General features: G+C 45.2%; 1 protein-coding gene across 1 annotated transcript; it reads left to right on the top strand.

Moving 5' to 3' along the window:
* Positions 1-60,958: 60,958 nt before the first annotated feature.
* KCNK12 (potassium two pore domain channel subfamily K member 12) lies at positions 60,959-132,649 on the top strand. The gene is made up of 2 exons (XM_045010342.1): positions 60,959-61,298; positions 131,752-132,649. The coding sequence occupies exons 1-2, from the start codon at positions 60,959-60,961 to the stop codon at positions 132,645-132,647; spliced, it is 1,236 nt and encodes a 411-aa protein (XP_044866277.1). The 3' UTR covers positions 132,648-132,649.
* Positions 132,650-144,179: the final 11,530 nt, after the last annotated feature.

Here is a 144,179-nt window from a genome sequence, read left to right as displayed (position 1 = left end):
TCTTACTTCCATATATTTTGGGAGACTGAAATTCAAGGTTAAGGAATTGTATTTTGTCTATCCATTTGCTTGTAATTAGTGAGGAACTTTTGTGTGCTCACAGAGGCCTTAATCTGAATATCAAGCAATAAGAGATAATTTCTGTTCACTCCCACCCCAGCCTTCATCCCAGACATTCATTTTAAGATATAATTAAACTAAAAATAACCAGATAAATTGGTTCTAATGTGGAAGCCAGGAAATAATTAACAAGGATTTGAAGGGATCTTAATGCATGTCAGTTAGTTAGCATGAGTTAGGCTAGCTGTGACCCTAATGACGTGAGATTTGTAGAAGCAAGATAATGTGAGACAGAGTGAACTGTGTGAAAAGTTATTACGACCTTGCAATTCAGATAACCAAATATGCAGTCTTGCTTTTTCTAGTAGTGAAACAAATAAGATAGCAGAAAGGCTTATGTATAAACAAATGCAATTGTTTTCTCTTTACTGTCTCCATGATTGCTAGCTATTGTCTGTAACAAAGGTATAAATGCTTCTGTAATTGTTTACTAATTGAGAGAGACCTGTCCGGGACAAGGGGCAACCCTGTTTCCTAGGACACTCCCTCCCTCATTAGGGTCACAGCTAGCCTAACTCATGCTAACTAGCTGACATGCATTAAGATCCCTTCAAATCCTTGTTAATTATTTCCTGGCTTCCACACTAACATTACTATGTTCAGTATCTTCATCAATGATTTAGATAATGGCATAGAGAGTACACTTACAAAGTCTGCGGATGATACCAAGTTGGGAGAGATTGTAAGTGCTTTGGAGGATAGGATTAAAATTCAAAATGATCTGGACAAACTGGAGAAATGGTCTGAAGTAAATAGGATGAAATTCAATAAACACAAATGCAAAGTACTCTACTTAGGAAAGAACAATCAGTTGCACATATACAAAATGGGAAATGACTGCCTAGGAAGGAGTACTGCAGAATGGGATCTGGGGGTCATAGTGGATCACAAGCTAAATATGAGTCAACAGTGTAAAATGCTGTAGCAAAAAAGCAAACATCATTCTGGGATGTATAAGCAGGAGTATTGGAAGCAAGACACTAGAAGTAAACCTCTACCTCGATATAACGCTGTCCTTGGGAGCCACAAAATCTTACCGCGTTATAGGTGAAACTGTGTTATATTGAACTTGCTTTGATCCACTGGAGTGCGCAGCCCCGCCCCCCGGAGCACTGCTTTACCACATTATATACAAATTTGTGTTATATCAGGTGGCGTTATATCGAGGTAGCGGTGTAATTCTTCCGCTCTACTCCACATTGATTAGGTCTCAGCTAGGGTATTGCGTCCAGTTCTGGGCACCACATTTCAGGAAAGATGTGGACAACTTGGAGAAAGTCCAGAGAAAAGCAACAAGCAAGATTAAAGGTCTAGAAAACTTGAACCTATGGGGGAAGATTGAAAAAATTGGGTTTGTTTAGTCTGGAGAAGAGAAGATTGAGAGGGGACATAACAGTTTTCAAATACATAAAAAGGTAGTTACAAGGAGGAGGGAGAAAAATTGTTCTTCTTAACCTCTGAGGATAGGACAAGAAGCAATGGGCTGGAGCACAACAAAACTTCTCCTTTCCCCTGATCATGCCATCTGTGCTGGGGACTGAGGAGATGTCAAGCAAGCTATGGCCTGGTACACCACCTGAGGATTTGCTACTGCCGTCTGTGTGGTACTGAATCAGTACAGAGAGGCTGTAGTGGAGTCCAGGATCAGGCCCATTGTTTTTCCACACAGAAAATAAATGAAATATGTTTAGTGCAGGACTGTGCTTTTCTCTCCTACTGCTAAAATCTAGTGTAGAGTGGATGGATGAAACATTTGCTTTTGAGACAGATTGTCTACAGCTAGAGGGAGGGATAGCTCAGTGGTTTGAGCATTGGCCTGCTAAACCCAGGGTTGTAAGCTCAATCCTTGAGGGGGGCCATTTAGGGATCTGGGGCAAAAATCTGACTGGGGATTGGTCCTGCTTTGAGCAGCGGTTGGACTAGATGACCTCCTGAGGTCCCTTCCAACCCTGATATTCTATGATCATCATTCTCCCTGATCACAATAAAAAAAAATCCAGATCCTACTCAGAGTAGGAGGGTCATTAGAATCACCTTTGGAGCTATTTCCCACTATGCTATGATAAAACCTGAACTTTGCCATATCTCCCCAAACTTTTCCCTGCAATTTCTCTTGAGTTTGCTTGATATTATGTGTAGTATCAGGGAGCAGATTCAGTTAGGTATGTTCTGCATCCATGCAGCTATTAACAATGACATTACTTCCCATAGCATTTTGTTTAAGTTCTTACATGGCTGTGACTTGGAGATTATTCCCTGGACTGGTGGGGATTTTTACAGAGACTCCTAGAGAATGTGATGTAATTATTAATGTGTTGGGATGTATACTGTGATGGGGCAAGGCCAGATGGCTACAGTAAAGTAGTGAGGAACAGGTATGTTAGCCCCAGGCTAAACAAATCCCTGGTACTATGGTAACCAAATGGTAGTTGCTCCAGGTTAATCAAGACACCTGAGGCCAATTAAGGTCCTTCTAGACGGCAGTGGAGATAGCCAGATTGATTGGGACACCTGAAGCCAATCAAAGGCTGGCTGGAACTAGTTAAAAGCCTCCCAGTCAGTCAGTGAGGTGTGGGTGTCAGGAGCTATAGCGGGGGGAGCTGTGCTGTGGGAGGAATGAAGTAGTACAAATCTATGTCAGGTGCAAGGAAGGAGGCCCTGAGGTAATTGTGAAGGAGATATTGAGTGGGGACTGCTGTGGGGAAGTGGCCCAGGGAATTGTACATGTCCTATTTCCAAAAAGTCAACTACCATAGCTGCTAATTTTAGGGTCCCTGGGCTGGAGCCCAGAGTAGAGGGTGGGCCTGGGCTCCCCCCACCCCTCCCTGATTAATCACTGAGACTGGGAGACAACAGAGACAGTGTGAGGGAGGGTTGTGTCTCCTTACCTCCCTTGTTGGCTTATGATGAAAATGGCTCAGTAAGCTGTGACCCTTGCCTCTAGCAAGAGAAGGGCTACATGGAGGGTCACAGTGAGCCTCTGAGGCTAGCAAAATCCACCAGGAAATGCAGGACCCACGGAGTCAAGGACAGAGCTTTGTCGCAATATATAGTAATATATGTGGTCATATGCTATAGGCCATTGAGGCCTAGTATGAATGCAATGTTTTTGACATGAGTACGTGTGTTGGCAACTGAAGTGAGGATTTAAGGTTATGAATGGTCAAAAACTGTTCTTGCAAAACAACTTTGTTGTGTCCATGGGAAATATGAAGAATCAGCAAATAAAGGAATAACATTAGCTGTGTTGTCATGACACTGTATCTGTTACAGCTGTGGACAAAAATTGGGGGACATGAAACACCTTGGATTATGGTGGCCTACTGTTTTCCTGAAGTTATGGGTGAAAGGCCTAGCAATGGAAACAAAGAGCTGATGACATGATGAACTGGTCTATAAATAGTTGCCTGAGATATTTGAAATTTGGAGTCAGTAATTGATCCAGAGCCCTGATTTTGAAGAGGTGAGTAGTGACTGTTCCCCACACCTTAAGATGGGAGTGAACCTCTACTGGCCATCGGGACTTCATTCTAATCTTCAGACTCTGGCGCAGTATGTTTGAGGTGTGAATGTGGAGTGAGTGGGGTTTATATTGTAACCAATAAAAGTATTTAGAGTATTATATACTAACACTGAGTTTGGTATCTGCCTGCTTCTGTTGTACTCAAAGTACTATACAGGATCTTTTCAGGGGGATTAAGGCAAAACGCCACATTTATTAGTAATACAGGTATTAATTAATACTCTACAATATGCATATGAGATATCTCACAGTCATGCATTCACACACACACACACACAGACACAAACACACTCCGTCTTGCTGTTGTTACCAACTAGTTGCTCCCCTTAACTGCACTGGCCAGGTGAGTTAGATGGGGGAGGGGTGGAGCCGGGCTTCTGCCGATCCGGATCGATGCTCCGATGGTGACAAGACGAGACCCGGGGTCCCCCTGCAAGACACCTCACATTTATAGCAGCTTCCCTCTTATGCAAATCTAGACCAGATTCAAAATCTGGGTCTGTGTCCGTTGGTCTGTGTCCGTTGGTCTTTGTGCTGCTTTTCTCTGGGTATTGTCCCAATGCTGCTCAAAGAGGGTGTTTTCTAAAGAAGGTGCTTGCTTCTAATCCCGGAGGCCATCAATATGTCTGCTCTTCTTTGTTGGGCCCACTTGACAAGTTGTATTGTCCTTTGCTCTGGCTCCCATTCCCTCTGCAACTGTTGTAGCTGTCTGGAGGTGGGTGTCTTCCAAGCCTTACTCATTCACACCTCATTCAGTCAATAGGGCAATTGATTACAGAGTGGGGGGGAAGATCTTATTCTACTTTTAGCAAAAAGGCACATGTTTCTTTTACTTTAACTATATAAAGTTTCCTACCAATTTTCTATATAGGGATCTAATACAAAGTTGTATGAAAATAGAGAGGCACAATGCCAAGTCATATGAAATACAAAATAACATCATGCAAGATGCAATGTCATAAAGATACTTAATACAGAAAGATACTTAATACAAAATAACACAATGCAACGTCATAAAGATTTATAGAGATAGTTAATACAGAGATTTCTCTACATTGTCCCCCTTTTGACCTTTCAAGAACAATTCTTGAGTGGTCACCATTTAAAATCTGTGTTTTAAAGCTATGTATTGGGTCATGATTTTAGAATGTGGTTTTAATTTGGAAAACAAACCAAACAATTATAACCAGGTGAATATAACTAAAACCATTACAATTGACTAAACACCAGATATAACCTAAACACAAATCCAAACAATTATAGTTATAATAATTGGGAATACAATAAAACTATAACCATTACAATAATTGGGTACATTGACACAGCAGGACCTCCTTAAGACTTAAGACACAACTGGTGATTGATAAGTTGGATGGACATGGGGGAAGTAGAGAGAGGAAAAGTGTTTAGTATAGTGTGTGTGTGTATATATATATATATATATATTTGGACCCAATGCTAGCACAGGACACCACTAGAGACAGACACAGAACATGCAACACAGAACACTGAACACAGACTTTGTCGCGACACTATAACCATGGTATTTTATAACTTTTCAGCTGGTACCAGCTCTTTTGATGTTCTGGTTGTAGAGCCTGAAAGATAGAAGCTTAGAAATAAATTAGCACAGTGCTTCCACATGGCAGACCCTGCTTAGTCTCTGCCACAGTGTGTTTGGTACTTGGGGCTGCACAAATGCTAATTAAGTGGTACAAAAAAATTCATTTTAAAATTCCCAGCCACTTTGCCATGGCATTCTGGCCCTGGGAGGAGGAATCTACCCAAATATTCCCCTTCCCACTCTCCAGAGGGGTCCCAAAAACCTGCCCCTTCTGGGATCTCAAATGCTTTTAATTCTGATGTTACTGCTGCTGTAAGATGTGAGAGTGCTGTTTTAACTCTCTGTACCCAACCTTAAGAGCACTTAACTGGGTTTGGGTACTACATACATTTTTATTTCTCTGCTTTTGCAGCAGAGGCTTTAAATCTTGATGCAGCTTTTTTTTTTTTTTTTTTACATTTTCCCAACAGTTGTGAACAACAACCAACCACAACCAAAAAACAAACAAACCCAAACTGATAAATATTAAGCACTATAACCGCTAATTCCTAAAAGAGCAGCTTACAATGGTTGTTTTACATATTTTCTTCCCATGTTTCCCGGGGGTCCCAAGCCTCTCTTTCCCAATGTGCCATTACTTTCCAATTTTTTACCCCTTTTTTCAGTTGGGATAGTTTTTCTTTTAGAGATATTTTCTTCTCTTTACAGGCTGCTAGGCAGAGGTAGCTGTCATTACAAGCCTCCCACAGCAGCCAGATCCCTGCAGCATCTTTGTCTGCTGCATTTGGGGGTTTACATATGAGGATATATTGGGCCAATCTATCCTCTAGGTCCGAAATCGTATGGACATCAGCTAACACTTGATCAGACCAAGGGCTGTGTCCAAATTTTTGCAAAATTTGTTTAAAGGGTGTGGGTTCTTGGACAAAAGACAGTGTTCCCTGTTTTTCTTTAAAGATGTCTCTAGACTGTGTCTTCCTAAACATTTTCTCTAACAAGTGTGCCATAACCAAGTACAACACAGGAAACCGAACTGATAAATATCAGAACACTATAACCTCCAATTCCTAAAGGAGTGACTTTTAACTCCTGAAGGAACAACTTAACCCTCTCTGGGCCAGAGGGAGAAACGCTAAGCCTCCCTCTGTATTACTCGGCCTTCTACCACCGAGGGTTCATACACCAATGTGGAGGCCAAGAATTAATTAATAAAGGTTTGAAGGGATCTTAATGTATGTTAGCTAATTAGCAGAGGTTAAGATGTTACCCTGTATCTGGTGCAGAGTGAATTGTGTGAAGAGTCGTTACGACCTTGTGAATTGCAGTCTTGTTTTCTGTTCTAGTATTGCAGACAAATAAGATAACGAATAGGCTTATGTATAAACAAATGCAAATGTTTACTTTTACTGTCTCCAGGTTTGCTAGCCACTGTCTGTTAAGAAGGTATAAAAATTATTATGATTGTTTACTAATTGAGAGAGATCCGTCCAGGACAAGGGGCAACCCAGTTCCTGACACTCTCTCCCTCTTGTGTTCACTAGAGAAATAATAAAGTATTTTGATTTTGCTGCACCCAAACATAAAAGCGAGAACTGAGTTTTTCTTCGACAATTTGGGGGCTCGTCCGGGATGGCAACGCCCACGGACACACAGACGGCTGCTACGGATCGTTCCCCTTCGAACCCCATGGCGCCACAATAGAGGTAAGAGACCTTTTGAAATCTCTATTGGGGTATCGGAGGAGGACTGTCTGTGGGGGACGTCTGTTTCTGCTGGGCTCACGCCATCTGAACTTTTTGACTGTGCAGCAGGATCAAATGCAGAGTGGTATTGGGGAGAGGCCCCAATAAGGTTAGTTTATAGCAGTACTGGGAACTGCTGAGTTGGCCAACAGGTAATGCATAAGGTAATGCATTAGAATGCACCGGTGCTGAGGGTTTTTTTTTACCGCCTCAAGAGGGGTTGTCATACCGCCTCATGGTATTGGTCCGGACCAGGTAATGATGCATCTTGGTTAAAAAGATAAAAAAAAAAAAAAAAAAAATTTAAAAGGTTAAAAAAAGGGTTAAATAGAGGAAAAGAGGCCTTGGTGTGTGTGTGTGTGTATACCTGTGTGAGTGTTCGTTACTGGAAGACGCCCAGATTGCCCTGTGCGGCGATTGCTAATGATCAGGAGTAGTCTAACGCAAGCCCAGTAACTAGTGGATCTTTAGGAGATCCGACCCACGGTGGGCTGACTCAGCTTGGCATAGTCCGGCGAGGAAGCTGCCTGGGTCTAGGAGTGTGTGAACCCATCTTCCCTCCCTTTCCCTTCTGTGTGGGCTACTGACAATCTGATCGTCTCCCTGGAAGCAATTAGAGTACGCGGCTTTATCTCCCAGAGACTAGCCGACGCTCTTTGCTGAAAGGGGGTGTAAGAGGGTCGTAGTCTTTCTTGTGAGTCTCTCCTGTACGTGAGTGCCCTGTAGGGAGGGATTCTTAGATTCTGGTCCGCTAGCGCGGACAGGGACCCCCTCAGTTGGTGTGACTGGAAAATGGGGGGGGAACAGTCTAAACTTTCCACTTTACCCCCTAAGGGTACCCCAGCATATTACATGTACGTACATTATGGTCCTAAAACCTGCAGGTATTTAAATGATTGGAATCTGTACACGCGTGAAAATTCATTTAAACAATGCCCATTAGAAGGTACCTTTGAGTTAGATAAACTTACATACCTCAGGGAAACCCTTAAATCACACGCCTCTGCTGCGCAGTGCGAGCACTTTCTGTCTTGGTGGGAGGAAGCAACAAAGAGACTCCATGAGTCTCGGGTGCGGAGTCTGAAGGACTCCCAGGAGAAATTAAAAACTGAAGTACAGGATTTAAAACTTAAATGTCAGACATCCAAATGTCTTCCTGCTTCAGTGCAGCCCTCTGCTTCTCTTTATCCTCAATTAGTTAAACCTGACAGTGAGGAGGAGACTACAGAAGATATAGTGGATTTTTTTAGCAGCATTCCACAGCCGCAGCCCGTTCCCCCCACGGCCCCCCCTTCTCGGGCTGTGCAGGCAGTGGTTGTCTCGCCGCCGCAAATATCAACTGCACAAGTTGTTCATTCTCCTTCTTCGGAAGAATTATCTTCTTCCCTACTGACTGACACCAGTAGTCCGGTTAACCCTGCTTCTGCTGATAACCATGCCGGCTACTTTCTTAGAAGCACGACACAGGCACTCCAGGCTCCTTTAAGAGACTTGCCTGGAGCTGGAGCTATAGGGGGGTTAATTAAGGTACATGCCCCTTGGACACCTGGAGATCTTAGACACTTGGTGAAAGAATTTCCTAAAATCAGGGAGGAGCCAGTAAAGTTTAGAGAAGAGCTCCAGACAGTGATTCAGTGCTATAATCCATCTTGGGCAGATATTAATCAACTTTTACGAGCTGTACTGCCCGCCGAAGTTCAGCAACGGCTTAACAGACAGGCAGCTTGGCCTGATACCGACCCTGGTATTGGGGATGCTTTGGCAGAGGCTAGGAATCGTCTCTTGACCTCTATTTCAGAAGTTTGTCCTAAGAAAACAGATTGGACCAAGATTGCAAATTGTAAACAAAATAAGGGGGAATCCCCTGCTGATTATCTTGATCGACTGACTAAGGTCTTTGAACAGCATTCGGGAATTACTGATCCAGCTGATAATGCCAGGGAAGCGGTAGGAGCTGCTTTTGTTCAGGGACTCTTGCCAAAAGTTCAGCAACCATTGAGAACTATTTGTATTGGCTGGCAAACTAAACCCCTTTCAGAATTGGTGACAGTTGCAAACCATTGTACTGCTTGCATAGACCAGAAGAAAGAAAGTAGTGAAACAAAACTTATGGCTTTACAGTTACAAACTTATCAGAACAGGGGTCGTGGGGGAATGAGAAGAGGACGGGGACGAGGTCGTGGGAGAGGTATGGGACGGGGTTCCTCATATCCTGCCCAGAATCCTGCCCCGACTGGGAGCACTGCATGCCACTTGTGTGGTCAGGAGGGACACTGGAGGAATGAGTGTCCAAATCGATTTGCTCAAAATCCTACTCAGTTCCCCAATCCTGAAGCGCCTGTATTCTCCCCACAAGGAACCCCTTACTAGGACAGCCTGAGGAAACGTAACTGCATCATGAATCCTTTAATTTCTATTAATCAAGAAGGCCCATTTGTTGATTGTAATATTGCTGGTAAATCTGTTACTTGTCTTGTGGACACTGGGGCTAGTAGATCTGCTCTGAGATCCTCGGAGTTTCCATCTGTTCCTTTGTCCACTTTGTCTGTTAATGCTGTGGGCATTTCAAACTGTCCTGTTTCGCATCCTGTCACAGTACCCCTCGAAATTTTTCTTGGCCCTCTAGAAGATAAACATTCCTTTCTACTCAGTTCTACTTCTCCTGTGAATTTGCTGGGAAGAGATCTGTTGTGTAAATTAGGTTGTACCATCTACTGTACACCAGATGGCGTATTCTTACAGGTTCCTGATGAGAATACTAACCTGGTGTTGGCCACACTCCATATATCCGAGCCAGCTGCGTTGCAGTCTCCACTCAGCCCTGACCTTGTGCATTTGTTGTCACAAGTGCCCCCCCATCTCTGGTCTCGTCATGCAAATGAAGTGGGACAGATTAGAACAGCCGAGCTGGTTAAGATTCTTGTGGACCCTGCTAAGCTTTTGCCAAGGATTCCACAATACCCACTGCGTCCTGAAGCAGTGGCAGGCATAGCTCCGGTTATAGAATCTTTATTGCAACAGGGTATTATTGTTCCCACTATTAGTTCTTGTAATACTCCTATCTTTCCTGTAAAGAAGCCAGGAAGGAATACCTATCGGTTTGTTCAAGACCTTCGCGCTATTAATGCTGTGGTTTTGCCTTCTTTTCCTGTGGTTCCAAATCCAGCTACAATTCTTTCTTGTATTCCACCGTCAGCCACTTATTTTTCTGTTGTAGATTTGTGTTCAGCTTTTTTTTCTATTCCAATTCACCCAGATAGTCAGTATTTGTTTGCCTTTACTTATAAAGGATGTCAGTATACCTGGACCAGGTTACCCCAAGGGTATACTGAATCTCCCTCCCTGTTTTCTCAGATCCTGAAGAAGGATCTGGATGATGTGGTTTTCCCTGGAAAATCAGTACTTATACAATATGTTTGGATGACCTTTTACTGGCGTCTTTCTCTTTTGACTCTTCTAAAACTGATACTCTGACTCTTTTAACTGCTTTAGCTGCCAAAGGTCACAAAGCATCCCAGGAGAAACTCCAACTGTGTCAACCCAAGGTTTATTATCTTGGTCATGATATTTCTCATGGCAAGCATCATTTATCAGACTCTCGTATTTCAGCTATTTTAAATATGCCTAGGCCTAGTACTATTTCTCAAATGCGTACTTTTCTGGGCATGACTGGATATTGCAGGCAGTGGATTTTAGGTTATGCAACAGTGATTAAACCCTTACAGGATCTGACTAAGTCTGGTACCCCTGAACCTCTTCCTTGGCCCCCAGAGGCTGAGAGCGCTTTTGTTGCTATTAAACAGAGCCTATCTACTGCTCCGGCCCTGGGACTTCCTGATTATACTAAACCATTTACTCTTTTCTGTCATGAGCGTAATGGGTTTGCTTTGGCTGTACTAACGCAACAGCACGGGGACAAACACCGTCCAATTGCTTACTACAGTACTGCCCTCGACGCTGTGGCAGTAGGATTTCCCCCTTGTTTACGGGCTGTAGCGGCCGCGGCCCTTTCTGTTCAGTTATCTGAATCTATTGTATTGGGTTCTCCTTTGAGTGTGTGTGTTCCACATGCTGTGGCTGCACTCTTGTTGAAATCTAGGACGCAGCATTTATCCGCTTCTCGTCTTATCAAATATGAGCTGGTTTTGCTATCTTCCTCTCATATTACTTTGGCTCGTTGCCCTGTTCTTAATCCAGCCTCTTTGTTGCCTGGGCCTGATGATGGAGACCCGCATGATTGTGTATTTGTAACGTCTGTTCTTACTCGTCCTAGAGATGATTTACTGGATGTGCCTTTGCAGAATCCTGATCTCCTTTACTTTGTGGATGGCTCGTGTTTGCGGGATTCTAAGGGTAAATTAGTTGCTGGTTATGCTGTCTGCACTACCTGTGCTGTTGTTGAAAGTGCTTTCCTTTCTTCAGTGTTTTCCTCTCAAGTAGCTGAACTTGTGGCTTTGACTCGAGCTTGTGTTCTGGCTCGAGATCAAACGGTCACTATCTATACGGATTCTCGTTATGCTTTTGGAGTGGTTCATGATTTTGGATTGCTTTGGAAATATGGAGGCTTCCTTACATCCACTGGTTCTCCTATTAAGAATGGTTTTTATGTTTCTGCTCTTTTGGATGCTCTTTTGTTGCCTAAAGCTATAGCTGTTGTTAAATGTACTGCTCACAAGACCCCTCATGATGAAGTTACCCGTGGAAATGCTCTAGCTGACTCTGCAGCTAGAACAGCGGCTCTTTCTGCACCTCAGGCAGCACATTCCTGTGTACTGATAGAGCAGCCTTCACTGACCTCCCTTGACGATCTGGCTAAGATCCAGGAGGCAGCATCAAGAACTGAGAAGCACTCTTGGAGTGCTGCTGGCTGCATTTTACATTCTGATAATCTTTGGCGTGCCCCGGATGGTCGCCTGGTGGCACCAAAGATGTTATTGCCCTATCTTGCTCGCATATACCATGGGATGGCACACGTGAGCAAAGGGGGGATGGTTGCTGCAGTTGCCCGAGATTGGTTTGCACCCATTTTCCCTTCTGTTGCCCATTCCTACTGTCAACACTGTGTGATTTGTCAACAACACAACATTGGTAAAGCTGTTAAAGCTAAGCGAGCAGCCCACCCTCCTCCTTGGGGCCCTTTTGTAAATATTCAGATTGATTTTATTCAAATGTCTAAATGTTGTGGTTATGAATATGTATTAGTTTTAGTTGATGTATTTACCAATTGGGTTGAAGCTTTTCCCTGCAGGAAGGCAGATGCCAGGACTGTTGTGAAACTTCTGCTTAAGGATTTTGTCCCTCGTTTTGGCATTCCTGTGAGTATCAACAGTGATCGTGGAACTCACTTTACTGGACAGATTGTAAAGGAGTTATGTGCAACTTTGCAGATCCAACACAACCTTCACTGCCCTCATCACCCACAATCTGCTGGGACAGTGGAACGCCAGAACGGGATTTTAAAAAATAAACTGGCCAAGATTTGTGCTGAAACGAACTTAAAGTGGCCAGATGCCTTTCCATTGGCACTGATGAGTATGAGAGCCATTCCAATCGAAAGACTGGACTCAGCCCTCATGAGATTTTGACGGGGCGCCCAATGCGACTACCAACTGCACCCCACTGACCTTAGCTCAGATGGACATTCATTTGATGGATGATATAATGCTTAAGTATTGTCAGGCACTAATGAAATGTGTTAAGTCTTTTTATACACAGGTGAAGGAAGCCTTACCGAAGGATCCTGTGCAACCTTGCCACTCATTGGAACCGGGAGACTGGGTCTACATAAAGGTCCATCAACGAAAGACTGCCCTGGCTCCACGCTGGAAAGGCCCTTTCCAAGTCCTGTTGACTACCAACACTGCTGTGAAGTGTCAAGGACTACCTGCCTGGACCCATGCATCGCACTGCAAAAAGACCCCTCCACCTCGGGAGGCCACACCTACTGATGATCAACGTGCTCCTTCTTCTAGCCCTGCTGTACCTGCTGGACAGCGGAAGAAGAGGACAAGGTGACGTGCTAGAAACCTCTCCCTTGTCCTCTGACGGACCTACTGTGCCTTTGGATTTTTCTAAAGGAATTCCCACGTTACAACCCTCTTCCCTTTATCATGCTAGACCACGATTGTTTTTGGGGAAGAGAAGAAGATACATTCGTTCTGCAAACTCCTCCAGAGTCCAGGGATTCCTCACTAAAAGAGACATTATGAACTGGCCCTGGTGGAAGAAACGAAGCATCGTTTATTGGCAAGGAGGGCACTGTGGGGAGCGTGCTTGGGCATGTGGGGTTGAATGGTGGCTTGGCTTTCTTCCAGGGGCAGGGCTCTGTGCTTATGGACAAGTACCCTGGGGATGTACTGCCCTCCCTAATTGGCTTTCAGATAATGACTACCAAAAGCACCTTGCTACCACAAAGGTTACCCCCACTAGCCCCTCAACCCTGGCCGTCACTTCTGTAATTTATCCAGATGTAAACGAAATTGTATATTCTAATGAGATTCGTTGGCCCAGACCTTCCCATCTTAGTGATTTATTAGAATATTGCTCAGAAAGCCTATTTTTTAAAGTTCAACAGACTTCATATGAGAGAACCATTGAGTGGAAAACAAATGGATCAGTGGCAATAGAGATCCATAATATTACTGCAAATCAGCCCCTAGACTTTAAATATGAAATTGATGGATTCCATAGTGAAGTAGATATGATGGTTATTCCTGGAATTTGTGCTATGTTACCTGAAAGAGGCCCTTATTGTTATTTGGTTACCCAATTAGTGAATAATCAAACGACTACCCAAAGAGTTTGTTCTGCTACTGGAAATTTTACCTGTATTGAGACCGTTCCAGTGACTGATAATGTGACTTGTACTTTATTGCAATACACTCCCTCTTATGCTATTGATATTAATGCCTCTCAGAAATATATGCAGGTCTACAACCAACAGATGTGGTATAGACCTACGCTGAGGGGAAATGTGCCAGAATATCGGTGGACTGTACTTAACACTACACTAGGGACTGTGAAGTTTACATTGCCTTTATCTAGTTTTCAGATCACCTCTACATATCCAAATTGTTCCCAAGGGGCTGCCATTAGATTAGCACAACTGAGGGCCTGGGTTATTTCCTCTAGAAAGAAGAGGGATCTAGCCGGATCCTTGTGGGATGGGGCCAATTCTGCAGCTGCTGTTTGGAATATTTTTAAGACCCAGGATCATGATGAGAAATTGGGCGAATTAGAGAAGGCCTCTGGCCTGATTTCTGGGGCACAGCTGACACAAGTGCGAACCGGAGTGGGTGAGTTACATGTCATTTCCGCCCTTAGTTCTCTGACCCAGAATTTATTGAGAGAGATGGTACTGAATATCACTGAGGCTGGGAAGGCATTGCAGTGGGATCTAGCATGTTCGGAAATTCAGGATTTCCTGAATGACCAGCTGATGGCCATTCGGAATGATCTAGTGCACCAAGCTTGGCCCACTGCCCTTACAGACACGTCAGGAGTACCATCTGATCTGTGGCCATGGAGACATACTTGGAGACTTTCTGGATGGAAATGTGGACATTCACAGTGCTCCTTCCAAGCATATGGACCGGTTAAAGGGGTGTGGGCTCCCACATACCGAATCCTGCCGGGTCCATGGGGAGGATGCATGTGGGATTGGGTGATTCACCGAGATATCTGGGAAGTCAGGCCACCTGATTCTCCTAATCGATTTTTGGTTAGTGCTCCTGGGATTACAGCTGATATTTGGATGGGATTAGGGAATTTATGGACATTTTGGCCGTTAGAACCACCACAGCTTCAGTGTATACGGAAACTGAAGCCAGGGGAAGTTGTCACTGTTTATGACAATATTTGCTGGGAGGGTAGAGGTCAAGGGACTACCCTTACAGGACACCCACTTTTTCAGGCTAATGATAGCTGTGTGTACGTTAATACCACCACATTACGAGATATACATTTTAATCTTACCACTGCTGCAGGCAATCATATTATTTACTGGCCTGCAGATAGAATGTTACATGTAGCTCTTAGATTTCAGGTATATTTTAATTGGACTAGGATAGTACCTGATCGGTTTCAGAATTTGCTTTCATTGTTGCCAGAGGTTCGCAGAATCTCTGAGTTGCAAGGGCAAATTCACATGCTTCAGAATATATATCATGCTGAACAGAATGCCTTTCATACAGCTTATAGAGTGTCTACTTTATGTACTAAGTTTGATGTATTGTGCTTTGTTACCAAAACTGTACGACAACCCCATTATTTTATTCCTATGGGGATGTTATTGTTTGTAGTGTTGTTGGTTGGTGTGGGATTATGTTATTGTTGTTGTTGTTGTAAAGGACGTAATGTTAGTAATACTACTTTTCATGTTCATGCTAATCATGCGTTGTCATTACATCCCATGAAAACCCCTAAGGTTGACATGTCTCCTGTAGACTCTGAAATCCATGGTTTAATGCAAATTGAGATTTGAGGTATTTGTTGTACTAGAAGTACAAAAGGGGGGAGTGTGGAGGCCAAGAATTAATTAATAAAGGTTTGAAGGGATCTTAATGTATGTTAGCTAATTAGCAGAGGTTAAGATGTTACCCTGTATCTGGTGCAGAGTGAATTGTGTGAAGAGTCGTTACGACCTTGTGAACTGCAGTCTTGTTTTCTGTTCTAGTATTGCAGACAAATAAGATAACGAATAGGCTTATGTATATACTAATGTCTTCGACACCAATTATACAAATCCTTTCCCAGGATCAGAGTGAGAAACACTAAGTTCTCCTCTTTAGCTCAGTCTTGCTATGGCTGAGGGTATATGCACCTAAGATTTTTCAGTTTGGAGTGAGGATCTTTAAGTCCTCCTCCTGTTTAAACCTAAACTCCTATTTCCTTCAGAGTTTGGTTAATTGACTGAAAGTTTACACTCTTTTTCCTATAGTGCCAGGCTTGCTAAAGCTGGCGGTATGCACACCTTAATGATCGATCACTTTTCAATGCTCAATATCAAAGTTTGTTTCTTTACTCAATAAATGCTCGTGGTTCCTTTCCCCCTTTCGCAATTCTCCACCAAAATGTTGTACTCAAAGTACTATACAGGATCTTTTCAGGGGGATTAAGGCAAAACGCCACATTTATTAGTAATACAGGTATTAATTAATACTCTACAATATGCATATGAGATATCTCACAGTCATGCATTCACACACACACACACACACACACACACACACACACTCCGTCTTGCTGTTGTTACCAACTAGTTGCTCCCCTTAACTGCACTGGCCAGGTGAGTTAGATGGGGGAGGGGTGGAGCCGGGCTTCTGCCGATCCGGATCGATGCTCCGATGGTGACAAGACAAGACCCGGGGTCCTCCTGCAAGACACCTCACATTTATAGCAGCTTCCCTCTTATGCAAATCTAGACCAGATTCAAAATCTGGGTCTGTGTCCGTTGGTCTGTGTCCGTTGGTCTTTGTGCTGCTTTTCTCTGGGTGTTGTCCCAATGCTGCTCAAAGAGGGTGTTTTCTAAAGAAGGTGCTTGCTTCTAATCCCTGAGGCCATCAATATGTCTGCTCTTCTTTGTTGGGCCCACTTGACAAGTTGTATTGTCCTTTGCTCTGGCTCCCATTCCCTCTGCAACTGTTGTAGCTGTCTGGAGGTGGGTGTCTTCCAAGCCTTACTCGTTCACACCTCATTCAGTCAATAGGGCAATTGATTACAGAGTGGGGGGAAGATCTTATTCTACTTTTAGCAAAAAGGCACATGTTTCTTTTACTTTAACTATATAAAGTTTCCTACCAATTTTCTATATAGGGATCTAATACAAAGTTGTATGAAAATAGAGAGGCACAATGCCAAGTCATATGAAATACAAAATAACAAGATGCAAGATGCAATGTCATAAAGATACTTAATACGAAAGATACTTAATACAAAATAACACAATGCAACGTCATAAAGATTTATAGAGATAGTTAATACAGAGATTTCTCTACACTTCCCCATCCCATAGGGAGGCCTCTATCAGAGCCTAACATTTGAGAAATGAAGATTCCTCTGTTTTCTGAAAATTCTTCTCTTCAGAGAAGTTTTGGGCTTCAGAGAGAATCCCTTTTCAACGCTCCATTGATCTGTGCCTGTATAGTCATTTACATTCATGCTGGAATTTTATACATACTTTGCATTTTCATGCAGTGGCATTTCACAATTACTTTGCACTTATTTTGCACAGTTCTAAGGCCTACATTTTAAAAAGGTATTTAGGCATTGCTTTAGTCAGCATTGACTTTCATTGAGGCTGAGGTGCCTAAGTGACTTTTGAAAACGAGACTTTCAAGGACTAAGTGACTCATTTTCAAAAGTGATGTAGGTTCCTAAGTCTGACAAAGTCATTTGGCCTCGTAATGCTGAGCAGAGCAGAGCAATGCCTAATTACCTTTAAAAATCTGGGACTAAACAACCACACAAGGTGCAAGAGAATAGCAAATCACATTCCCAGTCTGTGTCAGTTAAGCTCAAAAGACACACATACACACTTCCAAATACAGTTGATGCACTTAAAAATATTCCAGTTTTGAAAAATTCTTTCAGTTCCAGAGAGGTCCTCTATACTTACAAAGGAGAAATTCATTAGAACCAGTAGACTTTTTCATATTGGTAGAACTTGTAAAGGCACCCATTGTAGCAATATTATGATAATATAAATGTCCTCTTAACACATAAAATTTTTTTTTGAGAAGGTTGCGTGCGGTTTTGCCCATGAAATTCCCACTGGGGACTAAAAGCACATGCTTCTTTGAAATGTTAAGGTTAGATTCCAAAATACAATAGCATCAGTGGAGATACATAAAGGGCCATAATTCACCCCTGGAGTTTTGTTCTAACTTGTACATTTATTTTCAGTGGGTGTAATTTATAACCGTTCTTGCTTCAGCAGAGATTACTTTCAGAATTAAACATATTGGATCTTGTCTAAATCATAGACTGATTTGTCAAATACCAAAACAGCTCAGTCTCATCTAAAGATAAATTCGTTGTTAATTGCAGTGGCTTGTAATACGCCACATGCAAAGCATATGCTACACATTTTAGAGGGACAGAATTGCATTTTTCCTTAGATTTATTAAGGCACCTGAATCTCATTTTCAAAATTCTAAATGTCCTTTCACTACCTCCTTTGGTGAAAAGTGATGAGTTTCATTATTATTTAAAGAACCACTTGACACTGCTTAGGCTACAAGATTAAAACCAAGGAAATCCTGGGTTCTCATCATGACTCTGCCACTGAGTGTGGCCTTGTGCGAGTCAATTAACCTCTCTGCCTGGTTTTTTTTCATCCTTAAAAAGGGGATGATCATACCTACATTCTAGTGGTGATGTATGATGAATTAGCTAGTATTTGCGCAGGGAAGATGTAAAGTGCTTACTGTTACTGTTTCTCATTTTACTGGCGATTTTTATTATCTCATTAGCAACATCTTTAGGAGTTAACTAGTGACACTTGGAAAACACATAAGGAAGCAGACTTACTGAAAAACAGCGTACAAATAATTCAGAATAATAACTCCATTTGTGGCTAATCCTCTTCTGCTCTGTTTGGCCATAATCAAAAGAAGGCTCTAAAACTGATTGGTTGAGAATGAATGAATGATATTCTAGGAATTTGGTTCACTACATCTGTGAACATGTGCTTGGCTTCCCACTCAGCCCGAAGACAGGGGAGACGGAAGATTTTCAATTCCTATAGCTTACCTCACTATGCAGAGCTGTGTGAATCACCAAATGAGGACAGTCAGTTCAATTACAGTACAGATGAATATCCTGCAATGACATAACATTCTCTCATTACTTGTGGCTGATGTTTATTATAGCCTGAAAGACAAGCTAAACAGGGGTTGAGAAAATGATGGACAGACTGTTCTACATAAAACATAATTTATTCTTTCCTGGTGCTTTCAAGATGTGTCACCAGCCTGATTAGTACATTCCAAGACCTAAATCTCTCTGTGCAAGGTACACGCCAGGCTGTTCCTCGGCTTTTTTTTTTTTTTTTTTTTTTGCTCACTTGCAGTGACTCTTCAGCAGTGTCAGCCTCAGAGCTGGGCTCGGCTGTTAAAGCTGTACATGTGTGCCATGTATCAAGGTAAGCAATAGACTGGAGTTGGTTGTAGAATAGAGAGAGGTCTGAGGCTATTATACACATACAGGACCTTATATTTCTCTCTAATTCCCTGACTAAATGCAGTCTGTGCTGTCTAGCATCACTTCAGATGGTTTCCCTGGGCCTGCCCTGACCCAAGCAGCTGTAGAAAGGACAATTGACATGGCTACACCACACAGCTCATATTTTATGAGCTAACTGAGTTGTCTCCATCTCTAAGTGGTGAAAGGCTCTCAACAGGCAGATGGACCACAGCAAGAAATGGTTTTCTTCACTAAGAAATTAATACCACCAGCTTGCTCCTTAGGTATCTCAGTTTTGAATCTTTCAAACCTGCTATGTTCAGCCAGGGGTTGGAAATACTTAAAGCACAATGGCCCAACTTTTCCATTTCTTTGCACCTTGTGTGATTACTTGCATCATTGCAAAGGGAGTGAATACAGCCACCATTCAGATCAGGTAGCATTTTGTATTCAATTTGCACAGGGTGTAAATGGCTACTACAGAGGATAATCAAATCCAGTGTTCTCAGTCTCAAATTATATTTCTTTCCATGCTCAGGTATGCATTTATTTCTGACATGGTTTGCTAGCTGTAAAATATACTACAGTACTGTGATGAAGTGGGAATGTTCTTGACGTGTTTGAATGCCGAGTGGGGAGTTGTGATGGATTGACCTGGGAATGTCTGCATGGGGGATGGGAGAGCAGGGGATGACTAGGTGAGGGACGGTACCTGAGCCTGTAACCTGAGCCAGGAGGGGGAAGTTGACACCTTTGCCCAGGAAACTGGACAAAGGGAGAGAGCCTGCTGGAGGGGTTTTTTAGTTTCAGTTTGGAGCTGGCTGGGAAATGGAGAGGGCCACCCTGACAAACAGGGCTGTGGCCTCCCGGGGCCCCCAGATGGACCTAACTAAAGGGGGTCCTGTTGTCTGTATTGACAGGAAAACAGTCCAAAACAGGTCTTGCCATCTAAATAAACCTTCCGTTTTACTGGCTGGCTGAGGGTCATGGTGATTCATATGAAGCTGGGGGTGCAGGGCCTCGTCTTCCCCCACACTCCGAGACAAGTACCAGTGAATGCTATTGTGCCATACTACCTGAGCTTTGAAAGGCATAATGTTTCAAAGAAGACAGGCCAATGTCATATAAGTGACAGAATAATTTTCTTCCTACTCAGAGGAAGGCATGATATTACTTATCAATGAAAGAAAATTAATGTCACTTATATATGTCTTCCTTTTAATTTTAAGTCCTCAGTAATGACAAGCAGAGAAATGCTGGAGGTAGAAAAATAGACTCAAGATTAAAATTAAATAAAATAGTCCATGGTACAATACAAAATGCTGATTTGGGGAGCTAGAGAGAGTCCTTCTGCTACCAAAGAATATGATGAGGCTCCATGTTGTATCCTTTGTAAAGAAAGACTGAGCAGCTATCTTCAGAGTAAACCAAAATGGTTACATTTCTATGTTACACAAAGAGCCATGGGAGATGGAGATTTGAGTCAGAGACTTGGACTTGTTGCATTTTCAGATATACAGAGAGAGGCTCTGTTCTAAGCCAGTGGTCCCCAACCTTTTTCGAGCCACCATGGCCGGCGGACGAGCATCTGCCGAAATGCCGCCGAGAAGCGGCAACGTCAATAGGCGTTGGTGCCGAAATGCCGCTGACAAGCAGCAGCATCCAGCGGTGCTGCCGCCAAAATGCAGCCAAAAATAGGTGGCAATTCAGCGGTGACGCCTCTGGATGACGCTGCTTGTCGGCGGCATTTTGGCAGATGCTCGACTGCCGGCCAGTACGCAGGCGCATATAGATGCCCCTGCGGGCGCCATGGCACCCGTGGGCACCGCATTGGGGACCACTGTTCTAGGCTAATGTGGTTACATTGTGGCTTTTTACTATTCTTCCAAGTATCATAACAACTATATTGAGGAATACAATAAGTGTTCTCGCTGGTCCTGCTTTGAGCAGGGGGTAGGACTAGATGACCTCCTGAGGTCTCTTCCAACCCTAATTTTCTATGATTCTATAGGTCACTGATGGCTGGCACTGCATGGGTGCACCCCAGAAGGTGAGGAGTGAGTAAATAGAGCAATCACTATTGCATGCTTGCACACTTGGCAGTGGGACAGCTGAGAGCGGGGTCCCCACCTGAGATCAGGGCACCTGTGTGGACACAATAAGAGGCAGCCCTCACCCCAGAGAGGTTAGACAATAAATGTACATGCCAGGCAAAGGATGAGAGAAAGGTAGTATTATTGGCCACAATTTATAGCTGGGGAAATGAGGCACTGAGTAACTTGCCACATTTCACCAAGAAAATCTGTAGATGAGCCAGGAGTTGAGCTCAGGTCTTCTGCACCCCAGTCAAGTGCCTAGCCCCCATGACTATTCTTCCTCTGACCTGCTTCCCTGACACGGGGTTGAGGGAGTCTCTGCAGAACTAGAAGTACTAGGCTTCATGAAAGCAGTGGCATGGCCCAGCTCCCCATTCCCTACCAGCTGCCAGGCCTAAGTTGGGCAGGGGTGACTGAGGGTATTGCACGCTTTTTCAAAAAGATATAGCAGTTGCCACCATATTCCTCCCCCCCTGCTCCTACAGGCATCTTTGGTTGCCTCCATCCTGAGGAGTCCTGAACAACTCCAGTACATGGATTTGCTTCTACCCTGTCCCACTGTGTCTGGTGCTTGAAAAGTCACCAAACAATCTTATTATTAGCATTTTCCTCAGGACTTGATCCATTACTAATATTGATTAAAGATAGTGGGCCAGATTCTGTGGTCACTTAGGCCACTTTATGTCACACAAGTGGTCTTAAAGCAGCCAGAAATATCTATGGGAGAATTCCTCTGTGCAGGAAACTTCTGCAGCAGCAGAAAGCCAGTGATCTCACCCATAACCATAATAGAAGGAGGAGGGTATGGTGCGGGGAGGCCATTTGTGGGACAGGAGGGAAAAGAGGTATGGTGAGGCAAAGCCTCTTGTTTAGTCCTAACTTGCCCAGGGGCACAGGTGATGCTGAATCACAGGTCTGCAACCGATCCCTGAATCCCCTCCACCATCCAAGGAGAATCAAGGCCTTTGACTTTGTGAAATAGTATTCTTAATGCTATCGGCACTCAGCATTAACCACATTGTTACTATTTGGGACACTCCTTCATGTTACAGTGAGAGAGGGAGATGAGGTTTGCAGACCTATTCAGTATTTTTAAACTGCATTCAGTTCATGTGGAAAATAAAATCAGAAGATCAGACTTTAGAGTTTCACACTTATTTAGTGCCCGATTAAACATGGAACAAATGCATGTTCATTAAGGAGAAATGTTGCTATTATTTGATTAAGCAGACTCATTAACATGCTGTTGCTATTTGTCAGAGGGGCATATTTAGGCCAAACCAGCCCCACTATGCAGCCTTCCCACTGAAGCATGTGCTTCTAAACAAGCAGCATTGGTGATTATAATGATATATTTTGGCTGGCAATCCCAGAGCCGAGAAGCCTAACAACTAGTAGATATGCACAGAATATGCCATATGTTTTATTTTGATTAATTAGTTAATGTTGTAAAGCACTTTTTAAAGAAGAAAAGTTCCAAGTATGATCATTATCACCACCAGCCCTGCCAGTCTCTGAATTTTTGCCAATAACGCATTTAGCTTTTTCAGTGCAAAATTAAGTAGCTTTGTAATTTTATTAGACTACATGGTTAGGGCAGCCAAGTTGTCTTGTTTTTAAGCTCAGGGGTTCCCAGTTTTCTTTGACAGCAGGATCCATCATGATAAAGTGTCCCCTCACCAAAATTTCCTTGCTCCGATGCTCTGGCCCTGTAGCCACATTCCTCTTTTATCCTGTCTATTTTCTGCTCTCCTCCACTTAGACACTGCTTTCACCATTTTAGGGTGATCTTCATTGCAGTGTAAGCATGAGGTATAGCTTGAGTCCTGTCCCTAATTCAAGTCCTATTCTCTCTTTCTCTCTCACACACCCTTCCCCCTCCCCCAAACTCAAGTGGTGCTTTAATCTTGAGCTAGCTGGTCATCAGGGACACATCTGTTAAAGCTCGAGTGCTGGATGCTTTTTAGGACTGCAGTGGGGATGTAGCTATAGTGTGCTGCAAATCCAATCATGCTGTTTTGCAGTGACACTGCTCTCACTCGATTGAGGCTAACCACAAGAGGTGTTATAACGCAAGCTAATACTGCAGTGAAGACAAGCCCTTACCAAATGAAAACAGAGGTGGTGCTAAGTCTCACCCTTTTATAAGGGGTCTCAATGTTTGGTGTTTTTCTTAAAGCTCAAGCTTCTGGAGTCATGGGATTACATAAAATCTCAGCTTTCATTAAAAAAGTAAGTTTCCAGCCTGCCTGCTGGAAAAAGCTTGAAAACATGAAAACCAAAGGCTCATGAACCTGGAGGTAAATGTAAAGAACGCAAAATGACAGCTCATTATTTTTTAATCCTTGAGGTTAGCAATAGTCATACGACCCATTGTAATCAACAAGCTAGGGATTTAGGGTAAATATATATATTTAAAACACTAGAGGCTGGAGGAGGGAACTGATTAAGAGGAATGGAGAAAAGGAGAAAGAAAAAGAGATGAGAGGCAGAAAGGGAACAAATAGAAAAGGGAAGAGCTGGTAGGTCAAAGGTCCCAATTTCACACATGGTATGTGAATCATACAAGAAAGAGCCTGGCTTAAAGGGGTGGATGACAAAGCACTGTGATATTGCCATTCTAGGAGTTGAGAGTGTAATGGTTGCTATAAGGTTTGAGGACAGAGGCTTCCTATGAATTCTGCTTACTGAAGGGAATTGAGTGAATTTATTCTCTCTCACTAGCTATCTTGTTCTGAATGTTGTAAACAGTACATTGTGTTCTGGTAACTGAATTGTACTAGTATTTATTTTAATAGCAGCCTTCACAAGCTGACTGTATTGTCAAAGTTAAAATAAATAGAAAAAATAAATCTAAACTCAATAAAAAAGACCTAACATGGGACTGTAGGACTTATGACCTGCTACCCCCATCCAGGTACATAAACTGAAGGAAAACAGTCAAACAGCCATTCCTGAAATGCAGGCAGTATTCTTTTAAGCAGGTACTCTTAATGACAGTGGACCAGGAGTGACAGCAGCAGAGGTTGTAGGCAATGTGTTCCCACAAAGTGTGCATTTGACTAGGGTCTTTTTCGTACATCAAATGATGCTGTTAATGTGTAACTCCACGGTGGGTGAGCAGTTAGAATCAGTTAGATTTCCCCGTTTATTTTGTTTTAGACTGAGGCTTTTTTTTTTAAAGCCTCAAACACTGGTATTTTATGGCTGTAAGCTGGGGAAACCCTATTCAGCTGAGAAAAACTAAGTAATATGGATAAGTTCTTGAAAGGATGAGTCTGTGGCACCCAAAACCAGAGGAAGTACAATTTGCTTGTCTGCAGTTCTAAATAAGAGAGCAGAATCTGGCTCCCGCTAAAGTCAATGAAAAAACTGCCGTTTCTGTAACTGACTTCTGTGTTCATACTACAGAAACAGTGACTGCTGGCTAATGAACAAGCATTACCACAAGACTTTAAATAATACTAGGAAATCCTGTCAATGTGCATTCCGAGATCTGTTCAGACTCTGTTGGTGTATGAGATTTCTCTAGGTACCCATTAGTTGTTAAACAACTTTATGTAGCAATTGAAACGAGGGCAGAAACATATGTAATTTATGAGCCCTTTATATTTGTATCATGACTATTTTTGGTAACAAAATTAGAATTGTGTCAGCCTGATGCCAGCACAATAAAAACAAGAGAATTACTCTTTCACTTCCCAGTGAAAGCTCTATGGCTCAGACTGCATTTCTAGTCCTTTATGGCCAGTTTCTATGAGGCATTTAATGAATATTTCCCCCGCCTGTAATTCACTTGACAGCAAAATAATGTCATTTAACATTTCACCACCTTCCTTTCCTCCCCCTCCTTCCCCCCCTTCCATACTCCCATGGGCCTCCCGCCACTGCCATTCAGCCACTTGTCTCCCTCTATGAAACACTCTTGCTGGCAGCTATGTCCCTAGCGACAGGATGTGCTGTCACCAGAAATGCCAGCTGGTGATAGAGATTAAGGGTACGTCTACACTACGGGATTATTCCGAATTTACATAAACCGGTTTAACAAAACAGATTGTATAAAATCGAGTGTGCGCGGCCACACTAAACACATTAAATCGGTGGTGTGCGTCCACGGTCCGAGGCTAGCGTCGATTTCTGGAGCATTGCACTGTGGGTAGCTATTCCGTAGCTATCCCATAGTTCCCGCAGCCTCCCCCCGCCCCTTGGAATTTCCGGGTTGAGATCCCAGTGCCTGATGCGGCAAAAATCATTGTCGCGGGTGGTTCTGGGTAAATGTCGTCAGTCACTCCTTCCGCTGGGAAAGCAACGGCAGACAAGCATTTCGTGCCTTTTTTCCCTGGATTGCCCTGGCAGATGCCATAGCATGGCAATCATGGAGCCTGTTTAGCCTTTTGTGACTGTCACCGTATGTGTACTAGATGCCGCTCACAGAGGCGATTCAGCAGCGCTACACAGCAGCATGCTTTTGCTTTTGCATGATAGCAGAGATGGTTACCAGCCATATTGTACCATCTACCATGCCATAAATTGGTAATAAGATGATCGTGGCTACCAGTCCTTTTGCACTGCACCATCTGTTGCTGTCATAAGTGCCCCTGGCTGCTCTTAGCCAGGGGCGCAAAAGCCAAAATTGGGAATGACTCCCTGAGTCAATCCCTCCTTTTTGGTATCTAAAAATAGAATCAGTCCTGCCTAGAATATGGGCAAGTGTACTAGAGAACCACTGTATCATAGAACCAGAGAGCACAGCTGCTCTGTGTCAGATCCTGCAGAAATTATGAGCTGTATGCTATTCACAGGGGGTGCTCCTGCAACAACCCCACCTGTTGATTCCGTTCTTCCCCCAGCCTTCCTGGGCTACCATAGCATTGTCCCCCCACTTGTGTGATGAAGTAATAAAGAATGCAGGAATAAGACACAGTGACTTGTTAGTGAGATATGAGTGGAAGGCAGCCTCCAGCTGCTATGATAGTCCAGACAGGACAGTAAGGAGTGTGTAGGAGAGGAGCTCAGCATCCCTCTGCTAGTCCAGGGGCAATTAAATCTTTTCTTTACACATGAAGGGTGGGGGCTGATGGAGCTCAGCCCCCTGTTGCTATGATGACAATGGTTATCAGCCATACTGTACCATCTACCACGAAAAATTAGGACCAGGCGCCCTTGATTGACCTTACCGATGCTAGTCAGCATGGTTACCAGTCCTTTTGCACTGCCCCATGTGCCAATAGGCTGATGATGAGGACGGATACCAGCCATATTGTACCATCAGCCATCCATAGCGTGGGAGGAGCAAGGATGTTGGTGTTGAGTGCTGCACCATCGCGTCTATCTGCAGCATTCAGTAAAGATAGGGTGACATGTAAAAGAGTCAAGAGAGGATTGTTTTCCCTTTCACTTCTGGCGGTGGGTGGGGGGGTGCGTAAATTGCCTAGCTATGCCCTGACCCACCGCGGACACTGTTTTTGACCCTAGAAGCATTTGGAGCTCAGCCAAGAATGCAAATGCTTTTCAGAGACTGCAGGAACTGTGGGATAGCTTGAGTCCTCCAGTCCATGAGCGTCCATTTGATTCTTTGGCTTTCCGTTACGCTTGTCACGCAGCAGTGCGCTGAGTCCCTGCTATGGCATCTGTCTGGAGATTTTTTAAAAATGATTTTGAATTTCGTCTTCTGTAACGGAGCGCTGATAGAACAGATTTGCCTGCCCTTACAGCGATCACGTCCGCATCGTCCATGCGGGAGCTCTTTCTTTATTTTGATTTTTAACTGCATCACCACACGTGCTGATCGGAGCTCCACGCTGGGCAAACAGGAAATATTCAAAAGTTCGCGGGGCTTTTCCTGTCTACCTGGCCACTGCATCCGAGTTCAGATTGCTGTCCAGAGCGGTCAGTGGTGCACTGTGGGATACCGCCCGGAGGCCAATACCGTCGATCTGCGGCCACACTAACCCCAATCCGATATGGTAATTCCGATACTAGCGCTACTCCTCTCGTTAGGGAGGAGTACAGAAACCGGTTTAAAGAGCCCTTTATACCGATATAAAGGGCCTCTTAGTGTGGACAGGTGTGGCGTTAAATCGGTTTTACGCTCCTAAAACCGGTTTAAACGCCTAGTGTAGACCAGGCTTAAGATGCCACTCATGGTAGCTTAATAGGTGTTGGGGGGGGGGGGGGGGAATTTTAAATATGCTTTGGTTACCCCAATGGGATCCTAACATCGGGACATTTAGCAGAACTGCTTCCCACAGAACATTGGACAAAATAAAAAAGAAAATATAGAAAAATGCACTAAATGCCTGAGAATAAAGGAGCAGTGATCTAAAGCAGCCTTAGGGGAAGTTTCAAAAAAGCAAATCTTGCCAGACAACATTGATTAGAAACCATATAATAGAAAACAAAGAAAGAGATAAAAGGGAAGCTGGAAAATGTTATATTTTCAAGGACCAGAAACTCAGTTAATGTAAATTGACATAGCTTCTGTGAGGACCCAGCCCTTAGATTTATAATGAATCATTTCATAAAAATCATAGAATCATAGGACTGGAAGGGACCTCGAGAGGTCATCTAGTCCAGTCCCCTGCACTCATTGCAGGACAAACTACTATCTAGATCATCCTTGACAGGTATTTGTCTAACGTGCTCTTAAAAATCTCCAGTGATGGAGATTCTATAACCTCCCTAGGCAATTTATTCCAGTGCCTAAACCACAAATTAGGAAGTTTTTCCTAATGTCCAACCTAAACCTCTCTTGCTGCAATTTAAGCCCATTGCTTCTTGTCCTAACCTCAGAGATTAAGAACAATTTATCTCCCTCCCCCTTTTACTTGAAAAAGTAGGTCCCCTCTCAGTCTTCTTTTTTCCAGACTAAATAAACCCAATTTTTTCAATCTTCTCTCATAGGTCATGTGTTCTAGACCTTTAATCATTTTTGTTGCTCTTCTCTGGATTTTCTCCAATTTGTCCACATCTTTCCTGCAATGTGGCACCCAGAACTGGACACAATACTCCAGTTGAGACCTAATCAGTGTGGCGTAGAGTGTCTTGCTTACAAGACTCCTGCTAATACATCCCAGAATGATGCTTGCTTTTTTTTGCAACAGTGTTACACTGTTGACTCCTATTTAGCTTGTGATCCACTATGACCCCCAGATCCCTTTCCGCAATACTCCTATTTACTTCAGACCATTTCTCCAGTTTGTCCAGATCATTCTGAATTATAATCCTATCCTCCAAAGCACTTGCAACCTCTCCAAGCTTGGTATTGTCCACAAACTTTATAAGTGTACTCTCTATGCCATCGTTTAAATCACTGATGAAAATATTTAACAGAACCGGACCCAGAACTGATCCCTGCAGCACTCCACTCATGCCCTTTAGCATGACAGTGAACCACTGATAACTACTCTCTGGGAACGGTTTTCCAACCAGTTATGCACCCATCTTATAGTAACTCCATTTAGGTAGCATTTCCCTAGTTTGTTTATGAGGGGGTCATGCGAGACAGTATCAAAAAGCTTTACTAAAGTCAAGATATACCACGTCTACTGCTTTCCCTGCATCCACAAGGCTTGTTACCCTGTCAGAGAAAGCTATCAGGTTGGCTTGAGATAATTTGCTCTTGACAAATCTAGGCTGATTGTTACTTATCACCTTATTATCTTCTAGATGTTTGCAAATTGATTGCTTCATTATTTGCTCCATTATCTTTCTGGGTACAGAAGTTAAGCTAACTGGTCTATAATTCCCCGGATTGTCCTTATTTCCATTTTTATAGATTGCCACTATATTTGTAAAAGCCTGTGGTTTTTGAGCTGACACGCAAAGCTTATTATCCAGGCTTGTGTGTAACATTTATCTTGCTATCTAATATTTAAGCACAGGGATTTATAACAGCACAAAGTAAGAGGTTTGCAGGGTTGAGAATTTAGCATCTTTGCTAGTGAACCAAAGAGTGGTTTAAAAAAAGTTATTGAAATGCGTAGCGGACACTAAAGTAGATGCAAGTCCCAAACACCAGCAAAGACTGAAAAATATATAAAAAGTAGGGCTGTCACAGTTAACTCATGTGATTAACTAAAAAAATTGTGATTAATCACAGTTTTAATTGCATTGTTAAACAATAGAATACCACTTGAAAATTATTATATATTGTGGAGGTTTTTCTATATCTTCATATAGTATTGTGTATTGTAATTGAAATCAAAGTGTATATATTTTTTTACAAATATTTGCACTGTATAAATGATAAAAATGATAGTATTTTTCAATTCACCTTATAAAAGTACTGTAGTGCAATCTCTTTGTTGTGACAGTGCAACTTGCAAATGTAGATTTTTTTGTTACATAATTGCACTCATAAACAAGACAATGTAAAACTTCAGAGCCTACAAGTCCACTCAGTCCTACTTCTTGTTCAGCCAATCACTGACAAACAAGTTTGTTTACATTTACAGGAGATAATGATGCCCAAGTCTTATTTAGAATATTACCAGAAAGTGAAAACAGGCTTTTGCATGGCACTTTTGTAGCTGGCATTGCAAGGTATTTGTGTGCCAGATACGCTAAACATTTGTAGGCCCCTTCATGTTTTGGCCACCATTCCAGAGGACATGCTTCCATGCTGATGATGCTCGTTTAAAAAAAGTGTTAATTAAATTTGTGATTGAACTCCTTGAAGGAGAATTGTATGTCCCTGGCTCTGTTTTACTCACATTCTGTCATATATTTCATGTTATAGCAGTACAGATGATGACCCAGCACATGTTCATTTTAAGAACACTTTCACTGCAGATTTGATAAAACACAAAGAAGGTACCAATGTGCGATTTCTAAGGATAGATACAACACTCGACCCAAGGTTTAAGAATCTGAAGTGCCTTCCAAAATCTGAGAGGGACTAGGTATGGAACTTGCTTTCAGAAGTCTTAAAAAAGCAACACTGATGCAGAAACTACAGAACCCAAACCACCAAAAAAGAAAATCAACCTTCTGCTGGTGGTATCTGACTCAGATAATGAAAATGAACATGCATCGGTCCACACTGATTTGGATCGTTATCGAGCAGAACCCATCATCAGCATGGACGCATGTCCTCTGAAATGGTGGTTGAAGTATGAAGGGAACATATGAATCTATAGCACATGTGGCAAGTAAATATCTTGTGATGTCAGCTACAACAGTGCTATGAGAACACCTATTCTCACTTTCAGGTGACACTGTGAACAAGAAGTGAGCAGCATTATCTTCTGTAAATGTAAACAAACTTGTTTGAGTGATTGGTTGAACAAGAAGGAGGACTGAATGGAGTTGCAGGCTCTAAAATTTTACATTTTTTAATGCAGTTTTTTGTACAGAATTCTACATTTGTAAGTTCATCTTTTATGATAAAGAGATTGCACTACAGTACTTGTATTAGTTGAATTCAAAATACTATTTCTTGTGTTTTTATACATTGCAAATACTTGTAATAAAAATATAAAGTGAGCACTGTACACTTTGTATTGTGTTGTAATTGAAATAAATATATTTGAAAATGTAGAAAACATCCAAAAATATTTAAATAAATGGTATTCTGTTATTGTTTAACAGTGCGATTAATTGCAAGATTAATCAAAATTATTTTTTTTTAATTGTTTGACAGCCCTAATAAAAAGAGACATTACAAATATGATTGAAAACAACAAAAGGTTATATAACTGGGGGAAAGAGTAGTATCACAACACTGTGGAGAGAAACTTGGGCAACACTTCTGCTGAGTGAGAGTGGACAACAAATTAGACATGAATTTGTAATTCAGTAAGACAGTTTGAGGCTGCATATAGTAATGCAAAAGCTTTGTGTCATGGAACAAGGAGATAATAGTGCAAATGCCTTGGAATAGTACATTTGGTTTGAGGCTTTTTATTATCATCAGAAGATTCTGGCAAACTAGAGGGAATTCAGAAGAAAAGCAAAAGCATGACTAGCGTTGACCAGGGTTGATTTACAGGGGCATATTAAAGGAAGTAGATACATGTTGGTTCACTGAAGACTAATAGCAGATGGGGAGCATGATAACTCCACAACTGTTCTTGGTGGTACCATGAAAGATGCAGAGGAGTTATTTAGCATGATACCAAGGGGTGAACAGTTAGGGATAATGGAAGAAAATTGAGAGGAAAATCTTCAGGCTATCAAGAAAACTTCCTGATAGTGAAATTCATGTGGATGAGTCTCTGTGGCACTCTGTACCTCAAAGTAGCACCCTAGAATTCCCATATTCACCATTGTGATATAGTTATGCCTTGTGAGGTATCATTTTAAAAGACTTGATCTGTTGAACATTAATATCCTGGTGGAGTGTAAGTCTGATCATTACAGCTGAAGTTGTGAAGGATTCCTAGATGTGTTACTGAAATGTGTTGTGAGATGCCCACAGCAACAAAGGACCAGCCATACATGGTGGGCAACAGGGGAACATGGGCTACAGCTTGCACCACAGTTGGGAAAGGCTCAGTGTTGCCAACTTTTTTTTTTTTTAAATCAGGAGCCTAGCACTATTTGATATTTCTCTCATGCTGTGTTTACATGAACACAGGTTGGTCTACATGAACATTTAATTTGTGGCAAGCTGAGCTGTAAATCTACCCCACATTAGCCTATTGCACCCCAAGCGTCCATGTAGACCCTGCTGTCATGCACCAAAGGTTCCCTAGTGCACTTTAATCTACTCCCCATCACACTAGGGAACATTTAGTGCTCAGCAGCAGGGTCTGCATAGACACTTAGTGCACAGGCTAGTGTAGGGTAGATTTACACCCCAGCTTACCACAAACTAAATGTTTTTGTAAACGCCGTACATTTTTCTGTCCCATTTTCTGCTACCACAGAATATAAAACAAGGATGCCAGAAAAGCAAGAGTCACAACATCACCATGGCATACCCTTGGCAAAGAGAAGACCACCATAATACGTCTTTAAAGCCTTAACACCAATAGGTGACTTGGTGTATGTTTTCTTTGTTCACAAGAATCAGGTCTGAATTCTGCTCTCATGTACAGATATCACCCCCTTAAAGCTAATGATGTTGCAGTAATGTAACTGAGACCAGAATCTGGCCCTGAAGTCTTTGTATGCAGGGGTGGGGGTGAAGCTTCTATTCCTTTACTGGCTGGGATTGATCCAACAACCATAACAATAGCATCCTCCCATTTAATTTACTTTGCTCTTTCTCTTTGCATGGATACTTTTGTTATTAGGAGCATGGTGTAAAAGTGTTACAGTATTAATACATACATCATTGCAATGTACCCTAGCTGACTACATCAAAAGCAATATTATATCTAGGTTATTAATCCCTTTAATTCTTACTGACAACCTTACAACAGGTTGTGACTAAGGCTAAGATTTTGTCATGGTTATTTTTGTAAAAGTCATGGACAGATCACGGGCAATAAACAGAAATTCACAGAACCATGTCTGTGACTTTCGCTGCTGCGGCTCCATGGTTTCTCCCACCATATTTCCCAAAGAGAAAACGGGACACCCCAGCTGCTGTCCCGAGGCTTCTCCCTTCCCCCAGTGAGGCTGTTACCCGTCGCTGGAACCCTGCCAGGGCACCACTAACTCTAAAACAGAACAAAACACCCTCTCTGTATGTTAAACAAATTCCAGCCAAGTTTCCCAGTGGACTGGGCACATACAATATCAGGGTTGGAAGGGACCTCAGGAGGTCATCTAGTCCAACTGTAGGGATATTAAAGAAGGTACTAACAGTGATTCCCCCAAAGTGACAGTGACCCCCCCCAGTTTCACCAAGTACAAAAATTTTAGTTCTTCTGTTAAAACTTGTAAGCTCCTGTCTGCAGAAAACATTGATTGTATCTGTCCTGTGAAAGATACTCTATTACTATGTAAAATTTACAAACAAGTTAATTGACTTTGTTCTTGATGTAAACACTATGCTAGCCTTAAACTGTAATTGATACAATGTAAACAAACAGACCCCCCACCCTCTGTGATTACAGGGCTGGGAGTCTCTCATGAATTAACACACCCCGCAAAAGTGGTGGAGACAGTAAATTAAAATATGGTTAAGACATGGAATGCTTGTTGAGGAATGCTTGATGTGCATGAATGGTTAGGGAGGTGCCAGCCTAGAAAGGGAGTATCCATCTGCTGAAGAATGTGTGAAGTGGACCACCAGACAACCCCCGGAGGCTAAATTAGGATCCACCCCATCACCTGGAAGGATGAGAGAAACAAACGTTGGACAGTGTGAAGCCACCAGGAATGTGCCATCTGCTGATTGAGTCAGCAACAGCAGGATGAAACAGCTCCCATAGACTAACATACGAATTAATCCCTATAAAAATGAACTCCAAAGACTGAGGACTTTGAGTCTCTGGTTCTGCTGCCAGCCTCCAGGAGCATCAGGTGCATCTGACACAGACTCTGCTCCATCCTCATGACCAAGGTACCTGGCCAGTAACTTGGCATGAGCAACTTCTAGGCTGGTAACTATAACACCTATACATGAATGATTGTGTGAATGAATATATATGTGTGTGTATAAGGAATAAGTAGTAATAGGAATTAGTCAAACAACATTGTTTACTTTTATCTTTTGCTTTATTATTATATTTACAATAAATGTGGCATCTTTACCTTATCCCTCTTAATAAGATCCTGCTGGTTTTTATTATATTGCTATAACATAACCTCCTGCTCAAAGCAGGACCAATCCCCAGCTAAATCATCCCAGCCAGGGCTTTGTCAAGCCTGACCTTAAAAACCTCTAAGGATGGAGATTCCATCACCTCCCTAGGTAACCCATTCCAGTGCTTCACCACCCTCCCAGCAAAAAAGTTTTTCTTAATATCCAATCTAAACCTCCCCAACTGTAGCTTGAGACCATAACTCCTTGTTCTCTCACCTGCCATCACTGATGATAGCCTAACCCCCTTTCAAGTAGTTGAAAGCAGCTATCAAATCCCCCCTCATTCTTCTCTTCTGCAGACTAAATAATCCCAGTTTCCTCAGCCTCGCCTCATAAATCATCTGCTCCAGCCCCCTAGTCATTCTTGTTGTCCTCTGCTGGACTCTTTCCAATTTTTCCACATCCTTCTTGTAGTGTGGGGCCCCAAACTGGACACAGTACTCCAGATGAGGCCTCACCAATGTCAAATAGAGGGGAATGATCACATCCCTCGATCTGCTGGAAATGCCCCTACTTATACAGCCCAAAATGCCATTAGCCTTCTTGGCAACAAGAGCACATTGCTGATTCATATCCAGCTTCTCAACCACTATAACCCCAAGGTCCTTCTCTGCAGAACTTTTGCCTAGCTATTCGGTCCCTAGTCTGTAGCAGTACATGGGATTCTTCCATCCTAAGTGCAGGACTCTGCACTTGTCCTTGTTGAACCTCATCAGGTTTCTTTTCGCCCAATCCTCTAATTTGTCTAGGTCCCTCTGTATCTTTTCCCTACCTTCCAGTGTTTCTACCACCCCTCCCAGTTCAGTGATATCTGCAAACTTGCTGAGGGTGCAGGCCACACCATCCTCCAGATTATTGAACAAAACTGGCCCCAGGACCGACCCTTGGTGCACTCTGCTTGATACCAGCTGCTAACTAGATATGGAGCCATTGATCACTACCCGTTGAGCCCAACAATCTAGCCAGCTGTCTATCCACCTTATAGTCCATTCATCCAGCCCATACTTCTTTAACTTGCCAGCAAGAATACTGTGGGAGACCATATCAAAAGCTTTGCTGAAGTCAAGGAACAACATGTCCACTGCTTTCCCCTCATCCACAGGGCCAGTTATCTCATCATAGAAGGCAATTAGGTTAGTCAAGCATGACTTGCCCTGGTGAATCCATGCTGACTGTTCCTGATCACTTTCCTCTCCTCTAAGTGCTTCTGAATTCATTCCTAGAGGACCTGCTCCATGACATTTGGATTAACACATCAATTTTCTTAGCATGTTGCCCATCAGCTCCCTGATCCTGTGAGCTGTTGAGTGCATCTTCCTAACCAACAAAGGCTCTTATCTCACACTGGGAGAGTTTGAGGTACTCTGCACTGCATCTTTCAGGGTCATGTCTTATATCACCCACCTCAGGCATACTCCCTCATGGCCGGGTGTCCTTTTCCTCTCTAGCAGCCTCTGACAACAGTCACTCAAGCCCCACAATAGTATGCCTCTTCTTGTGACTCAACCCTCTGGACAGGTCAAGTTTTGTTTCTAGTCCTTCCAGGGTAACAGAGTCCTGGCAACAATAAAAGTCCTTCTACCCCCTCTTGGGCTACCTCTCAGTTTGTATCAGGTTTACACATTGCTTCCTCAGGGCTAGTAGGTGGAGCCCAGACCCAGTCTCTGCTCCAGGTTCCAGACAACAGAGACTGTATTAAGCAACTAGGTCTACTCCCTCAAATGTACTGCTTTTTTTCCCTGGCTACTAACTACCTCTGAGCTTTGTGTGCTGTTTCGCTGCAGCTGATACCTATCACAACCTTACCTCTGATTCCCAGGCTTCTGACTCCTCCCTAGATCCTTCCAACTCCTTCTTTCTCTGTAGAACACCACACCCTCAGGACTGCCTCTCTGTACCTTGTCCCCTTTCCAGGCCACATTTTAGGGATTAATTACTTCTTCAGCCAGCCAATCTGCTCACAGAGCAGGAATTCCCCAGATCGTCTCTCTCCTGAGTTTTCCTGCAGCTCTCACTTCCTTCTTTTATGAAGACCCAGTTCCTCTCCAGCTGGGTCTAATAACAAGCTAGCCTGATAGACCATCCAGGTGCAGCAAGGTGGGCTGACTGAGCTCTCAGAATCCTATTAACACTTTGTTTACCTGTGTGGCATAGACACCACATCACAACTTCATGGAGCCCTTCAAATAATGCTAGGAGGATCTGAGCCTGAAAGATGCAGAGCACTCTTAGCATCCAAAAAAATCAGTGGGAGTTGTGAGCACTCAGCCCCTTGCTGTATCAGGTCCCAGGTGAAGCCAAGTGTGCAATTTCCTTCCCTAATAATATTCCAGAAAGAAAAAAGTGCCTCTAAATTAGCACATAGCAAAGTCTCTAAAGCATAATCTCCAAAAGGAAGCACATTGGAATTGTGTCAGATAAATAGTACTGTGTGTTTTCTTGCCTGAAATTATTCTATTTCCCCCTCCACCCAACCCACAAGGAAGCAGTTATTTGATTTCAATGTAATGCAATGTCACTACTTTGTTAGCAGGAAATTTCAGTATGCTCAAAATGCTTTACTGTTTTGAGAGTAATAATGAAATGTGTAACTTGCCTGGATATTAGGTATCCATTTTCTTTCCTGTGAGATTTGTGAGAATTACAGAGGGATGCAATTCAACATTATTATATTGTGGGGTACATTTTCAAAGCAGTGCACAGGGAATTAACTTGATTGGTATTAATCGGAGTCATGCAGCTAACTTCCAGCTCACCACTTTGAAAATTTAGGGAAATGAGAATTGGAAACTTGACTATAAAAAAACACAAATTACATCCACACATTGTTCTTCAGAGAGCAGGAAAATATTTTCCCTTGTTAGAAAACAATCTGTCATGCTGGCATTTTGGTAGAAATGAGACCAGTCTACTGGAGCACACATTTTAGCTCATAGTTTAAGTTGGAGCTAGATCAGGCAAAATGATGGGTCAAATATTAATTTGACTAATTCATCATGAATCTTAGTGGTGTGGAAGTAGAGAAAGAACTGACAGGGATTTGAAGGGGATTTCAGATTCAAACAGTCCCCTTATGTGAGCAAGAGTCAGGCTAGCTGTAACCCTAATAACGCGAGATTTGTAGAAGCAAGGATTGTGTGAGGCGAGTGGGAAAGAACTGTGTGAGAAGTTGTTGCGACCTTGTGTTAAATAAGTATGGAATGTAGACTATAGTCTAAATAGAGGTGAGAAAAAATAAGATATCAGGATGACCTATGTATAAACAAAATGCAGCTGTTGCTCATTATTGTATGTAACAAAGGTATAAATGCTTGCTGTAATTGTTTACCTGGGAGAGACCTGTTTCGCTCTCTCCGTCCATGCAACTGCTAGAGAAAATAAAGTATCTGACTTGCTGCACCCAACCTGAGAGTGAGAACTCTGTTTTTCTCCGACATTGTACTAGCAATTTTTAGTCATAGTGTTTTAGATTTTAACTAGTATAAGAGTATGCTGACTGACTGGGCATGAGTTTTCCATTATATTTTAATATAATGTTACCATTTCTTGTTGGTTTGGAAAAGTCATATTAAACTGGAAAAAGAGCAGCTGAGATTTACCTTTGACTTGGATAGGGCAGGGATGATTTAAAAAACAGCATGAGCCATTATAGTTCAAGTATGTCATACAAAGGATTATTAATTGTATCAAGGCCAAAACAATTATATTTACTTCTGAGAAGTCCCAGTCAAGTGACCTATTGTTCAATTTCAACCAAAGCGATCAGAAAAGCCCAACAGAGATACCATGGGTGGGATCCACAAAGGTACTTAGGTTCCTAAGGGCATACCTACACTTGTCATTTAAAGCCGAAAAAGTCTCATTTTTGCACAAAAACCATGGGAGCATCTATACTTGCCAATGACTTTTTGCAGTGAAACTCAGAAGTTTCACTATAAGAAGAAAACCACCTCCACGAGAGGCATACAGCTCTTACCGGTGATGCTTTTGCACTAATGTGCAAGTGAAGACACGTTCTTCCTGTTTACACATCTTTTAGCCTCCAGAGGATATCCCACAGTGCCTAGGTGACCACTCTGGCCAGCAGCTCTGCTGCTTTGTTGCCAGGTAAACAGACATCCACCCCTCCCCCTGTAAAGCCCTGGGAACTTTGAAACTCACCTTCCTGTTTTCTTGGAAAGTGCTCACTTATCTGGCCAGGTGACAATGCCTGCTCCACAGAGCCAACCATCCCCTGCTTGGAGCAATGCTGAACTACTGCAGCTTATCAGTGTTTGGGGAGAGGAGACTTGCAGGGACTCAGGATGCCCTCCTGATCATCCCCCCCCCATTCCCACAAGACCCAGCATCAAAAGTGTTGCACTGTGGGATAGCTGCCCTAGAGCGCTGCTCTCATCACAATGGAAATGCTGCTAATGTAAACACTCTGACACCTGGGGAATTAAGTGAGTACACAAACCAGTGCTTTACTTTCACCAGTGAAACTTACAGCACAAAAACTCTGCAAGTGTAGACATACCCTAAGTCTCAGGTTGGAGTGCCTACATCCCAGTTTTGGCTCCACTCTGATCCACAAAACTTCTGCCAAACCCTATAGGTGCCTAAACTCACTCAGTGCCTAAGTTTTTCAGAGTAAAAGTTCCTTGGGCATCTATGTTCCTGCCTCTGGGCACACACACTGCTGCCTCCTTCTAGGCATCCAGATGTCTCTCTCCCACCTGAGCCCCAGTGTGATTCACAAATCAGGGGAAGATAAGTGTTTGACCACCTAAATCACCTGTCGGTCTTGATCTGAGAAGAGGATGGAACTAGGTTGTTCTCAGTGGTGGCAGATGACAGAACAAGGAGCAATGGTCTCAAGTTGCAGTGTGGAAGGTCTAGGTTGGATATTAGGAAATGCTATTTCACTAGGAGGGTGGTGAAGTGCTGGAATGGGTTACCTAGGGAGGTGGTGGAATCTCCATCCTTAGAGGTTTTTAAGGCCTGGCTTGACAAAGCCCTGGCTGGAATGATTTAGTTGGGGTTGGTCCTGCTTTGAACAGGGGGTTGGACTAGATGACCTCCTGAGGTCTCTTCCAACCCTAATCTTCTATGATTCTATAATGGGCATCATTAAAAGTGGCGAATCTTAAGAATACTCTTTTTAGTTTGTCCCCCGTTGCTCAGCAGGTATTGACAAACTCATTTATTTAAATTACAACATTCTGCTCTTCCCTCACATTCCCAGTTACAGAATCACACACCACTGTCTCCCTAGCTCACAAATATTCCATGAAAAATAATACCAATAATTAATCATTGCATTAAAATGACAAATTTCTCCCAGCATTTCCTGTTTTTCATAGACTCATAGGACTGGAAGGGAACTTGAGAGGTCATCTAGTCCAGTCCCCTGCACTCATGGCAGGACTAAGTATTATCTAGATAATTCCTGACAGGTGTTTGTCTAACCTGCTCTTAAAAATCTCAAATGATGACGATTCCACAACCTCCCTAGGCAATTTATTCCAGTGTTTAAGCACCCTGAGAGTTAGGAAGTTTTTCCTAATGTCCAACCTAAACCTCCCTTGATGCAATTTAAGCCCATTGCTGCTTCTCCTATCCTCAGAGGTTAAGAAAAACAATTTTTCTCCCTGCTCCTTGTAACAACCTTTTATGTGCTTGAAAACTGTTAACATGTCGTCCCCCCCAGTCTTCCCTTTTCCAGACTAAACAAACCCAATTTTTTCAATCTTTCCTCATAGGTCATGTTTTCTAGACCTTTAATAATTTATGTTGCACTTCTCTGGATTCTCTCCAATTTGTCCATATCCTTCCTGAAATGTGGTGCCAAGAACTGGACACAATACTCCAGTTGACGCCTAATCAGCGCAGAGTAGAGCAGAAGAATTAGTTCTCGTATCTTGCTTACAATACTCCTGCTAATACATCCTAGAAGGATGTTCACTTTTTCAACAGCGTTACACTGTTGATTCATATTAAGCTTGTGGTCCACTGTGACCCCCCAGATCACTTTCCTCAGTATTTCTTCTTCAGCATTCATTTCCCATTTTGTATGTGTGCAACTGATTGTTCCTTCCTAAGTGGAGTACTTTGCATTTGTCCCTATTGTATTTCATCCTCTTTACTTCAGATCATTTCTCCAGATCATTTTGAATTTTAATCCAATCCTCCAAACCACTTGCAACCCCTCCTGGTTTGGTATTTTCTGCAAACTTTATAAGTGTACTCTCTATGCCATTATCTAAATCAGTGATGAAGATATTGAACAGAACCAGACCCAGAACTGACCCCTGCGGGACCCCGCTCATTATGTCCTTCCAGCATGACTGTGAACCACTGATACCTACTCTCTGGGAACCAGGGCTGGCTCCAGGCACCAGCATTCCAAGCTGGTGCTTGGGGCGGCAATCTGCAAGGGGCGGCAGTCCCTGTTGTTTTGCCCCCAAGCAGCGCGCCGAATTGCCGCCGCGAACGGCGGGGGCAGTCCGCGTGCCCTTAGGGCGGCACGTGCGTTTCTGGGGCAGTGGCAATTTGGCAGCAGCTTCTATGTTTAGCTGTCCGGGGCGACTTCAGCTAAACATAGAAGCTGCCGCCGAATTGCTGCCACCGCAGAAACACGCCTGCCGCCCTAAGGGAACACGGACTGCCCCCGCTGTCCGCGGCGGCAATTCGGCGCGCTGCTTGGGGCAATGAAAACTGTAGAGCCGGCCCTGCTGGGAACAGTTTTCTAACCAGTTTTGCACTCACCTTATAGTCGCTCCATCTAGGTTGCATTTCCCTAGTTTAAGCAGCAAAGAGTCCTGTGGCACCTTATAGACTAACAGACGTTTTGGAGTCTATAAGGTGCCACAGGAGTCTTTGCTGCTTTTACAGATCCAGACTAACATGGCTACCCCTCTGATACTTTCCCTAGTTTGTTATTGAGAAGGACATCGGAGACAGTATGAAAACCTTTATTAAAGTCAAGATATATCACGTCTACCGCTTTCCCCCGATCCACAAGGCTTTTTACCATGTCAAAGAAAGCTATCAGGTTGTTTTGACATGATTTTTCTTGACAAATCCATGCTGACTGTTACTTATCACCTTATTATCTTCTAGATGTTTGCAAATTGATTGCTTCATTATTTGCTCCATTGTTTTTCTGGATACAGAAGTTAAGCTGACTGGACTGTAATTCCCAGGTTGTCCTTATTTCCCTTTTTATAGATGGGCACTATATTTACCCTTTTTCATTCTTCTGGAATCTCTCCCGTCTTCCATGACTTTTAAAAGATAATTGCTAATGACTCAGATATCTCCTCAGTCAGCTCCTTGAGTATTCTATGAGGCATTTCATCGGGCCCGGTGACTTGAAGACCTCTAATTTGTCTAAGTAAATTTTACCTTGTTCTTTCCCTATTTTAGCCTCTTCTGATCCTACCTCATTTTCACCGGTATTCACTATGTTAGACATCCAATCACCTTCTTGGTGGGGGGAAACCCAGCCGCGCTCGGCTGTTTGTGTTTAGTTTAAAGGGCTCATCCCTGCTCAGAGCCTCATCGGAGCCATGCAGTGGGTGCGGGGGTGGGGAGGAGGAGGTGTTGTGTGCTCCCAGAGAGCCCACAGGCCCTCCTTTTATATGGCAAACCCACCAGGCATTGCTTGCTATGGAAAAGGGGGCCTGCAGTTTGAAAGCATTGAAATGAATGCGGAAGAAGCAGAACCCTGCATGCCCCTATGGCTTACCATGGGTGCCTGCAAGCTGAATTCTGTTGCCCGGCTGCGTGTGATGGCTTATTCACACGAAAGTGGCAGGCAATTCAGTATAAGAGGCAAAATGCGACCTTGTACAGAAAGAACATGTGATGTGTACTATGAATTGCCTGTTTCACTGACAAAGAGTGTCCCCTTTGTTCTCTAAAGTGTATCGCCCAAGCAGAAGAAAGCTGGCAACCCCTCCTTCCCCCCAGTCTGCCTTCTGATTTCTCTCAATGTGTTTTGCAACAAATAATAAAGAACAGTTTTGAAACAATTTAGACTTTATTTCCTTTCATATATATAGGGGGCGGGTAACTTCAAGAGAAACAAAGACAACTGTCACACCGTACCCTGACCAGTCATGAAACTGGCTTTCAAAGCTTCTCTGATGCGCAGTGCGCCCTGCTGCGCTCTTCTAATTGCCCTGTTGTCTGGCTGTGTGAAACTGGCCACCAGGCAAGTTGCCTCAACCTCCTACCCCGCCATAAATGTCTCCCCCTTACTCTCACAGATATTGTGGAGCACACAACAAGCAGCAATTACAATTGGAATATTGGTTGTGCTGAGATCTAACCGAATCAGTAAACTGTGCCAGCAAGCTTTCAAACATCCAAAAGCACATTCTACCACCATTCTGCACTTGTTCAGCCTATAGTTGAACTGCTCCTTACTGCTGTTCAGGGTGCCTGTGTACGGCTTCATAAGCCATGGGCATTAAGAGGTAGGCTGGGTCCCCGAGGATAACTACAGGCATTTCAACATCCCCAACAGTAATTTTCTGGCCTGGGAAGTAAGTCCCTTCCTGCAGCTGTTCAAACAGACCAGAGTTCCTGAAGATGTGAGCATCATGCACCTTTCCTGGCCATCCCACGTTGATGTCGGTGAAACGTCCCTTGTGATCCACCAGTGCTTGCAGCACCATGGAAAAGTACCCCTTGCGGTTTATATACTGGCTGCCCCGGTGTTCTGGGGCCAAGATAGGGATATGCGTTCCGTCCATCGCCCCACCGCAGTTAGGGAAGCTCAGCACATTAAAGCCATCCACAGTGGTCTGCACATTTCCCAAAGTCACTACTCTTGATAGCAGCTGGTCAATGATTGCGTTGGCTACTTGCAGCACAGCAGCCCCCCACAGTAGATTTGCCCACTCCAAACTGATTCCCGACTGACCGGTAGCTGTCAGGCATTGCAAACTTCCACAGGGTCATGGCCACTTGCCTCTCAACTGTGAGGGCTGCTCTCATTTTGGTGTCTTTGCACTTCAGGGCAGGGGACAGCAAGTCACAAAGTTCCATGAAAGTGGCCCTACGCATACGAAAGTTTCGCAGCCACTGGGAATCATCCCATACCTTCAACACTATGCGATCCCACCAGTCTGTGCTTGTTTCCCAGGCCCAGAATTGGCGTTCCACAGCATGAACCTGGCCCAACGCCACCATGATCTCCCAATCGCCACATGCTGTGCTTCTAGGAACATCTGTGTCCATGTCCTCATCAGCATAGTAATCATGCTGTGGTTGCTTCCTTGCCTGATTTTGCAGGTACTGCACATACTGCTGGATAATGTGCGAGGTATTTACAATGGTCAAAACTGCAGCGGAGATCTGAGCAGGCTCAATGCTTGCCGCGCTATGGCGCCTGCACAGGTAATCCTGGAAAAAGGGCACAAAACATAGGAGAGCAGAATGGCAGTGGAAGAGGTGCTGTTCGGTTCACAATAGCCAAAAAAAGGCGGGAAATGGTTGTCTTCTGTAGCTTTCACGGAGGTGGGAGCCCAGGACAGACAACGTGGAGAAGCTCAGTAGCATGGCAAGAGCAGGAGAGCAGAGATGGCAGCGGAAGCTGTGCTGCTCGTTTCACAATGGCCGAGTAGAGTTGGCAGCGGAAGCGGTAGATGAGGAAGAGAAAGAGTAGATACTTATAGAGATTACATAGAAAGACGAGAGGAAATGTGAGGTGGATTCATAGTACCAGGAGAGAAGCGGTGCACTGTACTGCACCGTCTGTTGAAAGCAGTATGGCGTCTGCACGCCAAAAAGGCGCGAAATGATTGTCTGCCATAGCTTTCACGGGGGGAGGCGTGACTGACGACACACACCCAGAAACACCTGTGAGAATGTTTTTGCCCCATCATGCACTGGGAGCTTAATCCAGAATTCCAATGGGTGGCGGGGACTGCAGGAACTGTGGGATAGCACCCACAGTGCACCACTCCAACATTCAATGCTAGCCTCGGTACTGTGGATGCACTCCACTGAATTCATGCGCTTTAGTGGGGACACACAAGACCGAATGTATAAAATCACTTCCAAAAATTCGAATAGAATAATTTTGAAATAATTTCGTACTGTAGATGTACCCTTGGAATTGACACCTCCTCATCAATTATTGGGAGTGGACCACATCCACCCTGACAGAATTGGCCTTGTCAACACTGGTTCTCCACTTGTAAGGTAACTTCCTCCTCTTCATGTGCCTATATTTATGCCTGTATCTGTAATTTTCACTTCATGCATCTGAAGAAGTGGGTTTTTTTATCCATGAAAGCTAATGCCCAAATAAATCTGTTAGTCTTTAAGGTGTGTGGCAAACCCAGGACAAATGGCTACAAAGGGAGGGGTAGTAATTAGTCCCAGAGGGGTTAAAAGGCCTCTCCCTGTCCATTGAGGAGAGATAGCCATGGAGAAATAAGGTTCAGCTGGAACAGGGGTTACGAGGGAACTAATTAGGTTCAGCTGGCCCCAATTGCTGGAGACCTTTTTAAACCCTCCCTGGCATGGAAGCGGGGGGGGGGTGGAGGAGGGGGGAGAGTGAGAGCAGCAGAGAAGCTGCCAGCAAGTAGGTGCAGCAGGACTCTGAACTCTTCCAGCAAGGAAGACTGCGCTCTGGCCCCAGGAGGGGAAAAAACCAGCACAAGGGACTGATTGAGGGAAGGATCAGCCAGATCCTGCGCGACCTGGAAGGACTTTGCTTTGCCCAAGCCTGTGTCTCCAAGGCAAAAAGTGACTGAGCCAGCTGAGGAGAAGCAGGTACTTTGCCACAGGTGCCACCGGACTCCTCATTGTTTTTGTGGATACAGACTAACATTGCTACCCCTTTGATACTTGGCACCATGCAAGGCACTGAATTTAGCCGTATGAAGTGGAAATCCATCAACTTCATGAAAAAACTTGCACAGATATAGACAGACATCATCTTCCTCTCCAAGTGCAAACAGATGGACAACATACCAAATGGACTGAAGGTAAAAAATCCATTGCAATCAACATACCACACTGACTATGGTGAGAGATTGTGCCACACACTCTCAAAGAAACTGAGGAACCACTTGATAAGCATCCTGTACAGCAAACAGGAGAAAATCAAGAATGAGCTCTCAAAACTGGATACTCTCATACAAAACCAATCTTCCACACAAACTTCCATGTGGCTGGACTTTACAAAAATGAGACAAGCCATTTACAACACACACTTTACTTCTCTACAGAGGAAAAAGGACAGTAAACAGGGGGCTACAACGGTGGTACCCTTAACTCACCCAACAACATTGTTAATCTATCCAACGACACACTTAGTCTGTCCTATCTTGGGGTCTCTTTTTCTGCCCCACCACTCCCATGCACATGATACAGTTCTCCAGTGATCTGGAAGCCTACTTTCTCCATCTCCAACTCAAGGAATATTTTCAACACACTACTGAACAGAGCACTGATCTACAGGAACCCTCCTACCAACACTACAAGAAGAAGAATTCTGCGTAGACTCCTCCTGATGGTCGAAATGATAGACTGGACTTCTACATAGACTGCTTCTGCAGACGTGCACAGGCTGAAATTGTGAACAAACAGCATCACTTGCCCCATAACCTCAGCCGTACAGAACATAACACCATCCACAGCCTAAGAAACAACTCTGACATTATATTCAAAGGGGCTGACAAAGGGGGTATTGTAGTCATCCTGAACAGGTTGGATTATGAATAGGAGGCTGCCAGGCAACTCTCCAACACCACATTCTACAGGCCACTATCCTCCAATCCCATTGAGGAGTAACAAAAGAAACTACACCATGTGCTCAAGAAACTCCCTGCTATAGCACAGGAACAAATCTACACAGACACAACCCTAGAGCCCCAACCAGGGGTATTCTATCTGCTACCCAAGATCCATAAGCCTGGAAATCCTGGACACCCCATCATCTCAGGCATTGGCATTATTACAGCAGGATTATCTAACTATTTGGACTCTCTCTCCAGACCTGACGCTACGAGCACCCCCAGCTATCTTCGAGACATGACCAACTTCCTGAGGAAACTACAATGCATTGGTGATCTTCCTGAAAACACCATCCTGGCCACCATGGATGTAGAAGCTCTTTACACCAATATTCCACATGAGGAATGACTACAAGCTGTCAGAAACAGTATTCCTGATGAGGCCATGGCACACCTGGTGGCTGACCTTTTTTGACTTTGTCCTCACCCACAACCATTTCAGATTTGGGGCCAACTTATACCTTCAAGTCAGCTGTACTGCTATGGGTACTTGCATGGCCCCACAGTATGCCAACATTTTTATGGCTGACTTAGAACAGCGCTTCCTCAGCTCTCATCCTCTAGTGCCCCTCCTCTATATGTGCTACATTGATGACATCTTCATCATATGGACCCAGAGGAAGAAGGCTCTTGAGGAATTCCACCTGGATTTCAACAATTTCCACCCCATCATCAGCCTCAGCCTGGACCAGTCCACACAAGAGACCCACTTCCTGGACACTACAGTGCAAATAAGTGATGGTCACATAAACACCATCCTATACCGGAAACCTACTGACCGCTATACTTACCTACATGCCTCCAGCTTCCATCCAGGGCACATCACACAGTCCATTGTCTACGGCCAAGCCCTAAGATACAACCAAATTTGCTCCAATCCCTCAATGGAGACAAACACCTACAAGATCTTTATCAAGGATTCTTAAAACTACAATACCCACCTGGAGAAGTGAGGAAACAGATTGACAGAGAGAGATGGGTACCCAGATGTCATCTACTACAGGACAGTCCCAACAAGGAAAATAACAGAACACCACTGGCCATCACGTAAAGCCCCCAGCTAAAACCTCTCCAGTGCATTATCAATGATCTACAACCTATCCTGGAAAATGATCCCTCACTCTCACAGACCTTGTGAGGCAGGTCAGTCCTCACTTACAGAAACCTCCCCAACCTGAAGCAAATACTCATCAGCAACTACACACCACACCACAGAATCCCTGTAGCAAACCCTGTTGCCTACTCTGTCTCATATCTACTCTAGCAACACCATCAGAGGACCCAACCACATCAGCCACAGTATCAGGGGCTCATTCACCTGCACATCTGCTAACGTGATATATGTCATCATGTGCTAGCAATTCCCCTCTGCTGTGTACATTGGTCAAACCGGACAGTCCCTACGTAAAAGAATAAATGGACCCAAATCAGACATCAGGAATGGTAGCCAGTAGGAGACCACTTCAATCCCCCTGGACATTCAATAACAGATTTAAAAGTAGACATCCTTCAACAAAAAAACTTCAAAAACAGACTGCAAAGAAAAACTTCAGAGCTACAATTCATTTGCAAACTTAACACCATTAATTTGGGCTTGAATAGGGACTGGGAATGGCTGGCTCACTACAAAAGCAATTTTCCCTCTCTTGCTATTGACACCCCATCAATTATTGGGAGTGGATCACATTCACTCTGACTGAATTGGACTTGTCAACACTGGTTCTTCACTTGTAAGGTAACTCCCTTCTCTTCATGTGCCTATATATATATATATATATATATATATATATATATATATATATATGCCTGTATCTGTAATTTTCACTTCATGCATCTGAAGAAGTGGGCTTTTATCCATGAAATCTTATGCCTAAATAAATCGGTTAGTCTTTAAGGTGCTGTTGTAGGAGCAGCAGTGATCTGTATGATCTGTATAACTATGCTATGTATAACCTGTATACTCAAAAGGTCTGTTATACTTCTCCCCGCCCCGTTTTGTCTCCTCTCCCTCTCTGAATACCTGTGAAGTGGCTTTCCCCCTCTCCTTCCCCCCTCCATCCTGGAATGCTTGTGGGATGAATGGGCTGGTTGAACAGCTGGAAGATCAGAAGAGCTTCCAGGTAGACAAGGTGTCTGTGACTCTAATTAGGCATCACTCACACACCCAATGCATGGACGCTGCATGGACACTGTCTGAGGTGGAGTGTGACCAACCAGATGCAGCCAAGTCATCTCTAGTTGCAGGCCATGAGGAGCAGGTCCTTAAAAGGGGAAGGGGCCATGTGCTCAGGAGTGCACTCACAAGCTTGTACCTCCCGTGAAGACCCTTCGCCTGGCCAGTAGTTCGCTGCGTTGCATTCCGTCGTGCCTCGGGAAGACTTACCTTCATCACACTGTCCATCACTGCGCTGTGGGACACTTACCTTCAAGGATCCTAACATCTCCAGTGCCATGTCTGTCCTGGGAGCGTGAGTATGTGAATGTGAGTGTGACACACACCCACCCTTCTTTTGAGCTTAGCTATCAGTATAATAAATGTGCTGCTTTCTGCCAAACTCTGGTGGGTCATTAGTCCTCCCTAAGCTTACTAGCTGGCCCAATTTTGGGTAACAGGTGCCACTGGACTCCTCATTGCTTTTGTTGGGGGAGGTTGTGTGTATGTGCTCTACAGGCTCCTGTGGGGGAGTTGTGTGTATGTGTGGGAAGCCATAGCCCTCCCTGCTCCCTTTGGGGCTTTGTAAACCCTGTGTTTCTCTGAATACAGGGGCCTGATAGTTAAAAGAGCTCAGTACTGAACAGCCCCCAGTTAGGCACCTGTCAAGGCTGAATCTCCACTCTGTCACTTTGAGTGCAGAAGGTGGAGGCCTACAAGGATTCTAAAAGTTAATACTGACCACTCCAGGCTTGTATTAAACACCCAACATTACAGCGTTTCTCTGACCTTGGCTTGGTAAATGTTGCCACCACCCAAATGCAAAAAAACCCTTTTTGAACCCAGGAAAGAGCACTTGGGAATTCCTCCCTGTGGGGTACCCTCAAGCAGGACCGGCTCTAGGCTTTTTGCTGCCCCAAGCAAAAAAATGTTGGCTGCCCCCTGTCCCAGCCCTGGGCTCCCCCCCGCACCTCGCTGCTGCCCCAGCCCTGGGCTTCCCCCTTTCCCCCCACCAGTGCCCCCCTACACACACCTCCTGCCACTCCAGCCCTGGGCTCCCCCCCCCCTCACCTGCACCCTCCTTCCGCCGCAGCCCTGGGTCACTGGTAACTCGCTCCCAGGGCAGGTCATTCAGCAGGAATTTTGGATGTGCACAAAACACAGACAGGATTGGTTCCCATATGGTTACAGAGCTGCAGTAAAGTGGAACAATTTTCAGCTTGTGTGATTGGAGGATATCTGCATGCATATTATAAGACTGTCCTCCATAAATGAGGAAAAGTTGAGGTGCCTTTATTATTCTTTTGTTCCACTCTTTCTTTCTATGGGGAATTTGCCAATGCAATATCACTGTCTTCCTTTTAAACAAACAAACAAACAAACAAAAAAGGCAATGGCTGTTGAAAATAGCAATTCCAGTCCTAATAACCACTGGGAAGCATTTCTTGCTCAATTTTATCCTACTTTTTCTACAGCAAGTTACAGTGGATCAGTATATTTGATTTGGGAGAAATGAAGTAACAGCTGCCCAAACTGAGCTTGAGCACTCCTGAATTTTGAGGTGTTCAAATCTGGAAGGCAGGTGCTGGGTGTGTGTTTGGGTGGGGGCGGGCTGTGGACTCCACGGGGGAGCACGGCAGCATATATGCAGCAGCATGTCTGGAGCTGCACGGAGCCAGACACGCTGGTCTGAGTGGCACAATAAGGGAGTTGGGGGGTTGGAGAAGAGGTAGGAGGTTCCAGGGGGCAGTCAAGGGACAGGGAGCAGGGGGGGTTGGATGGGGTGGAGGTTTGGGGGGGCAGTCAGGGGCAGGGAGAAGGGGGGGTTAGATGGGTCAGAGGTTCAGGGGGGCAGACAGGGGACAGGTAGGGGGTGGGGTCCTGGGGGGAAGTTAGGAGGGGTCTCAGGAGGGGGGAGTTGGGGACAAGAAGGGAGGCTTAGATAGGCGGTGGGGTTCTGGGGAGCAGCTAGGGGCAGGGGTCCCGGGAGGGGGCAATCAGGGGACAGGGAGCGGTGGGGTTTGGATGGGTTGGGGTTTCTGTGGGGGGCAGTCGGAGGGAGTGGATGGTGGGGCTTCCCTTCCCCTGGAGTGTCCTGTTTTTTGAATGTTAAAATATGGTCTCCCTACCATTCACAGCATGAGGTCCCCCTCCTTCCTTTCCAGTTGGTAGTGGCCAAGGGAATGCTGGGAAGTGTAGTTCTTTCCCTGCTCCAGGGCTGGCTCTATAGGCAGGGAGCTAACCACGGAACTACAGCTCCCAGAGCCCCCTGTTGGTTCTCAGCTCCCATGCTGCCCCTGCAAATGAGCTGCCCCAAGCAGGTGCTTGCTTTGCTGGTGCCTAGAGCCGCCCCTGCCCTCAAGCCCTTTCACCCCCACCGCCCCGGGGAAGAGCTGAGAAAGAAAACATAGGAATTAGCTGTGATCACCAAATAATCAAACAACATAGGCACAAAACTAAGTGATTGGGCAACAAAATGGCAAATGAAATTTAATGTGGATAAATGTAAAGTAATGCATATTGGAAAAAATAACCCCAACTATACATACAATATAATGGGGGCTAATTTAGCTACGAGTCAGGAAAAAGATCTTGGACTCATTGTGGATAGTTCTCTGAAGATGTCCACGCAGTGTGCAGAGGCGGTCAAAAAAGCAAACAGGATGTTAGGAATCATTAAAAAGGGGATAGAGAATAAGACTGAGAATATATTATTGCCCTTATATAAATCCATGGTACGCCCACATCTCGAATACTGTGTACAGATGTGGTGTCCTCACTTCAAAAAAAGATATACTGGCACTAGAAAAGGTTCAGAAAAGGGCAACTAAAATGATTAGGGGTTTGGAGAGGGTCCCATATGAGGAAAGATTAAAGAGGCTAGGACTCTTCAGCTTGGAAAAGAAGAGACTAAGAGGGGATATGATAGAGGTATATAAAATCATGAGTGATGTGGAGAAAGTGGATAAGGAAAAGTTATTTACTTATTCCCATAATACAAGTACTAGGGGTCACCAAATGAAATTAATAGGCAGCAGGTTTAAAACAAATAAAAGGACGTTCTTCTTCACTCAGCGCACAGTCAACTTGTGGAACTCCTTACCTGAGGAGGTTGTGAAGGCTAGGACTATAACAGCGTTTAAAAGAGAACTGGATAAATTCATGGTGGTTAAGTCCATAAATGGCTATTAGCCAGGATGGGTAAGGAATGGTGTCCCTAGCCTCTGTTTGTCAGAGGATGGAGATGGATGGCAGGAGAGAGATCACTTGATCATTGCCTGTTAGGTTCACTCCCTCAGGGGCACCTGGCATTGGCCACTATCGATAGACAGATACTGGTCTAGATGGACCTTTGGTCTGACCCAGTACGGCCGTTCTTATGTTCTTATGTAAACCTCTTAGGACACCAACAATCCAATCCTGTTCTTAAAAAATGTAAATTTTATTAAAAACAAAAATACATCTGGAACGTAGGCTTTTTGCTGGATCTTAAAAGAAACAATTACAAAAATTAAGCACCCAAAATAGCTTTCTTGGGGGTTCAGCTTAACAAACAAACAAAAGCATCAGGGGTTAGCACAGAGTAGATCCACAAACCAAAATAAAAAATAAACCAGATTGTATCTAACTAAACGTTCCCTATGCAAATAATTTCTTCTAGGTATGGAAGATGAATGTTCATACATGGTTCAAGCCTTACACAGCATTGCTGCTCCGTCCCTGCAGCCCAGAGAAAAACAGACAAAGGGAAAGTTTCATTCCCAATTTTAAAAGTTCTAGTCTTCCCATTGGCTCTTTTGGTCAGATGCCCACTCCTTTTCTTTTACCTGTGTGCATGTTAACTCTTTACAGGTAAAACAAGCAGAGAATAGACACCAAGAGGGATTTTACAGCTAACTGGCTGGTGTCCATCGAAAGGAGCTACTTCCCCTCCACCCCCCAATATATCACAGCACCTAAGTTGAGTGATCAGATTTTCAGAAATGCTCAGCACCCACAATTATTCTCAATGGGAATGGAAGGCTGCTGAGCACTTCTGGTGCCCAAATGGGAGCTCAGTTCTCTCGAAAGTCCAGGCACTCATACAGAGAACTGCTAGGTATCAAGCTCTTTTGAAAATCTGGCCTTTGGTTGTGCTGTTCAGAGGGAGATTCCTAAAAAGGTGAAACTGTGACTGTCCTCTAATAATCTAAATGAATTACTCACGTTGCGGATTGTGCATATATAATTTATTCTTGCTGGCTTCTCAGTATATTACATGGCTTGTTGTGGATCTACCACTCAGGGAATAGTCAGACTACAATTGTACCTATTAAAATACCCTTGCATGTCTTAACACTGGGAGCAGAGGTCTCCCTGTACAATACAATCATACAAAATGCATTAGCAAACAGATGAAGGAAGAACCTAACCCACCAGTGTGGAAGGGTTAAGGCATGAAATGTAAAGTTTCACACTTTGTATGAAAAAGGTCAGTGCCTGTATAAAGTGTTAGGTTCCAGGTACAATTCTATAAGATGCTCAGTGCCCTAAGCTACCATTGTCCTCAGTGGCAGTTGAGGGCACTCAGCACTTCACAGGACCAGGCCTTTGGAAAGTAGTTACTCATCACAGTAAAACTGAATTGAATTGTGGCACTAATGAGATTATTCTCTCTTAATGAGTCTGAGAGAACACAATTAAACTATTACATGGCTTTGAGAAAGAAACCCTTAGGTTGATGTTTATAAAATAGGAAAGAATGCAGGATTATTTTACATTTAGGGACATATTGCTGAAATGTCACTATTATTATTTAAACATGGACACTATTTTTTCCAGTAAAATCAGAACTTTTTTTTAATATGGTTTCAGTTTCAGACAGTCAAGTTTGACAGGACTTAAACAGTGTTAGACCCCAGATTCCAAAATTTGCACACCAAAAACTCTTGTTGATTCCCACTGACTTGAGTGGGAATTTTGGGAATGAGAGGAATGTGTGGCCTGATCATCTCATCAACTGCATGTGCACAATTTCAATGAAAGCCAAAGTATGTTATTGGCAGAATGAATGGGACATATATGTAGCTCAGCCATCTGTTCTTTTCTGTAGTGTGTATGGGAGAAAAATGAAAGAGCTATAAAGATGCTATAAGGGTTTGCAGTTGTTTATAAACATAACACACCAATGTTAGACAGGTATAATCACAGTGATTTTTTTTCAATCACAACTGTATGACTGGGAGGAGAATTAACCAGTAAAAACAACTTCACCTGAAGAGTCAAGGTGTGTCACATGTCAGCTTCTCTATTATAATGGCCTGGTATTGAACCAGGCTGACTCTGGTACAAATAACTGGAAGATAATATAGATGGCCAGCTCAATGTTTCTGTCTAGCAGTCCCTTCCAAATCACGCAGAAGTACTTTATATTGGCAAGAGGTTGTATCAGGCACATCCAAGAGAATAATCAAAATGAAAAGTTTCCCCCATATTCTTTGTATGTTGCTCTTTCCTCTTCAAACCATTGCTAACAGTAGGTTAACAAAAAAAATCACATTCACATAGAAATATCTGCAGTTCTAACCTTGTGACTCAGTTACATTTATCTATCTAATTGGAGACTGGGCTAGATGGAAAATTGGGCTGATTCAGGGTGGCAGCTTCTTTGTGTAGGTCATGTATTCCTCATGAGCTAGGAGAACTACAAGGATATGTTGAAAACATTGGGAGTAGATGGGATCAAGCCAGATTGGGGAAGGAGAAAAGGGCAGAGGCAACAATATTTGTTGCTAACATGTGGGAGTTTTGAAATCAATCTACCAGGTTGGAGGGAATTGCATAATGAATATTCAGATATAACTGTACAGTCATTATGCAACTGTGCTCTCATTTGCTACAGATATGGGTTGTGAACATTGTATGGTTACTGAGGAATAATCATACAGTTAGGTTACCTAGACACTAACTGACAGACAATTCCATGTGAGTCCAGTCCTAATCCTGAAGTTTTGACTAAGCTGAGACGTCACTTAAGGTCAATTGGAATTTGCCTAAATGAGGCTTGAATAAAAACTGAGAGCCCAACTCCACAGCCCTCAGTCACACAAAGTCAATAAAAAAAAAATGAGGAGTCCTTGTGGCACCTTAGAGACTAACAAATTTGTTAGGACTCCTCGTTTTTTTTGCTGATATAGACTAACATGGCTACCACTGAGACCTGTCACTAAAGTCAATGGAGGTGCTCACTAACTTGCATATGGGTTCCACAATCAGGCCTTGACTGAGGATTTCAAGATTTTGAAGAATGGAATTAAAAGGACAATTGAGAATTCTGATGCTGTTCCATGAGAGGAATTAACAGGTAGTTTAAGTGTTAAAACATCATACAAAACTTTAATCCTTAATGTAGAACATTATGTTCCATTTTTATGACCTGTTTTCAGAATAGCAGTTTAATTAACATCTAATGAATATTTCTCCTGTCTTTGCATGCGTTTCCCTCTAAACAACCAAGCTAATAATGTAAACACTGCTGTTTGATTATAGAAATAATTGCTTTCACAAACCCTGGCCTCCAGTTAGTTAAGCACAATGGCTGATATCACACACATAAACACAGGAAATCTGGCCTCACCATGCTCATAGTGAGGTGGTCCAGTTTTGACATAACAGGTTTGGAGTTTAATAATCAGATGATTATTTAAAGAGGCCAGAATAGCTCCATTGTATTGCTAAATTATGGCATGAGTAGCAATGCATAAACCTTTGCTAATCCTGAATTATTTTTGGACTATATTATTGTCAGCATATTGATGTGCAATTGTGAAGACATTAATGAGAATTGCCTATGGTATGAATCTATCATACCATTGTAATTCACTAAACTGAAACACGTTAAACAGACATCAACTTTTGTTGAGGTAAACATCAACATGTATTGGCCTTTGAGGTAAGCATTGAATTTACTACTGAAGCCCCTGCTTTGTAAAAAACATCTGTTCTGATGTAAATGGTTTAGAATCCTAATAATGTTTGGCCAAATGCCAGGAAGTTTTAATCACCTAATCAAATGGCCAAGTATCATAGTCCTTTGACCAGCTGATTAAACGTGTCAGTCATTTGGCCATTTGAGAGATTGACTTCAATGGGAGTTTTGTGTAAGTAAGAACTCAGTGAGGACTTCAGGATTTGTCCCCATGAAGCTTTGATTTCTGTCCTGAGCAAGATGGAGCGCTGGTGTTCCTTTAAATCAAAATCCGTTGCCTGATGTTAATCTTCCACTGATAATGTTCATTCTTCATGGAGATGGTTAAAAAAGGGACATAATTTTTGCAAATATTTTAATGAAAAATTAATCTTGCTTTTTCATTGACATTTTGATTAACAAATTCAACATTTTTTCTACCAGCTCTATCACAGATAGAAAAATGGGATATATATTTGTTTTGCAAAATTTTGTCAAAATTTCCAAGGCTTTTTTATTAAATTAGAAATTTCAATGCAACGTATTGTTAAAATTGAAAATTTTGATTTTCATGACCTTACATACCCCCCCAGGTTGCCTCCAGCTTCTGCCAAGTGGGGTGGGAGGTCCAGGGCATGAACCCCACAGGGAGTGCCTTCCAGGGCTCAGAGTTCAGTGGGAGTGGTGCTGGAGCGCCCCACAGGGCTGAAGCCCTGAGCCCTGGCAGGTGCAGCTCTCGAATTGCTGAAGATTGTCCTATGTGGCTCAGACAGTCAGTAAGTTTGGCCACCCCTGCTCTATGTGGCTTAGCTGCCACTTGAGTGGATAGAGTATTACACTGCATGGGTGTGGATTACACAAACACTCAAGTGAGTTGTTCCATAGAAAGTCAATGAGATCATTCACATGAGTAAGGGTTAAGTTATGTTATAAAAAGTTTGCAAGATTGGCTCCATTGTCTCTCATAGGCTAAAGCTGCTGAACACCTTGCAGGATTGGGCCCTTATTTTATAAGTATTTAACATTTCATTTTTTTAACAAAAGAACAAGTTTAATATGCATGGTCCAGAGTCTGATCTCTGCTACACAAATATAAATCCAGTGAACTCAATGGAATTTGCACCAGTGGAAATGAAATCACAATGTGGTTCAGTTTGATGCCACTGATACCAAGGTATTTACTTCTGATTTACAACTGTGTAGGTGAGAGAAAAATCAGGCCCTTTGTCCTAGATGAAACATTTTCTCCTATTCTGATAATCGGCGGTGCTATCGTGTAAAACAATTGGTTCCTTAGCTATATTCTTTAGCTATATTTATTTATTCTATTTGGCTGCAGCTCCATTGACTCCACGTTGCCATATATTCAGCTGCTTGCTGCTCTTTTGTTGTTTCTAGCTACAGCTCTATTGACACTCGGCTGCCAAGATCTCAGCTATTATATGATGCTCCTCATTAGGGGTCTGATTTTTAGCCTATGGAAGCCAATTGAAAGATTCCCATTGACTTCAGTGGGTTTTAGGTCAGGTCCTAAGTGCTTTTCTCTATTATTTTACTGTCCCTTTGGCCTTCCTCTGCTATTCCCTCTCCCCTGCTGAGTTTTGGTTTTATTGAAAACAGACCAACTTTAGGAGTGTGAAGGCTACTTTAGGGATATTCCACCCTTCCAAATAAGAGGGAGATACCACTGGATTGGATAGGCCTCAGATCCAGTGTGTGTTCTGATATAACTCCTGCCCAAACTTCCCAGTTAATGTGCCTCCAACTCTGATAGAAGATGCCTTGTTCTCTCAGTTTTATCTTCAGTAATCATTTCTCAGGTTCCCACTTCATTTCTTATCCTGGAGTCACTCTAATAATAAAGTGTTTTCTGCCAGAGGGTGCCCTTTTCTCTATCCATTTTGCATTCACGCTCTTCTGCCCCTGTGTACAATCAACAAGGCTGACCAATCACACTTGCAGCATCTTGGCTGTGCATGGCCTCACACATGGAGACTCAAGATGATGTTCAGAGAAAAAGCCAAGATCTGAAACAAATGTGGTACTGGGAACAGTACCTTTAGAGGCTGAGTGTCTTTGACACAGAGTGATGTGAAGCCCTTGTTATGCACAGCCAGCTAGAACTGGACACAGAATAAAGAAGAGCTCTTGAAAGCACTTTCTGCACTGAGTGAGCACTGAACACCACATGGTATCAGGAGTAAAAAATAATTAAGAAAATACCCCAAGTGGAGGAATGGAACAGTTAACAGCCCCAGCAGAATTGAAACTCTGGAAATGGGGGAAATATTGTCAAAATAATAAAGGCTGCAGCATCAGATTCTGATTCACATTTAGCACTGTAAAATTACAGAGCACCACCAGTGACTCCTTTGTTGTCACATGCTGACATTTTATTTAATAGACAACAAAAATATCTGCACTGTCAGACACTGGGATGTCAGAGTCAGTGGGGACTTGCAGCTGTATAAAGGGACTGATAAGCAAAAACAAAAACAAAAAAAATCAGTATGATTTGGGATCCCAGGAGCTGCCAGAACTTCATGAAAATTATGTTGCGCATCTTTATGATGGGAAACAATGCTTGCAAACAGCAGTGGTGTCAGAAGAGGCTGTATGAGGTTGTCATCCCAGATGGACATATACCCTGCAGGAATAGGTGACAGCTTATCCAAATCACAGAAGGGAGGGAGATAAGGGGCGCTGAGTCTGCCATTTTGCCCCAAAGGGTCTCAGATGGGCAACAACCAGAGCAGGTTGAGACAACAGAGCCATGACAAGGAACAACCATAACAAGCGGAATTACCACCTCCTGACACAGAGCCAAGTGACAGGGCAGGGCACGTCAAAGCCTAATTGAACACTGTTTGTAAGTTAAATTATTAGGTTTGTTACAAATATTTGTAACTGTGTGTTAAATTAATGTTGGTTTTTTTAAGTGCTATTAAATTTTGGCTTGGAAGGGAAGAGGTGGTATAGGGGACTGTGCCTTTAACAGCTGAGCTTCCCAGACAGAGAGTCTGGCCTGTGTGCTCTGAAGACATTTAAATATATTTCTTACCATTGTGAAGACATCAAAATATATTATACCTCTCTTGAGAACGAATGTCTCTACTGTGGAGTAAGCAAAGTCTCACATTTTGTGTGTGTTCCAGATCTGTGTAAAGAGAGGATAATTGCACACGTGATATGGAACCTTAGAGGAAAGCAAAACCACTTAGATCTCCGATAAGAACTTACAGCAGTTACCTATGCATAAATAACATGTAAGCATCCTGGTAAAGGATCAGACACCATAATCACTCATCTGCAAGGTCATAAAGTTACTTTATGTTTGCTACCTAGTAAACAGTACACTCCCCCAAATGAAAAAAACAAAAAGAACAAACAACAGAAAGCAAAAATGCTCCCAGAAAAGGTTGATACCTCTGTGAATTGGTCCCTATAATTCCACATTTAGGCCCAGCTCCTGCAAACACTTATGCATATGAATAACCCCAGGATAAATAAATACATGTGATTTATCTGTATAGTTATTCCTATGCATATGTGTTTTCAGGACTGGGACTAAATGGGATATATTGCTCTGTGCCTTTTGCAACACACTCATTAAAATTTCCTATCCACTCCTTGCCACTGCAAATGATTCACCAAGTGACTCTAGCATCTAGTGGGACTTAATGGATCAGAGATTATATAAATATTGTTGTGAAGAAATTAGCAGGGACAGAATCCACCAGCATTGGGAAAGTCTTGATCTCAAAGATGATATCCACAAACTAAGTGATGTGTCATTTTCTTGGGTTTAACCTAGGGTGCTCCAGGAAATGTAGATTGATCACAAACATTAATTTGCATGAAGTGAATGAAACGTTCATCTAATTCACTCATTCACTCATGCCATTAAAATATTAGCAGACTCTTCCAAAAGAATCTTTCTTGTGATAAATTAAAATATTTCTCTAATAAATCTAAGAAACAATTTTACTTTAAATTTGTAATCATTTACATAATTTTATAAACAAAATCATATCATTTAAATTATTTTGTTTATTTGTTCAACTGAACAGTCCCCAGACTTACTGTTCTGCTTTGTAGGCAGATAAATCCAGTGGATGGGGACACTGTATACCAGGAAGATAAATATCAGAAGAAGCCTGCACATTTCGCATCATTGAAAGCACTGGCCCTTCCTCCGTGAGGTGTTTTGCATCTCCTCCTTTCTGCGGCTTCTTGGGACTAGGTCCAGTGGGGCTCACGGGGCCGCGGACTGGAGCAATCCCCCAAACACCTGCAGCACTGGCAGAGACGCCTCTCGGATCCCAGATAACAAACAGCGCAAGCCCCTCGGCTGGCGGGCTGGCAGAGCCACCATTTTCCACCCTCCCCTGATCAGACGTGTCGGCGGATCTGCCTCAGAACGGTCTGGGCACAAGAGAGGAGGACACCGGCGGCATTAGCCCCCAGCCAAAGCGTGCGTGTTGGAGAGGTACAGCCCCGCAGCTCAGCTAGAGGTGGCGGCGGCAACGCTAGGAAAAAGCAGCCGCTCTGCGCTCCCCAGGGTGCTGATGCAGGGAAGCTCGCGAGCTTCCTTTGCCTGCTCTCAAGGAGCGCCCCCCCCCCGCCCCGGGCTGTCTATGAAATATGCAGCCCCACGGCGCCTGGGGACGCTGTAAATAACCCTTGGGACTAACACCGCATCTTCCGAGGCTCAGGGCACTTAGCCGGAGAGAAAAGTGCCGTTGGATGTGGTTAGTTCAGGGACTTTGGGGTGAGGGGCCGGGAACTGGTTGGCTGAATACTGTGATTTACAATGAATTTTAACGCCAAGGCTTTTACGCTGACTTCAGGTGGAGGCAGAAATCGAGTCCAATAGGGGACTCCTAGAACAAGTCAGACAAAAAAGTAAAAGTCACATTAGGCGCGTATCAGATTGAAATCTGCCTCTGTGGTGAATTGCATGGCTGGCTACGGATGCGTTTTTGCAAGGAACCATCCAGTTTAAAGTAGACAGCAGTGCGCGCAGAGGAAGTAACTTGGGTATACATGCAGTGCTCTGTTACAGAACAAGCCGTACATCGTTTGGGATTCTGTACTCAAAAACTCGTCGAGCCCTTTTCGTGAGCGGAGAGGCACGTTTGAATGTAGATATGTTGTAACCTGGAGCAGTTACGGTCTGCAGGAAGGTGTGATTGCATTTTCACCCAGCGAAATGAAAGCAAAAAAAATCAGAGCAAATGCAGAGGACCAGTGCGCATGATGGAACGACGAAGCTGAAAGCCAGACTCCCGGCAGCAAACCCTGAGCTCCGACACAATCCAGATTGCTTTAAACGCAGCTGATCCCTAATCACCGCCACTGGTCTCAGGGGATACTGGTCTCAGTGGATACTGATGAATACCTATAACCATGATGCAGCGATTTGTATATGGACATATGGACTCACAGTGGATACTTTTTAGATGCGGAATTTAAGGGATCTGTTACCCGGGCAAATCCCCCAGAAGAAGGGGAACAGGCAGGGATACGTCTGGTGGGAGCTTTGCAAATAAAACCGTAAGACAGCGTGATGTAAGTAGTAGTATTTGGCGAACACCATGGAATACATCATGACCAACCAGTTGTTAATTGGAATGAGAACACATTGGACTCCATTCACCCTGGCTACCAAAAATCAGCGCTCCTGAAATCAGTAACTTTCCCCAGAAGAGAACGCCAGACAGACCGTGTCTGTCAGCGGCTGGCAGGCTGGATACAAGGAATATGGCCACAGGGGGGATGGGGCTGCGGAGCAAAGCCGTTTCCCAGAAACCAAGGGCCACTGCAGCTCAGAGCTCAGTGGAGAGCTCAAAGGAAAAAGGGACTCCAGACGTGGCTGCAAGGAAAGCTAAAGCCAAGGTGGGGATTGTCCACAGGACCCTCTGGGCTTCAGGCTAGTTGTATTCTACTGCAGCTTCAGCCCCTGAAATCAGCATGGCAGTTCAGGGCTCCCCACTGGCTCTTGCTAAGTATGACTCAGAAAAGAAGCACCTGCAATGAACCAGCTACAAATTTTCCTCGGGATTCCGTAAATTTAACAGTAGCCCAATGCCAGTGTCACTGTCCGCCGGGTCGGGGGTGCTGAAATTCGGATGATGTCTAGCAGGAGATCTCAGGGATGCTGCTGCTTGTCCCATTTCAACAAGGACAATGGCAGATTCCTCCTCTTAGCGGTCCTGATCGCAGTTTACCTGGCAGCTGGAGCCACAGTGTTCTCAGCCCTCGAGAGGCCGTCCGAAGTCGAGGCTCAGCATCGCTGGAGCAGGACCCTCCAAAACTTCAGCCAAATATTCAACATCAGTGTGCCTGAGCTAAGGGACTTCCTGCGGAGTTATGAAGCAGCCATGGCCGCGGGCATCCGGGCAGATGCATTAAGACCACGATGGGACTTCACTGGGGCTTTCTATTTTGTGGGGACAGTAGTGTCAACTATAGGTAAGTGTGTCTCTCTCCCACGCCATCTGCAATACACTGACTTCCTAAAAATAACGAGTCGGCTTTCTTCATCTCATCCGTCTATGTATCCATCGTGAATTTTGAAAATTGTTTTTTTCTAGTGGAAACCTCATTGCTTCAAAGGGGCCCAACTGGTGGAACTGAATAGCAGGAAGGAAGGAAAGCGAATGCACCAGGTGTTAAAACAGTACAGTTCGCATTATAAACAATAGGTTGTAAAAGTTACTTTGAAATGTTTTAAATTCGTCCACACCCCCCCAAACCCATCCTTCTGCTTTTGTGGTGTTTTGAATAATGGTGAAATAGCGAAGCAAGGATGGTTACGTTCCATCTTTCCTTTGTGATGTGATGCTTTTTGTCTTTTCCAGAGGGAAAGACATACAAGTGGAGTAAGATACACACATTAAAAATTCGTAACAAAAATACGATTATGCTTCAACGAGCTAAATTGTGTTGCTATGGTGATTAAAGTTTTGAAATGACGTTAAAATCTCCCCTTAAAAAGCTGTATCAGGTTGCTATAGCAACTGGAGTTAGCGAATGGTTTAAAAGTGAGGGTGCCACCTATAGGACTGCATTCATGTTTCCATCGCAGGTTACTGATCACAGCCCAAATCTTGTACGGTACTAGTGGAGAAATCAATCACCAATTTCATACTTCACGCTGTTTTACTTTGTACTTGGCTAATTTTTTTTTGTAAATAGAATGTCCTCATTACCACTTGTAATTTAAGACTAATTTCTGCCACGCCCACTTACCCTGAATAATACTTTACTCTGGTAGTAGGTCCATTGAAATCAATAGGACTAACTGCATAGTAACAATCTATTCCAGTGGTTTTCAACCTTTTTTCATTTGCAGACCCTACAAACATTTCAAATGGAAATCTCTGGAAATCTTAGACAGGCTGCAGACCCCCAGAGGTCCATGGACAACAGGTTGCAGAATCTGTCCCTTAGCACATTTGTGCTTGCTGTATATTTCCTTCACCACCCTCCCCACCAGAAATCAATATTATAATCAAATATTTTCCTCTTTAGTTTCCTCTCTGTGTGAAGTCAACAGTAGAGATCAGTAATTTTGTTTTAAATTGTAAAGCAAATACTACCGGTTTGAAGGGATCTGTGATTTTTAAGCTTTTGGAGAGTTCTCAATCCCTTTATTTTATTCTAAATTGGTGGGATTTTTACTCACTGTGTGCCTAAGTCTCCACGGCAATGCTTCTTCATAGCAACACAATGTAGGGTGAATACATGGAAAGGTTTTTATTTACATTTCTGGCGAAGTTCGCAAGGGGGCCTTAGGGTCATGCTACAGCTGCTTCATGACTTGGCCCTCCAGCCATGTCACACTGTGATTTCTCCTTCCAGGGGAGTCTTTTGAAGTCCTTCTGCACCAGCAGTGTCGGGCAGTCCTCATGCCTACCACCCTGACTACATCATTCCTGCAGTGACTCAGGCAGTCTTTCCCTTCATTGCCCCTAGCAATACCACTCAGCAGTGGATGGCAGGGGAACCCAGGCCTGCCCTCTACTCTGGGTTCCAGTCCTGGGCCCTACAGCAAGCTGTTAAGTTCTGTGGCTGCATCTACCTTACTGCTCTCACCCCGGACTACTTAGTACTGTGTGTCTCTAAGCTTTTCATTCTCCAGCCTTCCTAGTCAGATCCTTCTCTCTTAGGCCTATTAGATAAACCCTTCCTCTAGATTCCTATATCTTTTCTCAGGGGTTCCTGTCTTCCCTTCCTTCTACCTTAACTCAGGGATCGTGGGACCTTCTTGTCAACCTCCTCCTAGGGCTGGCCAAAGTAGCAATATGTAAGACCAGGGAGAGGAGGTTGGATGAGCAGGTTTCCTGCAACTGTGGGGCCTATTTCCGATCCTGCCTTCGCTCACGTATCCAGCCAGAGTTCCTCTGGGCGGCATCCGTTGCCTCCCTTGACACCTTCGAGGAGCAGTGGGAGCTGTCCAGAGTTCTCTGCTTGGTGTCCCCTTCAGGTTCCCTTGGTTTGACCTTCACACCTGCCCATGCTACATTTTTCATTGTCCCCTGTAATTATTTGAGTTCCTGGACCTTATGGATCCTCCCCTAAGGCTGGTGGAGGGTCCTTTAGCAATGGGCGGGCTTGTGCTGGCCCACTTCCCAGAACCCAATAGGACCTTAACTCAGGGAAAGAGACTGCAAGCTTCCTCCCTGCTGCTGCCAGCCTCCTGGCTTTATAGAAGTCCAGCCTGTTCTCTCACAGGTGAGCTGCCTCCTAATTAGTGCCCTCCACATGGCCTAATTCAACTCTGTCAGGGCCAGTGTTGAGAGCACACCCCATCACAGGCACCTAAGAAAGGAGTTCACAAAAGCCAGCATGCTGAGCACAGAGCTGCCTAAATTAGATAGTAGGAAATGCCAAGGAGACTAAGCCCCACCCTTTCCCACAGTTAAACACCTCACTGCAGGCCCAAGAGAGATGCCTATCACTGTTTGGGATTCATAGCTGTGAATCCTCCTGGAGTTAAGTGCCTAGGTCACCCAGGTCAGCCCTATTCTCACAAAGGAATGAAAACAAACCACCTCTTTTATACTCAGAAGCCCAGGTGTTGCAGTGCTTACCTGAGAGGTGAGATACATGGGTTTAAGTTCCTACTCTAAATCAGCGATGTGAACTTGGATTTCCTACCTCATAGTGGTGTGCCCTAACCTCAGGGCTATTGGGTACAGTCATACAATCGCCTCCTCCTTTCTTTTGAGCATGTGTGCCAGATCAGGCCCTGCACCGGCAGATAAGACAAGTAGGAAAATGCCAAGTTTGTGAATCCCTTCAGAACTTAGGCATGAGTCAAGCACCAAGCAGCACAGTGGTGTCAGGACTTTAATGTTTGTGCACATGCCCAATGATAGCAATTTTGGCACATTGGGATTTTAGGTGCCTGCACGATTAGGTGGCAGCTGACTGGTGGTTTTGTGAATTCCAGTGGTGCCTACATGTTGGACTTAGACTTTAGTCCCCCTTGTGAATCTAGTCCTTGATGTTTCAACACATACTTCTGAAGATCACATGACTTGAGAATCTATTTAAAACATTTTAACTGATAGTTTGATATATTTAGTACAAAGTCATATATGGTGAAGAACATAGCACATTTATTGTGTATAATTACATTAGAGATTATTTTTGAAATTGGCCAACAAATTAGCACCCTGGAACCACTGTGGAAAAATACATTATTCAAACACACTATTCTTTAATGTAAATAGGCTAATAGTACTAATTGTATACGTGGAGATATTTGTTGTCTGCTTTGCTGTAGGGAGATTCAGATTGGTAAATATTTGATACATTTCTTTAGAAGTCCAATAAAAGCATTAAATAAACAGACTGTCAGTCAAGCAACTTAATGTTCACCCAAACTACATCAGCAGTTAAAAACAGAATGTGAAGCTCAGTGTGTACAAATAAAGTTAAACGATGTATTTAAGGCCACATGCCTGCTCGTTTCATAATGGTCTACATTTTCAGTATGACCTTGACCACATTTAATTGCTATTAGCTATATCTAATAGCAAGTTAGACAGAGCAATGATTTGATGGAAGGTTTTTATCCTAAACTAGCACCATCAAAATTGTTATGTAGACAATTCAAATTAAATATATCCATGTCATGACTATCCAAAATAGATGATACTGATCATTTTACTATAGAAAATGATTCCTCATTGATTTTGTTTGAAGGGAGCATGTTAAGTTTTTAATTTGGTGACAGTATCCAAATTGTGATAGTACTGTTGAATTTAAATAAAATATTTCAAATTCTTTTTAAAATCATAGGTCTTTATTGCAATTACATTATGTAAACCTTTACATTACATTCTGGAAGTGTTTTATCAATAAAGCAACTGATCACTATGATATAGACATGATGAATATAACTATGTTACTAGTATTGTAACTGTATTGCATTAAATAATTTAGTGTTTTCAAATTAAGTATATTTAATTATCCAGCCATTAAAATACTAGTAAGCATTAGATCTTCTCATTACAAGACCATAACTTTTTAAAATGACTGCTATTTCTATAGGCAAGATGGAAAAGTCAATACAGTATTGTAACACAATCTTTCTTTACCCCACATTTATGGTAGCAAAGAAACAAACACAAAAACCCTTAGCAGAAGTGTGAAAGTATATATTCTGGTTCCAAATATGTAACATCTAAGTGAATTCTTTCCTCTATTCTATTCTTTTAAAGTGTTTCCTTTTCATTTGCACATTTTTTTTTAAAATACATCAATGTCTAGAGACAAAGGGTTTGAGTTTCCTCTTCATTACACTCATGCAGAGTGAGTGTAAAACTCATTGGCAGTATTTTGCACAAGTGGTAAATGTCTGCACACGGGAGTAGGCAGTCCAGCTCCATCTTTCTCTAGATATAAAAAAGAAGTCAGATGGGATAAACTAGTCATATCCAGTTCTGTTAAGTCCCTGTTGGAAAGTTGTGCAAGTTATTTTTTCCTAAATGATAATAAATTGGCAATCCTTTTATTGAGTAGTCCCTTAATTGCTTGGTAGGGCCAGTGATTTCAGTGGGATTACTTGTGGAGTGAGCTGCTATTCAGTGTGAGAAAGCGTGGCAGAATCAGGCTCAAAAAGGGATTATTTGTGTCTTGTAGGCCCAGCACATCACAAGGGTCAGGGTAGAGTCACACTGTTCTGGAGGGAGCACTGAGAGGCATTCTGCATCAGGTAGGCACAAAGCTTCCTAGAGATGCCTGGCACATACAAGGAGCCATGCTGTTACACACCTTTACGGGATGCATATTATCTCTTGCATACCCATCCAGCAATGCATGTTGAGGTGGTGCCATGGCCCCACCTCCTCCCTGCCCATCTCTGCTCTCTTTATGGTGTCATTAGCCTCCAGGGGAATAAGGAGGGACTCTCCTCAGCACAGGGCTGGCGCTTCCATTAGGTGACCCTAGGTGGTCGCCTAGGGTGCCAGGATTTAGGGGGTGGCATTTTGTGCGCTCCCCACAGGGCGCACGGGAGCTTCTTGTTCCGCTCCCATTGCGCCGCCGAAGAAGGACCTTCTGCCGACGTGCCGTGGAAAACAGCGGCAGGCAATTGAGCAGCTCAATGACTGCTGCTGTCACCTGCGGCATTTTGGTGGAGGGTCCTTCTTCAGCAGCGTGATGGGGGTGAAACTGGAAGCTCCCGTGAGCCCCATGGGGTGCGCACAAAATGCCACCCCCCAAATTCTGCCTAGGGCGCCAGAAACTCTGGCGCTGCTCCTGCCTTAGTACAGCTGTTCCTGGCCTTTATGCAGGCATGGAGAGACTCCTTTCACTCTCTTTCTCCATTGAAAAGAAGGGTCAGTCACAGTCTGACCCTGGTAACTAAACAGGAGAATAAAGCCTTAGTGCTCACATATACAACGTCCTTTATGTTCCAGTGGACTTATTTTGGGCCAACCGTACATTCCTTAATGAGGGCCAGATTTTGCCTGGCCTTTATCCCAGTGTGAAATGTGTGCAGGGAACTTCCCCCCTTCCCTCCTCTTTGCTTGGCCTTCATAAAAGCCAGGCAGAATTACAGTCCCTGCACTGAGGGAAACACAGGGACTGCTCCTTACACACTCACCAAGGGCATTGTTCTCCTCTCTTATGCATCTGCCAGCAGAGCTGACTGGCCATGTGAGTGAAAGGAAGCTGTGCACCTGGGAGCTCCCGCAGGTTCTGCTCGCCTGAGGCAGAATGCCTCCCAATACTTCCCTTAGAGTTCCTCTACACAGCCCCTTGCTAAGCACTGTGCCTACAAGGCACAAATCAAAACTGGGGTAAAAAGTACATGAGCGGCCCTGTAGATTTCCTTTTGCATCTTTCCCCCTTTTTAAAAGCCTAATCTTACTGCACTGTCCTGAATGGCCCACAGGTGATCTACTCTGAATGCCCAGATTGCTGCCAGTAAAATGTTTTAGAGCATTCCTTACTGCTTATGATTGAATAACCAAATATTGAATCTATTTTTCCCCAATAGTCATTTAAATGTTCAGTAGCTAAATAAGAAAATTCTCCATTCTAATTTCTGATTGAAGAAACTTTACAAACAGGCAGCAGACAAACATTAAGACTAAACTTTCAGAGAGATTTTCTTTTCAGCAATTTAAAAAATAAAAAACCCTTTAAACAAATGGTCAGGTGATGTGTTCTTAGCAGAATTTATTTCTCAGTTGATTTTGGTCCTTTCCCACTTGTGAACACACATTTCTCCTATATTTCATTCTGGAGCAAAGCTAGCATGGCTCCGATTAATTTACTTTCGGACATGGTATAGGATTCCCCTGCAGAATGCTAACAGAAAAATGCTCTGCTTAGCAGGCAGTTATTGTCTCATGCTCTGATCACAGGTCTATGAGCCAGGGGTTCTGACCTCAGCTCCAGTGCTAAATTTTGTGGACTTTAACTTTCAGTACCTTAGTTTTGCCATTTGAAAAATGAGCAGAACAAATGATACCTACCTATTTTATAAAACATGTTGAGACATTGGAGGTGCTATTACAGTTTGGGCAACCACTTGGCAGTGGCCATGTCAAGGAGAGTATGAGTCCCTCTTCTATTGTATTAAGGAGGTGGAGAGGCCCTGCTGTGTGGGCCAGGATATCTGAACTCTCCATCTCCTGTGCAGGGGGCTTTGTGCCAGCCCTCTGCACCATGCTTGAATTTGATTCACAAATTTTGTCTAATCCTGAAGTTTTGCATAGATTCCTCTCACAGCAAAGTGTTGTGCTTGTGCATGCATATATTGCAGCTGATTTTACATGGCATATTACACGGTCATGCACACTCCCATACCTGAAAATAGGCAGGTGGAAGGAGATCTTACTGTCCTAACAACTTTTCATCACCATTGGCAGCACCAGAGTGTAAATAACCTCACCTGGTAAGACAAGTTTATATTCCTTACCACTTAAGCCAAAAGCTCCAGATAGATACCTTCCTCTTTGAACCTTTTGTGAGGACAGGAACAGCAGCTGTTTTACCACCCTGCAGAAGTTTCAGCAGAGTAAACATGACTGAATTCTCAAAACATTATCCATACACAGTGCCTGGTTCTCATTTTTATACTATCATAGAATCTCAGGGTTGGAAGGGACCTCAGGAGGTCATCTAGTCCAACCCCCTGCTCAAAGCAGGACCAAACCCAACTAAATCATCCCAGCCAGGGCTTTGTCAAGCCTGACCTTAAAAACCTCTAAGGAAGGAGATTCCACCACCTCCCTAGGTAACCCATTCCAGTTCTTCACCACCCTACTAGTGAAAAAGTTTTTCCTAATGTCCAACCTAAACCTCCTCCTCTGCAACTTGAGACCATTACTCCTTGTTCTGTCATCTTCTACCACTGACAACAGTCTAGATCCATCCTCTTTGGAACCCCCTTTCAGGTAGTTGAAAGCAGTTATCAAATCCCCCCTCATTCTTCTCTTCTGCAGGCTAAACAATCCCAGTTCCCTCAGCCTCTCCTCATAAGTCATGTGCTCCAGCCCCCTAATCATTTTTGTTGCCCTCCGCTGGACTCTCTCCAGTTTATCCACATCCTTCTTGTAGTGTGGGGCCCAAAACTGGACACAGTACTCCAAATGAGGCCTCACCAGTGTTGAATAGAGGGGAATGATCACATCCCTTGATCTGCTGGAAATGCCCCTACTTATACAACCCAAAATGCCATTAGCCTTCTTGGCAACAAGGGCACACTGTTGACTCATATTCAGCTTTTCGTCCACCGTAATCCCTAGGTCCTTTTCTGCAGAACTGCTGCCCAGCCATTCGGTCCCTAGTCTGTATCAGGGCATGGGATTCTTCTGTCCTAAGTGCAGGACTCTGCACTTGTCCTTGTTGAACCTCATCATATTTCTTTTGGCCCAATCCTCTATAGCCCCCTTTGCCCTGACAGAAGCATATAAAGAGGTTCTAGCATAAATAAGAATCAGGCACACAGGGATCTCAAGCTAAATTGCATTAGAAAAACAATTTTGAAGAAATCCAGAATTAGGGCTCGAAGTGTTGAATCAAAGCAAATAACATTCAAGAGGCAATCTGGTGGCTCAGTGAGCAACTTTTCAAACACTGCACTGCACCATACAGAAGCCAATGAGTTGGCCTGCACAGGAGTAAGCTATAATAAATTGGCAAGTAATTCTACAAACAACTTAGACTGTCTGAAGTTTAGGGAGGAAAAAGTGATCGGATTTATCTTATCTAACATAATCTAATTGCACTCTACTTGACTGGCATGTCCTTAAGAACATTGGGCCATATTCTCAAGGGTCACAGTTCATCCCTGTTCATAAGGCTGGCACAAGACCTATGCATGCATCACTTAAATACCACTGTGCCCTGTTCTGAGGGCTTAAGTGGGACTTGAGGACAGTCCTTATACTGGCCCTTCGCACAGCAGTGTGCTGGACTCAATGCTGATGCAGACTTACTGCAGCATAAACTGCACTTCGGTATAAGCAGTCCCAAAGGGCAGTTGTTCTAAATGGACTTGTATCCTGCTGTCACCTCTCCCCACTCCTCACACAACAATATTATGTATAGATTTCCTGGAGTGGTTATTGTGAAACATTGGTTTGAAGTATTTAATTAAGTAAGAGGAAATCAATTTTCTGCAGGATATCTTTGAACGATAGCACACATTCAGCAATAATTCCATTAAATGTTTTCTAAATTCATGTTAGCTCCAGTGAATTACAATAATCCATTTATCTACTATAGTGTGATGAGACCAGGAACGTTCACATAGTTCCACAGACATCAAACACAAGGTGAAAAGCAATAGTCAAACCAAAACGTAGTTCTGATGAAAATCACCGATATGTTTTCCTAAAGCACTCCAATTATATACACAGTACCTGAGGTTTGCACTGACATCTTTTTGCAAAAGGATCAAATTTTCAGGAAAATACTCGCAGGCCTGGAGTAGAGTAAAAACAAAACTGATGTATGTATAAATTTCAAAATGCATTTAATAAGGCAGAAGCAGCAGCAAGCATTCTAAGGCTTTTCTCACTGAGCTGAAGTGTCAGACTGCTTGCCTTCACTGCTACCAGACTAACTGCAGTTTGAAGCTTTGACAGTGTTTAGTTTAGTTTCGTTTCTTCAGGATGGTCTGTTGTAGCAGGATTTGGTACATCTGATAATGTGATGATTTTATCAATGTGCTAAGTGGACATATGGAAGCTGTTTTATCAATCTGGTGCTCCAAATAAAGATTAAAGGGCTCAATCCTCAATTGATGCGACTCAGTATAAATCCATGGATTTAAGTGGGGCTACAATGATTTACACCACCTGAGTACCTGGTCCATTTAGTTTTACAATTCCAAGCAATGTTTTCTACTTCCTGTGTCTAGTTATGTACATGGGTTTGCTCATCTGGGTGGGAATTTTGCCAGCATATGGTTATAGCTTGCATTCATCTGGGGTAAAGAACATTAGAGAGACTGCACTTGGAGCCCATCAATATAATCTAACAGGTGACTAGAAGGGTCATTTCTAAATGGTGATTGTGAAATAATTTTGGTCCTAAATTTAGTATTTTAGTTTAGAGAAAAAAAGCCAGCATGTTTTTAACAAAACTTAATTTTAACAGTAATGCTTTCAAAAAATTTAAAAAAATAAGTGTTTTGCTTAGAGTATCTTTGCAACCCAAATTTTGCATGATTGTGCTTGTCATAGGTCTTCTCCCCCACTTGGAGCTGTTGGGTTCCAAGATGGGGACCTGCATGGACTCCTCTAAACTAAAATCCTAGTTTAGATCTGGTTTTCGCTGCCACCAGATACGTTTAAAGTGGATAACACACTGCCTGTCCCCCAAGCTTCCCCTGGGGAACCCAGATTCAAACCCCTTGAATCTCACCAGAGAGAGAGAGAGAGAAACAGCCAGTTCCCCTCCCTCCCTTCCCTCTCTCCAGCCTGCTCCGGAGAGATTACACACCGAGTCAAATCCTTGACTCAACACAAAGAGGGACTCACCTCCACCTCCCCCTCCCCTTCCCTAGTCCTTGGGAAAAATACCTTGATTCAAACAAAGAGGGATTCACTTTTTCCCTCTCCCCTTCCCCTGAAAATCCAAACAAGGGAAGAAATTAATCAAGTTCTAAAAAAGAAAAGATTTTATTAAAGAAAGTGTACTTTTTTTCTGTCTCTGTATTACCAGGATGCAAAAAATATAGGGTTTAACTTATAAAAACTGGAGAGACTTCCCCTCCCTCCTCCTCAGAATAATCAGAGTAACAGCAAACAGAAATAAAGAATTTCCTTCAGCAAACACACAATTGCAAATGTAGAAATCAAATTATAAGACTAATTCGCCTTTCTAAGGGTACGTCTACACTACAAGACTATTTCGAATCTACTTAACTCGAATTTGTGGAATCGACCTTATGAAGTCGAATTTGTGTATCCGCACTAAATACACTAATTCGACTGTCTGAGTCCACAGTAACGGGGCCAGCGTCGACTTTGGAAGCGGTGCACTGTGGGAAGCTATCCCACAGTTCCCGCTGCCCATTGGAATGCTGGGTAGAGCCCCCAATGCCTGCTGGGGGAAAAAAATGTGTCGAGGGTGGTTTTGGGTAACTGTCGTCATTGAACCGTCAATCACGCCCTCCCTCCCTGAAAGCGCCGGCGGGAAATCTGTTCGCGCCCTTCTCTGGTCGGTTACAGCGCGGACGCCACAGCACTGCGAGCATGGAGCCCGCTGCGATCATCACTGCACTTATGGCCGTTGTCAACTCCTCGCACCTTATCGTCCACCTCTTCCACAGTCAGCTGCTGAGAAATCGGGCGAGGAGGCTTCGTCAGCGCGGTGAGGACAGGAAGTCACAGAGTGGGGCAGACCTCTCACAAAGCAGGGTACGCCGCGCAGTGGAGATCATGGTGGCAATGGGTCAAGTTCATGGTGTGGAACGGCGATTCTGGGCCCGGAAAACAAGCACGGACTGGTGGGACCGCATAGTGCTGCAGGTCTGGGATGAATCACAGTGGCTGCGAAACTTCAGGATGCGTAAGGGCACTTTCCTTGAACTCTGTGACTTGCTGTCCCCTGCCCTGAAGCGCCAGGACACCCGGATGCGAGCAGCCCTGACTGTGCAGAAGCGAGTGGCCATAGCCCCCTGGAAACTTGCAACGCCAGACAGCTACCGGTCAGTAGCGAACCACTTTGGCGTGGGCAAATCTACCGTAGGGCTTGCTGTGATTCAAGTAGCCCACGCAATCGTTGAGCAACTGCTCTCAAAGGTAGTGACTCTAGGAAACGTCCAGGTCGTCAGAGATGGCTTCGCCACGATGGGATTCCCAAACTGCGGTGGGGCTATGGATGGGACTCACATCCCTATCCTGGGACCAGCCCACCAGGCCAGCCAGTACATTAACCGAAAGGGCTACTTTTCTATGGTGCTGCAAGCACTGGTGGACCATAGGGGACGTTTTACCAACATCTACGTCGGGTGGCCGGGCAAGGTTCATGACACACGTGTGTTCAGGAACTCTGGTCTGTTTAAACGCCTCCAGGCAGGTAGTTTCTTCCCGGACCACAAAATAACGGTTGGGGATGTGCAGATGCCTACAGTGATCCTCGGGGACCCAGCCTACCCGCTAATGCCCTGGCTCATGAAGCCCTATACAGGCGCCTTGGACAGTGAGAAGGAACTCTTCAACTACCGGCTGAGCAAGTGCAGAATGGTGGTGGAGTGTGCTTTCGGACGTCTCAAGGGGAGATGGCGGAGCTTACTGACTCGCTCGGACCTCAGCGAAAAAAATATCCCCGTTGTTATTGCTGCTTGCTGTGTGCTCCACAATCTCTGTGAGAGCAAGGGGGAGACCTTTATGGCGGGATGGGAGGTTGAGGCCAATCGCCTGGCTGCTGATTACGCTCAACCAGACAGCCGTGCCGATAGAAGATCCCAGCGGGAAGCGCTGTGCATCCGGGAGGCTTTGAAAGCTAGGTTACCCTGCTCTCCGAGGAACCTATGTAAATCAAGTGGACAGTCAGAGAAGCTGAACCTGAGCCTGTTTCAGTGACTGTTGACTTCGATCTGCGGTTACATACCCCGTTCTCCAGGTTTCCCCCTTCCAACACGCGTTTTAAAATAAATTTAATGGAACACTGATTATTAACAAAGTTTTCTTTAATTATGAATTCCTGTTCAAGGGTTGAAACATGGACGCAGACTGTGGTGGGTACGGTGTGCACTGATGTACAGACCGCTTCTACACTAGAGGAATGACAGGCTCCTGCTCCTACAGCGGTCTCTGGGGGGAGGACGGTTGCAGGTGGTGTGCAGGAAGGGGTGGGTTTGCAGGAAGGGGTGAGGGGTGCCGTCTTTGGGACGGAGTTTGGATGCAGGCTCTGGGCTGGGGGTTGGGGCATTGGATGGGGTGAGGGGTGTGTGGGAAGGGTGAGTATGTGTCCGTGGATGAGGGCTCTTGCTGGGGCTCAGGGCATCGGAGAGGCTCGTGGCTAGGGTGGAAGGGCATGGTAAGGGCAGCCTGCCTTGCCATTTGTGGATGGCAGGCGCTAGGACCCTGGGGCAGCATACACCTCACAGACTGACCCGGGGCAGCATACACCTCCCAGACTGACCCTGGTGCCTAGTGACTGCAGTCTGCGTGTGTGTGTCCTGGTGTTGATCCTGCCCCCAAGTCTGTACCCTGGTAATGGAGGCTGTCCTATGCAATTAAAAAACCCCTCCCCCCCCTTCACACAAAGTCTTCTGACAAGAAAAACGTGACGGAAACAGTGAACAACAACAAACTACTTTTAATACTCAACTACACAGTGGGGGGATGAAACTTGGATTTGGGACTGGGTGATCCAGGAAGGGAAGCACTTCTCAAAATTTATGGCATGAGAGCTGTGTGGTACATGAGCACTCTGCTGGGGTGCAGTGACAGTTTTCACAGCCCCTAGCGCCCCTCCTTGTTACTTTGGGTGAGGGGGGGGACAGGACTTTGTGGCGGGGGATGGCGGTTACAGATACAGTGCAGGGGGGCTCTCTCCTCCTGCCTGCGGTCCTGCAGAACATCTACAAGGTGCCGGAGCATGTCCGTTTGCTCCCTCAGTAGCCCAAGCAGCATTTGAGTCGCCTGTTGGTCTTCCTGCCGCCACCTGTCCTCCCATTCGCTGTGTGAGCGCTGGTGCTGACATAGGGTCTCCCTCCACTGTCTCTGCTCGGCCGCCTCGGCTCTGGAGCAGGCCATCAGTTCCGAGAACATGTTGTCCCTAGTCTTTTTCTTTCGCCGCCTAATCTGCGCCAGCCTCTGTGAGGGGGATGCCGGGGCAGTTCGTGAAAGAGCCGCAGCTCTTTTCAAGGAAATCAAGGAAGTGATTTCCTTGAAAAGATACATGTTTGCGAACAGTGAACACAGTCTACTCAGTTTCTGTGAACAAGACCATACAGGGCACCTAGTCTCACGAGCTCTCAGGACAAGTTCGAGATTTCGGAATACGCTTTCATTGGCTGCGGTCTTGCACAGGAGATCGGACAAGCGGGGCGGTACAGCTGAATCCGTGTAGCAGCCAGGCCTGGTAAGCCCTACACTATAGGCTGCTTAACAGTTAATGGATAGCTGTGCCCTCCCGCTGAAGGCAATCTGGAAAGCATAAAGTCTGACCCTGTTCCAGCCCCTCGCGGCTGTGCCCGGGAAAGATCACTGTATGCTTTTCCTCTGCGGCCTCCAACACGTGGCTGTTAAACGAAGGTCATTGCTATGCAAAGTAAAAGTCAAGCATTCACAATAGTAACAGTACACTAATTGCCCTAATTAGATGCAGCAGTCACCAAACGAGATTACCCTGAGGTGGGTCACTCGGAGAGAGAGAGAGAGAGAGAATGCTGCGAGAATCCCTGCACAGACCAGGACCGTATGCTGCCATGCTGGTCGAGGCAATGATTCCGCTGTACGTTAGGATGGCCTGGCGCGGAAGAGTGTGCTTCCACGGAGCACCAAATAAGGCACCTCTCCCCAGGAACCTCCTGCGGAGGCTTTTCGAGCACCTCTACGAGAGTTTCGTGGAAGTGTCCCAAGAGGATTTCTGTTCCATCCCTATATGTGTGGACCTTCTTTTTATATAGTTTTATATGGAAAACTTTTTAATATAGTTTTAATATAGTTTTTATTCCTGTTTTTTAAAAAATAAATGTTTCCATGTTTATAGCACTTACCGACTGATCCTTCCCCTGATTCTGAGTCCGGGTTAATGGCCGGGGAGGGTTGGTAGGGGATCTCTGTGAGGGTGATGAAGAGATCCTGGCTGTCGGGGAAAGCGGTATTGTAAGCGCTGTCGCCTGCGTCGTCCTCCACAAACCCTTCCTCATCTTCCCCATCGGCGAACATCGCCGAGGAACTGCCCGTCGACACTATGCCATCCTCAGAGTCCACGGACACTGGTGGGGCAGTGGTGGCAGACCCACCTAGAATGGCATGCAGTGCCTCGTAGAAGCGGCATGTCTGGGGCTGGGCTCCGGAGCATCCGTTTGCCGCTCTGACTTTTTGGTAGCCTTGTCTCAGGTCCTTGATTTTCACGCGGCACTGCGTTGTATCCCGGCTGTATCCTCTGAGTGCCATGGCTTTGGAGACCTTCTCGTAGGTCTTTGCATTCCGCTTGTTGGAGCGCAGCTCCGACAGCACAGACTCCTCACCCCACACAGCGATCAGATCCAGGACTTCCCGGTCTGTCCATGCTGGGGACCTCTTTCTATTCTGGGATTGCATGGACTCCTCTGCTTGAGAGCTCTGCATCGTTGCAGGTGCTGCTGAGCTCGCCCCGATGTCCAACCAGGACATGAGATTCAAAGTGCCCAGACAGGAAAAGGAATTCAAATTTTCCTGGGTCATTTCCTGTGTGGCTGGTCAGAGAATCCAAGCTTGGACTGCTGTCCAGAGCGTCAACAGAGTGGTGCACTGTGGGATAGCTCCCGGAGCTACTAAGTTCGATTTGCATCCACACCTAGCCTAATTCGAGATAGCCATGTCGAATTTAGCGCTACTCCCCTCGTCGGGGTGGAGTACCGAATTCGAACTAAAGAGCCCTCTAGGTCGAATTAAATGGCTTCCTGGTGTGGACGGTTGAGTGGTTAATTCGAATTAACGCTGCTAAATTCGATTTAAAGTCCTAGTGTAGACCAGGCCTAATACTCACTATACTAAATAGTAGGAAATACTCCAGGAGAACTTGGAGACATGTCTGGCCTCTCTTAGATCCAAAGAGAGCACACAGAGCAAACAAGGAACACAGACAAAGCCTTCCCTCCACAGAGATTTGAAATTATCCTGTCCCTTGATTGGTCCTCTGGTCAGGTGTTCCTCAGGTTACTGAGCTTGTTAACCCTTTACAGGTAAAAGAGACTTTAACCCTTAACTATCTGTTTATGACAGTGCTAATGCATGAGAACCAAAAATTTAAACTGACTATCCTGATTCCATCATCCAAGACAAATGGAGTGCACAAAATAAGCAGCACAAATAATTTCATCTGAGGAATTATGAATCATTAGATATATAAACCATGTCTTTTCATTATGCAAAACTATGCCTCTTCCTATCCACTGTTGGCACTAGGCTAGATCCTGAGCCCCTGCTCTGGCTGATTTATACTGGTCTGAAAAGCCAATTTAACAAATTAGCTGGGGATTCCCCCGATATAGGGGCATCCCTGGGTTGTGTAGAACTGACACAACTAGCTTCTACATCACCTGCCATATTAGAGGTGTGACGATAAGAGAGAGTGGCTGAATGCTGCTGTGCTCCAGGGATCCCCAGCTGGTACAACATCACTCAGGGACCATTGCCAGCCTGAGGCTGCTCTGGATTATTTTAAGGGCTGGAACAGCATAGACCCAGATGTGGGAACAGACAGCTGCAAGCAGCACCTGTGAGGTCTCTGCCTCAGGTGAGCCCAGCCCCACGGCATATTGGAATCTGGACAGCTGAGAATCTGGGCTGCTGTGTATACAGCCTATCTGGAAATTGAGACTAGGACAAGAAATTGAACCTTGGTCTCCCACATGGTAGTGCACAATGTTACTAACAGGCCACTGGGCCAGCCAAATACATGGTTTAAAGTGTATTAATATTAATATAGAATGTGCAATATTTAATATGGTAACAATAGTTAAGTACATTTAACTAGGCTAAAAGGACAAGATGTGGTTTAAAAGGGAACTTTTATCTAAGAAATGTTTTAAAAAGGAAATTTAAGTACCAGAGACATCATATATGATTACTTAGCTCAGATAAAATATTTTATTTTCAAAGTACTATACAAACATTAAATTATTCTTCACAACCACCTGCAAAGTAGGTGTTATTTTTATTTTACAGATGGAGAAACTGAGACAGAGAGAAGATAGATCAAAGTTTTCAAAGCACCCATTCATTTTGGGTGCCTCAACTTCTGGGCACCCAACTTGAGAGTTGGAGTTCTGGAAGCTCAGCACCTCTGAAAATCAGGCCCCAAGCTGTCTCAAATCAGGCATCTAAAACTCAGATCCCACTTTTGAAAATCAGGACCTAGGGTACTGTAAGAGCTGATCCTGTGCCACTGGAGTCAGTGCATGCAGGCTCAGGGTCAAAATGAATAGTGGTAGTGCTGGGATCAGAACTCAAGAGTTCCTGATTGTGATTCCCATGCTCCCTTCTAGACCATGATGCCTTTCTGAGGAGGGTGTGCTAACTTACTAACTGGTCACGTGCCAATATATCCAACAACTGTTAACAATATCAATAATATTGTTTAAAAATAGCAGTCTTTGATCCTGAAGAAAATTCAAAGGAGTTAAAGAGTTTATTGGTATACTTGATTATTCCCTTTTGATTTTGCTAATCTGAATTTATCCTTGAAATCAATGGAGTTTCACCAGGGAGGAGTTTGGAACACTGATTTCCAAATGCTGGTGTCTCCTCATAAATCCAACCATTTCAAATATTAGGTGCCAACATTCTTTTCCTCCTTTTCTGCCATTTTCTTTGGTGAGCACCCCCAGAAATGAATGAGATTTGTGATTATGCACCTTAATAACTCTCTAGCTGTTGAACTCACATAAGGTGGCTCCAGCCAATACATTTTCTATTACTAGGCAACCTTACTGTATATTAGTTACTGCATATAGATCAGCAATGAAGGGATCATAATTACTATGCTTATCACCTGGTCTAGTTACTGCTGGATCATAAACGCAAACCCTGAGTGGAATTCTGTATACTTTGTTCCTATGGAGTCCAAATCAATCACCATTCTCCATCTCTTATATTTGCTTTGCTGTTTCATTCTCCTGAAATTGTCTCTCTTGTCTGCTTCGGTTACAGTTTCTCTAATACTCCAATTATTTGCCTCTCACAGGCACAATAATTCCTCCAGCTTCTGCTGTCTCCTCAATTTTCCAGGCTGCTCTCTACTGCTGATTTGTCTGCTTGATTACATTTTTTATATTTGTTTGGAGGACACATGTAATCTTTCAAGTTGATAAGCACCAAAGAAATAGAGGGGAAAAATAGAGTCTTGCATTTTCTTTGTATAACTAATTACCTCTTTGTCTCTTTTTAACCTCCTTCCTGATACGGATCCTTGTTTCTTTGTCCAACTTGAGAACTTCTCCCTTCTTTCACCGCCCCCATCTGTCACAGATCATTTGGATGTCAGTGTTTCTTCTCTCTTATTGAAGGGACATCTTTGCAAACATGTTTTCTTGCCTTTATGGAATCTTCAATTGCTTCTCAACATTCAAGGAAGAGGAACAGAACTGTACAAAACCTTTATCACCAACTAATATCATGTAGCAGTTTCTTATTATGACATTCTACAGTGACATAGGGTGGCATTAGTAAAAGCACTCAGCATTGACTTCACTCTGCTGCTATTGTCAATGGTACTCATTGGGAGTTTAACCTCGATGGTAACAGATGTATCCCATGCCTGTGCCTATGCAGAAGCCTGAATCTCCAGTGTTTCATACAACCCTCGTCTAAACTTTGAAAATTCCCATTCTGACAACAGGTATCAGCAAGTACAGTTGAACACACATCTAGACAAGGACAAACAAGTCCAGCATTATTACTGTTTCTGTATCACTGTAGATTCATTATCAGCAAAAGGTAATAGTCAAGGCTTAGGCCTAGTCTATACTTGGGATTCAACCATTGGAAGCCAACAAGTAGTGAGGCTGCATCATTGCAAACCCCAGGCATAGACAAGGACACATGTGATTTGTATAAATTGAGCTTAACCCTGCTTGAAACTGGGGTTTTCCTTGTCTACACTTGGGCTTTGCACCAGAACTACTATGCTGGTTGCTGGCCACTAACGGCTGATTCAAAGTGTAGTGAGGAAATTCTCCAACCAGAGTGGGAGGGAACGCCCCCTGTGACCAGATGGGCAGAGCCAGACAAGACTCACCCCTCCTGCCAGAATTGGGAAGGTGGGACAGGAAATATAAAAGGTGGCACTTCCAGCTCAATTGGGGCTGAGACAGTGAGGGACACAGATGCATCCTGTTCGCTGCAGGCTGCTGAACCAAGGGGTGCCCTTCTCCTAGAGAAGCCTATGTCTGCAGGGGAGCTGCCGGGACTGCCGTTGCCTGCCTGTCTGCCTACCCACCCACCCAGAGGCTGAGGACACCCACAGAGCTATGGTACCAAATGCAGGGGTAGTAGGAAGTAGCCCAGAAACAGCCAACTCCAGTCTGGCTGCATTGCTGCCTGAATTCAGGTCAGCATAGTGTGGTTGGATTTCCCCACTGACCCAGTGGCAAAGACTGCCACTGTTATGGCCCTGGACTGGGACTCAGTGGAGTAGGGTGGGCCTGGTTCCTGTTGTCCCTTCCTGCTGCCAACCCCACCCATGTAGTACCAGCTTCCCCACCATAGGCCAAAGGCCTGCATTTGTCTGTCATCTGCCAGAACGAGAATGACAGACTGTGTGGGACAGCTCTTCCCTATCTGAAGGCCTGATCTTATAGACTGCTTACCAGCTCTGCCCCGCCAACTAAATCATCCCAGCCAAGGCTTTGTCAAGCTGGACCTTAAAAACCTCTAAGGATGGAGGTTCCACCACCTTCCTAGGGCTTCACCACTCTCCTAGTGAAATAGTTTTTCTTAATAGACAACCTAGACCTCCCCACTGCAACTTGAGACCATTGCTCCTTGTCCTGTCATCTGCCACCACTGAGAATAGCCTAGCTCAATCCTCCTTGGAACCCCCCTTCAGGTAGTTCATAGAATATCAGGGTTGGAAGGGACTTCAGGAGGTCATCTAGTCCAGCCCCCTGCTCAAAGCAGGACCAATCCCCAGACTATCAAATCCCCCCCTCACTCCTCTCTTCTGCAGACTAAAGAAGTCCAATTTCCTCAGCCTCTCCTCATAAGTTATGTGCCCCAGCCCTCTAATCATTTTTGTTGCCCTCTGCTGGACTCTCTCCAATTTGTCCACATGCTTTTTGTAGTGGGCCCAAAACTGGACACAATACTCCAGATGTGGCCTTACCAGTGACAAATAGAGGTGAATAATCACTTCCCTCCATCTGCTGGCAATGCTCCTACTAACGCAGCCCAATATGCCGTTGCCTTCTTGGCAACAAGGGCACACTGACTCATATCCAGCTTCTCCACTGTAACTCCCAGGTCCTTTTCTGCAGAACTGCCGCTTAGCCAGTCAGTCCCCAGCCTGTAGCAGTGCATGGGACTCTTCCATCCTAAAGTGCAGGACTCTGCATTTGTCCTTGTTGAACCTCAGATTTCTTTTGGCCAGTTTTCCCTGACTTTATTGTTGCTAGGAGTAGAAACCCTTCTTTTTACCTTTCACATCCTTGCTAGCTGCAACTCCAGTTGTGCTTTGGCTTTCCTCATTACACCCCTGCATGCTCAAGCAATATTTTTATACTCCTAGTCATCTGTCCAAGTTTCCACTTCTTGTAAGCTTCCTTTTTGTGTTTAAGGCCACAGAAGATTTCTCTGTTAAGCCAAGCTCATTGCTTGCCATATTTCTATTCTTTCTGCACGTTGGGATGGTTTGTTCCTGTGCCCTCAATAAGGCTTCTTTAAACTACAGCCAGCTCTCCTGGGCTTCTTTCCCCCTCATATTAGCCTCCCAGGGAATCCTGCCCATCAGTTCTCTGAGGGAGTCAGTCTGCTTTTCTGAAGTCCAGGGTTTGTATTCTGCTGATCTTCTTTCTTCCTTTTGTCAGGATCCCGAACTTGATCATCTCATGGTCACTGCTGCCCAGGTTGACCCCGCACTTCCACACCCCTACCAATTCTTCCCTGTTTGTGAGCAACAGGTCAAGAGGAACACGGCCCCTAGCTGGTTCCTCCAGCACTTGCAGCAGGAAGTTGTCCTCAACACTCCAAAAGCTTCCTGGATTGTCTATGCACTGCTGTATTACTCTCCCAGCAGATGTCAGGGTGATTGAAGTCCCCCATTATAACCAGGGTCTGTGATCTGGAAACTTATGTTAGTTGTCTGAAGAAAGCCTTGTTTACCTCATCCTCCTGGTCTGGTGGTCTATAGCAGGTGCCCACCACAACATCACCCTTGTTGCTCTCACCTCTAAACTTAACCTAAAGACTCTCAGGCTTTTCTCCAGTTTCATACTGGAGCGCTGAGCAATCATACTGCTCTCTTACATATAGTGCAACTGCTCCACATTTTCTCCCCTGCCTGTCCTTCCTGAACAGTTTATACCCATCCATGACAGTTCTCCAGTCATGTAAGTTACCCTCCAACTCTGTTATTCCAATCACATCATAGTTCCTTGACTGTGCCAGGACTTCCAGTTCTTCCTGGTTGTTTCCTAGGCTTCTTGCATTCATGTACAGGCACCTAAGATAACTAGCTGATTGCCCTGCTTTCTCAGTATGAATCGGGAGCCCCCCCGTTGCACCCTCCTCCTTGTGTTTCCTCCTGGTATCTTCAGCCCCATGGGGTCTGCATGCCAGGGCTCAGGGCTTTAGCAAGAGCAGGGCAGGCACTTCCCATGGGGCTGAAGTCCTGAGACCCTCCTCTGTGCAGAGCTGAAGCCCCAGCAGGGGTGTTCCAGCTCTCAAACTTCTGAAGATTGTCACATGTGGCTCGGAGGGTCAGTAAATTTGGCTACTTACTTGTTGGGGTTTCCACCCCATTAGGACAGTTGGGATGCTAACACCTGGTCTGCTAATTCCCCTGATACTAGGCAGTGATCCCGGCAACAGAGTGAGGTGGTGTGGCTTCTCTGACCCAGAAGGGGAGGGATCACTGCAACACCGCTACAGAGGGCTAATCCCAAGTATAGACAAGGCTTTATCCAAAGCTCCAGACTCCAGTAGATCTTAAATATAAAAAGTTGTGTTCAATGTTCAGAGTCAGAAAAGGTTTCAAATATGAAGTGTTGTAAACTAAAGGACAAGTGCATAACCCCCCCACCCACAAAAAATACAAACAAACCTATTAAAATCCTTTAATTTTATATATTGTTTGATATAATTAATCCCATGATGAAAAGCTATTACTCACTGGTTTTCATATTGTTTCAGTTAATCAGAATGTAGAATCATCCAGATAATTGATTTTACCCAACCCTTTACAAATATTTGGAATATGAATGTATCAAATTGTTTTTAAGTTCAGGGTGAAATGTTTGAAAGTGCTCATCACTGACCTACCTCTGCTCCCACCGAAGTCAATAGATAAACTAATGCTGAGTGCTTTAGAAAATCCCACCCTACATATTTTACTGGTGTATTAGGTGCATAACACCATTAACTGCAATTAATTATGGATCTGATCTTGCAAACACTTACTAATGCACATAGCACTTATTGCCATGTGTTGTCTCATTGACTTCAGTGGGACAGCATTACATCCAGTGGTAAATGCTTGCAGGTTAAACCTGATATTTGTAATATCTAACATGCAATCAGGAAAAATAGAACAAAATGAAATCCATCTGCACTAAAATACATGAAGGGCAGGAATAGCACCATCAGCACTGTCCACCAAATAGAAGATGTGGAGTAGAATAACAGACAAGAAAATGCAGTATCTATAAAGGTCATGTACTGCTATTACTCATGTTTAAAGGGCCACAGTCTGTTCTCCTTACTCATGGATCAAATGAACAGAAATAATTTCTTAACAAATCTAGCTTTGAAGTGATTTTTCTAGTGAACATCAAACCTTCCTAAACTTGTGGCGAGTTGCATTATTCATCACAGCACCCTTTTCACACTTACAAAATCCTGAAGTCTTTTCTCAATGGGAATTTGTCTGAGTAAAAACTGAGTTAAGAACTTCCAGGTTCATCCAAGCACAATATGACAACTGGATAGAATCCTTCCAGTTATTAAGCTGAAACATCCATTAAATATTCAATCATCTCTCTAGGTGGGCTGAGAGCATTATAGGAGCAACGTGCTCAGCACTTAAAGGGGAAGAAGAAAGGAAGAGCGCCTCTGGCTAGTCAACAGCAACCATTCTGGGTGTTTAAGGAGCAGCGTGGATAGGATTCAAAGTAAATCCCATTTTAGTCCTACTGAGCTGGGTCTTGACTGCAGTATAAAAACCTTACAAGTTAAGGAGTTTTAAAATGGAGAAAAATGAGTTCATCAGGCTTTGTTTGTGAACCAGCAGGTAACCCCAAGGAAAAATTATCTAGGAACTTATTTCTGATTTCAGCAATATCTTCTGGAAATAGAGAGCGCCATAAAACAGGATCATCTGTGCTGAAGCAGGGAAATAAAAATCCTGCTAGGGAGATATTTCCAAACAGAGAACTAGTCATTTTAATGAGGGTGACCATATGTCCCATTTTGGCTCAGACAGTCCTTTTTTAAGCCCTATCCCAGCCATCCAAACATTTGTGGCAAGAGTGGCCATTTGTCCTGTTTGCTCTTGCCAACTCAGTTTGTCAAAAAAGTGGGGTGCAGAGGAACATGCTGGGAGGGGGAAGAAGCAATGCCAGCCTCACTCAGAGTGGAGGCAGGGCTCGGACAGGGGACAGGCAGGGCTCAGGCAAGCAGCCATGACAGCCTCAGCCCCAGCCTGCAGAGGGGCAGGCAGGGCTTGGGCAAGCAGCTCAGGCCAGCCCTGCATGGGGGCTGGGGAGGGGTGCTTAGACTAGTCCCACATGGTGTTCTGTTTTCCCTTTGGGAAGTATGGTCATTCTAATTTATAAGACATTCCTGCAACTCCTAATCTGTCCTGTTCACCCACCTGGAATTCCTCCCCTTGGATATCTGACACCCTCCTTTTCACTGCTTACACTAGGTAACAAGACAATTGTTCTTAAAGATAAAGAATTTGTATTGTCAGCAACCAAAAACAAAACAAAAGATTAAGGGCCAACTTGTGGCCTGCCTAGTGGGGCATGAGGGAGCTCCACAGTGCACTGCACTGACTACCTGCCTGGCAGCAGCCCTGTGGGATGGGAGTAAATTCCTCAGAGCAGCTATGATCCCCCACTTTGAGTTGGTAGGCAGGAGGTGGCTGAATTGGGTAGACAAGCTGGAGCTTTGGCTCCGCCCCCTAAGCATACCAGATAGAGACCGGCTCCTGGTCTAGACCCAGTAGAGTTTACTTCTGCTTTGAAACAGCAGGGGAACAGGGTGGGTGATTGGGGATCAGTCTCCCTTCTGAGCTGTTCCCTGGGGCAGCACAACCACATGCTTCCTGTTACTCTGAGCAGAAAGCATAGTCACAATCTAGCCCATATTAATTATGTCACTAACCACTTTCCAAAAGAAAAAGTGGAGTCAAAACCAATTCAGTTTAATTTGCTCTCACATAAAAACTATGAACACCCACAAACGTCATAAGTTTCCTGTGCATGACCCTGAACTGGCCCAGGTTCACTTGAAAGGTTCCTGAATTGTGGCTGACCTTTCACCAAGCACAGTCTGAGGTCAAGGGCCCTGATCCAGCTCCCATTCTATTGGCTTTAAGGGGAGCTAAAGCAGGCATTTCACTAGAGCCAATAAAAAACTCACTACTAAAACTTTGAAATTTTCAAAATCTGTTTCACACCAGGGGATTTCAAAATGGAATTAGTTCTTTTTGAAAATTTGTTTGGAATTTTGTACTGAGGGTTTGTTTCTTCCAAGTCTAAGATTTTGATTTTTTTTTTTTGAGGAATCTCACAACGTGATTAAGCTGGTCCATCCACATTGGCAATAGAAAAGGCCTAGAACTGAAAATAGTAAATGAAAACCAGAAAAAGAAAAAGTAAATTTCACAAAAATCAGTGTTTTTGCAAAAGTGGAAGCTTTTGCAAAAAAAATTGGCCAAATTTTGTGGGGGAAAAACATTGTCAAAGATGTTTAACAAGCTCTGTATTTCACACAGCTACGATAACATGATATACTGAGTCTACAGCTCTCTAATAACAGTCTTCATATTTTCATGATTTTAAAGTATTTGAAAGCATTTCATTTTCTTTGGGGTTCTGAGTCCCAATCCTGCTTCTTAGTAAACATTCTTAAGAAATTTCAGTTGCTTTTGCAGAAGGTTCCTGATACTTTTAGCTGATTTACAAGAATTTTCAGTGTCTTAAGGTATTCTTTCAATCAAAGAGATTTAAAAAACTTATTTTTATTAAAATAACAGCAATGGGATAAAGATATATGTAGAAAACATTGCATTTTGAACCTCCTACCAGTGTGATAAAGTAGTGGTATAGTATAAAAGTAGCCATATTTAACAGTGCTGAAAAATTGATAAATTCACCAGCATCAGCCCACAACTATTTAACTCTATGAACAACAGTAAGCCTAGAATTATTTGTCAAGCAATATATTCTTGTAGACATGCGAACTCACCCCTGCAGCACCTCCTGCTGGTTGTCCTCAGGAATTAGCTCTCCCAGCCTGGGACCACCCTCTCCAGGTCAGTGATCTGCCTGTCCTCTGGCCCCTGTGTCTCTCCCAGACCCCAGTGCCCTGTTAGCTGGGGTGCTGCCCCAGGGTCTCCCCTCCCCAGGAAACCCCCACCCACTAGCCCCACCTTCCCTCAGTATCAGGCTACCACCAGTCATTGTCTAGCCCTGTGCCCTGGGGCAGACTGCAGTATCAGCCTACTCATCACTGGCAAGGTTGGGTTTGGACCTGCTGTCTTTGCCTACTCCTGGGCTGCCCTCTGCAACCCCCAGTACCTGTTGGCCTTCTGCTAGGTCACAGCCTGGGGCTTTCCAGGCTGGAGCTCCCCAGCTCCTCTGCCTTTTCTCAGCCCTGCTCCACTCAAGTATCCTGTCTCTAGCTCCCTGTAGCTAGACCCTTCTCCCTCTACAGACAGAGGGAAACTGTTTCTTTGGGCTTCCCTGGCCTTCTTATAAGGCCCTGTTGCTCAGTTTGAGGCGTGGCCCTAGGTGCAGCCACTTCCCCCAGTCAGCCAGGGTTTTACCTTGCCCAGCCCCAGCCCTCTGCAGGGCTTTTCCAGCCCCTTCCAGGTTGGAGCGGGTGGTCACCCTGCTACAATTCCTTATTTATTTTTTAACAGAACATTTGTCAGTGGTTTTGCCTGGGGAATTTGTACAGATATTTACAACAGAAAAATAAGAAGGATGGTCTTGTGGCTAAGGCATTGCTCTAACACTCAGGAAATCTGGGTTTCCTATGCTGCTTTATCATAGACTTCTGGATGATCTTGGGCAAGTCAGTGCGTGTCTCAGTTTTCCAACTATAAAATGGAGATAATAGTATTTCTCTACCTCACTGGGGTGTTGTGAGATTCCCAGACACTATGGTGTTGGGAAATTTGTAAGTACCTTGATAGATTTAGTCTTCTATATCATTTGAAAGCAGATGGTCATGGAAGGAAGGAAAGTAACTCTGGTCATTTCCCCTCTATATTTCCTCTGGCAAATATGGTCATTTTCCCTTTATATCTGAGAGCCACAGAAAGAATAGGGTTAGCAATTTTTCTGGTGGCATCAAGAGTTGCTGCAGCAACAGGGATTTTTGATCATCACTCCTAGTAAAGTTGTAATATTAAAAATAAATAAATCTCAATTTCCCTGCCATCAAGCTGCTGGGTTTAAAGAAAGGGAACGTGAGATAGTTCTTGGTGGTGGTCTCACACACAGACAGCTGCTACCTGTGTCACTGGAGCAATAGTAACAGTGCATCTCCAAGAGCTCTCTTATGGAGGGACAGAGATGATATGCCTGGCAGGACCACAATTCTAACACAGAGCTAGAAAGACAGGCTTTCCATGGTGTTATATAGAACATATCTTCAGTACCTAGGGACCAAGCATGAAGCAGAATTTCCAGAAGCGATGGCACTGGGCAACAAGCATTTGATTGCAAAGTTCTAGCACTTCCCTTGGCAGCAAATGAAATGGGTTTTAGGTTGACTGGCACTGAAAAGAATAGGCTTACACAACTGATGACAGATGTGTTAAAAGTGTAATATAGTAAATATTACCCAATACTGACTATACCCTCCTTTTGTTCAAACCCTTGGAAATACACAAAATGACACAAAAGAAATATTCCTAGCAATGCACAATTGTTTGACAGGTTTCTAGCATGTTGCTTGCATCTAAATACTTTTAATTTGGACGGTGTTCAATAGACCAAAGAGATCTGAAAGCCATGAGAATATAACAAAATATGGATGATACCCACCTGTCACTTTGTTCCTTTTCTCTGCCATTTCAAATGCATCCCTTCTTTGCAAAGTTTTGATCCACTCTGGCACCTGAAATATAATCAAGAATTTCATTAGACAAAGAAAACGTGAAAGAGAATGTTTGAAGCACCCAATCTGAGATGACAGGGCACAAGTTCTATCTTGAAAGGTGTTACTTAAAACACAATTTTCCTCATATGGAAAATGTCATTCTCCAAAATGTTTGGAGAAAGGCAAGTAGCAGAAACAACTACACTAGCAACAATAGCACTCAGAGAAATCAAGATCCCCAGGGAAAGAAGCTCAATTCCATCAACTACATCAAGGGGTTTGGAAACTCAGAGAAGGTGGCAGTCTGGTTTTACTCGTATACAGTATCTCTCTTGGGCTAAAGGGAAATGGTCAGGCTTTGGTGGTCCAGGGAACAACCTTAGATGTATGCTGGTGTAAATGAAAACAGAATCCAATCCTGATTTGCTGTTTTATATATATATATATATATATATATATATATAAAACAGCAAATCAGGATTGGATTCTATATAGATTGCTATTGTTTTAGTTATTTGGGATTCAGTAAATATTCAGCTATTATCATTTCAAGACTATGTACTCATTCTCTATGATCCAGATGAACTTAGCCATGATCATTTTGGAAGAAGATCATAGAAGATTAGGGTTGGAAGAGACCTCAGAAGGCCATCTAGTGACAGTCCAACCCCCTGCTCAAAGCAGGACCAACCTCAACTAAATCATCCCAGCCAGGGCGGCTTTGTCATTCCAAGATATTCCAAATGTGTAAAGTTACAGGCTGCCAAGTCTTAAAGCTGAAACTTTGCACTCACTGACAGCAAGAAGTGGTGATTTAAAATTCAGAAGTGTAACAAGCCAAGTGAGATGGACTGCTTCTCCACAGAATATAGAATGTGAATAGTAGTCTTGTGACAGCATTGATTGCTTTTAAAGTAGAATTTTTAAGACCATCACCTTCTAATGTGGGAAAGTGTATTAAAGTGTTTGACTGAATTATGTCCTTGAGAAAAACAGCTATTGAGTTCGTGAGGTATCTTTTTCAATACTAATGTTGTAAAGGTTTTAAGGACTTAGGGACAGATTGTTAGGACCAGATGTTTGGCACCCAGTACAGCTCAGAAGGTGAGGAAGGAATACAAAAATAGCTTAGAATAGGACTCTCTGATCCTCAGGCTGGTAGGCTAGTTCAGTCCTGAGAAGCAATTTATAGCAGACTTAAGGGAGCTCTAAATTGTAGTGGCTGGAACACCCTCCACATGGCTGGTCTGGTGGAAGAGCACTCTGGCCATGCCATCTTTTCTTGGTGATGTCAGGCAAGATGGTATAGAATTAGCTATGATGGCTCTGCACCACCTGGGGATTCCTCCATAGTGAGGGAATCCCCACCTGTCAGTTAAAGTGGCTTTATGGCTTCTTTGTGCCACCAGAGCACTGCAAAGCAGACTCAGAGGAAGATCCTGGTCCTTAGTGGCCAGTGCATTCACATAAGAGAGTTCAGTGAATATACATCTGTTATTTACCAGTATATTAAGGACTCCATAGTAGTCCTATCCAGCCTAAAAATTACATATAGAGAGAGGAAAGATTGTACAATGATGAGGGCATTTACTCCTGATTTACACTGGTATAACTGAGGTTAGGGACTGGCCCTCAGAATTTAACAGAAACAGGATTACACTGCTACTAATGGCAATAAAACTTGACATTGCAGAAGCAGCTTTAATTATAACCTCCATGTCAGTAAAGACATTCAGAGCAGCTTCTGTCACTCTCTGGAACTTCCCCTTCCTTTTCCATTTTACAATTATACTCTACAGACTTTTTTAAAACTTGTGGGTTGTGGCTTTCCCTTTGTTTATGCAATTTGAATCTAATCTCTTTGACTGACAAGGCAATAGCTTGATTCTCCACCAATTCTCATGGTCTCATCAGTGGAAATTGTGCACTGGTCTAGTGGTGCAAAGCTGCCAGAAAACCAGCCAACTAACCCACTAAGGGCTCTTCCTGCATGGGAGAATTTTCAGATGGGATAGCAACTTCTATGCACCTCCGTACCAGCTTTCAGTGCCAAGGGCATGGCGGAGGGAAAGGAACATTACTTGACAATGCCTATCAGCTAGGACAGCTCCTCCCTTGGAGATATAGGCAGCTGGGGGCAAGTTACAATACTCCTTATGCTGCTGTAACTTAAGCAGAGGACTAGCCCAGTGGGAAGCATAATCAGGGAAGCATAAAGGTGACTGTTTTCAATTGCTTATAACCTTGGCAAATTTTAACCTTTTGGGCTGAAATTTTCCATGCCAGATGTCTGCTGCAGGCTGATGTTTTCCAGAAAAATGGCAGCCAAAACAAGTCAGCTATTTCTTCAAAGAAGGCTAGTGAAAATACATTAATTTGCCATGTTAAATTCTGGAGACCTTTTTCTGAACAGATCTCACACCCCCGTCCTTTGGAGCAGTGACTTAAAATTTGGCAGGGGTTGGCCCTTGTGCCAAAAAATGTGCCTTGTCATCCCCATGAAAATCTATCCAAATTTGGCCAAGTTCTAAGCTATAGAAAAAGCTCAGTTGACACATACTCAGGAGTTTAACAGCTAAAATCTCCATAGATTCAGTCCTTACTGAGCATCCCCTCAAAGTTCCTACGTATGACTGAACCGTGTGCGCACCATCCCCTCTGAGTGACTGAACATGATCCACCTCAGGGCAGCTGCTCCAGACTGTGGTGAGCTGGGCTGTGCTCAGGCACAGTAACTGAGCGCAAAGAGCCTGTTTCTCCTGTCCTCTCAGTGACCTGTTTGCAGGCTCCCAAGCAGAAGAAATAGTATTGTTCATGTAAGGACTGTCTGATAACACATAAGCACAGGGAGGCTGAATGAAGGTTGCACAGGCAATCTTAATTCTGGCATTTCTTAACTTTCAGTGCTTCACTTTGGAACCTAAATAATCTTTTAATGTAGTTTTGTTTGTAATTGACTCTGTGGACACCTCTGGGAATTTTTAGCTAAAAGATGTTGTTTAAATACAAGATATCATCACCAAGGCCCTAATCCTATAATGTGGACTACACCTGCACAGAGCACTAGTGAGTGTGTGTTATAGATCCCCCCTCTGTGCTTGATTCACACAGGATGCATGTCTGTTACAGCCCTAGCTATACAGCCTGTCTCTTTGGTTCAAACTGTAACAGGTCTTGCTGTTAGCTCTGGAGGTCACTTGTTGACTCCTTGGTGTTGGCCCCTCACACAGTCATGGCTTGTCCAGGATTTTGAGTTGTTGTGGGCCATCGATGCTCAGGAAATGCTTCCTTTATCCAGAGGAAGGAGGTAACTTCAGGGCCATATTTAGGGGCAGGTGACCTAAGAGGCTGCCTGGGGTGCTGGGCTCGGGGTGCTGATTTTTGTTGTTAGCAACAAAAGGAAAATTGAATGTTTATAGACTCATAGACTTTAAGGTCAGAAGGGACCATTATGATCATCTAGTCTGACCTCCTGCACAACGCAGGCCACAGAATCTCACCCACCCACTCCTGTAACAAACCCCTAACCTATGGCTGAGTTACTGAAGTCCTCAAATTGTGGTTTGAAGACCTCAAGCTGCAGAGAATCCTCCAGCAAGTGACCCGTGCCCCACGCTGCAGAGAAAGGCAAAAAACCTCCAGGGCCTCTGCCCTGGAGGAAAATTCCTTCCCGACCCCAAATATGGCGATCAGTTAAACCCTGCGCATGTGGGCAAGACTCACTAGCCAGCACCCAGGAAAAAATTCTCTGTAGTAACTCCCACCCCATCTAACATCCCATCACAGACCACTGGGCATACTTACCTGCTGATAATAAAAGATCAATTGTCAAATTAATTGCCAAAATTAGGCTATCCCATCGTACCATCCCTTCCATAAACTTATTGAGCTTAGTCTTGAAGCCAGATATGTCTTTTGCCCCCCACTACTCCCCTTGGAAGGCTGTTCCAGAACTTCACTCCTATAATGGTTAGAAACCTTCGTCTAATTTCAAGTCTAAACTTCCTAGTGTTCAGTTTATATCCATTTGTTCTTGTGTCCACATTGGAACTAAGCTTAAATAATTCCTCTCCCTCCCTAATATTTATCCCTCTGATATATTTATAAAGAGCAATCATATCCCCCCTCAACCTGCTGTTGGTTAGGCTAAACAAGCCGAGCTCTTTGAGTCTTCTTTCATAAGACAGGTTTTCCATTCCTCGGATCATCCTAGTAGCCCTTCTCTGTACCTGTTCCAGTTTGAATTCATCCTTCTTAAACATGGGAGACCAGAACTGCACACAGTATTCCAGATGAGGTCTCACCAGTGCCTTGTATAATGGTACTAACACCTCCTTATCTTTGCTGGAAATACCTCGCCTAATGCATCCTAAAACTGCATTAGCTTTTTTAACGGCCATATCACATTGGTGGCTCATAGTCTTCCTCTGATCAACCAATACTCCGAGGTCCTTCTCCTCCTCTGTTACTTGCAACTGATGTGTCCCCAATTTATAACTAAAATTCTTGTTATTAATCCCTAAATGCAAGACCTTGCACTTTTCACTATTAAATTTCATCCTATTACTATTACTCCAGTTTACAAGGTCATCCAGATCTTCCTGTATGATATCCCAGTCTTTCTCTGTGTTAGCAATACCTCCCAGCTTTGTGTCATCCGCAAACTTTATTAGCACATTCCCACTTTTTGTGCCAAGGTAATAAAAAGATTAAATAAGATTGGTCCCAAAACTGATCCCTGAGGAACTCCACTAGTGACCTCCTTTCAGTACGACCCGTTGTAGTCTCCCCTTTAACCAGTTCCATATACACCTATCAATTTTCATATTGAGCCCCATCTTTTCCAATTTAACTAATAATTCCCCATGTGGAACCGTATCAAATGCCTTACTGAAATCGAGGTAAATTAGATCCACTGCGTTTCCTTTGTCTGAAAAATCTGTTACCTTCTCAAAGAAGGAGATCAGGTTGGTTTGGCACGATCTACCTTTTGTAAAACCATGTGGTATTTTGTCCCAATTACCATTGACCTCAATGTCCTTAACTACTTTCTCCTTCAAAAATCTTTCCAAAACCTTACATACTACAGATGTCAAACTAACAGGCCTATAGTTACTCGGATCACTCTTTTTCCCTTTCTTAAAAATAGGAACTATGTTAGCAATTCTCCAGTCGTATGGTACAACCCCTGAGTTTACAGATTCATGAAAAATTCTTGCTAATGGGCTTGCAATTTCATGTGCCACTTCCTTTAATATTCTTGGATGAAGATTATCTTGGCCCTCCGATTTTGTCCCATTAAGCTGTTCAACTTTGGCTTCTACCTCGGATGTGGTAATATCTACTTCCATATCCTCATTCCCATTTGTCATCCTACCATTATTCCTAAGCTCCTCATTAGCCTCAAGTAAAATGTTTCAGGAATTCCATATGTGGATTCATTTTTCACTAACCTCCTAGATCCTAGCATGCAAATGTATTGTCTTACATGACAGGGATAAACAATGCATGCAAATTGTGTATCAAAGTCATGAAATGAGCTACACATGCAATAAAAAATAAAGGTATTAAAAAGTTTAACAAATAGAGGGAGTCATCAAAGTTGCTACTTGACTGGGGCGCCATTTAGTTTAGGGCTGGTCCTGGGTAACCTAATAGTCAGTGTGTGTTATATGTTCTCCTCTGTACCAGATCCAGAGGGGATACAAGTCTATAACAACTACCAATTTGGATCAAGCTGTAGAGAATTATGCTTTTAACTCTAGAGGTGCCTGGATCAATCCGGGTGTCAGCCAAGTGTCAGCTTACAACCAGGCTGAGCCTCATTGGCTTCTTGGAGGATCTGGGCCAATTTGTATGTATGTCTGTATTGGCATAAAACTGACAAGGTACCACATGGCCCATGAGGTACAGGGCTTGATGAATGCCAAGTAAATGCTTTGCTTATATGTTTCTGGAGTAAAAGTGAGCATACTGTAAATACCCAAAGCAATTCTTGTTTGATTTTATACTTTGAATAAATTTTCAAAATGTTTTATTCACTGGATGGATTAGAACTACTCAAAATTCCAGCTATAATGGATTAGTTTTAATTAGTCAAATACATCACTTGGTATTACATCCCGCTTATATGGTTTCGCAAATACTTCCTGAGAAGATACTTCGGCATGAAAAGTTAATATGTTTTTTTCTTGTTTAGTTGGGCCAATAAAGTCTGACTGCACAAGTATCACAGGACGGTGTGAAAGGCAAAACCTTAACAGTCCTTAAGGGGTGGTTTCTGTGATTAGCTTTTTTAATGGACTATAATCCTAGGAAACTGAGGGAATGACTTAAATCCTGGTTACAAGGAGGTTTCAGGAAGACCAGTGCCCAAACAATTAAAAGGAGACAGACCTGATCCCTGGATATAAGAAGATTACCTTTTCCTTTCTAAAGTTCTACCCCTTTAAGCCAGGGGGGAAATGCTACACATATTAGAACATCTGGCAATGAACACGTGAGGAAGGAATCCTGCTGAGTCCCCCTTTACCATAACAGTCTCCATCCCTCACCAACTCATTTCTGGACATACATTCCTACCCCACAAAAAGACAAAAAACAAACCCCAACCCAACAACTTTGTGCCCTCTAACCTTTACAAAAAAGACACATTTTAGTTGTTGCACAATAGTGTTCATATTGTTAGTTGTACCAACTTGTAAGGCCTGCACACCCTGACATGTATCTATACCACCTGTACAATCAACACATTTTGTAAAGCACAGCCATATCAGTTATTTCAACATAATCCTACTGTCGTCGGTCATATACATCCTGTCCCCTTTTGGGAAGGAGCATGGGTCATTATAGGCCTGCAGGCAAATCTGCACGACATCTCTGGGTCTTGGAGTAGTATGGCCTAACAGTCAAAGTCAATCTACCTGCCCTCTCTATCAGGGCTGTGTGGCCTAGAGGCTGGCATCAATAGAACAGCTATCGCAATCAGGACTGTGTGGCCTAGCGGCCAGAGTCAATAGAGCAGCCCTCCCAATCAGGGCTGTCCGGCCTAGCAGCCAGAGTCAGTAGGCCTGGTGGGGTGAGCCACCACCCCAGGGTGGGTGGCAGTCAGGATAGGGGGACCTGGGACCTCCCTCTCCACTGGGTCCCAACCCAGGACCCTGCTGGTGGCAGGGTTGCCTGCTACCAGCTCAGCAGGGATCCAGCCAAAACACACCAAGCTAGTCTCTGTGTCTCCCTGGGTTACTTCCTACCCGCTTCTCTGCAGCTTGTGATCTCACATTTCCCCCTGATCTCTTCTCCCTCTGGTATACGGAGCCTGGGGTTCGTGGGTTGTTGCCATCTGGCTGACCTCCACATCATGGAGCATCAGCGGTCCTTCAGCAGGAGTCTGCAGCACAGCTCCTTCCTCTCCGGCAGTCAGCCCCAAATGAACTGGGCTTCTCCCTTTTATACTGGCCTCCAGTAGGATCACATCCAGGAGGGTCAAGGGCACGTGGCCTCCTTGGCCCAAAGAGAGGTATTAACCACTGCAATATCAGTGTGGGGCATGCATGCCCCATCACACCTACAATATCCTCTCTCTGCTACTGTTGAGAGAAAAGCCACAGAATTCTGACACAACTTAAAATGCACCCTGGGACTATAACAGGGTATATATATCCTGCAACTCTGGGCCCAGAAGACCCAACCTCACTGCACTTACAAAGCATGCTCCAGAGGGAGGTGAAGCTCAAAAGGAAGCCAGACAGCTCAAAAGCAGGCTGACAAGACTGGGAAAAGGACCTGTCCTGGGAGCTCCTGAGAAGGGATGCAGCAGCAGCTTCTCTGGGAAAAGACGAACCTACCTGCAGGGCCCAGACAAACTAAACATAAGAACGGCCATACTGGGTGAGACTAAAGGTTCATCTTGCCCGTATCCTGTCTTCCGACAGTGGCCAATGCCAGGTGTCTCAGAGGGAATGAACAGAACAGATAATCATCAAATAACCCATCCCCTGTCGCCCACTCCCAGCTTCTGGAAAACAGAGGCTAGGGATACCAGCCCTGCCCATCCTGGCTAATAGCCATTGATGGACCTATCCTCCATTAACTTATCTAGTTCTTTTTTTGAACCCTGTTATAGTCTTGGCCTTTACAACATCCTCTGGCAAAGAGTTCCACAGATTGACTGTGCGTTGTGTGAAGAAATACTTTCTTCGGTTTGTTTTAAACCTCCTGCCTGTTAATTTCATTTAGCGACTCCTAGTTCTTATATGACGAGAAGGAGTAAATAACACTTCCTTATTTATTTTCTCCACACCAGTCATGATTTTATAGACCTCTATCTTATCTCCCCTTAGTTTCTTTTCCAAGCTGAAAAGTCCCGGTTTTATTCATCTCTCCTCATATGGAAGCCATTCCATACCCCTAATAATTTTTGTTGTCCTTTTCTGTATCCTCCCAATTCCAATATATCTTTTTTGAGTGGAGGCAACCAGATCTGCACACAGTATTCAAGATGTAAGTGTACCATGGATTTATATAGATGCAATATGAGATTTTCTGTCTTGTTCTCTATTCCTTATTCTCTATAGCCTCAGAACGCACCCCCATCACCTCATCATATTCTCTAAGGGCCAGAACCTGCCCCTCCCCTGATTAGATGAAGCTATTAGTTATGTTTGATATACGGAGCAGCAGCTTCCTGTGTGAAAAGGCTGTGCCACTGTTTTAGTCTCCCCTTCGCTTGGTCAGCAGGAACTGCCTCAAGGATTTCTTGGCCAGTCAACACAGGCTGCCTCAGGGGCTTCCTTCTCAGCACCTTCCCCTCAGTCAGATACTCACTGCAGACTCCATCAAATCTGAGACACTCCTCAGTGCAAACTGCCTGAACCTCAGAACCCTGCTCATCATATCCTCACCCATCTCCCCAATCTCAGATCTCTCTCTCACCATACCACCATTGCCTCAATTCACACAAAGCTAGCAAGGCAAGCATAGCTAAAGCAAATACATTTTCAATTTCAAATTCATATTATTGAGAAATATTTGTCATTTGTTGCCCAGTGCTCCTTGGCAGTAGTTTTACATTTCTTCACACTTAATGTCCACAGAGCTGTCAGCACAATCTTAAATAAGGTTTCAACATCTGTTTGGTTATTAGCCAGACTGCTCCTGAATTCTTCGATCCATTAAATGTTCACACATCTCAGTAGCACAGTGCCAGTTTAGTCTTTGTCACTCACCTCCATACTAAAACCTCAGCAGCTCTTAGCTCCTTTTCACGCCATTAACATGAGTAATTGGAGGTTCCCTGTCTCTGATATTGTGACTTCTGTTGGAAAGGCCTGGTAGGAGTTGTATGGAAGCTCCAAGTCAAATCTAACTCTTATGAAAACCAATGTAGCTGACCTCTGCTGTAATGAAAATTTTAACATGCACTTTTAGCCAGAATTTAAATAACAGTTAGCGTTTACAGTGCTGAACGTGATTGATCCAAGTACACACCGACTGCTAAATTATGATTAGCATCATGGCAGATAGATTCATAGTTTCCCAGGCCAGAAGGGACCATTGTGATCTAGTCTGACCTCCTGTATAACAGAGGCCATAGAACTTTGCCAAAATAATTCCTAGAGCAGATCTTTTAGAAAAACATCCAGTTTTGATTAAAAATTGTCACTGATGAAGAATCCACCAAAACCCTTTGTAAATAGTTCCAATGGTTAATTGCCCTCACTGTAAAAAACGTGAACCTTATTTCCAGTCTGAATGTGTCTAGCTTCAGCTTCTAGCCATTGAATCATGTTATGACTTTCCCTGCTAGACTGAAGAGTCCATTATTAAATATTTGTTCCCCATGTAGATACTTAAGGACTGTAATCAGATCACCCCTTAACCTTCTCTTTGTTAGCCTCAAAGATTTTTCTAGGCACTAAAAGTTAGGCATTGCAATGGTCAGAGTTGCAATGCTTAATACCTTTCGTGTATCTAGCCCTAAATATGAAGTGCCATCATCTGAGCTCCTACAGTTAAAGTTCTTAAAGCTTTTACTTTGTAAATGCCTATACTTGAGGTGTTTAGGGCCAGCCACACGAAGGGCATTAGTAGGGTGACCATATGTCCTGTTTTAGCCAGGACAGTCCCCCTCTGGAGTTCAGTGCCTAAATCCTGGCTGCAGGGAGGCATTTATCTCTGCTTATGATCTACAACTGGAAAATGGTCTCCTGGAGTCAGGTCCCTAAGTAAAAGGAATGGAACTTTTAAACTGGGAGTTGTAAAAATACAAAGCCAGATGTTAGAAGTGCCTCAGACTATTTTCACACCTTAGAATAAGCAGAAGAATTTTCCATCTGCAGTAGTTTTGTCATTAATAATGATGAGTGATGACCCTGTATGCAAACAATCAGCTTAGGATATTAGGTGTGAAGGATACATAGAATCAATGACAGGCAGTTGTGAAGTATGGGGCTGTAATTCTATCATGGAATTTTGAGTAAAAGGGGCTCATGTAGCCACCAGAACCCCAGAATGGAATTATAACCTCATAGTTTGACATTGTTCTTTAACAAGTACATGGATCAAGCAATTAAACCCAGCTAAGAAAAAATGGCAAGATCACTAAGTAAAATTAGTGTGGGAAAATGTAAATCAAAGTCAATTTTTTTTGCTGTGTTTCTGTTCTTTTGAGACCCAGTGCTGTCAGGGACTGGTCCTTCATGTCTCAAGAAATGTAGCATGTTCCCTGTACCACCTCATGCCTCAGATCAGATTGGGACAAAGCCTATTATGAAGCAACAAAGTAATGCATATGCTGAAACTAAAGAAGAAAAGGCATTTATTTCTTTCCAGTTGCATGTCCATCACTGTCAATTCCTATATTTGCTATAAAACAATTAAGGCTATTTAACGTGTAGACTTCATGCTTCAACAAACCAGGATTTGCCATGGAATGAATACCTACTGTACTAGGTTCCTATAATTGGGTTCACATTTGATACACAATTGGGTACAAATTCTTGAATGGTTTGCTCTTTTCAATTCAAAACAGACACGAATACAGAGATCCATTCTATAATCCATGAAGAAATGAAATTCATTGACCTTCACATTACAAAAATAAATCTTGTTAAAAAAGTTCAGTAAAACTCTGTCTAAGCCTGTAAGACAAAACATCAATCAGCTAAAAAATTACTGAAATCAAAATAGTCAGTGTGCAGTATCTGCAATGAATTTTGTATTTAATTTCAGTACACAGGGAAGGAATATGGAAGAATTAAAGGCTCTGAAAAATTGCCTTTTTATCAGCTTCTTCAGTGATGTAAAAATCAAATTAAAGAAATACAATATAACTATATGGTACAGTGCAAACTTTGGGAGAGGGCTAGCTCAGTGGTTTGAGCATTGGTCTGCTAAATCTAGAGTTGTGAGTTCAATCCTTGAGGGGGCCATTTAGGGAACTGGGGTAAAAATCTGTCTGGGGATTGGTTTTGCTTTGAGCAGGGGTTGGACTAGATGACCTCCTGAGGTCCCTTCCAACCCTGATGTTCTATGATTCAAACATATTAGGACTTTGAAAGGAAAATACACAAGGGGAGGGGAAACCTAGTGATGAAGGTTAAACCTATTTCAAAAGTATCACCAGCTTGAAACAATTACCACAGAAAATGAAAGCACTGTAAACACAGAACTTGCAAGAAAAAGCAGCCTACCAACAGACACTATAATAGGTATTCAACAGCTGTGCCCAGCTGCCAGATGAAAAAGATACATACAAACACACTGCTCTACACACAGACATCAGTCAAGGTTGGTTTGGCACATGCATTTTACCCAGTCTAATTCTCCCCTGAGTTACTGTAGCAGGGTGGACCCTGCTCCTGCCCAGAGGGGCTTGAAAAGCTGCCTGCCAGGGCTTGAGAGGGGTGGCTCTGGAAGCTGGGCTGAGTAAGGAAGTGGCCACAGCTGGGGCCACGCCCCAAACTGAAGCCCTGGGGCTTATAAGAAGGCAGGGAAGCCAGAGCACAGACAGTCTCTCTCTGCCTTCAGAGAGAGATGGGCCTAGCTGCTGGGAAATAGAGGCCAGGTACCTGAGTTCAGCAGGGCTGGGGAAGGCTGAGGAACTAGGGAAGCTCCAGCCTGGAAAGCCCCAGGCTGCGGCCTAGAAAAGGGCAAGAGGTACTGGGGGTTGCATGGGACAACCCAGGAGTAGGTAAAGCAGCAGGTCCAAACCCCTTTTGCCTGTGATGAGAAGGCGGATACTGCAGTCTGTCCCAGGAGCTGGGGCTAGAGCACGACTGGGCAGTAGCCATTCTGAGGCGAAGCGGGGAAAGCAGGGTGGGGGTTCCCCGGGGAGGGAGAAACCCAGTTAAAGGGGCGCCGGGATCCTGGGAGGCACACGGGGCCGAGAAGAAAACAGGCGGACCACCGGCCAGCAGAGGGCGCTCCGGGCTGAAAAAGAGCTAATTCCCTGGAAAAACCAGCGGGAGGCGCCGCGGCGGTGAGTAGCCCGTTTACATATGGTGGAGAATGCGGGCATAGCGGTCCGCCCCTGATACAAGAGGCCTGGGCAAGGACTATGAGACAGTTGCCCAGAAGAAGACGGCCCTAGATAGAAAATGGAGACGGAGACCCTTATTAAATTCCTGGCCGAAAGCCAGCAGCAGCAGCAACAGCAGCTCGTACAGCAGCTGGGGGCCCACCAGCAGCAGCTACTTCAAACCTTGGGGGTCCAGCATCGGGAGCAACAGACCCAATGCTTCCAGCAACTCGCCACCCTGTGGCCGAGTCCTGGGGGCGCTCCACCCGGGGGGGCCGCTTCACCTACCCCCCCTGCGCCACTGGTACGTCTGACCAAGATGGGGCCCGAGGATGACCCGGAGGCATATCTGGTAACCTTCGAACGGGTGGCGGCAGTAGCCGGGTGGGCACCGGACCAGTGGGCGACCCTTCTCGCCCCCTATCTGACGGGGCCCGCTCAGAGGGCCTACCGGGGCCTCCCAGACGATGAGGCCCGGGTTTACGCTCGAGTGAAGGCGGCCATCTTGGATGCCTTCGAGGTCACCCCGGAGACCTTTCGACGACGGCTTCGGGGAAAGTTTTACCCTCCGGGCGTCCGGCCCCGGGCTGTGGCCCAGGAGTTAAGGGATGCAGCGAGCCAATGGCTACAGCCTGAGCATAGAACCTCCGCTGACATCACGGAGCAGATCGTCCTCGAGCAATTCTTTCACATCCTCCCGACTCCCGGGAGGGCGTGGGTGTTGCGGCACCGTCCTCAAACGCTGAGCACGGCCGTTAGGCTTATGGAGGACTTTCTCGAGGCCGAGTCCGGGACCAGGCACTCAGAGACTAGCTGGGAAATAGAGGCCAGGTACCTGAGTTCAGCAGGGCTGGGGAAGGCTGAGGAGCTAGGGAAGCTCCAGCCTGGAAAGCCCCAGGCTGCGGCCTAGAAAAGGGCAAGAGGTACTGGGGGTTGCATGGGACAACCCAGGAGTAGGTAAAGCAGCAGGTCCAAACCCCTTTTGCCTGTGATGAGAAGGCGGATACTGCAGTCTGTCCCAGGAGCTGGGGCTAGAGCACGACTGGGCAGTAGCCATTCTGAGGCGAAGCGGGGAAAGCAGGGTGGGGGTTCCCCGGGGAGGGGGAAACCCAGTTAAAGGGGTGCCGGGATCCTGGGAGGGACACGGGGCCGAGAAGAAAACAGGCGGACCACCGGCCAGCAGAGGGCGCTCCGGGCTGAAAAAGAGCTAATTCCCTGGAAAAACCAGCGGGAGGCGCCGCGGCGGTGAGTAGCCCGTTTACAGTTACACAAGTGCAAATATTTAAATCAATGAAGTTACACCTATGTAGGAGAGGAGAATTTGGCTTGAGTTTTTAAAATGCAGCATCAAATATATATAATGCCTTACATTTAAGTGCACTCAGGAAGTTGGTTCTGCTCCCACTTAATTCAATGACAAAACTTCCACGGCTGTCTTGTGACACACATGGGCTCTGATCCCACAGATGATTTACATGTATACCCTAGGAGAAGTCCCATTGACTTAATAGTGTGTCAAGTTAAGCACATATGTAAATCTTTCCAGAACTGGGGTCATGGTCTGCATTACAGACTAAATATTTACAGGGCAGCAGAGCTAAAATTATAGCAGTTTAATTCAAAATTAACATATTTCTGTAGTAAATTGCATTTTGCAAACAGAATTAAATTGTTCTTGTCTTTTCAAAATATTGAGTTTGTCCGAGTGAAAAATGCAACACAAATATATTTCTCTCTCTCCACCTTCTAAAATTGTAGTTCAACTGCCATATAGATGTAAGCAGAGTCAGGATGAGATCTACCCTGACATCTGGTGGTACATTATGAGGAGTGGGCAAAGGAATTTTAGGAATGTGCATTTGCATTGGTAAACCCACTCCACTTAGCATAACACACAGCAGCATGGGATGGTTATTTTCACACTGTGGAATCCCCAATTTCTTTGTTATTGGGGTAGGAAAAAAAAATGGGGCTGTTACCTTAATTATGTGAATGAGGAACTATGAGACTGCTTTATGACAGAAATGACTCAACCTACATTAAATAGTACTTGCTAGACAAGGGACATGGGTTCCAAAACCCAGTGAAGGGAGAGAGGCTGGGGACTGGTGTGTGTACCTGATGGTATGGGCCCCTTTTGAGGGTCTGGAACACCAATGGCACATCCTCCTCTCTCCACTGTTAAAGAGCAGAGCTAATTTTGAATCCTTTAGGAGTCCATCTGGAGGCTGCTGACCTGAATTCACATTGGGCCAAGGTGGCACTGGGGCTCCTTTACTACAAGAGCTGAAATCACTAAAAGAGCTAAGCTTACTGAGCTGAGATCACAGAGTGGGGAGCCTGAAGATCGATCGCTAAGCAGCTGGCAGAGCGGAGCAGTCTGCAGCACGTTGGTGCAGCGTGTGGAGCGGTTCGCGTGGACGGCTGATGCGGTTCACGGGTTGGCTGGAGGAGCGGCACAGCTGGTGGAGTGGAGCCAGTCATGGTGAAGGCTACTCCACGGAGAACTCCACGGAGAAGCGGGGCAGTCGGCCCTGGCCCACGTAAGGTGTCCCTTAACACCCTGCGTGTGCCCCCCCCCATTTCCACCCAGGCTGGGGGGGTAAAACTCTGCAGATAAACTTTTGAACTCTGGGGTGGCACTGACCAGAGACAGAGACTCTTGGGTTGTTGGACTTTGGGGTGATTGGACTTAAGACCCTAAGGGGGAAAGGACAGTGCCAAATGTACTTGGGGGTGGGTTTTTTTGCTTATGGTTTGTGTATAGTCCTGTTTGTGGTGTCTCTCCAACGTGATGCCGCATTGTTTCCCTCCTTTATTAAAAGGATTTTGCTACACTCGGACTCTGTGCTTGCGAGTGGGGAAGTATTGCCTCCTAGAGGCGCCCGGGGGGGTGGTAGGTAATTGTCCCAGGTCACTGGGTGGGGGCTCGAGCCGGTTTTGCATTGTGTTATTGAAACGGAACCCCTGGATACTGAACCCGGCCCTTGTTGCTGCCAACTCAGAGGGGCAGAAGGGTTACATAAAGAAAACAATAGGAATCATGTTCTTATGCTGACACTCCTCTCTGCAACTGATTGCATGTTCTCATATCTAAAGAGGGAGAAGCAATCCTAAATAATTAGCAAGTTAGGAATTTGTTCCAAAGAATGCAAACAATAAACAAATAAAGCTATTGGGAGGTGCCAGGATCCAATCCTGCTCCCATTGAGTTTTGATATTTATTTCAATGCGAGCAGGATCTCTTTGTTGTTCATTTCCCCTTCCCCCCAGGCCATGTGTGCTCCTTGAGGCCTGGCCCTGAGTATTGCTGAATGCTGACTGACTCCTGTTCTCTTTTAAAGAGTTACAAGCCCTCATGTTTCAGGACATAAGACAACGTCTACATAACAGGTGTAAAAATAAATTTATTTCTGCCTGCTGCCAGATCTCTAACAACTTCTTCAAAGCAGCTGGGACTGGCCACTGCTGGAGAGAGAGGATATTTAACAAGATGGACCAATGGGCAGTTCTTCTGATGTTTGACTTTCAATACCAGATAACTAAGTCCTGCTCCCTAAGCATAGATATAGAAAGGTCTTTGCTTATAGTCATCATCACTTTTACTCTGGTGAGCACTACATTTGACTTCTTTTCTTGAGAGGAGTAATCTGCAAGGATTACTGAGATCTGTTTTGAAGAGCACTATTACCTGGTCCTACTCCTAATACAGACACTGGTCATAGGTTATATAGCCTGAGATGGACTGTGATAACAGGTATTGAAACCATACAGATGTTTTTCTTTTCCATATTTGCTATCTTTTGAAGCAGCAATTGTGTGTGCCAAGTATCTCTTTCTGGTCCAGTGGAGCAGTGCAGAATGTTGTTCTGCACACTTTGTATTGCCTCAAATACTTAAAAGAAACCATTACTTCCAGTAAAATCAATGGCAATTGGAAGCATAAAGTCACACAATATTATAACACAGCCATTTAGTTTTATAATATCATGGCTCTTTATGCAAACCATTTTAATTAGCATCTAAAAATAAATACACGGAACAATTGTTTCTGCTCAATATAAATTCAGATTTTGAGTGTCTTGCAAGCTTTGCACCAATTCAGACAAACACTGGATTCACGAGGTCTTGTCTGGGGTTTGTGCCCAGCCATCCAATGAATATCAATGGGCAAACTGCAGTTGAAAGTGCCTTATTCTCATCTATCAAGCCTATCTGTCCCCACTGAGACGGCACCTTGCCCTGGGCAGGGGGCCCGAGAGCAGCCCCTGGCCCGTGTTCCTGTCCTCAGGGCCCCCCGCCCAGGGCACATAGAAGGGCTTCGTTGTGGCTCCCCACAGCTGCCTGTTCAGCTCTTACCATGGCCGGGCTGTGGCTCTGAGGCCCTGCCCCCTGGCCAGAGCCGGGTTAAGGTAAGAGCCAGGCAGGCAGCTGTGAGGAGCCTGGTCCCTTCTATTTACTCTGAGCGGGGGGAGGAGCTCACGGGGCAGGGACATGCACAGGGGGCTGCTTTTGGCTCCTCCCACCCCGGGCAGGAGGGGGGTGGGCTTCCTGGCCCTGCTCTGGCTTGGCCGGGCAGGGCCTCTGGGGAAGGGGTGGAGTCTTGGGGGTAGAGGAGAGGTGGGGACAGGGCCACTTTTGAGAAGGCTCTGCCGCCCCTGCCTCCATCCACTAACTCCCTAACACCATCCCAAAATACACGTGCCACCTCTAGACACCAGTTGCTCCATGCTCCCCTCACAAGCCCCCAGCTGGCACAGCCAACCAGCTTGGCACAAGGGAGTGAAAGGGGAAAGAAAGCATAAACGGTGTCTTGGACTTTGCATTTGATAAGGGGGGCGGCAATCAAACTGGTTTGCAGGGACATCTATATTTGCTTAAGCTGGCTGTGGCCAATTTAGAAGGGTTGGATCTAATATCAGAGAGGTGAGTTCAATACAGAAGTCTAGCAAGACAGACAGAATCATCCCTAGAAGGGACAGAAGGCACAGCAAGAACAATTAGAAGTGTGTGACAGGGACACAGAAAGCTATTGTTAGAGTTTATTCACTTAGGTTAGCTCTTCCCTCAAAAACCCAGCTTGATCTGTCACTAGTTTAAAAAAAACAAAGCAAGATGCTGATAAATTGGGTAATAATTACAAGGCCAGCTATGAAAATCTGTATGAGCAATTCATCCATGTCCTTAAAATGCTGCTGAAGGATTGTAGTTAACAGGTTTGCAGCAACTCATCTCTATTAATTGTTTTTGTTTGGATAAAGGAAGTGTTGAACACTTGAGATTAAAGGAGGCTGTTGGGTGTAAGTGGTTAGACAGAGGGAGCTGGAATTAGAGTGCAGTTGATTGACGTATTGAATGCTAATGGCTGTGCAATACAAAATCAGCTCTAATGTACTAATAACATAGCTCAGTGACATAACATATGCTAAACACCTGTGTGCTCTCTGTTTGTTTGCACTAAATCAAAAGCACAGGCAGTTCTGAGTAGATTTATTAGAGCTAACGGATTCTGATTTTTTTTTAATCCTTGAGAATGGAGTCAGCTCTAAGATTTATTACTCAGTACCTGCCAAGGCTAAATCCCTATGAGCATGGTGGTGCCAAAGAGACAATCACACAGAATTCAGAGGGTACATGCCGTCTAGTATACCCTTCGTTCGGTGTAGCCAGCTGCATACCAGTCTCACTTCACTGGCTGGTGCAAAGGGGTGGAGGCACGCTGGGCCATCCTTACCCATACACAAAGTACGCAGCTGTGTGGGGCATAAGGAAACTTGGGGCACCTGTGCAGCTGTGTACTGCTCCAGCCCCCACCCCACCCCTGCTCTACCCCAGCCCCATCTCATCCCACCCCTGAGGACTGCAGCAGGGCCGCACCTGCACTTACCAGCGCCAGGAAGTGCAGGGACCCAGCGACAGCGGTGAGTGCTGGGGGGGGGGGGATTTCTCCCTGCCCCCCATGCCAGCTCCCACCCCTCACAGAGGCCTGGGGCCAGTCCCCCCATGGGGTGGGGTGCTGCGTAGAGCCCCAGAATAGCTAGGGATGGCCCGGGGGTACCCGAGGACTTTTCCTTGGTCTTACTTACCTGTTTTGTAAGCCCTGGCTTCCTGGTTTCAGTGACCTGTAGTAGCTTTTCACACTGTACTACTGGCATCCTAGCTGAACCTCGGTAAAATATGTTTCAAAACCTTTGCTTTGATTTTTTGCAAATGCAAGTAATAGCCACCTGCTATAGGTCATCAGCAGGGACTGATCCTTAGATCTCTCCATCTAAAAGCTGAGAGTTTCGACTGCTTGAACTAAAGAGATACAGCCCTAAATCAACAAAGTACTTAAACATGTACTTAACTGCAAGCATGTGAGTAGACCCATTGACTGAAATGGGACTGCTTACGTGCTCACAGTTAAGAATATGCTTTAAGGGCTCTGCTGCACAGGAATGGACTAACACAGGGGTTCTCAACCTTCTTCTTTCTGAGGCCTCCCTCCAACATGCTATAAAAACTCCATGGCCCGCCTGTGCCACAATAACTGGTTTTCTGTATATAAAAGCCAGGGCTGGGTTAGTAGGTAGCAAGCAGGGTAATTGCCTGGGCCTCCATGCCACAGGGGCCCTCATGAAGCTACATTACTCAGGCTTCAGCTTCAGCCCCTAGTAGTGGGGCTCAGGAACCTGGGCTTCAGCCCCATGTGATGGGGCTTCGGCTTTCTGCCCTGGGCCCCAGCAAGTCTAATGCTGGCCCTGCTTGGAGGCCCCCTTGAAACCTGCTCAAGGCCCCCTAGGGGGCCCTGGACCCCTGGTTGAGAACCACCGGTAACAAACATTAGTGCTTTAATCGAATTGGGGCCAATGCCCCCTAGCTGGCAGCCGTAATTCACTCATTAACTTCTTCTGTGAACCATCCATTAGTGGGAGACAAAGACCTTGTGATGTTGGCAGACCAGGTCATGCCAGAGTGTATTCAGGCCAATTCACCTGTGTATTAGTATAGATCAAAGTGATTGTTGAAGGTAGAAGAGTGTATTTGGTGTTTAGATGTCATAAAACTAATGGGATGTTATTTGCATTGCTTTCTCTTATCTATATCCTGTTATGATGTAGCAGAAAACATTTACGTTGTGTATACCCCTGTAACTAAATAACCCATCACAGAAGCCTTGTGGAATCTAATGAAGGACTTTATCAGAAAAAGTGCTAATTTCAAAGCAAATGCCCATTGTGTGTGATGACCAGAGATCAGAGATTCAAGGTGCATTCCTCATTGACTGTCAAAGGAAAAGCCCACGTGGGTAGATATGCTGTCAGCTTTTCTGTCAGAAGGAAAGATCCTCCATCTCTGGACTGTTTGGACTCTTACAGGGAAGCGTGCCAGATGCAAAGCAGAGATCCCCAGAGACAATCTGGGTACCCAGAGGTAAAATTGCAAAAAGCCAGACACTGCAAAAGATAAGGCTCAACCCAGAATCTCGTCTCATGTTGCACATATGTAGCAATTTTTATTCCTTTGTTTCTGGCTAAAGGTGTAATATAGTAATAGAGTGGGTTTAATTATACATTGTAAATAAATTATCCAATAAATTTATCCCTTGTTTTTCTGTTAACAAATCGTTTGTCAGTATAGCCTAATTTCTCTTTAAGTATTTTACCCTTAATAGTCAGAGAATAGTTTATGTAAACAAATTTCAGCCTATGAGTTTTTGGCAAATTATTCACTTTCACTATTTGCAGTTAATTATTTATGGGGAGTAGTTGAATACCTAAACCACATGCTACTAGCAAAGTCATTATTTCTGGGGTGAACTTTCAGACAAATTATAATGCTAAAATATTGGACACTTTTGTTATTTACAAACATTTTCATTGGTAGCCACCTGAATATTCACAATCAGCAAATAGGACCTTGCAAATATCAGTGGAGCAAACTCATCATTTTTATTCATATAAATGTTTGCAAGTGAACAGGGAACCGCAAAGAAGGGCGTTTGAGAGGGGGAGAAGGAGATCCTCCTTGTCATAAACAGATAGTTAAGGGTTAAAGTCTCTTTTACCTGTAAAGGGTTAACAAGCTCAGTAACCTGAGGAACACCTGACCAGAGGACCAATCAAGGGACAGGATAATTTCAAATCTCTGTGGAGGGAAGGCTTTGTCTGTGTTCTTTGTTTGAGTGTGTGCTCTCTTTGGATCTAAGAGAGGCCAGACATGTCTCCAAGTTCTCCTGGAGTATTTCCTACTATCCAGTATAGTGAGTATTAGTTAAAAAGGCGGATTAGTCTTTTGAGTTGCTTTCTATATTTGCAATTGTGTGTTTGCTGGAAAAATTCTTTATTCCTGTTTGCTGTTACTTTGATTATTCTGAGGAGGAGGGAGGGGGGTATAAGTCAGACCCTGTGATATTTTTCCATCCTGGTATTACAGAGATAGTGTACTTTCTTTTGTTCCTTTAATAAACTCTTTTCTTTGTAGGACTTGATTGATTCTTCTCTTGTTTGCATTTTCAAGGGAAGGGGAGGGGGAGGTGAGTGCCTCTTTGTGTTGAGTCAAGGATTTGACTTGGAGTGTAATCTCTCCGGAGCAGGCTGGAGAGAGGGAAGGGGGGGAGGGGAACTGGCTGTTTCTCTCTCTCTGGTGAGATTCAAAGGGTTTGAATCTGTGTTCCCAGGGGAAGTTTTTGGGGGAACAGGCAGTGTATCAGACACTTAGAAAACTGACTGGTGGCAGCGAAAACCAGATCTAACTAGGATTTTAGTTTAGAGAAGTCCATGCAGGTCCCCATCTTGGAACCCAAAAGCTCCAAGTGGGGGAGAAGACCTATGACACTCCTGCTGAATGAACAAGTTGCGAGTACTAATCTTGGGGTGAGTGAGTTTGTTTGGCTGTTTGTGTGTTTCTTTCTCTTTCTGGTTATTTCAGTTATTTCAGTTACTGGGTCAGTTGGGACTGTGCATCCGGCGACTGTTTGAGCCTTTGTTCCCTAGATCATCCTTGATCATCTTTGATCAGCCACAGTCAGCCTTGTGATCACCCTCCCCTCTGTGTGATTAACGAGGGGGTAGGGCTGACCTAGGAGAGAAGGCCTTAAAAGCCAGAGGCTAAATAAGCAAGGGACCGCAAACAGGGGAGTTTACAGGGCACAGCAAACAGGGTAGTTTGTGAGGGAGTTTGTGGGTGGAAGATGTAATATAATAACTATGGTTAGGAAGAGCCGCATTGCCAGTGCCGACGCTGCTCCTGTCTCCTCCACCTGTGCCTGTATCCAGACAGACAACCTAACCCTGGATGCCTCTACCCAGATCCTGGTGTGGATTTGCAGAGACTGTGGCCTGCATTTCCCACTCACAGAAAGCCAGGCTAGGGGGACCATCCAGTGTGAAATGTGCCTGCTGGTGGAATCTCACAGGAAGCAGGTGGGAGAGCTACTGGAGGAGGTGGCTAGGCTGAGCAGCATCCGTGCCCATGAGGAATTCCTTGAGAGTATTCACATGGAGACATCCAAGGCTGAGGAGGCTATCCAGCTACAGAGGACTGCTGTCACACCACCGGTGGAGGAGGATATTGCTCTGTCACAGGGAGGACACTGGCAGCTGGTTACTTCTGGCAGCAGGCAGTGCTCCACCCCTACTCCCAACTCACCCACCACAGTGATAGAAAACCGATATGCTGCTCTGGCAATGAGTGATGAGGAATCACCCCCGAAGGAGGAGGAGAAGCCAGGTGCCGCCAAGGCTGCAAGGATTGCAGCCACCACTCCCAGGAGGAAACGTAGTGGTGGTAGGTGACTCTCTTCTTAGGGGGACGGAGGCATCCATCTGTCACCCTGACATGGCATCCTGGGAGCTATGCTGCCTGCCAGAGGCCCATATCTGAAATATTACAGAGGGATTGTCGAGGATGATCCGGACCTCTGACTACTACCCCATGCTACTCATCCATGTGGGCACTAATCAGGGCCGGCTCCAGACCCCAGCGCGCCAAGCGTGCGCTTGGGGCGGCAGGCGGCTCCAGTGGACCTCCCGCAGACATGCCTGCGGAGGGTCCGCTGGTCCCGCGGCTCCGGTGGAGCATCCGCAGGCACGTCTGCGGGAGGTCCACTGGAGCCGCGGGACCGGCGACCGCCAGAGCGCCCCCCGCGGCGTGCCGCCCTGCTTGGGGCGGCACAATTCTTAGAGCCACCCCTGGCACTAATGATACTGCGAGGTATGACCCTCAGCAGATCAGAAGTGACTACAGGGCTCTGGGAGTGAGGGTGAGGGAGTTGGGAGTGCAGGTGGTATTCTCTTCAGTCCTTCCAGTGAAGGATAGGGGGCCAGGCAGAGACAGATGCACCCTGGAGGTGAATGCCTGGCTGTGAGGATGGTGTCACCAGGAGGGCTTTGGCTTCCTTGACCACGGGATGTTGTTCCAGGAAGATAAGCAGAGATGGGGTCCACCTATCGAGGAAGGGGAAGAGCATATTTGGATACAGACCTAGTGAGGAGGGATTTAAACTAGCTTCAAAGATGGCAGGTGACCAAAGCCCACAGGTAAGTCAAGAACACGGAGATCTTTGGAATTTGGAGGGAACATGGGCTGTTATAGCAGGGATAAGGGAGAGACAAGACGGAACTGGGGAGGGGGAATCAAATCAGTATTTTAGATGTCTGTATACTAATGCAAGATGTATGGGGAATAAACAAGAAGAACTCTTAATGCTAGTAAATAAACACAACTATGACATAGTTGGCATCACAGAGACCTGGTGGGATAATACGCATGACTAGAATATTGGTATAGAAGTGTACAGCTTGCTCAGAAAGGACAGGCAGGGAAAAATGGAGGTGTCACCTTATATATTAAAAATGTACACTTGGACTGAGGTTGAGATAGAAATAGGAGACAGACTTGTTGAAAATCTCTGGGTAAGGATAAAACGGGTAAGGAACTAGGGTGATGTCATGGTCTACTACAGAACACTTAACCAGGAAAAAGAGGTGGATGAGGCTTTTTTTAAACAACTAACAAAATCATCCAAAGCACAGGACTTGGTGGTGATGGGGGGCTTCAACTACCCAGACATCTGTTGGGAAAATAACACAGAAGGGCACAGATTATCCAATACATTCTTGGAAAGTATTTGAGACAATATTTTATTTCTGAAGGTAGAGACAGCTACTAGGGGAGAGTCTGTTCTAGATTTGATTTTGACAAATAGGGAGGAACTGGTTGAGAATTTGAAAGTGGAAGCATCTTGGGAGTGAAAGTGATCATGAAATGATCGAGTGCATGATTCTAAGGAATGATAGGAGGGAGAACAGCAAAATAAAGACAATAGATTTCAAGAAGGCAGACGTCAGCAAACTCAGGGAGTTGGTAGGTAAGATCCCATGGGAAGCAAGTCTATGGGGAAAAACAATTGAAGACAGTTGGCAGTGTTTTCAAAGAGACATTAATAAGGGCACAAAAGCAAACTATCCCACTGTTTACAAAAGATAGGAAGTATGGCAAGAGACCACCCTGGCTTAAACAGGAGATCTTTAATGATCTAAAAATCAAAAAGGAGTCCTACAAAAAGTGGAAACTAGGTCAAATTACAAAGGATGAATATAAACAAATAACACAAGTATGCAGGGACAAAGTTAGAAAGGCCAAGGAACAAAACAAGATCAAACTAGTTAGAGACGTAAAGGGTAACAAGAAAACATTCTACAAATACATTAGAAGCAAGAGGAAGACCAAGGACAGGGTAGGCTGTTGCTCAATGAGGGAGGAAAATAATAACAGAAAATGTTTTCAACAAGAAGGTTGGTGGTGATTGGACATCTAACATAGTGAATGCCAGTGAAAATGAGGTAGGATCAGAAGAGGCTAAAATAGGGAAAGAACAAGTTAAAAATTACTTGGACAAATTAGATGTCTTCAAGTCACCAGGGCCTGATGAAATGCCTCAATACTCAAGGAGCTGACTGAGGAGATAATTGACCATTAGTGATTGTCTTTGAGAAGTCATGGAAGACGGGAGAGATTCCAGAAGACTGGAAAAGGGTGAATATAGTGCCAATCTATAAAAAGGAAAATAAGGAAAACCCAGGGAATTACAGACCAGCCAGCTTAACTTCTGTACCTGGAAAAATAATGGAGATAATAATGAAGCAATCAGTTTGGAAACAGCTAGAAGATAATAAGGTGATAAGTAACAGTCAGCCTGGATTTGTCAAAAACAAATTGTATCAAACCAACCTGATAGCTTTCTTTGACAGGGTAAAAAGCCTCATGGATAGGGGGAAGTGGTAGACGTGGTATATCTTGACTTTAGTAAAGCTTTTGACGCTGTCTCGCATGACCTTGTCATAAACAAACTAGGGAAATACAACCTAGATGGAGCTACTGTAAGATGAGTGCAAAACTGATTGGAAAACCATTCCCAGTGAGTAGTTTTCAGTGTTTCACAGTCATGCTGGAAGGGCATAATGAGTGTGGTCCTGCAGGGAACAGTTCTGGGTCCGGTTCTGTTCAATATCTTCATCAATGATTTAGATCAGGGGTTGGCAACCTTTGGCATGCGGCTCGCCAGGGTAAACACCCTGGCAGGCCGGGCCGTTTTGTTTACCTGCCACGTCCGCAGGCTTGGCCAGTCGTGGCTCCTACTGGCCGCAGTTTGCCGTCCTGGGCTAATGGGGGCGGCGGGAAGTGGCGTGGGCCGAGGGATGTTCTGGCTGCCGCTTCCTGCCACACCCCCATTGGCCTGGAACGGCGAACCGCAGCCAGTGGGAGCCACAATCAGCTGAACCTGAGGATGCGGCAAGTAAACAGACTGGCCTGCCCACCAAGGTGCTTACCCTGGCAAGCCATGTGCCAAAGGTTGCCGATCACTGATTTAGATAATGGCAGAGAGAGTACACTTATAAAGTTTGCGGACAATATCAAGCTGGGAGAGGTTGCAAGTGCTTTGGAGGACAGGATTAAAATTCAAAATGTTTTGGACAAACTGGAAAAATGGTCTGAAGCAAATAGGATGAAATTCAATAAGGACAAATACAAAGTACTCCATTTAGGAAGGAGCTATCATTTGCACATGTACAAAATGGGAAATGACTCCCTTGGAAGCAGTATTGCGGAAAAGGATCTGGGGGTCATAGTGGACCACAAGCTGAATAGGAGTCAACATTGTAACACTATTGCAAAAAAAGCGAACATCCTTCTGGGATGTATTAGCAGGAGTGTTTTAAGCAAGACATGAGAAGTAATTTTTCTGCTCTATTCTGTGCTGATTAGACCTCAACTGGAGTATTGTGTCCAGTTCTGGGCGCCACATTTCAGGAAGGATGTGGACAAATTGGAGCGAGTCCAGAGAAAAGCAACAAAAATTATTAAAGGTCTAGGAAACATGACCTATGAGAAAAGATTGAAAAAATTGGCTTTGTTTAGTCTGGAAAAGAGAAGACTGAGAGGGACATAACAGTTTTCAAGTATGTAAAAGGTTGTTACAAGGAGGAGGGAGAAAAATTGTTTTTCTTAAGCTCTGAGGCTAGGACAAGAAGCAATGAGCTTAAATTGCAGCAAGGGCGGTTTAGGTTGGACATTAAGAAAAACTTCCTAACTGTCAGGGTGGTTAAGCACTGGAATAAATTGCCTAGGGAGGTTTTGGAATCTCCATCACTGGAGATTTTTAAGAGCAGGTTAGACAACCACCTGTCAGGAATGGTCTAGATAATACTTAGTCCTGCCATGAGTGCAGGGGACTGGACTAGATGACCTCTCAAGGGCCCTTTCAGTTCTATGATTCTATGAAATCAATGTTTGTGTTATTCGACCAGCTCTGTTGCAGAATACTGGATTCTCATAAGTTGTATTGTTTAAATGTAAAAGAAGTATAGAAGGAGTCCTGTCAAAATATACATGATATGAAAAAGGGCTGAGAATGTTACTGCTGGATCCTTAACTTTTGCATGTTCTGACTTTGAGATTTAAATTTTGCAGTAATAATGTTGCATTAACACAGTCTTTTGAATTTAATTAATTAGTTAAGCAACCATTGTATACCTGAACTGGTCTGAAAGCATAAATCAGGAATTATTTTGGAGCTGGAAAATAGTGTTTCTTTGTAAATCATGAACCGCTATCTGGATGGAATCTATACCTGGGAGCAGTTGCAATTATGAACCATTTGTTAACTGAGGATACATGGGGATATAGCTGTGGGAGGAGTGGTGGGAAAAGGGAGGATATCATTTTGTAATTTTTTTTAAATTCCCCACTCCTCTTTTAGCTGACTTGTTATATATCTTCAATCCAAAACTTCTGAAAAATCAATTGGGCAAACATAAGATTATTGCACTACTGGGCAGCAGAGAGAAACAGTTTTCTATAGAATCCCCAGGCGGGGGGGAAAATCCTACAGCGGTGGCAAATTTCACATCTATGTTGGAATAATATTGTACATGAGACCTTGTTAATCTAATTGGAAGTCTGCCAGTGATTGGCACATTAGAAATGCTAAATATCCCTGTGGATTAGTTTGGAAACGAACACCACATATGTAGGATGTGAAACCATTTTCTTCTCTGGATTTGAAGTGGTAAGTATGGAAAGCAGAAAACAAGTCCTGGCAAGAGGTTCATTGATTGTCTCTATCTTTCCAGCTAAGGTTAATGGCAACACACTCTCTAATGGTTTTCAAGAGATTGCCATAATACTCATATATACTGTAATTGATCTGGATAACCTACAGCTATACTCCCCAAGTGCTTAAATTAGAACTTCTCTTTAGTGTAGCTAAGATAAATCTAATGTCCATTAGCAGTTAGCCCTGAAATCAGGGCCGCCCAGAGGGGGGGGGGGCAAGAGGGGCAATTTGCCCTGGGCCCCACAGGGGCCCCCACAAGAGTTTTTCGGGGCCCCTGGAGTGGGGTCCTTCACTCGCTCCGGGGGCCCCGGAAAACTCTTGTGGGGCCCGGGCCCAGGAGCTTCTTCTGCTCCCGGTCTTCGCCGGCGGGGGGTCCTTGTGCTCCGGGGCGGAAGGACCCCCCACTGGCGAATTACCGCCGAAGCGGGACCCGCCGCCAAAGTTCAGCTCGGTCTTCGGCGGTAATTCGGTGGTGGTGGGCCCTTCCGTTCCGGGACACGCCGTCGAAGTGCCCCGAAGACCCGCGGTGGGGGCCCCCCGCCGCCGAATTACCGCCGAAGACCGGGCTGCACTTTGGGGGCGGGTCCCGCTTCGGTGGTAATTTGGCGGCGGGGGACCCACGCCACGGGTCTTCGGGGCACTTTGGCGGCGTGTCCCGGAACGGAAGGGCCCCCCGCCGCCGAAGACCCCAAGCCCCCAGAATCCTCTGGGCGGCCCTGCCTGAAATAAATTGGCTTCTGTTTGGATTCAACAGGGCTAATTTACCCATCAGTTAATTCACCGATGTAACTTTCCTCACACCAGTGAATTTAAAGCAGGGATGAATTTGGCCACTTAACTTTTACAGCCTGAGTATAATCCAAATTATTAATTAATAAGTAAATAGTCTAGACAGAAAAGGTTTTGTGTTTGAGACATTAAGGATGTAGCATTTGGAAAGTAGATCAAATTGAGAGTAGGATCGCACTATGGTTTATAGAAATGGGGGTAGGAGCAGGAGAGAAGCAACACTAAGACCTCAAGTCGGCAAAGTACTTAGTCACCTTGTGACCATGGTCGCTGGAGGGGCTATATTGAGAATACTCAGTCAGAGCAAACTGCAAAGAAGGGGCAGACAATCCCCCAAACTGGTGGTTTATTCTATAATTAGACTCACCAAGCCAATAACAAAAAAGCTTCTGTAATACCTTACTGATTATCAAGGAGCTAAACTATAGTTCCCTTTAAGCAATCCAGCCTTTGGCTCCCACCCAGACAGCCAAGTATAGCGAGGTTTATTTAAAACATTATTCACCATATATAAACGTCTACCAATCCCAAGGGATCAGATACATTACCCATCGGGTCAATGAATATTTCAGATCTCACCCAAATGCATGCTTACAGCCAATTCTTATTTTCTAAATCTAAGATTTGTTTAAAAAGAAAAGAGTTACTGTGGTTAAAAGATAATTATATATATACAGATATGAGCAAAGTTCTTAGGTCAGTTTCATTACCGAGATGGTGAAGTTGATGATTTGTAAAAGTCCTTCCAGAATCGGTTAAATGGGTTATAGTCCAATAGGCAGTCCATGTGCACAGTTTGTTCAAATTCTACCATGAAAAAGTGCAGGGCTAATCCAGAGGAGACCTCAGTCTTGTGGCTTGAACTTCCCCTGACAAAGTTTAAGCTGATCTGAGATAAAACAGGACCAGGCCTGAAACTTCCTTTATAGTTCTCTAGCAGGCTGATAGCATCTTAACAGCAGACATCACAGCAGGGGCCTTCCCGGATGAAGAATAGGCAGTGTATACTGTTGCTTTGAAGCTCAACTTCTATTTTCTATGTATACACCTGTAAACTAGTAGTATTCATTAACATAAGGCAATTAGCCATTCTGATTATCAAGGCATTCCATTATGGCACAGACAATGTAAACTGAAGACAATGCAAGTAATATTATTTCCTGCAGTATCTTACATCTTTGATCTTAAGGTTAATTGAATCATCCATATACATAATGTAATATAATTAACACATGAATGGGAATTAGCATCCACAAGCTAATCTGGTTACACTGGTAATTTCTAACAAGATATAGGTAAATACAGACAAATACAATTAGTATCTATTCCTAACCCTCTAACAATACAGGCCTATATTTTAAGAACGCTAGTCAATTTAACATGGCTTTCCTAAATGTCTACAAGGAATGGCCCTGTTTACCATTTCAATACTTTTCTAATATGTCCTTACAGGTTGTTTTTGGGTCACAGAGCCTGGTGGTTGTTTAACCCTTTCTGGCTCAGCACCACACCCACACCTGCTTAACTTTAAACGCATGTGTAGTCTTACTGGTCATAGAATATCAGGGTTAGAAGGGCCCTCAGGAGGTCATCTAGTCCAACCCCCCGCTCAAAGCAGGACCAATCCCCAGATAGATTTTTACCTCTGTTCCCTAAAGCACCCCCTCAAGCATTGAACTCTCAACTCTGAGTTTAGCAAGTCAATGCTCAAACAGACTGAGCTATCCCTCCCCCTTAGTCAATTGGAGTATGCACCAGCTTAAAGTTAAACACAGTCTTCATTAACAGAGGCTTAAATTGGTTGCTCTCATCTATACTTCATCAAGGCTAAAGGAAGTTTGAAGGGATAAAGTTGTCTGAGGCAGCCTTAGTTTTTGCTGTGCACTCTGAAAGTCTGATTCACCATTGCTCTGCACTTTGCATAGACAAGAAGCAAGGCACTGCAAAATCAGACTGCATGGTTCCACTATTGCCAGCCTCAAAGGTTCAAAAATCATGGGTCAGAACCCCCCCAAATCATGAGATTAGCACAAAAATCATAAGATAAATAGTGTTTTGGTCTCTCTTTTGATTTTTTTTTAACTCTCCCAGTGCCAGGGTTGCCAATTTTGTGTGGATGTATTCCTGGAGGTTTCATCACATGGCAATATTTAATTGAAGATTAATCTTTAATTTCTGGAGACTCCAGGACAATTCTGGAACGTTGGCAACCCTACCCAAAGCACATCTGGGACCATTACTGTTGCCCATTCCCAAATGTATTGGAAAGGTGATTTTTGGCCCCTGCTGCAGGACCTCTCACCCTCACATCTGCCTGTCCCCCTGCCTGCCAATTGATTAATTCTGTCAAGCCCCAGCCCCAGCCCTGCTCCTGCTGCAGCTCCCAGGGGTTCTTCCTTCCCCTTTCCCAGGCTTAGGGCATATGTCCACCATAGTCCCCTTCTCAGGTCTGATATTGCAGGGAGGGGGAGGGGAGGGGAGAGGAGCAGAAAGGAGCTGTCTGGTTCACAGGAGAGGAGGGTGAATGAGGAAGTGGAGCTGCTGTGCTCTTGCTGCTCCCTCTCCGCCCCTCCCATTCTCTGAGAATGGTGTTGGGTCCTGATGGGAGAGGTAGAGAGCAGTGCCTGCATCTACAGCAGCCCTGATTGGCTGCTCTTCCCAGGAGGTGAGTGGGGAAATTAGCCACTCAGAGAGGAGTTCATCCCCTCCTCCTACTGCCCCCCCCCCATCCCAGGGCTGAAATTTGCAAGAGGGCTGGGGGTTCTCACATCATTGTCCAGCCCTGGCTGAAATTCTATGATATGCAAAAGAATCACAAATGCTGGCAACATACTGGACTTCCTATGGCCTCCCAGGGAACAGCTGGGAGCTGACCGCCAATAATAAAAGTAATGGTCCTGTATCTAGGGGATCACAGAGCAGTCATTCAATATAGTGATGAGGACCTGTATGTTCCTGGCCTAACTATGCCTTTTCAAGCTCCACATCTTGCCCCCCTGACTCCTGCCCACCCTATGGAATGGGGGTGGGGGAGTCTGCTCAGAGTCTATGGCTCCAACTGTGTAACTTCTGTAGAGTTACTTTTGATTTACATTGGTGTAACTGAGATTAGAAGCAAGTTCTTGATATGTAGTTTTGTTTGTAAAATGGGCCAGATCCTTAGCTAGTGTATAAATTACTCCTGGGGGAAATGTGCATCACTGTGCAATGCAGAATTTTGCAGAAATGAACGTGCACGCAGAATTTCCTTTCCCCCACAGAAATGGGCTGCAGTGCTGCTGGCTGCCACTAGGGGCCACTGGACCCAGCAGCTCACATAGAAGACAATGCTAGGGGGAGGGAGAGGGAGCTAGAGGGTTCCTGGGAGGAGCAGCTCCAGGCACCAGCACAGCAAGCGTTTGCCTGGGGCAGCAAGCCGGAGGGGCCACGTGCCGGTCGCTGTGAGGGCGGCAGTCAGGCGGCCTTCAGCAGCATGCCTGGAGGAGGTCCGCCGGTCCCGCAGCTTCGGCGGCGGGTATGCCAAAGGCGCGGGACTGGCACATCACCCGCAGAAACGCCACTGAATCCATGTGACCAGCAGCCAAAGGCCGCCTGACTGCCGTGCTTGGGGCAGCAAAAAACATAGAGCCACCCTTGGTTCCTGGCAGCTGCAGTTCCCAGCACGCCCTGAGGGAAGGAGAGGGCGGTGCAGAGGAAACTCTGTGCAACCCTGGACCAAGCATCAGGCTGTTTCTCCCTCTGGATCCCTGGGCTGTAGGGGGCTATGACTGGGCTTTGGGTTGGTGGGGGTGCAGGTATCTGGGCTGGGGGGCCCCCACAGCTGGGCTCTGGAGGGGAGGAGGTTTGGGTGTAGTGGCTGAGCTCTGTGGGGGGAGGGATTGTGGGTGTATGGCCCCCTGGCTGGGCTTGGGGGAAGAAAGGGGGCAGAGAAACAGGACCTGGGGTGTCATGGGGGTTTCTTTAACTCTCTAATCCTGGGGGGATTTTTGTGTGTGTCTGTATTGTTACAGACGTACTTGCTGACAGGTATTTTGAAATAAATTACCAAAATAATTGAAACTGGTGTGATTATGTAGTGTTATTTTTGACAATTAAAATTTGCAGAATTTTGCAGAATTTTAAAATAGTGTGCAGACTTTTAATTTTTTTGGCACAGAATGCCCCCTGGAGTAATAAAAGACGGTTACTCACCTGTAGTAACTGTTGTTCTTCGAGATGTGTTGCTCCAATCCATTCCAGTTAGGTGTGCGCGCCGCGCATGCACAGCATCTCGGAACTTTTTTCCCTAGCAACCCCGGCGGGCCGGCTGGGCGCCCCCTGGAGTGGCGCCGCTATTGCGCTAAATATATACCCCAGCCGGCCCGTCCGCTCCTCAGTTCCTTCTTGCCGGCTACTCCGACAGTGGGGAAGGAGGGCGGGTCTGGAATGGATTGGAGCAACACATCTCGAAGAACAACAGTTACTACAGGTGAGTAACCGTCTTTTCTTCTTCGAGTGATTGCTCCAATGCATTCCAGTTAGGTGATTCCCAAGCCTTACCTAGGCGGTGGGGTCGGAGTGAGACGTGGCGGAGTGTAATACCGCAGAGCCGAAGGCTGCGTCGTCTCGAGACTGCTGCACCAACGCGTAGTGGGAGGCGAAGGTGTGCACCGAAGACCAGGTGGCCGCTCGACAGATGTCCTGAATTGGGACGTTGGCCAGGAAGGCCAGAGATGAGGCGTGCGCCCTCGTCGAATGTGCAGTGACGCGGCCTGGTGGTACGCGAGCCAGCTCGTAGCAGGTCCGGATACACGCAGTGACCCATGAGGAAATCCGCTGGGAGGATATCGCATCTCCCTTCATGCGGTCAGCTACTGCTACGAATAGCTGAGGCGAACGCCGGAAAGGCTTAGTTCGCTCGATGTAGAAGGCGAACGCTCTACGAACGTCGAGAGTATGCAGGTGCTGTTCCCGAGGCGAGGCATGCGGCTTCGGGAAGAACACCGGGAGGAAGATCTCCTGATTGAGATGGAATGCTGACACCACCTTCGGGAGAAAGGCCGGATGAGGGCGCAGCTGTACCTTGTCCCCATGGAAGATCGTGTATGGCGGATCAACCGTTAGAGCGCGAAGCTCAGAAACTCGCCTCGCTGAAGTAATGGCAACAAGGAAGGCCGTCTTCCACGAAAGGTAGAGCAGGGAGCACGTGGCCAGAGGCTCGAACGGAGGACCCATTAGTTTGGCCAACACGAGGTTCAAGTCCCAGGTCGGGGCAGGGCGCCGCACTGGCGGGTACAGGCGGTCCAGGCCCTTGAGGAAACGGGAAACCATCTGGTTCGAGAAGATGGACCGACCTTCCACGGAGGGACGAAAGGCGGATACCGCTGCCAGATGAACCCTCAAGGAGGAGACCGCCAGACCTTGCTCCTTAAGGTGCCAGAGGTAGTCCAGGATGGTAGGGACCGGTACCAGGAATGGATTAAGACCTCGGTGATCACACCAGAGTGCAAACCTCTTCCACTTCGCCAGGTAAGTGGAGCGAGTGGAAGGTTTTCTGCTCTCGAGCAGGACCTGTTGAACCGCTGCAGAACAGCCCCTCTCCGCGTGGGTCAGCCACTCAGGTACCAAGCTGTAAGATGGAGGGATTGCAGGTTCGGATGGTGGAGTCTGCCGAAGTCCTGGGTGATGAGGTCCGGCCACAACGGCAGGGGGATGGGCTTCCGAACGGAGAGCTCGAGCAGCAGGGTGTACCAGTGCTGCCTCGGCCAGGCTGGCGCCACTAGAATGATGTGGGCTCTGTCCCTCCGAAGCTTCAGGAGCACTCGGTGCACGAGCGGGAATGGAGGGAAGGCGTAGAGGAGGCGATCCGTCCAGTGATAAAGGAAGGCGTCCGTCAGGGAGCCTGGCGAGCGACCTTGGAATGAGCAAAACCGGTGGCACTTCCTGTTCTCTTTGGAGGCGAAGAGGTCTACTTGGGGAAACCCCCACCTCCGGAAGATAGTGTGGACGACATCTGGACGGAGAGACCACTCGTGGGAGAGGAACGACCTGCTGAGACGGTCGGCCAGCGTGTTCTGCACTCCCGGAAGAAAGGATGCTTCCAGGTGAATTGAGTGGGTCACGCAGAAGTCCCACAGGAGCATCGCTTCCTTGCAGAGGGGGGAGGAGCGGGCTCCGCCTTGCTTGTTCACGTAGAACATCGCGGCGGTGTTGTCCGTGAATACTGTCACACAACGGCCTTGCAGGCGGGCGTAGAAGGTGCGACAGGCCAGGCGGATGGCGCGCAGCTCGCGAACGTTGATGTGCAGGGCGAGCTCCTGGACCGACCACAGGCCCTGCGTGTGGAGATCGCCCAGATGGGCCCCCCAACCGAGGGCCGAGGCATCCGTGGTCAGAGTGACGGACGGGCGAGGAGGGTGGAACGGAACTCCGGCACACACCACCTCCGGGTCGAGCCACCAGATGAGGGACTCGAGGGTCGTCCTGGTAACCGTGACCACCATGTCGATGGGGTCCCGGTGTGGCCGGTACACCGATGCAAGCCACGACTGGAACGGCCGAAGGTGGAGCCGCGCGTATGCGGTGACATACGTGCAGGAGGCCATGTGGCCCAGGAGGCGAAGGCAGGAGCGCACCGACGTGGTAGGGAAGGCGACGAGGTCCCGGATGATGGAGACCATCGTCTGGTGCCGAGCACGAGGGAGGCAGGCTCTGGCCATCGTGGAGTCGAGGACCGCTCCGATGAACTCCACCCGCTGCGACGGAATCAAAGTGGACTTCTCTGTGTTGATGAGAAGACCGAGCCGCCGAAAGAGAGACAGGATTTCTGTCATGTGGTCCATCACAAGTTGCCGGGACTGACCGCGAACCAGCCAGTCGTCGAGATACGGATAAACGTGCATCTGACGACGTCGGAGGGCTGCGGCGACTACCGCCATGCATTTGGTAAACACCCTCGGGGCGGTGGAAAGTCCGAACGGCAACACTGCGAACTGGTAGTGGGTGTCGTTGGCCACAAACCGAAGGTAACGACGATGGGGAGGATAGATCGCGACATGGAAGTAGGCGTCCTTCATGTCGAGGGCGGCAAACCAGTCTCCCGGATCCAGAGAAGGAATGATGGTCCCCAGAGTGACCATGCGAAACTTGGGCTTGAGCAGGTACTTGTTCAGCTCGCGCAGGTCCAGGATAGGACGTAACCCGCCTTTCGCCTTGGGGATGAGAAAGTAACGGGAGTAGAATCCCCTGCCCCGTCTGTCCTGAGGCACTGCTTCTATGGCACCCACGCTCAACAGAGTCTGGACCTCCCGTAAGAGGACTTGCTCGTGAGAGGGGTCCCTGAAGAGGGACAGGGAGGGTGGGTGGGAAGGCGGGGGCGAAGCAAATTGCAGGCGGTATCCCGACTGGACTGTTTGGAGCACCCAGTTGTCTGATGTTAAGCGGGACCACGCCGAAAAGAAATGGGAAAGGCGGTTGCAAAACAGAGGGGAAGGATCCGGTAGGGAGAGTGATGGGCCGTCCTCGAGCGTCCCATCAAAAGGCCTGTTTGGCCCCCTGAGGGGCCTTCGAAGCGGCCTGGCCCTGGTTGCGGCGGTTGCCGGATGGACGACGGCGATTTTGGGCCGGACGTCGGCTGTTGTAAGGGCGATACCGGGACTGGAAGGCCGGTCTGGAGGGCTGCGGACGGAATGGCCTACGCTGCGTCGCTGGCGTATGCATGCCTAACGTGCGTATCGCGATACGACCGTCCTTTAAAGACTGGATCCTAGAATCCGTCTTCTCAGAGAACAGCCCTTTAGTGTCAAAGGGAAGGTCCTGCAACGTATATTGGACCTCCGGCGGCAGGATGGAAGACTGCAGCCAGGCAATACGCCGCATCGTGACTCCGGAGGCCAAGGTCCTCGCCCCCGAGTCCGCAGCGTCGAGGGCGGCTGAGATGGAGGATCTAGATGACCTCCTTCCCTCCTCCAGCATGGCCGTGAACTCCTGTCGGGAGGCTGACGGCAGGAGCTCGGTAAACTTCGCCAGGGACGTCAGGATGTCGAAGACGTACCTGGCGAGGAGGACCATCTGGTTGGCAATCCTCATTTGCAGGCCTCCTGCAGAATAGACCTTCCGGCCTAGCAGGTCCATACGTTTCGCGTCCTTCGATTTGGGCGCCGAAGCCGGTTGACCGTGCCGCTCCCTGTCATTAACCGACTGGACTACCAAGGAGTCCGGGGTCGGATGCATATACAAGTATTCATAGCCCGTGGGAGGGACAGAGTACTTTCGCTCAACCCCACGGGCTGTAGGGGGCACGGACGCTGGCGTCTGCCAGATAGTGGTGGCGTTCTTCTGCACCGTCCGTACAAACGGAAGTGCAACTCGCACCGGCGTGTCAGCCTCGACCACATTCGTGATAGGGTCCTCGTCCTCGCGTACCTCCTCTATGGGCAAGGCCATTGCCGTCGCCACACGACGAAGGAGGTCCTGGTGAGCTCTCACGTCAATGGGGGGAGGCTCCTTAGTTGCTGCACCGGCCACCGCCTCATCAGGCGAGGACGAGGAGGACAACCCTTGGACGACCGACTCCGAAGAGGGGCCTGCCACCTGTCCGTCGGAGGGTGCGGGCTGCACATGGCCTTGGGATTCCGACGCTACAGCATCCGCCGCCGGTGGCGAAGGGGCCGGTCTGGATACCGTCGCCTCTGGGACTCTGCGCTCTGACGCGGGGGGCCTTGGTGGAAAAGGCACCCCCTGGGCCTCGTACTGGGCCCATGGAACCCAAAAGCCCCACGGTTGTGCCCCTTGAGGATGGTGCCGTGGGGTGGGCGGCAGGAGTCCGTATCCGTCCGCGCCAGAAGCGACCGACTCGGGTCGAGAAGGCCATGGCGGTGCCGAAGCGCTCGCAGAGTGCGGTGCCGAATGGGGCCGACCTTCCCCGGGAGGCAAAGAAGTGCGAGGTTGCTCTGGCTGGTACCGGGACGGCGACCGGGAGTGACGTCCGCCGCGGTGCCGGGAGCTCGACCGGTGCCGGGAGCTCGACCGGTGCCGGGAGCTTGACCTTGTTTGAGAACGACGGTGCCACGAACGTCCGCGCGAGTCGCGGTGCCGGGAGCGGTGCCGGGACGGCGATCTCTGATGGCGCCGACGCGATGGCGACCTGGATCTCGTGCGGCGTCGGGAGTACGACCGGTACCGCGATGACGAGCGGTACCGGGACTGCGACCGGCGTTGTGATGGCGACCGGTACCGCGAAGTCGAGCGGTGCCGAGATCGCGAGCGTCTGGATGGAGATCTGCCGCGGGACCGGGACCGGGACCGGGAGCGTCGTCCATGCGGCCTGTCCAGGGACGGTGGCCGGGTCATTCTCGCCGGCTTCCCCGCCGACATGACAGCCCGCACCGGCAGTGCCGGGGGCCGGAGGCCTGGTGCCTCTATGAGCTTGATGAGCTCTCGCGCGGAGGCGAATGTCTCCGGCGTTGACGGCAGCCGGGGCTCAACCTCGGACGGTACCGGGGAGCGTGGCGGCGCCGGAGTCAAGGGTCCGGTGCGCGGCTTGTGTACGGGCACCGCAGGAGCTGCCAGGCGCGCAGCTGCTTGCGCCGAGGCCTCAGCGCTAGCCTGCGCTATTGCCTTCGCCAGTCTCTGCTTTCCTGTGGGCGAAAGCGAGCGGTGCCGCGACTTCTTAGCTGCTTTCTGCGTCGGCGGCGCCGCGGAGGTGGAGCGGCTCGGTGCCGCCGGTGCGCTTTGCACCGAGTCAGTTCGCGGTGCCGGCGCGGACGGTGCCGGTGGTCGAAGCGACGCTTCCATTAGGATCTGCTTCAGGCAGATGTCCCGCTCCTTCCGGGTCCGCGGTTTAAAAGTTAAGCAGATCGAACACTTGTCCGTTCTATGCCCTTCGCCCAAGCAACGGAGACAGGCGTCGTGCGGGTCTCCGATGGGCATAGGCTTCTGGCATGCCGCGCAGGGCTTAAAGCCCGGTGCCTTGGGCATGAGCCCGCACCGGGTGAGGTAAAAGGGGAAACCCCCCCCTTTCACCTTATCTACACTAACTATCTAAAACTGTAACTACTAAACTAACTATATACAAGAGAGATGTAAATGCTAGGGATTGTGGAGAACGAAGAGCCCTCCACAGTTCCAACTGGCCGTCACGGGCGGTAAGAAGGAACTGAGGAGCGGACGGGCCGGCTGGGGTATATATTTAGCGCAATAGCGGCGCCACTCCAGGGGGCGCCCAGCCGGCCCGCCGGGGTTGCTAGGGAAAAAAGTTCCGAGATGCTGTGCACGCGCGGCGCGCACACCTAACTGGAATGCATTGGAGCAATCACTCGAAGAAGAAATATATGATTCAAGGGAACTTACGGGGGCGGGGGTGGTTAGCTCAGTGGTTTGAGCATTGGCCTGCTAAATCCAGCATTGTAAATTCAGTCCTTGAAGGGGCCACTTAGGGATCTGGGGCAAAATCAGTACTTGGTCCTGCTAGTGAAGGCAGGGGGCTGGACTCAATGACCTTTCAGGGTCCCTTCCAGCTCTATGAGATGGGTATATCTCAAATTATTATTATTATTTATTAACTATGCTGAAAGATCTGGACCAATTTCAACTTATTCTGTTAATTGCTGATTCTGTATCCATTAACAGTACTACACAGGATCGTAGAAAGGTATTTGCATGATACATGTTATTCAGTATCCTGTGTATGCTGTATAGCTTGTATAACAGCATTAAGCATCTATAAGTCTTTGAAAGCAATCTACTACAATGTTGCCTGGCCATGTTTACTTATTACTATTTAATGATTTGATGGCATCTATTATTCTTTTCTCTTTTTAAAGTCTAGATTATATTTTCTTTTAGCTCCTCTGTTCATTTTTGCAGGAGAGTATCCATTCAAAATACAGAGCTATACTTATTTAGGATCATGGTTATTTCATAGGTTCAATGTACAATTTTTCATAGTAGTCTCCAAATTATCTCATTATTTCTTCTGTTCCTGTAGGATTGTGTATCTGTCAAGGGGTATTTCATTTTAATTGAGTTCTTCTAGCTCTCTCCCTGCTTCTCTTGTCCCTTTTAAAATGTTTGTCTTTTGCAGTATCATGGCTGGTTGTTGAAAAGATTGGTAAACGTTTGCTTGACGTGTTCTACCTAACTCCCAGAACTCACAATTTCCTTATTCTGCCCCATTGATGTACCTCATATCTGATACAGCAGAGAAAGAAATTTAGGATGAGATCCTTAACCCCCCTCCAACTGGTTTACATAATGTAAAAGGGAAGGAGCATTGAAAAGGGGCCTTAAAAGCCCTGTATCTGACTAGGGGAGGATTCCCTCCCATGTGGGTGCTGTGAAAAACTGACATAAGGCTGCCTCCCAAGGACCCCTTCAGAAGTTCAAGTATAAGGTGTTCCAGGGTGGGGCCAGAGATAGAAGGGGCATGTCAGAGGCAGGGTCACAGCACTCATCACTGCGGAGGTTTCAGGCAATGCTGAAGCATGTAGGGCAGCCTGGGGGGGCTGCTGTAGTTTAACCACCACTAAGGGGAGGCCTCTCCAGCCCCTGGAACAGCCTACGCTCAGGAGGTTACAAAGATGGCTTAAATTCCCCTTCGTTTCCCTGACCCTGGCCTGGGCTCTAGAGGCACAACACCTCACCCTTAATTTCTGCCCCCCCCCCAAACTCCTAGGCCTTTGTGCTGAAGCCTCCAGCAAGCCTGCCATTTTGATGTTGACTCCACTAGGAACTGGACTGATCCTTTCTCAAAGGTTAACAAACAGCCATCAGAAGATAGTAACTCTTGCTTACTACCAAGGTAGACCAAATTTAGACCCGTGATCTAGAAATGAAAGGCTCTGTATTACCATTCCTCTGAGCATTTCATTGTATAGTCTGGCACACAGGCTATTTATTATTTTACATCTCTGTACAACTTTGCAGAACCTCCCAGACAGGTTTTCACATGGTGAAATTGTAGTCATTGTCACAATGAGACTATGAAATGAATAATGACTTCTAATGGTCTGAATTCCCCAGAAAGCTTGAGCATGGATGCCAGCTCTTAGGGAATGTCCGCTTTTGAAGATCTACAGCATAACTTACTGGGGAAAGATCTGAATACATAATTGACAACTTATGTTTTCTAAATGTCCTTGAGTCCTTCAAAAGCCATAGGAGGGGGGGAAAAATCAGTTCTCTACCGTGATTTGTGTGGAGGTGAAAAAAGAGGTTGTAATCTCTTTTCTTTAGAAGTTCTGTAAATCTCTCCAGCTGGCAGATGCCACACTTTAGCATTTTAATGTTGCTATGATATGTGGGCGCTCTGTAAAGTTAAGTTTCTCTCTTACTAGTTTGAACCTTGACTATAAAGGGTTCAAAAAAGAACTACATAAATTCATGGAGGCTAGGTCCATCAATGGCTATTAGGCAGGATGGGCAGGGATGGTGTCCCTAGCCTCTGTTTGCCAGAAGCTGGGAATGGGCAACAGGGGATGGATCACTTGATGATCACCTGTTCTGTTCATTCCCTCTGGGGCACCTGGCACTGGCCACTGTCAGAAGACAGGATACTGGGCTAGATGGACCTTTGGTGTGACCCAGTATGGCCGTTCTTATGTTCTTAGTGGCAGTGTGCAATTAAAGATCTCCCTCCCTGTGATGGGGTTCACAGACCCCTCACCGAGACTAAAGGAGTAATGGAGCAGTTCTGGGCCCAGAAGGCCCTGACCTTCAGCAGCTGCACAGCATGCTCCAAATGGATGGCCTGCTTAAAAGGAGACTCTGACAGTCAAGCTGGGGAGAGTGAAGGAGAGACTGGCAGCAGGCAGGTAGCTGGGCTGTAGCTTCTGGGACAGAGGATCTATAGGAGAAGAGTCTGGACTATGGGTAAGACCCAACCAAAAGGCCAAGGGCCTGATACCCTTTTTTCTCGCCTCTCTCCTCTGATAAGGGGAAGCAAGTGGACACTGAAAAGTGGACTGGGAAGATCCAACTAACTGTTTGACCAAGTGAGACTGTGGAAGCAACCCTCTGCTAAGAGGGAAGCTGAGTGCCATGACCACACCCTAAAGTGGAGCGAGAACAGGACGAGGTAGGAAGAGCCCCAGGGAAGGCTCATCTGTTGTACCAGCTAGGAGGGACCAAGGCTATGTCGGCAGGATAGCTTAGCTACAGGAGAGCTTAGGCATAGCTAGATGGTTGGGTTCAACGGGTAGTGATCAACAGCTGGATGTCTAGATAGCAGCCATTATCAAGCGGAGTGCCCCAAGGGTTGGTCCTGGGGCGGTTTTTTTCAACATCTTTATTAATGATCTGGATGATGGGATGGATTGCACCCTCAGCAAGTTCGCAGATGACACTAAGCTGGGAGGAGAGGTAGATATGCTGGAGTATAGGGATAGGATCCAGAGTGACCTAGACAAATTGGAGGATTGGGCCAAAAGAAACCTGATGAGGTTCAACAAGGACAAGTGCAGAGTCCTGCACTTAGGAAGGAAGAATCCCATGCACCGCTGCAGGCTGGGGACCGACTGGCTAAGCAGCAGTTCTGCAGATAAGGACCTGGGGATTACAGTGGATGAGAAGCTGGATATGAGTCAGCAGTGTGCCCTTGTTGCCAAGAAGGCCAAGGGCATATTGGGTTGTATTAGTAGGAGCATTGCCAGCAGATTGAGGGAAGTGATTATTCCCCTCTATTCAGCACTGGTGAGGCCACACCTGTGTTCAGTTTTGGTCTCCCCACTACAAGAAGGATGTAGACAAATTGGAGAGAGTCCAGTGGAGGGCAACGAAAATGATTAGGGGGCTGGGTCACATGACTTATGAGGAGAGACTGAGGGAACTGTGGTTATTTAGTCTGCAGAAGAGAAGAGTAAGGGGGGATTTGATAGCAGCTGTCAACTACCTGAAGAGGTGTTCCAAGGAGTATGGTGCTAGGCTGTTCTCAGCAGTGGCAGATGGCAGAACAAGAAGCTATGGTCTCAAGTTGCAGTGGGGGAGGTCTAGGTTGGATATTAGGAAACACTATTTCACTAGGAGGGTGGTGAAACACTGGAATGGATTACCTAGGGAGGTGGTGGAATCTCCTTCCTTAGAGGTTTTTAAGACCTGGCTTGACAAAGCCCTGGCTGGGATGATTTAGTTGGTGTTGGTCCTGCTTTGAGCAGGGGATTGGACTAGATGACCTCCTGAGGTCTCTTCCAACTCTAATATTCTATGATTCTATTCTAATTACAGGATATTTTTAGGTAGTGGTGAAGTATCTAAATTATTTAAACAATTCTGTTAAAAAAAAGAAAACTATGGTATATAGCATTATTAAATGTGTTTTACATGACATTTGCAAAGGTGAAGTTTGTGTCTAAAAAGCGTATGGCCATTGATAGCTGCTTTCAACTAACTAAAAGGGGGTTCCAAAGAGGATGGATCTAGACTGTTCTCAGTGGTAGCAGATGACAGAACAAGGAGTAATGGTCTCAAGTTGCAGTGGGAGAGGTCTAGGTTGGATATTAGGAATAACTTTTTCACTAGGTGGGTGGTGAAGCACTGGAGTGGGTTACCTAGGGAGGTGGTGGAATCTCCTTCCTTAGAGGTTTTTAAGGTCAGGCTTGACAAAGCCCTGGCTGGGATGATTTAGTTGGGAATTGGTCCTGCTTTGAGCAAGGGGTTGGACTAGATGACCTCCTGAGGTCCCTTTCAACCCTGATATTCTATGATTCTAAGGTTTTGATATCATGTGCTCACAATACATTAACTGCTTGTTTGAACTCAGAAGCAATATTTTATTTTTTCTTGGTTTTCATTCCATTCATGAAGCTTATACTAGTATAGTAGCTTGTTTTAAGTCTACAGGATTCCATAATTCATACTGCTGGTGGGGTTTAATAAAAGTTTCTATTATTTTTTCTATCAAAAATTGAAAAAGTCTGATGACTGGATACAATTTTTATCACTTTCCAAAAGCAAATGAAACAAATGTAACTTATTCAAAATATTTCACATACACAGCAACAAAAATATATTATCTGGAAGACAGACAGTTCTGTCTTCTAAAAAGTTGAAAGAACTGGGTTTAGAGCTACAAAACCAAGATGTTAGCTATTTACTAACTCTTGGTCTGTGCCTGTAGGGAATATCATGACAGCACTGAAGTCAGGGGGTGTTTTGCAATGGAGCCACGATTTCATTCTTACCCCTTTGTGCGATGATACTTTCAGGACAGTGAGTCTGGTTCTGTATTTGAACAGACGGCTTTGAAGGAAGTGCTGTTACATTTAAAAGATAATCAAGGTTCAAATTCCTTTACTATTGTACACATTGAAATCTGTCATCTGTTAGGAGGAGTTGGTGGTATCATAGTGAGACCCTAACTTGAGTGGGGCTATAATGATTTTCAGCAGTTAAGGAACTGGTACCTTGGATATAAAGAACTAAACTTTCCAGAGGTTCATGCTGGCTTGAATGAACAGAAGCAAAGATGTGGTGTATTAATTTAACATCGTTACCAAGTGATTTGAGCTTATGAATTCCGATTTTGCTGAGCTGCTAATACAGCTCCTCCAAACACAATAGCTCTTCTCTGTTAATAACTTACACTTCATCTCCTACAGACTTTTTTGCTCCCTCTTGAATCCTGCTCACCTTGTCCAGCATTCTGGAGTCTTCCTTACCACCTAAGAAATAATTCACTCTAATTCAGGCTGGTCCAAATTGAGTTATACACAGCACGATTTCACTAGCTGGTTAAACATATTCCAAGCCAATTGTCAAAGTGAAAGGGGATGTGGTGGGATAAGATATACTAGGTGTATATGCAGGAAGAGCTATGTCGTGATTATAATTACATTATCTGTGCCTCTGCAGGTTTTGGAATGACCACACCCGCAACAGTAGCTGGAAAAGTGTTCCTCATAATTTATGGCCTGTTCGGGTGTGCTGGGACTATCCTTTTCTTCAATCTGTTCCTAGAGCGTATTATCTCTCTCCTGGCTTTTATTATGAAGGCTTGTCGTGAGCGGCAGCTGCGAAGAAGTGGTCTTCTACCCCCTAACTTTCGAAGGGGATCAGCTATCTCTGAAGTGGACAGCCTTGCTGGATGGAAACCATCCGTTTATCATGTGATGCTGATTCTGGGAATTTTTGCCTTTACACTGGCTTGCTGTGCCTCAGCAATGTACACAGCAGTGGAAGGATGGAACTACATTGACTCCTTATACTATTGTTTTGTCACCTTCAGCACCATTGGCTTTGGAGATTTGGTAAGCAGTCAAAATGCAGTGTACCAAAATCAGGGATTATACAGATTTGGAAACTTCATGTTTATATTAATGGGTGTATCTTGCATATACTCCCTTTTTAATGTCATATCAATTGTAATCAAGCAAGTTTTAAACTGGCTGTTGAAAAAGTTTGGATGCAGGTGTTGCTCAAAGTGCCATAAATCAAGTGCCCGCCTTGGTCGTCGCAATGCCATCACCCCAGGAAGCCGCTTCCGTAGGCATAACATCTCTGTGGAAACTGATGGACAGTATGACAGTGACACAGAGGGGAGGAGGCTTTCTGGTGAAATGATTTCAATGAAGGAGCTCACAGCATCAAACAAAGTCTCCCTGGCCATTTTGCAAAAGCAGCTTTCTGAGATGGCCAATGGGTACCCTAGAAACGTCAGTATGAACAGCAGACAAAATGGCTTCTCTGCAGGCATTGGTGCACTAGCTATCATGAACAATAGGTTGGTAGAAACAAGTGATTCTAGGTAGAATTTTTGACAGTCTCTTCTATAAGATAATGACATTTTCTTATTCTTTAATAAAAAATCAAGTTATTAGGCTGATGTTATCATGGGCTTATGGAAGTTCCTAAGTGAAGAGATAAACTCCAAACAAGCAGCAGGTCTATTTTTATTTTATTTTTTTGAAGTCTTTTCTGGGTTGCAATACCATCTTTGCCCTAATGTGTTTTATTCTCCACATGGCTGGTGTTGGGAATGGAATCATACAGCATTTGACATGCATTTAGAACAGAGTTGAAGTGTAGGGGGGCATGCAAAGTCAAGTCCCCCCCCCCCAGATTGGCCTGCTGGGGGTGGGGAGGGAGAGGAGCTCTGTCCTTCTCTCCCTGTGCCTCCCCCCAGCACGTTCAGCCATTCTCCCTGGCAGCTGGGTGGGGAGAGGGACAGAGCTGCTTCTGCCTGGCTGGGAGGCAGTGGCGACCTGCTCCCTTCCCATGCTTGGCTGCCAGGGACAGCAGCTGAGCATGCCAGGGGGAGGGAGGGCTCTGGCTCTCTCGGCCCCGGTCAGTGGTGGTAGAGCCCAGGCAGGGAGCAGGCTGCCATTGTCTCCCAGTCAGGCTCTCTCAGGCAGAAATGGCTCCATCCTGCTTCCTGCCCGGCTGCCAGGGAGAGCGGCTAAACATGCCGGGGGGGAGGGGGACGTGCAGGGAGAGGAGGACAGGGTCCCTCCTCCGCCCCCCAGGTAACATGAGCTGGGGAGAGCGTGGCAGCCCCGGGCTGGGCACAGGGCCAAAGCGGGGAGGGGGGTGTCACTGGGCAGAGGAGATACGTGGGGCGGTCATGTGTCTTTCCCTTTAGATTGTGCCCCCCCAGTATGGGGAGGCATGAGTCTATGATTTAGAAGAATGGTGTATGTGGCTACGTGTGAAGACAGTGCCCTAATCAAGATGCTTTTCTTCATTGTAGAGAATGGCCTGAACCAAAATCCTGAATCTAAATGCCACTGAACTCTGGAGTACTTCAGATCTGGATTCAAAGTTCACAGCTAGGCCCTGCCTCTGTGATGAGCTAAACCAAAACCCCAGAGTTTAATATCCCCAACACCCAAACTTTGGTGAAGTTTGGATCTGGATCTGAATTTTGCACCTTATGCTCCTCACTGATCCATTAGAAGCCAGTTTTGTGCATAACACACACCCAGCACAACAAATATACTAGCTTTAGGTGTCTATCATGCTCCCATTGAAGTTAATGGGGGGAAATTCCATTGATTTCAATGGGGCAGGGAAAAGCGCAGTGAATTCCCATGGCCATGAATTATTTTTTCCCCCCATCAAATTTTCATGTAAGATGGTCTGTAACATTAGCTAGTATCTGATTTCAAGAAGTTACATGGTTATCAGTTAAAATTACTCTGGCTATACATGTGAAACTATTCCTAGCTACTGAGTGGCTGAAGTCAACCAAAGGGCAAATGCATCACTATTAACTTCATTTGGTGTAAGAAGAGCCAATATTCACCTCGGATCTCAAGTGTTTCCCTCTCTATCACCCAGGAAATACATAATCACCACATGGTTTATTTCATTGTTGATAGTATAATTTGCTGCTGGAAATAAATTGTCAACTTAGGCTTTTTCCACATCTATATAAATCCATGGTATGCCTACATCTTGAATACTGCGCGATCTGGTTGCCCCATCTCAAAAAAGATATATTGGAATTGGGAAAGGTAAAGAAAAGGACAATATGAGGAGAGATTAATAAGACTGGGACTTTTCAGCTTGGAAAAGAGATGACTAAGGGGGAGATATGATAGAGGTGTATAAAATCACGACTGGGGTGGAGAAAGTAAATAAGGAAGTGTTATTTACTCCTTCTCATAACACAAGAACCAGGGGTCACCAAATGAAATTAATAGGCAGCAGGTCTGAAACCAATAAAAGGAAGTATTTCTTCACACAATGCAATGTCAACCTGTGGAATTCTTTGCCAGAGGATGTTGTAAAGGCCAAGACTATAACAGCGTTCAAAAAAAGAACTAGATAAATTAAATGAGGATAGATCCATCAATGGCTATTAGCCAGGATGGGCAGGGATGATGTCCCTAGCTCTGTTTGCACCATGAGCAGTTTCTTCTTTCCTACCACTGTACCCTAAAGAGTGCTGAATCTTATGCTCTGCTGCACACTATGTTTACAAGGATAAGAAAATAAAAACCCGTGTAAATCTCAGCATTAACATCACTACTGCATGTAGTTTGGCTTACTCCAAACCAATTTCTACATAGCTAAATTACATGGTTTTTAGGTCCTCAACATTTTGCTTTCTATGAAATTGAGCTTTGCAAAATGTTTTGAAAATTAGCTTGCAAAATTCACATTTAACCTGAAACTTTGAGGTTTTGTGCACTCGAAATTGCTAGCAAAAGCATGAGAGCAACCATATTTGGCAATTTTGTCTTACAGACCAAAGAGAGGAAGGGATAAAACAATACCCAGAAAGTCACACACATATCTAACATATCCAGAAATAGATCCCCACAGGAGTTTGTTGGGATGGGAGTGACTAGGAATGTAAGCATTCTGGCTCTGCCTCTGGACACGGCATGGAGAATCTGTACCAAGCCTTGGACTTGCCAATGGAGAAATGATGGGCAGTCTGAATGAAGAAAGAAAGTCTGAGGCTGACTGTTAGATATTTTTTGGTAGTATAGCTAGATAAGTCAGCCTATTTACACCATGAGAAGTTTCCTCTTTCCTACCACTGTACCCAAAGGAGTGCTGAATCTTATGCTCTGCTGCATACTATGTTTACAAGGATAAGAAAATAAAAACACATGTAAATCTCAGCAGTAAGATCACTACTGCATGTAGTTTGGCTTACTCCAAACCAGTTTCTACATAGCTAAACGATATGTAAAAGAACACTACAAACCAGCCGTTACATAACCAAATTATAGGTAAAAGGAAACTCAGCGCAGCCAAATTCCATATAAATCCAGTGACGGGGAAAATGAGGAAAAGTTATGGGTCTGATGCTTAACCAAATCTTTGTAGGACCCTGCCAGACCACACATCCTGAAACAATCATCCATCAACCTTGCCTAGTGTTACGTCCCTAGGAGAAAAGACTGGTGGCTTGTTACCCCCACTCCCTCTGGGGTCTTTGGTGAATGGACTGCCCTCCCAGATGGTGTCTTCAGAAGCTAGGGGACAGGGCCACTGCCCATTTAACTCCTCTTTTCACAGGAGGGAGTGCAATCGATGATTATCCTTCCCCACATGCACTAGCACACAGAGCCAAATATTTTTTTGACTGAGTCAGAGAAAGCACACGAAATACAACCATTCTCATTCCCCAAAACTGATGGTCACGGTGTGATTAGTGTCATGCAAGCAGCAGCACAACCCTCCAGGGATGTTCCTCTGGCAGCTGAGTGATGTGCGTGGAGGCAGAGTGTTGGACTGCTGCTACCTGAATCTCTTACGCACAAGAAAGAACTTGCAGAACGGATAAGGGTGGTATGGCACTCTTATTTCTGTGCTGCTGCTGGTGGCAGCGCTGTCTTCAGAGTTTGGTGGCTGGAGAGCAGCAGCTGCTGGCCAGGAGCAGGTGCCAGGGCTATGAACTGCCAAGCCTAGATCCCCAGCACAAATTAAGCAGTGTCTAGAACACTCTGACATTAGCATCAACAATGGAATCCTACAGACTATTATATACAAAAAACCCACAGATCCCCACACTTACCTTCATATATCCAGCAACCACCCCACACACACCAAGAAATCTGCTGCCTACAGCCAGGCACTCAGATACCACAGAATATACTCCAAGGAGACAATCTGGATATAAACCTTAACACAACTAAAACCACCTTCACCAAAGAAGGACACTCCACCAGAGAAGTAGATCACATCATGAAATGTGCCACCCAAATACCCTGAGAGAACCTGCTTCAATATAGAAATAAAATCCTCTCTGACCACACACCACTACTTGCCACCTACCACCCCCACTCTGGAACCCATACAGTGCATCATTAAACAATTATAACCCATACTCAGTGGGGACCACATCCTGAAACAAATCTTTCCTGAACTCTCTTTTCTGACCTTTAAACAACCGCCCAACCTCTTCAAGCACACCATGAAAGAAGTTCCCCACAGACCAGGACACATCAACTCCAAGTGGCACCAGACCCTGCCAGAACAAGAGATGCAAAACCTGTAGACATATCTCCATTACTACAATGATCAACACCCCCAACAACACACCTTTCAAGAGCCATGGGTTTTACACATCCCTATCACAACATGTAGCGTACTTCAACCAGCACGCTAAATGCCACCATAGCAACTATATGGGTAAAACCAGACAATCACTGCGCTCTTGAATGGACTCGCACAGGAAAATGATAAAAGACAAAAACACAACATCACTTGTGAGTGAACACTTTTCACAAAGCGATCACTCTATATCTGACCTCACTCTCAAAGGAAACCTGCAGAACACCTTCAAAAGATGAGCCGAGGAGCTTACATTCATAACTTCGCTAGATACTAAAAATCATGGACTGAGTAGAGACACTGGATTTATGGAGTATTACAATGGTTTGTAACCCACTAACCCCCTCAGCGTTTTTATCCCCCTTTCTTTCCTCACATGACTGGAGAGGTGTTAACAGGCCATTTCATCTTGAATGGTCCCTTGAAATATGTATTAACTACTTATGCTAAACATGGGAGCCTGGTTTGTATAATTTTTGGTGGTGCCCAGAACAGGTCCAAGCAGAGCTGTCCCATCCATAGAACGGACCAGGGCAACCGCCCTGGCCCCATGCTTTGGGAGGCCCCACACTTCAGGGGGACGTGGGGTCCAGGGTGACCTGGGGGAGTAGTGGGGGGCCTGGTGCTGGCAGCAGCCAGTGACTCGGCCCCAGCCCGCCCCGCTGGCTCCCGGCATCACTCGGGGGAGAGGGCGGAAGCCAGAAAGAGGCAGGGGCAGGAGCTTGGGGGAAGGGGTGGAATGAGGGTGGGGCAGGGCAGAGCAGGGGCGGGGGTTTGGGGGAAAGGACGGAATGGGGGTGGAGCGGGGCAGAGCAGGGGCAGGGACTTGGGGAAGGGGTGGAATGGGGGTGGGGTGGAGCAGGGGTGGGAAGAGGTGGGGCAGGGTCTTGGGGGAAGGGGTGTAGTGGGGGAGGAGCAGGGCAGGCTGGGGCCAGGTCACTCGCTGCTGCCAGCACCAGGCCCCCCACTAATCCCCCAGGCTGCCTGGGGCCAGGTTGCTTGCTGCTGCTGGCGCCAGGCCCCCCGCTAACCCTCCAGGCCGCCCTGGACACTACATCCCCCTGAAGCACCAGGCCCCCCCCCCAAAGCGCAGGGCCCGGAGCAGTTGACTCGGTCTGTCTTATGAGTGGGACGGCTATGACAATATAAGCCCAAACATTGGTGGAGCCGGGACCATGTTCCTGAATATTGGTGGCACACGGGCACCACGGGCCCATATAACTCGCCACCTATGATGCTAAACAGTCCGTTCCACTTGGTATTTAGCTGTGACACTTCTTACATCTGAAGAAGGGCTGTGTGTGGCTGGAAAGTTGGTCCAATAAAAGATATTGTCTCACCCACTCTCTATAACAAAGTAACAATTTTTTAAAATAATTTAATTCTGGGTTGATGGAAAGTTGGTGTCTAGAATGTACAATGCGATATCAATGCTTTAAACATCACTGAATATTTTTGATGCAAACTCAGGATTTTTTCCACTATAAAATCTTTGAATGAAAAGGATTGAAAGCCATATACTAAGATACTGAAATGGTGACCACATTTCTACGTTACATACAGTTTGCAAGAAAAATCAATGGATATTTTGAGTTACCCACCTCTATGGACCCAGGAATACTTTTACTGATATAGGAAGTAGAAATGGAGAATCAACAACTGCATTGTAAGGAGATACAAAGATATTCATGAAAAAAATATTACTTGATGACATCCAATAGTTGATAGTTAAATACAATATTGAAACATGCAAATTGTTATTCAGTTAACATTTTATGTAATTTTATTGACATGATGTATTACCAGTAATGATTTCTATACATCTGAAAGGATATCAAACTCCCAGAAAAAAATTTGGATGGCTCTGATAAAGGTACACCTCTACCCCAATATAATGCTGTCCTTGGGAGCCAAAAAATCTTACCACATTATAGGTGAAACCACATTATATCGAACTTGCTTTGATCCGCCAGACCGCGCAGCCCCGCCCCCGGAGCACTGCTTTACCACGTTATATCCGAATTAGTGTTATATTGGGTCGCGTTATATCGGGTCGCGTTATATCGGGGTGGAGGTGTATTTCAAAGACTTTTTTTTAAAATAGCAAAAAAAATATTGGCATATGTGTGAAGTCCACCTCCACCCTCAGTCATAACAGGAAAAAGCACAGATGAACTAGGATCATCCCTCAGTGATTGTGGACAAGATTTTTAAGATGGATATTTTATAATTGCCCTGAATAAGTGTAGAAAGCACACAACAACAAAAAATTCATGACCCCAGTGAGCGCTAGTTAAAAACTAACTACTGTCATTGTTAGTTGCAAGAGATCAATACTGTGTATGAAATGAGTTCCTGAGAAACAGCTGCCATAGGAAATTATTCTCATTAGAGGATTTACTAGACTATCAATTAGATCTGGTATTCTTGAGCTGGGAAGAAGGTCATGCATTTCAGAAATGGTGGATGATCTCTCTCATGATGTAGTTTTATGGGATGATCTGAAGAACCACATGAAATAGTGTTTATTACTTCTAAATGTGGTACAACTGTAATTGAAATGAACAACATGATACTGGTGTTCAGGAAACTCCTTGGGACTAATGCATCAGTGAGTTCCAAAAAGGGTACATTTGGTAGGGATGAGTCAGGAGTGGACAGTCTCTTTTTGAACCATGGTATGAACAAAAACTTAGATGTGCCACATCTTTGACTCCAAGGAAGATTGTAATGGGCTAAAATAAAGGACCTTATGGTACCTGAGAGAACAAGTTATTCAGGCAGCTGCAGGCCAAATCCACTGATGGTGAAAATTGGCACCCCTGCATTCACTTTAATGGAACAGGACCAATTTACAGCCAAGTATTTAGCCCGGTATGAGAAGTCAATGGGAGTAGTAAGTGCACAGCATCTTTGTAAATCAGCCCAGTTCTTTAGGTACCCAAGTTTAAAATGCTGGCCTTAATATATTGTGTTGCATCATTAATTTGCTGCATGTGAATGATTTTGACTTGCAAGGTGCATATTTATATCACTGGATGTACTTTTATTTTTTAATTAACTTTCTGAAAATTAAAAATACAGCATGGAGAAGCCTGAAAAGTTTCTTTTCAACTTCCATTTACCTCACCCCTTTCACTATCACTGTTAATTAGCAATGGACCCACATCCTTTTGTCTTAATTCCTCAAAAATATTGGTGACTCAGACAAAATGGAACTTCAGTTCAAATCATCCCTACTTTTTGTTTGCACGTTACAGAGATGGGACTAAGTCAACACTTTTAGCCTATCCCTCTGCCCCACTTCAGAGATCTGGATAAAATTAATTGGTCCTTTAGTTCAAACCATAGAGGTCTGGGCTAAAGGTCCTGAAATTAAACAGTGCTGATGTATTTTATGTGAGGAGTTGCTACAGATGTTCATGATAGAGCACATTAGAGAGGAAGGACGGTCTTGTGGTTGACGCACTAGATGGGGACTCAGACTGTGGTTCAATTCCCAACTCTGCCCCAGGCTTCCAGTGAGACCTTGGAAAAATCACTTAGAACAAGATCCACACAAGACTTAGGTCCTGGATGCACAAAAGGAGTTAGTGCCTAAAGTCCCAGTTTCAGGACCACTGCAATACACAGAATTTCTTAATCCTGTAGGCACCTAAACTCACTTGAGGCCACATCTACACTACAAATTTTGGTCTATGCAAGTTACATCAGCACAACGTTGCTGTAGTTAGCATGTTGCTCATGTGCATGCATGTCTGGCTGCCTGGGCCAGCACAGTGCAAAGCCACCAGGAGTGCTTGTGTCAATGTGCAGTGCAGTACACCATGGCTAGGTATTCCAGTGTTCCACTCTTCACCATCCAGAGTACTGTCTTTCCCATATCATAATGCCATCTGTATCCCATTATCATCACCTTTTTAAAAAAAATCCCACAAACTCATGTGACACTTTTCACTTTCCACCGTCTCTGACAGAAGCAGGGAGCCATCATAGCTCTGTGGTAGCGTCATCAATGTTACAGACACAGGATGAACAATCATCCAATATTTGCAGACCTGCAACAAGAACCACAACAACAGAAGGCATAACAATTTTGTGGAGGACAGCTTGCTGTGGGACATAGTGAAAGACAATTCAAGGTTATTGGTGGCAGCTGCAAACAGTGGAGCACCACTTCTGAGCCTGAGAAACAAGTATTGACTGGTGGGATCACATCATAATGCAGATTTGGGATGACAAGCAGGGGCTGCTGAACTTTTGGATGCAAAATACCACATTCCTGGATCTGTGTACCGAGCTCGCCCCAGCCCTCCTGTGCAGGGACACCAGAACGAGAGCATCGCTGACAGCAGAGAAGCAAGTGGGAATCGCACTGTGGAAACTTGCAATGCCAGCATGCTACCGGTGAGTGAGAAGTAATTTTGGAGTTGGAAAAGCTGCTGTGGGGGGACATTGTCATGCAAATGTGCTCAATCTTGCTATGCAAGACTATGACTCTCAGCAATGTGCAGGACATAATGGATGGATCTGCAGCATTGGGGTTCCCAAACTGCAGTGGAGTGATAGATGGCATGCACATCCCGCTTTTGGCACTAGCTCACTTTGCCACAGAGTACATCAACAGAAAAGGCTACTTGTCTATGGTTATGCAGGCACTGGTGGATCACCAGAGATACTGCATTGATGTCAATGTGGGCTGGTCAGGGAGGGAGCATGATGCTTGCATCGTTAAGAACACAGGACAGTTCAGCAAGTTGCAAGTATGGATGTTTTTCTCTGAGTGGTGGATTACCATTAGCAATATTGAAATGCCAGTAGTGAGCGTGGGTGACCCAGCCTACCCCTTACTCATGAAACAGCACGCTGGACATCTTGACAGCACTAAACAAATATTCAACTACCACATCAGTAAGTGCGGAATGACAGCTAAATGTGCTTTTGGTAGATTGAAGGGACACTGGTGGTATTTACTGAGACTGGATTTCAGTGAGAAAAATATCCCAATGGTTATAGCTGTCTGTTGCATCCTGAAAAATATCTCTGAGGCAAAGTGGGGGGGAAAGCTGCCACCAGGCTGGAGGGCACAGATGGAGTGGCTGTCTGTCGAGTCTGAACAGCTGGATACAAGGGCCATTAGAAGAGCTCAGTATGGAGCTATGAGGCCGTGGGAGGCCTTGGAAGAGCACTTTAACAGTCAGCCACAGTAACACATTGTCAAGTGGCAGGTCTCACTCAGCACCAGACTAACTGTTGGCTTCTGCTGCAGTTCCTTCACTTTCTCACAGCACTGCTGCTGATCACTGTTGTACCCCTCCTGCAATCTTTTTGTAGATGTCCACATTTCGATGACTGGTCTGTAGCTGTGCCTGTACAGCTCCCCTCCACCCCCCAACAGGTCTAGAAGATGCAGTACCTCTAGTCTACTCCAGGTGCAAGTGTCTATAGTGTGTAGCTGGCATGGTTAGTTGGGCAGTTGCATGCAACAATTGAGAGCTGGTAGGTGTGCTCGCCAAGCTGGGCAAGCAGGAAAAAGTATTAAAAAACATGCAGGTTTTTTTAAAGGTGCGGGTGGCTTCCAGTCTCCGTGACCCCTGGGCAGTGGAGTTCACAATTGTGACCAGAACAGTCATTGTCAGGCATTATGGGACAGCTGCTGAAGGACTGTCAACATAGGTCATGCTGGGTCTACAGTTGCACTGTGCCAACCTCTGTAGGTAGACCAGGGCTGAATGCCATTTGAGAAGATGGTATTACTGTGTTGCTATAATGGGGCACTTATGCTGGCCAGAGAAGAATCTGAACAAACACATGCACAACTAGGGGACTTATGTTGACCTAACTTTGTAGTGTAGACCAGATTAACTTCTAGCAATAAAAAGTTCCCTAGGCCTTTATGTTTCTGCCTCTGAGCACACCCACTGTTACCTCCCTCTAAGGTATCCAGAGGCCTATCACTCACCTAAGCTCCAGAGTTGTTCATGAACCATGAGAAGATAGGCGTTTGGCCACCTGACTCACTTGCAGGGCCTGATCCAATAGGTGCTTGCATGCTTACTGAACCAGGCCCCTCAGGTGAGGTCACACAAAAAGGTTGAGACGCTCCCTTAACCTAGTGGTTAGGGTACTCACCCAGGAAATGGGAGATCCCCAGTTCAAGTCCCCACCCCCTCTGCCTGAAGAGGAGAAGGGATATGAATGGGGACCTGCCATTTCTTAGGTGAGTGGCCTACCCAGTGGACTATGGGATATTCTGAAATGGGGTTCTCTCTCTCCTGTTGGAGCTGTTGTACTCTGGATAAATACTTGAAGAAAATCATTTTTGAGTAAGAGAAAATGCAAGAGCACAAGCCTGGTGATTAGAGAACTCATCCAGGATGTGAAAGATATAGGATCCAATCCTCTGTTCCATTCACTGTGGATAAATAATTAGTCAAACAACTTCAATGGGAGAGACTAAGAAAGCTCCCCCCCTCCACACACTCACATCAGAATAGGGTCTAGGGCACGCATATAAAAGATGGCAGATCCCTGTTCAAATCCCTTCTCCCCCTAAAATTAGAGGAGAGGAATTGAACCAATAGTCTCCCACATGACTAATCACTGGGCTAAAAGTTCTGAGGGTGGTAGTCATCCTCCCCCTCTCCCCAGCTTTTCCTAAAATGGCATGGGCCTAACACCAGGAGACTGTTCATAGGTGAGAATATCTAGGAGAGAGAGTTGCCTAAATCCAGGTTGCAGGGAACTGCCTATCTCTCTGGGAGGAGTGGGGCTTAGTACAACATTTAGGCACCACTGAGATTCTCAAAACTTTCCTGGTTCACAAAATATTTCAGTTTCTGCAGCAACCTTTTTAGTGAAATCTACCAAAAATTATGGAACCAAATTACATTAAGATATATTCAATGAGAATGTAACTCAGTTAAGTTTACAGGAAAACTTTCCCTTGTTCCCAACTATTATATCTTGAGTTGCTGATCTGGAATCTTCTTGCTAGTTTACAAAGAATACATATGCCCATACATTTTTTTTAGCTACCTAAACGTATTGGAAAGCATCGGTGTACTGTGTTGTGAATACAGAGTCTGATCTCAGACTTGCCATTAGCATATGCAGGTGTTTTGAGGAAAACAAAATTCTTCTAGATATGTAGCATAGTTAGATCTGAGAACTGGCCATAGATCATAAAGCTTCATTCTGCCTCTTATGTAGATTAGTCCTGCATAAGGGAGTGGAAAACGGAAAATCTCAGTTCATGTAGCACACTGATA

This window comes from Mauremys mutica, chromosome 3, assembly GCF_020497125.1.
Source record: "Mauremys mutica isolate MM-2020 ecotype Southern chromosome 3, ASM2049712v1, whole genome shotgun sequence".
Classification (NCBI taxonomy): Eukaryota; Metazoa; Chordata; order Testudines; family Geoemydidae; genus Mauremys; species Mauremys mutica.
Note: the sequence above shows the minus strand (reverse complement) of the source record. Positions and strands in the feature narration are given on the sequence as shown.

What these genes read in the sequence shown, in the direction of transcription:
- KCNK12 (XM_045010342.1), top strand. Translation starts at nt 60,959, where the DNA reads ATGTCTAGCAGGAGATCTCAGGGATGCTGCTGCTTGTCCCATTTCAAC. An exon ending in GACAGTAGTGTCAACTATAG is followed by an intron (nt 61,299 to 131,751) that starts GTAAGTGTGTCT and finishes GTGCCTCTGCAG; the next exon opens with GTTTTGGAATGACCACACCC.